Source organism: Melozone crissalis, unplaced genomic scaffold (genome assembly GCF_028551555.1).
Source record: "Melozone crissalis strain CALT ecotype California unplaced genomic scaffold, PUWL_Pcris_2 ptg000027l_1, whole genome shotgun sequence".
Taxonomy (NCBI): Eukaryota; Metazoa; Chordata; class Aves; order Passeriformes; family Passerellidae; genus Melozone; species Melozone crissalis.
In genome coordinates this window covers 18,623,257-18,738,396 of record NW_026535805.1, presented here as the reverse complement: position 1 = coordinate 18,738,396, position 115,140 = coordinate 18,623,257, and the positions used below count along the sequence as shown (strand labels likewise).

At 36.3% G+C, this 115,140-nt stretch overlaps 1 protein-coding gene across 1 annotated transcript; it reads right to left on the bottom strand.

The window, feature by feature from the left end:
• Nucleotides 1-1,970: 1,970 nt before the first annotated feature.
• On the bottom strand, nucleotides 1,971-114,471 carry TTC27 (tetratricopeptide repeat domain 27). The gene is made up of 20 exons (XM_054280067.1): nucleotides 114,256-114,471; nucleotides 111,371-111,548; nucleotides 105,863-105,992; nucleotides 97,727-97,867; nucleotides 94,932-95,034; nucleotides 92,489-92,653; nucleotides 88,398-88,534; nucleotides 85,621-85,733; nucleotides 81,392-81,458; nucleotides 55,855-55,968; nucleotides 33,920-34,015; nucleotides 31,716-31,838; nucleotides 25,749-25,976; nucleotides 21,111-21,209; nucleotides 19,405-19,457; nucleotides 15,311-15,476; nucleotides 9,340-9,537; nucleotides 5,883-5,994; nucleotides 5,198-5,298; nucleotides 1,971-2,183 (listed from the first exon to the last, which is right to left on the bottom strand). The coding sequence occupies exons 1-20, from the start codon at nucleotides 114,341-114,343 to the stop codon at nucleotides 2,061-2,063; spliced, it is 2,535 nt and encodes an 844-aa protein (XP_054136042.1). The 5' UTR covers nucleotides 114,344-114,471; the 3' UTR covers nucleotides 1,971-2,060.
• Between the last annotated feature and the right edge of the window lie 669 nt (nucleotides 114,472-115,140).

Genomic DNA, 115,140 nt, shown 5'->3' with positions numbered 1-115,140 from the left:
TTTATAAGTCTCTGCAGACATCTCCTCTTTACTGCATTAATTGTGACAGGAAAACTGATGTGCTGTCACAACACTAGTCATCCCTCTCTACAGGAACACCCTGTCTGCTGTCACCAGGCTTTCCCTGTATTAGGGGAAAGACAAAGCTGCTTGCATTCCATACATCTACTAAGACAGGGAGGCACAAATGGGGAAAAGATCTGTGCTGAGAAAACATGAGGTAAGAGCAGAAACTACTCAAAGAACAGAATGACTTTTTCATTTGACCACCTTAGGCAAAGAAACAGGAAGAATTTTCAAAAGAACAAAATCAAAAGGAAAAGGACTTGAAGGCTTTTCTACAGACTCTTCTAATATTCCACATGAAGTGTTAACTTCCCATCTATCTTTTTTAAATGGTAGGCAGAAACCACTACACAAAAAAGAATCCAGCTTCATGCTCTGCACCACCAAACTGCAGCTATAAAAGTGGCTCAGGTAGACTCAATAGAATTATTGTCCTTTAAATCAAGACAACAGAATTCAAATCTCCTGTTTTCACGCTAATCATGGGATATAATTCCAGTTTAAAATTTGCCATAAGATTACTACAAAAATTGAAGATTTTTCTGCCACTGAACTATTCCACTAAACCCCTTCTTCCTAAAAAACTTAGTGCTGGGAACAAAATAGTTTTAAAGATACTTTCTTTTCCTTAGTGAATAAGGTTAAGTCACATCAAAACACGACGACATATCAAAAAGATGGTAGTGGGTGCCAGTCTGTCACAAAACTCTCAGCCCTTTTTTTTTTGGAGTCAGGTGGACTTCTCATTATATGTATGAGCAAAATAGAAGCAGCTAAGGCAAATTCCCTCTGTAAAAACTTGTAATATCTCCTCTCCTTCTGGGCAATTTCAACGAAGAGGTGTTTTGGAGGCAGCTGTCCTTCACTAGCAGGTAAGCCTATTACTAAGATGTGGGAACCTCATGTTTAAACACTCCCAAAAAATAAATTATTCTCCATTCTAAGAGCCTTACTAAGATGTGCAGTTTCACAATTGTGTCAAGATGGTTTACCCCTTCATGCACCAAAAGAACATGCATGTACTGCTGCTTCAAATCAAAATAATTATTTGGTTTACTTGTACCTTCTGGCTCTCTCTTCAGGGAGAAAATTCTTACCACAGACTCCACAAAGCCAGAAGATATATAACGACACCATTCTGATATGGAGGAGCAAGCCAAAACCATATATGTGAGGGAATTATTTCACACAGGCTTCTAGAAAACCCTGAAAAAAATCTTATTTTAAGAAGAGCAGTAGCAAAGATGCTGAAAAATGAAACCATGCAAAATAGTCCAGATGAAAATAAGACACTTGGGTCTAGTCAGATGGAAGTATTTTAGATTAGACTGCAGTTTTATTGCTGCCTCAGTGGGGGAAATCCCCCTGCCTATAAAATGCCCAAATGAAGTACCAGCTTATTGCCCACAGGATACAGGATATGTATATTGAACAAACCAATACTGCTGTAAGTAATAACTGTTTGCAAATCCTAATGCAACAAACAGCCTTCTACTTTAACTGTATTACCTGAAGAACAAAAAAAGACTAAATTCTTGCTCTCAGTACCCCACTCCTGCCCTGTAGGCAATTAACACTGAATTAAAATGGGAAATCAGCTGGGCTCAGCTCCCACCTCAGCTGCTTTCTTCTTCATCTCCTCCAGACCAGCACCTCCCCTGCTCCCCTCTCTTGGGTGGGGCATCCTCCAGCATCTCAGCACCAAGGTGGATGAAGCAGGCAGAACTAATCCTCCATAATCACCTTACAAAGATCAGCAGCTCTCTTCCAGGAAATCTGGCACTGAAGAACCAAAATATGCAACTCTGTAAGACAGTGGGACCAGGTAAGAAAGAATCTTAAAAGGCAGCAGGAACTTTGAAAAAAGCTGACCACAAGAACAGCACCATACAGAAATGTATTTATTGAAAGTGTTGTTGCCATTTCATCAGCAAAAGTAGTGGCAAAAGAAACACGTCATTATAATTATCCTGTCCCAGAATTTGGTCCATATGTCAGCACTGGTCTCTCAGCTGGTTGCTCAGCTCCTGAAGTTCAGCAATCATGTTGTCCATAGCTGTCACCTCATCAGCTATCTCACTGTGAACTTCATTACTTGTTACATCTATGAAAAGTTGCTGCACAACAAAAAGAAATACTTGTAAGTACTTTACAAAGAAATACCTTTAAAAGATAGATACAGTTTGTCTCCTTCAGGGGAGAGACAAAATACAGGAAACTCATAATCTCTATACTGCTTTTCATAATTTTGGAAACTATGATGGTATCTCACTCAAATAAAAGGCCATTTTGTGCCTAATAAACAGAAGTTACACACACACACACATATTGACACACACCTTGCATATAGACCTGAAATCTGTGCCACACACCTGATATTGTGCCAAAAGGGTCAAATCCTCCTGTGGACGTGGGGTTTCTGCTCTGACCTGACTGCCTACGCTGACTCCTGATTCCATTGAAAGTAAAGGACTTTTTCATGAAACTCAAATTCGAAGAGCATCTCATATTTTGTCACTGCAGTTTATAACCCCACCTATTGACAAATTGGTTGTGAATTTTAATGACCATTTTCCCCAGTTTCATATTCTGTTGCTTCATTTTCTGCAAAACTTCAAATAAATATTTTTTCACATTTGATGTCAAGACATGCATGGGTGGAGGCATTCACCTGTGTGTAACTAGTTATACCAGAGAAAACAAAACACTACAGAGTAATAAAAATTGTTCTTAAATACCTTAAGACATTAATAGAAACAACAACAACAACAACAAAAAAAAAGCAGCTAACTCATGAGCAATCATAATCTTCATATATTTAATACTGAGGCTATGTGAGGTAGTGCTACACAGAAATATGGGGAAGGGAGACACCCAAACATATTTCTTCCCTTCATTATGTAAAGGGAGAGTGATTCACACTTCATTTGACACAATCACAAAGCCTACATTTAGAGACAAAAACAAACCAAGAAAACAAAAGTTGCTCTGGAGTACATCTGTACATCAGTATATCATCAAAACATAATGGGATAATACAGATATGTATATAAACAAAACTGTACATAAAAGGCTTGAACTAAGGTATTCACTGTGGCTCAAAATAATGTTGTCACTGAAATAATTGTCTTACACAACAACAGGAACATATTCATGCTACAAGTACAGAAACTTTGATTTTCAGCCCAAAAAACTTCACGCTGGGAGTGAAAGAAAAGAAAAATGTGGCTATTTCTGGTAAGACAGGTAAATAAATCAGAATGATATAATTATTTTCTCTTTTTAAATTTTTTTTCTACACAGTTAGAGAAATTTATTCAGCTAGAGACAGCCTGGGGGACATTTCAACCACCATCATTCTTTGGGCTTTGTGCCCCATGTCTCCCCAAAACAGTGCCCACCTTTCATGCATTTACAAATGATGTCAGATCCAAAGGGTGCATTGGGACAAGGACCAGAAGAGTGCCCACTGTGCTATTTGCCACAGCATGTGACTGTCTAGCAGGCCCTGTGCAGAAAAGAGCCCAGAAACAGCACATCTGCAGCCTTTGACAGATTGTGGGTGCTTCATGAGTCCGACACACACAGGAGCTCAAACATCAAGAGATGGAGATCCTGGAAGCAGTGACATTGTTTCACCCGTTCTATTTATTTGTTCCAATTGCATGTCCTGACTACAAAATTTTGGAATTTTATCTTTTATCAGTTATTTTCACTGTTCTTTTATTCCTCCTGAAATATTAACTAGTGAGTATGTTCTTAGCCCATTTTTAAAGTGCTTTATTCAGCTGAATTTAAAAATTAAAGAAAAATCCTCACACTAATATTGACTCCCAGGGCAGTAAAATGAGATGCAGTCAAGCTTGGACAGACAAACAGTGCTAAACTGTTTGTGCATAGGATCTGACAGAAAATGACTGAGTTTTAAAATTACAACATACTTTGAACTCAATAATTCAATATTACTTCAAATTCAAAGTCGGATGGCATCTTGGATGGGATGCAAAACCAGTGAGTTCACATAAAATGCTTCATTTCTAATATGACAGTTTTTTCAGAAGTAACAGAAAATCATTAGCTGCCAATAATAGAGAGGTTCATTTAATTAGTGCCTTTGGAACTTGAAATAGAGTTTACTAGCCTCATATAATTAATCTTTCAGATAATACATGATCTTTCATAATATAAACCACCTGGACTTGCATTCATATAATGCATGTCATTTAGTGCTTTCTCTACAGTAATATTCAGTCTATGCACCTTTTTTAAAGAAAACACAATCATATTTTGTGAGTAAGAGCAAAAATATATTGTCTCTTTTTTCAACACGTTTGAAAGTCTTACCTATACCTGTATCTAAAAGCTGAGTTACAGATCCAGCTTGTGTTCGCTTATGCAACTTTCCTAGGCTTTTATCCTTAAAATTAAAGAACTTAAGAGAAAATAAGCCAAGTTTAGCATGCTGATGACAAATCAACACTTTGTAGCACAAGCACAGATTATAAAACTTCCACTCTGTGATTCACAGTTGCTAACATCACAAGCAGGAGGATTTCCTCTTTAGGACAAGATGTGTATTTTAACAGAAAATGTATGATTCAAATATGATGACTTTTTCAAGTAATTGACATCTGAATTGGTAGGGTATCCACAAAAACCAGATTAAAATCAGTTGTGTCTTTTAATAAATAACTCTTTTTAAAACACCCCAAGTGATGCAAAGGAATCATGATACATCTGGGTCCTTTCTGCAGGTTTAGATCCATTTTTTCTGAGACTGCCCAGTTGATCCCATGACTACTTACATTAAAAACAGGCCTTTGAAATGACTGATTACTTTCAAACATTCAAATCTATTTGCCCAACATTTTAAGTCAAGTTCTACCTTACTCTAAAATGTCAGTGCTGTCTCTTAGACTAGTATTGCAGTCGAAGCCTAGCAGGAAGAAGGGAAATAAAGGTTTACTTAAAACTGGAATCCTCAACAGCATGGAGATGAACATCACCTGATGATGCACTGCAACAGGCAGGTATTATTTGATCTATAATTGATTCAAAACTGAGAAATTCTGGCAACAGAACAAAGACTTCTAGCTTTCAAACAAAATTCCTACCTTTCAAACATTCCTACCTTTGCCTTGGATGACAAGCCACGTAAGTTGAGTCGAGCTGAAGAAAGTATCTGCAAAGCTTCCTGATTATTAGATTTGTTCTTGCTGCATTTTATAGCCACTAGAATCCAAACACAGAAAGACCCCAAAACAAAAAAAGCATTACCACTCTAGCAATAATCTTTAAACAAAAACATTTAATTAAAGATCTTGATGCCCTCCACAGATAATTTTAAATGTCATATTCCCCCCCTCCCAAAAAAAAGTAAAAAAAAAAAAGCCAAGTAATTTTGAGAAGATAACTCTAAACACAACAGGTATCTGTATCCTTCTTAAACCTAAGTACCACAGAACAGGGAATAATCTTAGTAAGTTTCATTCATTTCCTGACTAGCATACTCAATTAAACAATTTATGTGATGACCTGAGGACTGAGATGAACTGCAGATGCATTTTCACTTGCTTTATGAAGTTGCTAGATCATGAAATTAATTAAGTCCATATTTACCAGTCTCATGTTTACTGACTCACCCTACACAATTTCTGCCTCATTCCAAGTATATTTTGTATGCAGTATCAGGATGATACTCTCTGCTACAGGACTCCTAGTAATAGGAATAAATACAATAGGTAGAGTATTATTTTGCTACTAAGCTTACTAAATATTTGTTACACTCTTCATGAAAAATAAAAGGGAGAACATACCATGTGCAATCTCAATGGCTCCTTTCACCACTTCCTTAAAAGAAGAAACATCTTTCTCCCAATCACCTGATTGAATTTCACATTTATGTGCCTTACTGAGATACTGCAGTGACTGCGAGGAGGAAAAAAATTATTAGTATGTCAGAAAATTAACTAGGAAACTAAATTAGTTTTAAGTTTCTACAAAATTAGTGGTGAATGCTGAAAATTAATCTATCTTTACTATACTTGATTTTCTGTGAGTTGTAGTAGTGTCCTCCTCTGCAGCAGTAAGCGCCAGCTGTAACACAGATGTGCTTCACCACTACTGCAGCTCAAGTATGAGAAGCATATAAAGTAACATCTGTCTAATTTTTATCTTTTAAAAATCTGTCTAGACTGATGGATGTGACCCATGTTTGCCAAGTCATCATAATTAAATGCACATGAAAAACAGAAAAATACTTGCATTCACACTTCAAACAGCAAAATCATATCTAAAAAATTTTAAGTGAATACATCAAAGCTTTCTTCCTGTATATGTAATCTTGGGAAATATGCATTTTATAGATGTAGCTGTTAGTTGCCATACTGCTCTGGTTCTCAGTGTGAACAGGACAAAAAATGTAAACAATATGGAAGGAGCATCCCATTAAGGTGAATAAAATAATTTTAGCTGAAGAAATTGATTTTTGCTTTTGAATTGTTTTCTTTCTACAGCATCAAAAAAATGGAACAAATACATGCCAGAAGTTACATGGCTTAGTCCAGTGACAACTCTCCAGTTACCTTTTTAAAGAATTTAATATAAAAGAATAAAAAAGTTTCAGTGTGGGACATATACGTGAGCACAGTAAAGACTTCTGATTGTGAGGGTTGTCACTCCACAAGCTTCCACCTTCTCTCACAATGGCACAGGTGACTGAACTGCTCATGCTGCTGTAAATGGCAATAAAGGGATAGTAAATCAAATCAGAGTGAATTACTTTTTTTTTTTCATAATAACCTAGGTTATAACTGGTAGTAGTTCTGGCAAGCAGAGGCAAGAATTTCCAAGAGAAGGAACAACAGTTTTTACAGCAGTCTTATTTCAGTCTACATGTGTCTGAGCCAGAGCAGCAAATTAGGGGGGGGTTGCTGACAGATGTCAAGGAGGGGAAAGAATTCAAAGTCTTGTGGACTGTTTATTTGCACTTCTGGAACCTGGATTTATCCTGAAAGGAAACAGTTATGAGCTGGGGAAAGTTCAAGGAACAGAAGGGATTCATAGCCTGGGATGGATCAGCAGGAAACTTGAAGGCTGGAAAGATTCCTCAGTGGGAAAGGTGTGGACTGGACTGCATCCCAGTGTAGGGAAGAAAGAAGTACTGAATGAGGTGGCAGTTCAGATACACTGAAGTGTGAGAGTAAATATATGCTAAGCTAAAGAAAAAAAATCCAAAACAGAACCACAAACCTAACTTGCAAACCTTGACCAATTTTGATTCAATTTACAAAGCACTGCTGTGAATTTTGACTGTAGACCCCAGTGACTAATGTGGCATCAGATGTATTAGCAGAACAGAAAAGTAAAAACCCCCAGCAACCAAGACACTCTTTTAAAATAGCCACACATACAAGACTGCTCTTTCAAATTCAATGTTAGGAACAAAATTGGTTAAATATAATCAAACCTGCACTAGATAAGGTGCAGAATGGGAAGGTATAGAGTAAAGGTCAAACTCTACATTTGTAAGGATGTGCACGACACATTTAAAGGTTTGTTCCCATCTCTTTGTCCTTTGATGCCACAGTATAGTAAATAATGCCCTTTTAGAATTCATTGACCTTTTGCCTAATAAATGTGGGTGGCAAACTGACTATATATCTAGAATTTTTCCACAAATATGGTTATATTCACTGAATATCTGACTGACCCGTGATGGTGCTTGTGAAGCCAATAAATACGGGTTTTATAATTTTTACTTCATTACATGATATCAGAGATCAGTGATTATTTGGTGCATTGCAAATTAATTTTTACATGTAAATGAACATATGCTGTGGCTTTAGGCAGTTTTGTTCTTTTGTGATCTGGATCTGTGGTACTGTCATACCAGGATATTTGGATACGTATGTAAGCATACCTTAAGTATTTTATAAACGTCATTCCATCTCGCAGGCAAGACAGACTGTGTGTTCCACAACCAGCCTGATTAGGAAACACAGTTAAAGCACTGTCTATACTCTACAAATTGAAACCACGTTTTCAACTGGGTTAGTTAAAAATACCATGATGTAACCAGATTCTGAAATGATTACATTCATAGTATAGACAGGGCCTCTGCTGCTTTGCATGTCTGAGTAAGAATTTGAGGATATATTACAGGATATTGCAGTGTCTGTATTTCTGCATTCTAAATAGGCCAAATCCCTTTTACTCTTCGGCTGTAAAGAAAAATAGAGAAGACAAAGGGAGGAATCGGAGGTATAACAGGCACCAACAATGACTAAACAAGGCTCTTCACAGGGCAGAGCACAGAGAGACAATGAGCAAGGCACAAATGATTATAAATTTAAGCCCACAGGAATACAATTCATAGGCCTAACCATCTTTCCTGCTTGATATTAAGCAATCCTCCAGAGAGGCATTTTTTGCCCAGGCCAAAGGCACATCCCCATTGGTGAACATACACTGAATGCTGACCTTGTGTATTTTCAACTTCAGTGAAGATCTGATGACCCTTAATTATTTTTGAACTGTGCAAGGCTATTTGAACTTTTTGAAATTTAATATCAAATGCAAAGCACACTCCAGTATACAACAAAGTAAACACTTCTAGCAGTGCAGAGTGGTTATTCTGGAAATGCTATCAACTTAATTCCTTGGGAAGTGATAAGGACAAGAAATGGAAGTTAACATAGCAAAATCAGTGATGGGTAAAGGGAAATCAATGGTTCAACAGACTAAGGATTAAATATTATTATTTAATTCCATTTTAAGCTAAATAAGGACAAAAAATTTCTACTCTGGGTACTCTAACTGTGGTGTAAATTATTTTACGTGCATTTTCCCTTAGTGATTACAAAGAGCACAGATGGCTTATGCTAGTACTGGATCATGCCTTTAAGATCCTTTTTTTTCAGAAGCTGTAATATTCTATCTTCTGAATCAAATATTTCAATTTTAAAAAAGCAAAAGCTCACACCACTACTTGATTATAGATGTTAGAGTGTTGCCAAGAAAAGTTTCAGAATACAAATTCAGGACCATACACATACGCTGTGTAGGATGTGATAGGATGTTTTGAAATGAAACACTGGTAAAAAATAGATTTTTTTTTTCAAGTCCAAGAAAACGGATGTAAAACATCTTGCTTCTGTTGTAACAAAAATGTGTGCTGTAGGAACACAAAGAAAAGACAATTAGCCTATAAAACACTAAAGCAAAACAGGTCTGGAACAAGAGCATGTTCTACTATAGCACTATAGTTCTTACCTTTTCAATATCTTCACTACTGTCATTCTCTCCATTTCCATAAAGTTGGGCATAAAGTCTCCAGATTTCCCCATCATTTGTCACTCGTGAAGTGACTCTGCCGAAGAGCTCTTGCAGTTTCCCCTTCAGTCCACTTGATACCTCTCCAGCACGATCTGCCAGACCATTCACCACTGCTCTGACCAGAATAGCCAGCACCTTAAAAAAGCAGCAGGAGAGAGTTGTTATTTCAACTCAAATCAACATCAGTATATATACTGTTATCTGTAATGTTTGGTCTCTATTAATGATTGTGCCATATGGCAAGTACAGAATTTACTAAGAAATACATGGACTAATTCAACTGATTTAAACCTCATCTGTAAGATTCTACGTTGGTGCAGGTGAAGAGGTCAAAAACACAACACAGAAATTTCGGTAAAGGAAACTGAGGCAGAAAATATCTTATAGGTATTTTCACCTTCTAATACAGTTATAAAAAGATCAGTACATAGGCTGAGCCAAATTAATTCAGGTAATGGAAGACACTTTTTTACAGGACCTCTATTTAACAACCTACAGAAAGTGAAAGATGTACAGTGGATAAGATGGAAACTGGAAGGCAATGGAATACCACCTTGGGAATCTGTTGTTAATGCACTCCTGGTGATTTACTAGACAAATCAGTTCCATCAAACTCTTCCACAAATACTCATTAGTGGCCATACTTTTTGAATCACTGGCTTGAGAATGTGGGATCTGACCTGATCAGAAATGCTGAGAACATGCAGCTGCTGGTGGGAGAATGGTTTTGCATGTAAAAAATGCAACATCATACCAGTCTTTTTGTCCCAAACTGGACACAAAAAACTAGAAAATAGAGTCACTTTGCTTTAGTTTCTCCTCAGCAAAATAGGAAACAGCAAATGTAAATTAAGGCAGTAGATCCTATGATGAATTAGAAGAAAATAAACCCCAGAAAAGCTGTGGATTATCAAGTGAGTAATACCTGTCCTGTGCAGTGCAGGAGACACAGGGACTGGGGAAGAAATAAGGATGAAAACAAAATGGAAGTTTCATCAGGCTTGCATTCAAGATAGGCAAGTAAGAGCTGCACAAACACCTTCATGCTGGTATATATGACACTCAGAATAAAACCACATCCAGTTTAGCACTTGTGATATGTCATTTTCCTAAAACAACTTTTCTTCTGTAGAATGACTCAATTACAATGCATCCCAAAAAATAATGAGTTTTATCAGATACAGAAAATTCTTGGCAGAACAACCCAAATCAATCAAAATGGCTGATAATTACATTAATAAACATCTACCTGGTATCTTTTCAGAACTAATGGCCTCACAGTAACGACTGAACATGAGTTAAACAGCTCCCCTCCTGTCCCCCCAAAACCACAGCAGTCACTCATATTCCTTATAAAATGATATGACAAACTAGCAGTTTCTTCAAGATCTCTTAAAATTCACTTAAGATAACAGAAAATATGATCAACTATTAATAGTCCAATTTATATTCATAATTTGGAATATAGGGCACCAAATCCCACCATTAACCAGGTCTTCTATAATGAGTTGCTAGAAAAGCACCAGCAAGTGCTGATATTTCCATTACTAAAGCACTGTAACAAAAAAACATAGGCGCAAGAAAACACTAAACTATGTTCTCTTTAGACAAGGAACCAGAACTGGTCCTGAGGATTCACACACAGATATATGACTTCTCAATCAATTTCTCAGTTTAACAAAACTGTTAATCAAAGTCCAAATGTTAGTTCATTTGAATATCACATATAATAATCAAACGTTTTAAAGCTTTTTTAAAAAAAGTTTTATTTTGTTTATACATTAAAAAAGAGTTTCCTTAATCAGTAGGATGTAGCAACTGTAAAATTAGCCCTATTCCCATAGAGTCTTGATTTTACTTACACTTCTATCACAATAATCCATTTCCTTTTTTTGTAATCCATCATGTAAGCTTTGGCACTACAGCAGTTAAAAAGAAACTAGTGTCAAGACCCAGATTAAAGGGTCCATTAAACAGTAATGAATCATTAATGCTTGGTTGTCCACACTTGTTAAATAAAGTTATTTCAAACTGCAAGTGAATTGTACTAATCATCCAGAAGTATTAGCAGTGTAGCAGAGTTTTGCAATTTAGGTTGCCAAAAAAGTTAAAATTTATATCATTGAGAGATTTTAAACTGCCATACACACTAAACTATACAGCAATGCTCTCTGTTGGCCCAAGATCCCAAACAAGCAGTAGAGGATTTTTTTGGTTGGCTGATTTCCTTCATGCCTCTTTTAATGAACTGCGCTCCATATGACCAGAGTTCATGTTTAGTATGACATCACACCACCTGCATGCCTCCTTCTCCTTTGCTTTTGTGAATAATGTGTTTACTACAAACTGAACAAAAGATACTGTGAGACAAAACCTTAGAAATAAACCAAGTCATTTACAAATGCAGTGATTTTCATCAGTTACTCTAATTTCACAATTGTTCTCCAAACAACTCCTTTCATATAAAAATTCTCTTGGTCAAACCATTTTCAGATGCTTCACTAATACTAATCAAACTTGACAGTGCACAAGAAAGATGAGAACCCTCAGATAATAGATCCAAAATGACAAATTTGCAGTCTGGAGCTCTCCCTATTTCCCTTCCAAACAAAGGATTTTATAATAAAGACAATTGTCATTAGTGAGCTACTTAAATGAAGTAGAGCTCCAGAAATTATTAATTCCTACCCTCGCTTTTCAAGATCCCCTTGGAACATGCTCTTGTGGCCTTTAGCCAGAAATGGTTTGGCAACATGAACTGCTGAAATGAGGATGGTACTTGATGGAAAGGGTACCAGAAAAACTTTGCTAGAATCTCAATAGTACAGAATAGCAAAGTGGAATCCTTTTTCCATACTTCTCTATTCATAATCTTTGACAGCATGTAATGAAGATATGGTTTCTGAAACACTGTATTGAAACAGTTTTTCCAACCACAAAATAACTTTGTGATTCACAAAACTGCAACATTCCAAGTAAAAAAGGTTGATTGCCTCCATAAGCACACATGTGATGGAAATTAGTATAATCAGGAATTGCAGAAACCTTCCAGATACATTTAGCTCATATCAATAATTCAGAGACCAAACTGATGATTATAATAGGTAAGGCTTTCTCCTTGGGTACTTTTTAATGACTGATTTACTAGTGGAAACTACAGATAATTCAGTTAGCCTTTCTATTTTATTACATAACACATATATTGAAGGTTTTCCAGGTATATTTCTCAGCTTTGTGAACATGAAAAGATACATGGAAATGTGAAGAATTTTAAGAACCGGTAAGGAGGGAAGGTAAGAAAGTGTGCTTTTAACATTTATACACAATGCTAGCAAACTGAGACTTTTGAAACTGTCATTTGCTGTAATCTTACTGCATTGTTGCTCATTTATAAAGAGCCCTTTACCTCTTCCTTGTCCTATCCTATCTGTAGAATCTTTGCATACCTATCTTCAAGCTTCACAATATCATGATCTCAGAACCTTTGCCACAAGGATGGTGTTGTTAAATAACTAGAACAGCACAGAAGAAAAATTTCTCAAATCTGTGGGCTGTACTCAGAAGACTGGCACAAAGGACAACAATGGCCTAACAGAAACCACCAACAGGAATCTGAATGCTTTACTATTATTAGAAGAAATCAGTGATATAAAAATATGACTTCATGCTATTTTGAAATAAAATTAAAAAGTCTGATGTAGCTACAGAAATCAAGGGCATTTCAAATTGCATATTCAATTGCACACTTGTAATCTATACATTCAGTCTCACAAGGGGTATTCTGCAGCACTGATTATGCTAAAAGCAGTTGGTTTTCACAAAGAACTGGAATCCATGACTCAACTTGTTTCTGCCAGTCCTGTGCATATTTATTTTTTTAAAAATTCCTACCTTGTTTCTCACCATTATGTCATGTAGCTTAGTAGTCTATCAATTAAAATCTATGATGACTACAAATAATAAATATAACTTGAGAGAAGATCATACTATGTTGAATGGAAACAATGGTGTATGTTTTCATTTACTCATGTTCATTATTTCAGATTGTCAAAATACAATTGCACAAGATGGTTATAGATCATCCCTATTCCAAACAGTCCAGTTGGAAAAAAGGAGAGGCTCACCAATTAATGGTGAACTTTGTAAACAATTTCAGCAGAAGCTTTTATTTTAATCTGCTTTTTTGTTTTCCTACAGAAATACTCTCCTCTTGTAAGATAATTGTTTCAAGCCTGAAATTCTCTAATCAGGCCCTGAGGTTTTTCTTGGCAACTAGTAAAATCCTCCTAATTTAGGCAACTGTATTAGAAGTTACAATGAAACCCATAAAACACTTCACATATGAGAAGCCAAAGTTAAAATTAAGATGCAAAAATAATTTAGGAAAGATACCATATATACTTCTTTAAAAGTTATACAAGTTGTATGAGAACAAGATTAAAAAGGTTATGCAACAAAAATAGAAATTTAATGCAAGCAATATCCTCAAATCCTTTAATAAAATATATCGCATAAAATTTGACAAATAACAGTAATAGGCATCTGTATAATCTCAAAATATCTCAAATGAGCAAAGAGATGTAGAAACCTCTACTCCTAGTCAGCTGTCAGTCTGTTTTAAATAATACAGTAGACCACCCCTAAAAATGCTATTTTAAGCAGCAAATGAGAAAAAAATTAGTTGAAAAAAGTCAGCCATCTACAAGATGCTCCATAACAGGCCCCACCAGTACTATGGTACTACTCTAGCTACCAAACACACTAATCTTTACCACATACAACACAGTTTTCCATTGACACTCTTTGGTGCTAATGTTTAATGTTTAGCTATAGCAAACCTGCAGGATTTTATTAATACAGAATGTTATCCTGTGCATGGCTTTACTAGTAATAAGCATTGCACCCATGTACAATTTGTTATTAAAAAGTAACGTGAAAAAAGTATTTAACATCCCTGTCCCCCATGACCAAATGAGATGTTTCCACAATTTTAACCAGTTCTATCTGCTCTGTCTCCTCATCACTGGACTCAAATTCCCAGGAAAGCTACTTTTTCTCTTTTTATGGGACAAGAAACAAAACATTCTTCGGATCCATGAGCAGCAGCAGCTGGTTCGTCTTACCCTGGTACTGCACAATCTCACTAAGAGCTCATAAGCTCTTCAACAGATCTGCTAATTTTGCAAAGGCTCTTGAAGGTGTTTTATTATTCTCCTCGAGAGATTCTTTGGCTTGCCTTTCAGCTTCACCTTGCTATTTTCACTGAGTGTGCAAAACCCTGCTAGGTTCAGGACTTGGTTTCAGGCAAGGCAGCATCCCAGCTGAAGCTGTTAAGGTAGCTTAACAGCTTAATCCAGCTGTTTTCTGGATTTTGTTCAGAGCATACATTTACAAACACAAAATTTAACTGAACTACAGTGAAAGATGAGCAAAACACCTCTTTTATTTTTCTTTGTCCTGGTTATTAAGAATCAATATTATGACTGTAATGCATTCAGTTCATTTTCAAAGGCTGATTTGTGGAATTTTCCAATACATGGGAAAAGCTTCCCTTTCTTGCAACTAAATAATTGATATTATTTCTGACACCAGGATATGCAGGAACAATATGGAAAGATGGGATTATGCACCTATAAAAATAGGTCTTGAAACTGCAAGGCTCACACATGTGCTTTCACAAAGTTGATGCAATCTGGATGCAAAGGTTTTCAGTTTTGTCCAGTTTAATTTTAAATATTTATTCGTAGAGTCCAATTCTCCAAAACTTAAATCACTTGCCTACATAACTTCATTGGCATGTGCACTATCATTACTGACAGCACAGCTATCAGCAGCTATCATCAATCTCTCTGTCTCTGAACAAAAATTAGTGAACATATAGGATGACTAAATATGAAAATTTCCGCACCTGTGTATCCTTGTACTTTTCTTTTAAGTCCATGAGCCGGTGATAAGCTTTAATTGCTTCTGAAAACTCTCCAATGTCTGTACTGGTGAGAAGATAGTTCTCCCATATTTGCCAGTGCTCATAGTTGCACTTGAGAGCTTCTTGGAGGGTTCGAAATGCTTTGATCCTGATCAATAATAAAAGAATAATATACATTATTACAGAAGATTTTTACACTAAAATCAGTTGGCACAGCTGTGTCTAACTAAAAAACTGCTCTTTTAAAAAATCCCATTTAGAACACAGTGCCATGCAAAAGCTATTGCTTGTAATTTACAATACTGATAATTCCTTAATCTCTCTTGCAAACTATTTTATATTAGTTCATACACAACAGTACACTCTGTAATTCGAACTAGGTAACGTCTCTCAGCTCTTGTAATTTTAAAATTTTTTTACAAAAATGTATCATAATTTTGCCATCTATGTCAATATTTTCCTTTCCAAATTTTTAACTGGAACCATGAGAAAACAATCTTACTCATGCTGCAGTTGTAACACACATTAAAAAATTAAAAATCACTGAGTTCATGATAGATGCAGAATGGTATTGACTTATTTAATCACATACTTTTTAATCACATTTATTTTAAACATTTGCACATGGTAAACATGCATATCCATTGCACAGAAGCCCATCATTTTCAAACATTTTTATCCTTAGGTCAGCTGGAAGGTTTACTTACACATTCTGATCCCTGATGCTGTCCTGCTCAGTACAAATGTATCAGAATGGCCCCAAACACTACTAAGGTCCTTCTCCAATCTAACCCATCTCATACTGACAGGAGAAAGTGTTATGGAATTAAGCTGGACAGCACAATACCTATAAAATCATCATCAAGTTACAAAGCATCTTTAGTTTTTCATACGCATCCACTGCAGTCAGCTCTTGACCATTTCCTCAGGAGAGCAGTAATGCCATCCTCAGATAACAACATGCCACCTGACGCCTGTGTTGGTGAGGTTTGTGAGTTTACTGTTTAAAGCCTTAAACATACTACAAAAAGTTGCAATAAATTTGAAACTTTAAAATAACCCTGCTAGAGAACTGGAATGATACATTTCTTTCTAAGAGACTGAAGTTGGACAGTCGCACTCTCAGTGTGACAGTCATGACACGTAAAAAACCACAAAAGAATGCATTCCTTTAAATTAAGACTTGAAATGGAGCTTTCCTAAGCTTCTTTGGTAAGGTATGACAATATATCTCTTTTTAATAAATACCATATAAAGACGGCCTGTTATCAAAATATGCAGTTCACTTGCTCTATATTGCTTAACTAAGTTGTTAAAAGTGTTTTCTCTAAAGAAAGACAGCCCAAAGAAACTGTTGGTGGAGTTTCAAAAAGAGGGTCCACGAGAGTGTAAACACAAGCCAAGACAACGTAATATCTGAGTAGTTGATCAGGCCATTAGAAGTTTGAAATAGCTTGGTCAGGGAAAAATGTAAATAACTGCCAATCTAATGCTATGATATTAAGAGTTATCAAATACACACAAAGAGAGTGGACTGATAGAGCAAAATTATTCAGGGAGAACAGGTCATTTGGCATAGTTAGAGCAGAACAGCCCACATGCAGGATCTTCCCATGTTTTCTGTTTCTTCTGATATATTGATAGATGTGATGCTGATGAATAAATGTGCAAAGAGTTGAGTTTTCTCCTGTTAACAATCTCACTAAGGAATTTCAGACCCTGATTTTACTAGATTAAATTAGAAAAAAAACCACAGTCCTGTTCTTTCTGTAGATTTTGCTACAATGGAAGTTGGGATCTGCCACAGCTCTCTAACAGTATTGTTTCTGCAACTGCTCTCCACCATCTGTAGGGTTAGTCTGTATCATCTCCCCTACCTTCCTGAAAATTAATAAGCTATCAGGAGGGCAGATGCCAGTAAGATGGAAAGGTGAACTGTAGTCAAGATACCGAAGGGATGGGATGGAAATAGTATTCCACAAATCATCATGCTTGCTATGTAATAAAATCCTCTAGATTGTCAAAACAAACCCCCTGTGTATTTAACCAATCACATAATGATGGCGTATCCTTAACCAGTTAAGTAAATTCATACCCAGACAGGAAACAGTAGGCAGTACAAATGCATTATCTGGTCTTGGAAAACAGCAATCTTTCATACAAAGGACAGAGGGCCAGTCCCAGTTTATTCTGAGAAATGTGAGACCTAGATTTCAAAGACCTCCTGGCACACAGAGTAGTTTTTCTGGTAAACCAAAGCATGGAGTCTGTTTTCATCACAATTAATTTTTCTGGAGGAAATTCAGAATACACAAAACTTGTGGAGTCTTAAAAAGCAAACAACCTCAAAAATCAACAAGACCCCTGTCCTTTGGGTGTTAGCAAGTTGCTTGCATACACTTTTCAAAAAAATGTACTTATGTTATATTTGCCTGTGAGTGAGACTCTGCCAAGCCTTGGCCAAATTCACAATTAATTCAGGCCCTATGAGTGGGCCTGAATTAAAAGCCTGTCTGGAGTAAAGCTGGATTTGTTTTTAGAGAGTGAAAGAAAGCTATTAACTTAAATACCTTACTTTTGCTTTCCTTCTTTTTAAATCCTCACTCCAGTTTTTGGGGTTTTTTTCTTCTGGCAGGCTTGAAACATAAGAATTTATGTATCCCCACACAAATTATTTAAGTGTATTACTACAGATATTCTCTGTTTTGAGAGTTAAACTAGCTCACACACAGTCTTGACCTGTAAGTGACTACACAAATAATCAAAGAAGTTTCTATTCCACAGCAAGTACAGGCCACACTTAGCTATCAACACATAATGCTCACTTAAAATTTACTGTACATTGAGTCCTATTTCACATGATTCTGTGGGAAGAAAAGCTCAGTAACATGCCCCCCTTTATTAATTTTGCTACTATATCAAATAGGTTACAAGTTTTGTATGTGCTTAGCATATTAGATCACAAGAATAGATTAAGAATAATAAAACCACTAAGCTGAAATTCATCACTCAGTAGTTTCTCAGCCTTGTAGCAGAATAACAGACAGAAAATTATTTTGATTAAAAATATTTTTATGAAACAAGCATAAGCCAGTACACTGAGCATCTGACATTTTGAATTGTGTGAAAAAGAAGGAGCAACTAAAACATGAATTACACATACTCAAGGCACTGCTGAAGACAAAAGCAACTACTGAAAAGTTAAAACAAGCTCTTGCTTTCTATTACTTTTTAGCCTTGTGTAGTTTTTCTAACACTTCATTTTCTCCTCCCTCCTGTTCCCATTGACATATCTATCTCCTAAGTCCAAATTACTTCTCACTTTTCCTATGTACATTTATAAATTTACACTTTAATGCAAGCTTACTATTCTTTCTCTCTCTTGCTACTTTGCCTCCTGATTACATAACCATATAAACTGATGTCAGATTTCAAGTAAGGTTTTTAAAAATAATTTATCATATTCTTTTGTGCCATTCTTTGGTAACAAGTTATAATGTGAAAATTCTTAAATATCAAATTCTTCCATGTAAACTTTTATTACATTGCATTGAAATAAAAAATACAAAATAAGAGTGGCAGTCCACTTAGGTCAAAGCTTCTTGTAGGAATCATTAGTTTTGAGGGAGAAGAAGAGGCAAGCCAGCATGTGTGCAGAATACTATCTCCTTTTGTACATAAAAACCAAACTGTCTGGGTTTCCCTTAAATCTACTGATGAAAACATCCTATGAAATTACATAGGTCTGAATATATTGTTTGCTTGAAATGGGTCTATCTCCTTAACTTCATGCTCCAAGTAGTTTTTATTATTCATCTTTATTATGAATATTTTGCACTGGTTGTACTTCCTATATCATACCTCCAACAAGAAAAAAGTGTAGAGAGAGGCTGTTACTTGTATAAAAGTTACAAAATTATTTCCTCTAAAATAAAATAGAGAGAGAACTGAAGGGCTAAGAATTGCAAAATATGAGTTAAGCACCTTATAATAATAAAAAAACTCCATGTCAAAAAAAGGAAACTACAGTTACTTGTTTTGGAAACAATGTCTTCTAATTCTTTTGAAGTACTTACTTCTGTTTTAATCTGATATAAGCAGTTGATAAATTGTTCCAGGCCTCAGCATTCTGGAATGATAAAAGGAGAAGGACCAAAAAATTTATTCACTTATATTGTGCTTACTTCATAAAAATACATAAGTGAAACTACTGCTAAACCTCATTGATTTTGCTAATCACACATTGACATAAACCTTCTACATGGCAGTTAAAATACGGCATTGAAGTATAAATTATTATATTAAAACTGAAATACATAAATATTTGACTACATCAGCAACAATCAGGTATATAAATATGAATTAACTGCCTTGGGGTTGCAATACACTAAGTCAGCTCTTGCCTTCAGTCTCAGCTGTAAACAGGCATGCTCTTCTGGAATCCAGCTGGGATGGCTGGAAAGGTCAGTGCTGCCAGCAGCTCCTCACTTCTCACTAGCTGGAAGCTACTTCAACGGCACCACTCTCTGCTACTGGACAGAAGTGATCTGATGTCCCCTAACACACCTCAGGTAAAACCAGCAGAGATGAGCAGAGATGATTCCTGCCCTTTGCCTGACAGGGCAGGAAATGTGAAGCCCCATCATTGAATTTACCAAAGTGACAACTAGAAATTATTTGAAGAATAGAGTCTGAGCACTGCAATGAAAGGTACTTTGTACTGAAGTCTATCCTGAGGCTTAAAGAGCATTTTACTCATGCTAGGAAACCTTTCTTAGACTTAACTCATGAAAATGGTCACTACATTGCTCCAGCTGCAGATGTATAAAGACAGGTTTTGCCTCCAACTGAGAGCCAGTCCAGCACCTTTTACTTATAAAAACCCCACCATTTAACCCATTGAGAAGTCAGCTGGCTTAGTCATATGAATGCAATTAAATACAGGCCCATGAGAGAGAAGTGAACCCAGTTTTAATATCTACTTGGAAGTAAATTTACTGCACTGAACAACAACAACAAAACAATATATGAAGTAAGAATTCCATTGATGTCTGTCTGTACATTTTTCCCCTAAGGAAGTTATTGCATTTTATAATAAAGAAAAAAGAATACTCTGTCACCTCTCATTGCTTTCTCATTCTTTTCTCCAAGAGAAAAGAATGAATAACAACAGTTTCTATTGAGTAGATGGCACTAACTCTAAGCAAGCAACAAGCTGACAGTCAGGCCTTCTGGCAAAAGTACTGTCAGTGTATTTCTCAGGTAATTCAGCTGGCACCTTCACCGTCTCAGTGCACATTCAAACGACAGCACTGTACACATGCATGCCCTGCATCCTGAAAAAATGGCAGAGCTCCATTCTCCCTGTGCTCCTGAAATACACAGTTACTAATTCACTTGCCACACGTAAACTTGACTTTTTTTCAGGAGAATTTGATTACTTAGAGGACTAAATATTTTAATATAATTTTTGTTTTATCTCTTTTTATCTCTCCTCACAATTTAGTCATTCCCATTTGTCTGTTTTAGCAATGTGTGCAAGCATAAAGGATTTTTTTCAAATATATTTTAAAATTCACACACCCACTTGGACAATGTTAAGTACTGGGTAAATATTTTTATGATGCCTTACAACAAAAATATATCCTTCATGAAGAAGCTTCATTTATTCAAAGGGATAAGGTTTAAACAAGTTTTTCATTATTGCTTTCCTTGTTTATAATGAAAACATCCTTGCTGCTTTTAGATAAGCCATCTGAATAGTTTGTTGAAAAATACATACATCTGGTTCCAATGTGACACAGCGCTGAAATGCTTTGGCAGCACCTTCGTAGCCTTCCAAAGCAATGTATGCACAGCCCAAGGAAAACCATACACCTAGCTGGAGAGAAAAAAAATTAATGGTTACCTACATACACGGATATTTCAGTACAAGAGAGATCATTTGCCCAGGGAGAGCACACAACTCTTGTTGATTTTTACCCATCTTCAGCTATGATAGTATTGTACTGGAAAAAATAGTATCCTATATGCTGATTAGAGAAAAACTTTAGGTTCAAAGTTTTAATAAATATGGATAAGCAAAGGTGTTGACTGCATGAAGATCTCTTGACCATTTGTGAAGTGCTCTTTAACAGTCCATTTTCATTTACAGAACAAAGTGATAGTTACTTAGAGGTCTGCATATTTTGCTTTTATTTGTGAAAAATCCACATTCACTTTATACTATTACAATTAGGTCAAATGATACACTAGGAAATGTTTTTCAACATAATCACATTTTACAAGAAACATCTCAAATGACCAAACAGGAACAGTTAAAAATTACAGTTCCTTCTCTTGTCAGGACATCGACCTTCTCAAGTTTCTATCACAATGTTTAGAGATAGAAATGTACTTAAATAACGCTTTGCACAGAGAACAGAACTGGACCAGTTCAGTAATCTTGCATTTAAAGTCTTTACTTGTTACAACCAAATGCCTCTCATCAATAATGATACTCATGGAGGAGAACTCAGCATCTCCCTTCTCCATTTCCCTTCTCAGGGACCTGTAGAGAGCAATGTGTTCATGTCTCAACTTCCTTTTCTCCAAATTAGACAAGCGTGCTCCTCTCAGGATGTTCCTTCCAATCAGCCCTTCTTCCAGCTTTGTAGACTTCCTCTGGATGCTTTCAAGGACCTTCACATTTTTCTGAAACTGTGGGGCTCATAACTCCACACAGTGCTCAATTGAGAACTGCAGACAGCAAGATAATCTCTCCTTTTGACCTGCTGGTTGTGCTGTGTTTGATGCATCCCAGGATTTGCTGCCCTCTTGGGCTGCCGGGGCTCACTGCTCACATAAAACTGCTGTCCAGTGGTAAGATGCATGGGAATGGTACAAAGCTGCACCAGGGGAGGTTTAGTCTGGACATTAGCAAGCATTTCTTTACCTAGAGGGCAGTTAGACACTGGAACAAATCTTCCTAGAGGTGGCTGATGCCCCAAGGCTGTCAAGTGTTTAACAGGCATGTGGTCAATGCCTTTAAAAATGTGCTTTAACTTAGTCAGCCCTGAACTGGTCAGCAGTTGGACCAGGTGATCATTGTAGGTCTCTTCCAATTGAAATAGTCTGTTCTACTCTACATAGTATCAGAAAATGGTATAAATTACAGCTCTTTAACAAGTTCCTGATTTGCCACATGGTTAATTCTCAAAGAGCTGCAAGCTAACCAGTATTATCTTTTATAAAAGCTTCGTTATTCAGAAAATGATTAAACCCTAAATATATTAACAGAACATTTTCTGAGAGCATTATGCTTTTTAAATGAATGCAGTCAAAACAAAACAGGACATTTTATAAGGTGTTGCAAAATCAGTCCAGGTTCTACTACTCTACTGCAATAAATTCAGCCATTTCTCCATTCTATATGCCAAGGTCAAAAAAACCCCCAGTTTTTCTTGGGAAGTTTTTTTGAAAGGGAAAGAGGTGGGGAAGAGGAAGATGGAAAAACAGGTTACATTAACTCTGTATTGCACAACACCATATTACTTCTTGAGGTGTCTGTTTGATATTTATATTCTCTTGTGTTTTGGGTACAAGTTCTAAAGCAACTAACTGATAATTCAGGTTCTCTTGAGGAAATCATAACAAATATTTAAACACAGAAACATTACCTTAAAATTTTTTTCAAATCAGGGATTTTATACAGTTGAAGATAACACTGTTGGCTCATACACAAGCAGCTTTTACCTCTACAGACTAATTGCAAGCTGTAGCAAACATTCTTACAGTTCTCTCCACTTTAAACTCATTTTCCTGTTTCTAAAACTCAACTTATATCTGCTTCTAACTTAACTGCTATAAAATTTATAGTTAATCTGCTTCAAACCTTGGATCCCAGAACACAAACACATGACATTGATCTTTGTCAGACCTGGCAGCCTGGTGGGCAAGCTTCACAATACTGAGAAAAGAAATGAACAAACTTTTGCTTATGAGGGTCTAAGTGGATGGCCCATCCCTGGAGCATGTGCATAAATAGGTGAAGATGGAATGAGCAACTACATTTGGCCTGGGCAAACATGAAAACCTGCTTTTCAGCATTGTACACCTGACACTTCCATGATTCATAAACTCATCAGTCAAGGAAGAAACTCCACATAAAGCAAAAATTATGTTACTCAAATTTCAGAGGGCAATCCTAATAGTAAATAACCATACAGTCAATCCAATTTTTTAAGGCTCTTTTGTCCACCAGCACTCCCACATGGCTGCTATCTCATTAACTCCCCTTTATATTCTTTTTAGGTTAGTAACTTCTGGACAGGAAAAGTGGGGGCAGAGACTGCAGCAATCAAGTATGAAATTGAAGGTTAGTTCCAACTTTACAGGTCAGGATACAAGTTAAACAGTGCTTCTGTAAAGGCTGAGAAGAAAAACAGTCACTGCATGTCTTATGAATCTAATGAGCAACAGTGGCACAGTCTCACTTCTGAACTGCACAGGCTTTCACCACTGAGAACTGACTATGTGAGCTCTTTGACCTCTGGAATTGTTTGTCAAGCCTTGCAAGATGCTCACAGTAAAAGTAGAAGAGAAATGTGTCTGTCATTAACAGAAATGCGTCTGTGTAATAGAACAAGCAATTCTGTGAGCAGCAGCGCTAATGAACACAAGTTTCAGGTATTTGTGAACTGCAAGGTTTTTATTTCTTTGTGGATTGCCCAAAGACTGATAGAGAGATTGGCTTATATAGCTTATATAGCTCAAAGATCTCAAGCACACTTGACTGGCTGGCTAAAACGTACACAAGATTAAAGGAGGGTTGAGAGAGAATGATTTTATCCATTACATATTTTGGGGAATCACTTGGTGCAGTCTAAAAATCTCATCCTTCAGAAAGTTTCTAATAACCACAAAAAATTTACAATTTTTTGTAACAGGGAGTCTTTGTTTACCTGATAAATTATACACAATTCTGGGACCAAGTTAATAAGTTAATTAATTATTATTTTCCTTGTGGTAAAGTTCTTGAATTTAGAATCAATTTCCACTCCGCTTTTGATCCACAAGATGCTCTAGAATAGGAAACAATTCATTTCTGTAGTCACAGAATACAGACAGAATTCAGGAGACAGTTATGTCAATCTGCGCTATCTAGCTGCTCAATCTGTTTGTTTGAAACAATTCAACTGAATCTTAAAAAGAGCTTCCCTAAGCAACAAGAGGAGGAAATGTTCACTTTCCTATATGGACTGGCCTATTTTTCTTGGATTTCCTTTCATTCTAAACTTCCTTTGGAAAGGATACAAAATAAAAAAGCATTTCAGCAGAATATTTCTCAGTTTTGAGCCCTCTAGGCCATCTCCTGAAGCCCTTTATTATCTGGAAGTCCTCTTGATCTAAATAAAATTCCTATCTGAGTAATATATATTTTGCTGATATTTTTATTCATTTTACTTTCTATTCTAAAGATGTTTATAAGTGATCTGGAGTTCATCTGAATAAGACTGATTTATTGGAATAAAATACGTCAGTGAAATACAAAAAAGGCTTCATGAAAATTACTTGAAAGGCTGGAGGCATTTAAAATTTTTTCTAAAGCAAATGTCCAGTTGGTCACATGGAACTTAAAACAGCAGCTTCAGCAGTGCTCTTTGAGGGGCAAAGAACAGAAGGAGAAATACCCTGCTTTTCCATGGACCTAGAAATGGCTACGAGAAGCACAATTTATACACATAAACAACCACAAAGCCTTTTTAACTTCTGAAGACCTTCCACAGGGTGAACCTTACTGGGATGGGATCTAGTGGCTGAGAAACTGAAACAAGATTACAAAAGTTGTCTGCAGAATAGCTTGCAAAGATCAGCAAGAGAAACCAGCCTCATCAAGAGAACTCTTTCCACTGTGGTTTCAATTTTGTTGCATTGTTGTACTAAAAGCTACTGTCATCACAAGCATAACACAGTGCTTCTCAGTGACTCCAGAACAAGACGGACTGGAACACTCAAAAAACACTTCTGTGAAATACAGAGATGAGAATTTGTCTCAAAGCCAGGGCAATCTCAGAGAGGGTGAAGGGAAACTTTCATTAAAATCTGCATTCCTCTTATAACTGTTTTGCTTTATAACTTGTTCATAATTTATTTCATGGTAATTATTAATTTGCAGTGGCTTCATCTCTTTGAAATTTCTTTGAAAGAGCTCTACAGGCAAAGATTTATCAGCATGCAAAGACCTGGATGCAAAAGGATGTCTTCATTTCATACTACCATTTTTAGCCAGTCTTCCAAGTACATGGTGAAAATTTTGCTAAGAATAGTAATAAACTCTTATTTCGGTAACTGTGCCCAGAACTGTCTTTTAAAGAACTGTCATCATTCAAAACTGAACATACAAATGAAATCCAAAGCCATATGTGCATAATTTCCCAACCTGCATAGGGTTGATCTGCACTGAACGTTCAAAGCACTGCACACACTCCCTGAATTCCCGGTTGCGGAGATGCAGGAGGCCTTTGGAGCGCTGGGCGCGGGCGCTGCGGTGCCTGGAAAGCTCCCAGGCCTTGTCGTAATACTGGTGGTCCTTAAGAACATCACCAAGCAAACAATACAATCCTGGGGTTTCCTTCTTCTCCAACTCCCGCCTGAGTATTTCTTCTGCCTGTTAAAGAGCAAAGAGAAATCAACACATAATGAGGCAATTTGTTTTCAGTTAATTACCTGCCTGAACAAACACTGCTTTAGCACCTTGCAATCATCAGCTGGAAATGAAGAAGTAGGGCGAGCAAGGAAATGGTATCTTTATCCAACACAGCACCAAAGATAAAGTCTAGAAAGAATCTGGTTCCAAACTTAATGTTTAAAAAAATACTTCAACATAATATGGTGGCTTTTGGTTTAACACACCAAGGAAAATTAAACCATAAAAACAAGAAAGAGCTTACACCTTTCTTTACATCTTAGGTATGCATTCTGTCCCAAGAACAAATACCAGTCCTCGACATCAAACCTACACCTGATTCACAGCAACGAAGTATCTGCTATTCTAGAAGTTTATCATTTTTTCACATGTCCTAGTAAGTACTCCTGCAACGACTCTCCTTCCCTTTTCTCTAATTCCTCTCTTCTGAAAATAATGATTTCCATTCTATTGTGTCTCACATTGACTTTCATACTGTTGGCCGTAGAAATGCCATGCTTTTAGGTAAGATGCATAAATTCTAAATTTATCTAAATCTTTGAAATAAAATATATTTGAAATATATACAGCTTTATGAAAAAGAAGACACAGGCTGTGTCTTCCAGACATGTATTATGGGCTGTAAGAAACTTTCAACAGCTCTTTTTCTCAGGGCCACTATCTTTGCTCTAACAACAAAATTATTGTTTCACTTTTAAACAAGAGATAGTCTGCTTTCTGTGGCTCTTTGAAAAGATAAATACACTGGACAGATGATCTATTGTTCAGACAGAACTGTTACCTCAGTCCCCCACTGCAAAAATGCAACATACACAATTCCGATCAGTGTAATTTTTCTCTCAGAAAAGATCTACTTGAACCATCTAAACCAAGAAAGATCCAACACTGCCTGCCACAGAATTAAAGTTCAACATTGTAACTCCAGTCATTCTTCTACCATAGCTCCTTTACCTAAAAGGAAACCTGCTATCATCTCTGCATCTAAATTATGATTGCTCTTGTTGTGTAAGAATTGCTATCTTTGACCTTCAGATGATCTTTAGAGAAGCGAAGTTTTTTACTCCAATCAGTAGAATTCATCAAACCTATATGAAAATCACCTTTAGAAAAATGCTTGGTTTGAAATATTTAATGCATAGCAATTTTAGCATCTCATTCTTTCTATTATTTTTGTAAAGTAACAGTAAAGTCTACAAATATTTGAAGAGGACAAGCGTGAAGAAAAGTTTAGATTCCTAGAATATTAAAATTAACAAAAATAGAATTTCATTAGAAAGCAAATTGGTGGCAAATTGTTAGGAAAATAACTTGATGGCAAGTGTTTAAGTGCCTGTGAAGCAGCTCTCTAAAAAAAGCCAAAGAAACTCTTATTTAACATTTAGAATTAGCCCAGCAAAAGTAGTAGAAAAATCTTGCCTAACCAGAAGACTGTACTTACAGAATCCTAGAGTGGTTTAGTTTGGAAGGGAATTTGAGTATCATCTAATTGCAGCCCCCTTGGCATGAGCAGGGACACTTGCCATGAGACCAGGTTAATCAAAGCCCCATTCAGCCTGGCTTCCAGGGGTTTGATAAAGTGCAGTTTACTTTCTCTTAACTGCCTCCATTAGTTGCTATAGCATATTAATAACAGACATTACAGAGGATTTTTCTCTTCCGCAGTAGAGAGCGCTGATTTTTTGCAGTACCCACATTAGACACCAAAAGATAAGGTGGGTTTTTTTCCCATTCACATTGAGAAACAAGATGGAAATGTTGCTGTATAAGGAGATACGAGGTGAAAAGTGCACTGCAAGATGCATCTTCACCACTTCCTCTGCAGGGCACTCCCAAGCTCAGATTGCTATCATGTGGCAGTGCCTAGACTGGAAAGACAACCACTCAACCACTCACTAATGGTGCTTCACATTTAAGAGCATAAAAACATCATGTTCTGGTCTAAGCTTACAAGAATTCATTGCCAACATAAATACTTCAGCACATAGATAAAACAGAGAATTAAATAAGCAGAAGTCTGACTTTTTCTTCATCTGATTAGCTATCTGATCACCTCTCTGGCATGTTGCAAATATTTTTATTACTTAAATATTTAAAGGCTAGTACAAAGATCAAACTAAAAGAAAACCCCTGTGTTATCAAAATATTTGCCTTCTACAAAACCAGATAAAACTCTAAAACTGGATTTCTCATTTTGCCTAGGATTTTGTGGGAGTGGAAAAAAGAAAGAGAAAAATCCTTTCTCCTAACCTTGTGGTAAAATGTTTTCAAAAAATCACATTTAATCAAAAAATCACAGGATAGTCTGCACCAGAGTGGATGGAATTCAATACTAATCTCCAAAGTCAGTTGATTTAAACACAAGAAAGATTTAGGTTCTTATCTTGCCCTCTAACTACTATTCAGTGGTATGGGAATTAAACAGGCTACACTTCACAAAAATGTCCAATCAGTAAAGAGGGGCCTAGTTTTAACAAGAGAGGGTGCCTTTTCATTACTCACTATGCAGACTCCTGCACACCAAGTACTATTTTACAATTAATTCCTTTGCTAGTTCAAAGTATTTCCTAAAAAGTCATTTTTCTGCTTGCACAAAATGTGCTTGGCTAACAGAGAAGTAGCATGAAGAAGCAGAACAGAGGAGCATGGAAGAAGGCAGTGAGAGAAAAGGAAAGCTCTCTGGTTTTCATTTCATCTTCCCTGTAATTTCATGCAAGACCCTGGGCGACACATTGACTCCTCTTTCCTAGCTCTGTAACCACATATAGGAATGCTTACCTGCCTTCTGTGACTGTAACTACATATAGTGAAATTAATCAAGTTCTTGAATGAGCTCATGCACTAATCAGTGTAGTACTGCTTCACATCTGGGAAGCCATACCTGACTTTAAATGTGGGCGTTTGAGATCTTGCCATAATTGTGTTTCCTCACTCAAATGTTTTGAGGTATCTGTGTCATGCAAGACAAGCAAAATTACCCTGTAACACATGGTTTATGGGATAGGTTGGTCTAAAACCAGACTCTGTATCATGCTGTATACTCTTATGAGGTGCTGGATTGGAGATGGGGTTGAAAACAGGACGTTGTAAGATGGAATATCCATCTGATGCCAAATGGCAGGTCTCACTAATCTATCAAAGGTCAAGCAGCTACCATGTTACACAGCTCTTGCAAGGGAGAAAGGCCTTACTTCAAGTGGAAGAACTGAAAAGTCACATCTCCGGTTCACCCTTTCATTTTCTTTTAGCAGGGAAATAGTACCGTTGTTAGGTGGAAGAGATCTCTTACACCTCAGACAGTTGTCCAATGTTAATAATACTCTTGAAACCTCTGGGCACCTCTCACAGTTAAAAGAAGGGAGAGGGGCACTTTTCAACACCCGTTCTCACTACACACGGAGATGTCGCCTTTTGCAACAAGTCTGTTAAAGGGATACAATGAGTGAAATACTTCAATGAGAAAGGCACAGCAACTATCAATATACAGTGCATTCAGGTTTTATATTAGTTTTTTCTCCTTGTTAATGTGCCATTTTGATCATTGCTTGGCACTCTCACTTTTCTGTTGACTCATGTAATAATATTAGTTCCTACTACTTTTGTTCAAGTTATAAAACAAATGAATATAGAGCCATATCTAGTCACAGTAACAAATCCTCAACAAAGTTTGCTAAATGTTAGTGACATGTTACTCTGCAAAATTTGTGCTGCTACATGGCTCTGCTATAACCAAATGAATTGCGTATTTTCTAACAGCACAATGTGGAGCTTCACATGGCCTTATCTACATGCTCTGTTTCCTTATCAGCAGGTAATTCCAAAACAGGAGGAAACTTACTGTCATGTGTAAGCATTCATCACACTGCTATTGATGATATTTAGCAGTTTTAATAAATTTTTCAGGATTTAAATTCAGGTTTTCTATATAAAAGCATTTCGGAATGAAAAACATTCAGAAGTTTATGAAACAGATTTTGGTTTTTTGCACAGATATGTGCTAAGCCCATTAATGATTTGAACATCTAGTGGCCAACATACTACTCCAGTAGATTTTTGTGCATTTCTACAAAAATAATGACCAGGTTTAAAAACATCAAAACACTTTTGGTAAATATGAGCAGTTCACACTGAACACTTTGCACAGATATTCATTCCCCTCAGTGCACAGCTACATGTTTCTAATTTTCTGTCTTTTTTGGTCCAAAACTAGCTTTCTTCCAGCAATTCTGTTATTTCATACTTACACAGCATTTTCTTTTTCAAAGCACAGCACAATCCCTCATTCTGAAAGCATTTCTAAGCAGTTTCCTGTGTCAGATATCCTGTCCTATTCTCTGAGTGCCATTTTCATAACTCCCTAAGGGCAGTTTGTGAATGTAACTAGGACAGAATGCATTTCCAGGAAATGGAAAATACTGACCTCTATTTCTCCACTGTACTGAGAAGATTGTGATATTAGCATGCTATCCCCAAGGCATGCATAATGTGGCACAGAATTTGCCAGCAAGACATATCTGTCAGTTTATAATGAACAAAATCTAGGCTTTGGTGCATGACTATTAGGAAAAAAATCATGTAAGTATAAGGCATTCTGGTTTTTTTCTATCAATTGAAATTATGTATCTCCATTAAGCTTAAATTATATCAGAGCACAGCCTTTGTGCTTGTGGTATCGTAAGGCACATGTATTTAATGCTACCATACACCAAACAGAGGGAAAGGAAGGGAAAGAAAGAAAAAACCTTATTTTTGTCTGAAATTGGATATTTCTGAATATCTACATACATTTCTGAATACCTATATAAATTCTATATAAATTCTGAAAACACTGCTTGATAGCCTAAGTTCCTGATAGAGCCTGTGTGAGAGTTTGCACCCAAAAGAGAACACAGTTAAAGTTAAATACAAATAGGCATTGCTTCCAGGTATGATTTTCTAAAATCTTCCTACCATTGCTCTAATAGTAAAAGCAAAATAATCAACAATAGGAAGGCTAATATAGCCTGTTACCAGCAATTTTAAAGAGTTATGTCACTGATATGCAGAGTTAGGTGATGGCTTTTGATTGTCTTTGGAGCTAATCACACACAGTAGTAACAGTGCTAAAGAAGTGATGGAGAAGTTCAGGAAAACATCAACAGAGATATAACAAGTCTTTTAATCTTATACCACTTCTTGTCTCAAGTGTTTGATTCTGTAATTTGAATATGCTAACATTAAGCAATTACATACATCAAACACTGATGTTACTCTATTTAAAGTGTTTTTTAAAACTACAGCTAATAGTTTGCAATCAAGTGGGAAAGAAAATTAATATCTCCTCCAGACAAATTTTCAAGACTCCATCATGAATGACTGCTACAGCTTTCCTGAAAGGCCCACACTGCTGTTTATCCAAAGTAGTTAATTCAATTATCTTTGAATATTTTCAAGTATTGCTATCACAATTTTCTTTGCATCTCAAGTTGCTTCTTATTTACCAACTTCTATTTCATGTGGCTATTACTCCAAGTCAATTCTTTTAGCATTCACAAGTTATGACAGACTCTTATGTGTCTTTTTTTCCTAGCAGATTTTCCTTCGATGACCCCCCCCCGTAGAAATGAGTGTCATTAGTGTTTTGCCAGCTAAAGCCAGACAGTCCTTCACCTTTCAGATGCTATTTCAAGATGGGATCTCAGCTACATGAAACATTTTTCTTACCTTTCCATGTTGTCCTGCTCTTTCATAGCAGATTACTGCATCTTCCCACATTTCCAGTTCCTCGAATATTTGTAAGGCAGAGCTGGTGCATCCCAGCTCAAAGAGTAAGTTTGCAAGCTGGCGCTGCAAAGATAAGAAATTCCAGGTACTGAAAATAGCAAATAATGCTGACACAATTTAAAAAGATGTTAGAGGCATTTCTGACATCAACAAGAAGCAGACAGATAATACAGAATTATTCTCCTGAAACTTCAGGTTGGAGCCTCAAACAGTGTATATACCTCAAAACCCCCCCAGCAATTGAATAAAAATTGTTGTGCTTTGAACAATTTAACAATATAATGCAAAAATAGAAATAGACATGGCAAGAATGAATTGACAGAGATGAATTTCCAGCCCTTAAATGAGGCCCATGTGGCTGGAGAGCAGTTGCAGCAGGAAGCTGGGAATGCCGAGTGGGAAACAGAGGCCAAAGAAGGGAATTAAAGCCCCTTCAGCAATGCTTTGTCACTGTAATCTGCACCTGTGGAGAAACAAAGATGGAGAGAAAGGCTCTGATACAATTCTGTCCAGTAGCTGTGAGAAATCACTGTCCCAAACAGCCACTGCCAAAGGGTGTTGGTTTTTACACAAACCAATATAGAATTTGAGTTTAAGTTCAACTCCCTAGCTAAGTCTTCCTCACAATTCAGTCAGCCTCTTTGTTATTTCAAATTCAGCTATTATTTCAGTGTACTAATGAAAATAAATGAGTAATGTCTTCAATTCAAAAACAAACATGGTATGTTTCCATGACTTTGAAAAGTCATCTTTATTTTTTAAGAGAAGATTAAAACTGCAAATGGGTTTTAACCTTTGAAAAAAGGGTAACATGCACTATGTGTGACAGATAAATAGGTTTGAAAAATAAATAGGAGCATTCTGTGTATGGTCAGCTACTTATGCACCACACAGTTAACCTCTGCAGTGGACTTGGTGATCCTGAATGGACTCCCTGAAATTCTCTACATATGTTATGAACCTATCTTTATTGGTTTGGGTTCAGTATCTGTTGCAAATCCAAGGAGTTACTAGAGGGGAACAGACCAGTAGTAAAAAAAAAATTACATCTGGCTACAATTCTTTGATATAAATATGTAACAAACTCTGAAAACCTCTTTGTTAGCTTGATATTAATCACTTAGGAAAAAAGTTTTGCCATTGTCTAACACTAAATCTCATTAATGTTTAATTAAATTTGCTCAGTTATATTTAGTAAAATTTATATATGCAATGCGTCTTCATTAGTATGACTAGAAGATTGAGTCATCTTTCATTATAAATCCTTATTTTAGCATTTCTATCTTTGGCTTAGAAAACTGGCTTGGATTGAAAATGCCACTCTGACAACTGGAAATGAAAACCATATTTGATGGTTATATTGCAAGTGCCTGTTAAAAGGTTATGTAGAAAATCTTGAGAATGCTCGGAGATGATATGATTGCTTAAAACAACATGCAGTGAGATTAGAAATCAAAAAGGAATAAAACACCAATTAAAAGTAAACCAACACGAATACCTTTGGAGGTATGCAATGTTAACAATTTTCTTGAGTTTATTAAATACAGCATCATCAGATAAGAATTTAGTGTGTAGATTTCTGCTCTAGAAAATGAAGACGAACAGTGTAGTTATGGGTATAAAAAAATCCTGTCAGTACCAGTAAAAGAGGGGACTATCTCAAAAGAAAAGCTTTCTCAGCTCAAGTTCTTCAGTGTACTATTGATTCCCTGTCTGATTTCACCATGATAACTTCCCAAAGTGACCTTTAAAAGACAAGAAAGATGCAGTAACAGCAGCATGAATAAATCAGTAATAAAAGGTAAGACAGTGGCAAGTTTATTTTAATAAGAAATATGTTTGAAGTTTGCAAGTTTTAGTCTACTTTGTACTGGAGGAGAAAGGAAAGTAAAGAAGAATTGCACTAAAAAGCAATGACCCCTGTGCATGTCAGAAGAAGACATCTGAAAGCAGAGCACTGTAGAGCTTGACTTCTCTCCAGAAACACCTGGTGTATGTTTGGTTGTGTATGTTTGGTTGTGTCTTTATTTCTACAGAGTTTCAACTCAAAGTCGCATCACACTCACTTGACTTTGGAGTGATGCAGCAACAAAGATAACCACCACTGACTCTTAAGTAAAGACTGAAATGGGATTGTTCCACACCTGTATGGCCCAATGTGGAGGCACCTGACAACAGTAGAAAATCTTCATGCGTTCAGACACCGATGTATTTGTATTTTCAAACTGGTCTGCAAGTGCCTGTAAATGCAAAGTATATCCTGATTTAGTATTTACTCAGATTTAATCAACCTAAACCCCCCATAAATTCAAAGTATTCAGAATTCTAGGCATTTTTGACATACTGGAGAAATTATAATCAACTATAATCAATACCAGGAATAAGAATCAAATTTAAAATCCCAAGTAAACACTTGCAGAGTCAAACTGCATCAACTATTGTAGTGACTCTGCCTAATGCATTTCAGTTCTTAAGCTAGTTTTCCCCTAAGACAGAAGTGATGTGCTTTAGGCATGACATTTCTTGTTTAAAAAAGAAAGACAAACATATTAAAGTGGACCATGGTTTTGGAAACAGTTCTAATACAGAATAAATTATTGTGACTTGGCATACAATTAAATTCAGGCTATTTTCTTTCTTTTGGTGGAGCTTTGGATTGTTGAAATATTTTCTTCTGAAGCCCTTTGAAAGAGAATGGCAACTTTCACAGAGAAAAACTGCACCACTATTTTTTTCCTCTGAAAATCCACTACGAAGTTATTTAAGTCAAAATTCAATAGCAAAAAACCCCACAATAACAAAGGAGGCTATAGCCAGAAAGGTGATTAGAAATGTTAAGGTAGGGGAGAAACTCTCTTCAAATGCCAGTCACTATCAAGCAGCAAATTCAAGGACAGTATATAAATAAGGGAATATTAAGTTACTTGTGTTCACATGATTCACCTATCAAACTCTCTTTAGTAACTCAAAGACTTGCACATGGTGCTACACGGGTCAGAATTTTCACAGCTTTCTGAAAATGAATGTAAAGATTCCCAAGCTAAAGGAAAAAATTTATAGGATCACTTCTTTCCCTCTCTTTCTAAACCCAACTGTTGATATCAATAATGCAACTGACAGCTGCATAAAATCAATTCTGTGATCCAAACTGCTAATCACCTTGTAACTATTATTGATGGGATTTACTAAGTGGCTTCATTCTTTTAATAAGAAAACAAATCACAACATGGAGCAATAATTTAGGCTCTAAATTGATGCTTAACCTCCTAATTTTAAATACTAATATTTCACATATTTCATCTAATTCACATTCTTTTTCATAAAATTATCTCCAGAGGCCTGTTCCTACAGATTATGCAGAAACCTATGCCAAGCAAATGGCTCAGCTGTATTTGCAATAAGGAAAATGACATACTAATAAAATTGCATTCCTTTACACAGTTTCAGGCAAACAGAAAGAGTTAGATTAAAATAAAACTTTTAAAGTAATACCATTTAATTTTAGAAGTTATTTGAATACAAGCTATATAATACATTACATTTTTCTGTTTTAGTTCTTCTGAAATGCTCTATTGCAATGCAGAAGCACATTTTCCTATATTCTGCTGCAACAAAAATTAAACCAAAAAATTGTCCAATTCCTTGGGTACCCATTTTATGAGACCAAACAATGTAGTAAAATACAGTTGAAAAATTTAAAATGAACAATTGCTCTAGGCCTTAGAAAAGCAGGAAACTCCTAAATATGTCCTGCAAAATAATTTTTTTGAGGAGTACAGGAAATGAAAGGCAAGAATTATTCTAAGTGAATCAAAATAGTTTTGGGGTTTTTTTTTAACTTTTTGTCTTCCCCTTTCCTAATTTCTACCATTCCAACAGAAATACAAATACAAAAGAAATATAAGAAAAACATTTTTTCAGAAGAAAGTATTTTATTTTAAAATGTGTGGCCATATCTTTCTACACTTCTCAAGCAGAAAAACCAAATGTAAATTATGTGTTAGAAGAGAGTATGATTGTTAACAAGCAGAATTCTCTCCCTTCCCAAAACCAGTACTGTAGTCTGTTTGGAGTTCTAACAAAACTGAAAATGAAAGTAGAACTTCTGAATATTATACATTCCTTAGGAAGAGTAAAGAGCAATGAATTTACAAGTCCTAAAAATCTGTGGTTAATGCACTCTTTAATAAATTGAAAATATAAGCTTTGACAATTCTGCCTACTATTGAAGTATAGAAAATAAGTTACTCAAATTTTGAATTCTGTGTTTCTGAATAATGCTTGAAGAAATAAAATCTGGGCTGTATAATGGCAAGAAAATGAGAATTCTACCATTATTGCACAGCTAACAAATATGAGATCATAGAACAATAAATCAATAAATTCCACAAGTGAGCAGACTTCTTCATTAATAACCTTCAACATAAATACACTGTAATAAAAAAGTATGTAAATACAGAACACTTGCAACACAGTCAGATATAAGATTTTGTGACTTAGTTTAACCTGAGACTCAGATTCCTGCCTTGCAAGTTTTTACATAGAAATAGAGCAGAAACCAATTAAAATTCACAATTCTAAATTACATGAGTTCTTCCACAGGCAACATTTAAAAACATCAACAGGTTACTCTCCCACCATGTAACACACCCTCTTCCCAAGGCTTAAACTGTCACAGCAATGAGTTCTAAAGTCAAAAGCCACAATACAGAGACACGTTAATCCAGTCTGGACACAACAAAACCAGACAGTTTTGATGGAATTTTATATCATGAGCAAAGACTACACTATTGCCACATGAACACAGGAAAAGAAAGCTCTAGAAACTCCAATGCGTTTTCCCCACCTCATGCTCCAGTATTCTCTGAGATGAAGCAGTTCAATAGGCTGCCTGTTTGGGATAAGCATACCATGCTAATTTGAAATTATCACAGTAGGGCTTCAATTACTTATCAATCTCACTCTTATCACTTTTCCAATCAATCTCAGCTGGTAATTATCCACAACTGAAGTATATGGAGCTTGTAAAGGACTTCCCCACCTTGGACACAATTTTTGTATGTTCATGCCCATTGTATATTCTTGCTTTGCTTCTATGTTCAACATATGTGTAACACTACTAAGGTCTTCAAGATATAGTATCAGCTTTGATATTTGAGCCTGACCAAATTTCAATCTCTTCATCCACTCCACATGTTTTACCATCCTTATCTTCAGCAGCTGACTGAGTTAGAACTTTTTTTTTTCTTTTTAGCCAGACCTTATCTCTGTGCTTAATCTCTGGAAATACTATTACACCCTTACAATTTCTGAGTTGTCATTTTCCCACAACATAATGCTGTTTGATTTCTCAGCCTATTACAGTACAGTTTTTTAATTTGTTATTCATCCAACTGGTCTGAAATTCCTCCCCCAGAGATTTGCTCCTTTAGTTAAAATATAATCCTTAGATTGCTCTTTGCATCTAAGGTAAATAAATGGCAATTTCCCACGTTTCTTTCTATTCTTAATCTCTTTATTGTAGATTAAATAGTTTACCTGCTTTTAAAAATGCCCCTCACATGTAATACTAACTATATGTAAACATTTTTTCCCATCTGTTTCACCTGAAGGATGTCCTGATGCAAGCTTACTTAGGGAAAAAATCCCCCCACAGCCAAACAAAAAGCCCCAAATTCCTATATTTTGAAAAGAGCAGAATATTTAATACTTGTCAAAAACTTACTGGAAACAGCATAACACCTTGCTTGTGCAGCAACTACCTAATTCCATCTGGTTATCCCATCTCAAAAACACTGAAGATACAACTACTCCTATCCAAATTTAACATTGCTGGCCCTAATAAAACCTCCATTTTATCACTGCAATTTGATCTCACTTCTTCCCAAGTTTTCATATCAGTAACAGACAGTGTGACTGCACCACTTTTTCCTTTACCTATCTTTTCCAACAAGCATTTTCCAGTTTTAGTGTTCCAGTCACAATTGTTCCACCCGATTTCCTTCCCCCATGCAACAGCTTGCTTCACAGACAGTGTTAATCATCATAGCTTGTTTATCCTGTTTTCCTGCCTTGTCCTACTGCTAACCAGGCATCCAGCTGTTTTCCACCAACCACACCCTATTTTAAAATGCTAGTCTTTACCACGTTATTACCTGACCATGTGCTGTGCATTTACCAGTACTGCTATCTCCACCCTTCTTTTATTTCCTCATACCCTTTGATTTATCCTGGTACCCTTGATATTTCTCTTTATTTACGATTTTATAAACAGAAAGATTAGATAAGTTTTTTTCTAGACTTTTTTCTGCTTCTCAGTCTAGAAATCTTGTCAGGCTGCCAGAATCAATCCCTAGTTAACGCCTCTGGGACTCCAGTGGTGATGGTCCACCCATGAAGTCCTCTCTACATGAATACTCACACCAGCCATAAACCACTGTGTTAATCCATCACCTAATCCCAGCTGACATGGTGTCTGTGGCATTATCTTGTCCTGCTTTTACCCTTCTCTAGCACATCAAAGCTGTCTGCTTCTCACATGTTTTTACCATATTTGACACAGATTTAGCTCGATTCAATGAATGGAAAATGCCTTTCAGTCTTTTCTAACACAGAAACTCCAGACACACTTTTCATTAAATTCTTGTAATTCTAGGGTTCTTTTTCTTCAATTTCTCCCAAGCCTGAAGACTCCTAAAAATCCCACAAATCACCCTGACCTTTCCACACTCTGCCTATAAAATCACTTCCATTTTCCTTGTGCTTCTTCCATTTCTGTCCATTACCTCTGGATGATGTATAAGCAGCAAGCTGGTGTCACAACTCTCCTGTTCTTGTATTCTAGCTGTTCCCATAGCTATTTACACAATTTATACACCTATTCAAGTATCACAGTATGGACACCAGCTGTGGGACTGCTTGGTGGGTCATGGCCTTGTGTCAGGCACAGAGGTGCCTCAGGGCACCAACACATAGCTGGAATACAAACTATGTATTCCAGCTGCTTGCAAGAAAGGTGTTTGGAGACACAGGGGGGGAAAGAGGTAAAAATACATCTGTAGGGAAAACAAACCTGCTATCTCACCCATACTATGGTTCCTGAGAACTTAGCAGGTGTACAGCTCAAACTGAACTGAGCTCACCTACGTTATTTACTCAAAAACAAAGTAGAGGAAAGCTTTGTAAAAATAACAGCAACTATATGTGTAACTCTGGTTGTGGAATTACATAGTTTTATTTTATTCATAAGCTTACTTCAAAAATTATGAATGAACAGGAACATTTATCATCAAAAGCTCCTTTGATTTCCTTCGACACAAATTTGTCTCACAGACAGCTTCTATTAAGTGGGAATTTTTTTAAGCTTATGGAACATTAAGTTCTTGTGGATCCTGTAATACGTACAGACTTCTATAAAACTTTAAAAGATTCACTAATAAATTAATTCAAACTTTCATACTTTTTAAAATTTAATTCTAAATGCTAGAAATTTTTTTTGAGGCAGTGATATTAAAATACTTGTTTAATAGAAAAATCTACATAATTCTTAATGTTTCAAAAAATTAATTGGCTTTATTATTTTTCAAGTTGTCTTCTGCCAAGTTACATTTTCTAACAATGAAGTCTGAAAAACGCTGCAGAAGAAGGAACTAAAGTCCAAGTTAATTTGGGATGAATTACAACAGTAACTGTTGCAACCTTGTTCCACAACAGTGTACAAAATAATTCATAAACACAGAAAAGTACTAACAAAACCTTTGTTCTTCCTCAAGAACATATACATAATCAGTGTCTAAAAGTCACAAACTGTATGCCTATTAGAAAACAGGTGATAAATAGAGATAATTAAATATGCAGAATTTTTTACATTTCTTTCCTCTGAAATATGTATTGGGTATTCCAATCTTTGCTAGTACTATAACTATTTTAGTACCTTGTGGATATGTAATTAGACCTTGAGTTACACTCCTTTGATAATCTTACTTTAAAAAAAAACATCCAACCCCACATTTACATTTCAAACAACACACTTAATTCAACAGCTCTTTGTCAACCCAAGAGCACCTGAAACCAAGACCACCAGGACAAACTGAGACATATGCAGACTTCTAAAATCCAATGGTCACATGTAAACTACTAGTGAAGCAATGCCAGAAATGATAAAACTATTAAATGTTTTCATATAAAAATGCAATAAAGTTTTGCTAAATGGGAGATAGTAATTTCTGGCCTGGTCCAAACTTCATTACAGAGATTATGACAAAATACTGATTACTTGATTGATTGCCAATTTTATCACTAAAGAATAGATTCAAAACCAGTTCATTGGGTTTTACATTCAACCATTATTCAAAACAGCATTTTGACAGTTCAGACAGAACTTTGTTGCTTGGAAACTAAAATGACTTTAAGGAAATAACAAGCTATCCTTATAAAAGCTCACAGAGCTCACAATTATATATTTCTGTTAAACAATGAAACCATCTCTGAATAGTTAAGAACTAAGGCATCAAAATACACAGAAAAAACCATTAAGCAAGGATGCATTTCAACATCAAGAAGAATCCTTCCACTCATTTATCTAATTTTCAAAGTGGAATTATGACACTAGATACTTGAGGAAAATTTATGACAATGATCACAATTGTAAATTGTAATTTGTAATTCATTGACCATTTCTTACTCTGTGCAAAGATGCCAAGCTGAAGACCACTACTTACTGGAGATTTCACATTATTCACATTCTCAGGAGGATAAAAACGTTCTGTGAGAAATCTGCAGAAGTTAAATGCTTAAAAGCAGAAAAATATTGCCTCTTTTTTACACCTCATTAAAATACAAGTCTAAGTTTCATTAAAATCTTGTAGCCTTGAAGACTCATGTATTTGCTTATTTTGCAAATTCATCCTCTCAGTCATTTTTCCAATCAAATTACTGCTTGTTAGGATTGACCTCAATTGGTGTGTTTATTTAAACCAACTAGGACTGTGTATCACATTGCTCCCCAGGAACCAAAAACTGCTCTAAAATTTATGAAAACTAACTTTACCATTTTGTATAGCACTGACTGCCTACTTTGTATGGCAAATAAAAGTGTACAGGGTGTCTGGAACACAGAAACTGACAAGATTTCAGGATGCTTCACAGAGAAAAACTACTAACAAGATAATGCAACTTGAAACAAAAATAAGTGAATTCAAGTACAAGACTTTAGGATGCACATTTTCAAACCTAAGTCTGTTTGCATTGAAAGCAGTGTTTTACCTACTTTGTTCAATGCTTGGGTAAAAACTTCTTGATCGTATGTAGTCATTACTCTGACAGAAAACACAATGTTCACTGACCCAGGTTACTCCTGGGTCCACGAATGGAAAATGGACCAAGTTTCTAGCAGCTTTACACACAGAAAGAAAAAATGCTGATTTCCTTAAACTGAAATGAAAACAAAAATTTTCTATGCATATTCTCTCAAATTAGAGTAATCCTTTGTTAAACAGCAGACTAATTGCCAACTAATACTTTGCTTATTTTTCCCTCCCCCCACGGAGTCCATGGAGAAATCTCTCTGATCTCTTAAAACAGGTCTGCTGGTGCTGGATTCAGCACTGTCCACCCCAAAGCAATGCTCTAGTAGCTAACTTTGATGAATTCTTCAGTTAAGATGCTTTAGTTCTCAAGGCTAGAAGTAGCAATAGTACCAAGTACACACAAGGAACGTGGATTCTTCTCTATCTCCCTTTTTCTTCTCCCCACTAAACAGTCAAAGAAACTTCTTGGCACCAACAATTCCTCACCAAATACTGAAAAACCTAAAGTTTTTAGGCTGAGAGGACTGCTAACAGAAGCTTTTTCAGGACAGCTTTCTCTGTGGCATTTGCACACAGGTTTGATTTCACTGTCAGCACTCAACTTGAACCTGAGAATAATGCAGTATTCTCTCCAAGACAGATTACAGCTACATAATTTCCTAACATGGTTCAAGTTTGGTGCATTTAAGTAGTTATTCCCTTTAAAAGCATAAGCAAATAAATTATTTTTTTAAAACAAAGGTTGTGTCAATTTTGTGCCAAGGATCTTGCTTATAGCCTTTAATAAAGATCTGACTGTTCTTGCACCAGACACCTCTGTTTTGGTGCAATCTCTCCTCCCCAGCCCCATCAGGCATTACAATAAATTGTTATAGAGAGTAAGTTACATCAAACATTTGTGTTTTGTAATATATAACAGACATATTCTTTGAGAGATCCAGTTCTTCCTCAGAAAAGCCAAGAAGGGAAGGGGATAGTCAATCTAAACCCTTGAATAATTTTTCGATGCATTATATAATTATTAGTTTGGGTATAGTCATCAACTTTCATAACTATGACCCATTTGATCTATCCTGTATTCCAACTGGAACACCCTGCTCACAAAGACTAATCTATCAGAAATATCCTGTACCTTTTCTGTTGCTGGTAGACTTGGGTTTACCTACCATAGAGCACTCATTTGCATTTTGCTGATAGGAACTTATACCATAATGTATATATACACAAGCAATTTAAAAAAAGTTAAAGTATCTGTAAATAGCAAGAAAAGCCTCACCCAAGCTTTAATATAAAGCATAAGTAAACATAATGGGAATAAATATTCAAAAGAAACCTTTATGCACAGCAAAAAAAAAAAAAATTCAGAATTAGACAGTAATTTCTGAAACAACAATTACTTTAAATATAAAAAGAATTCCAGAGAAAAAGTACTTAAGACTTGTCACTAATTGCAAGCATGCAAACATTTACAGCTTCCTACCTAGGGCAGAGACTGGATGGTATTCTGTTATGCAAAAGAAATATCAAACAAAAAAAACACAGCACAAAACAAAATGCCATGTATTCAAGTAACTGTTTTGGTGCAAGCACATTTGGTTTTGGTGCAGTCACATCAAGCATAATTCTCTTATGTTACTAAGATGCCTGGGAAAAGGAAAGAAAATAATATCTAGTCTTAGCTAGATACCCATAACTTGAAATCACAAATATTCTGCTCCTTTAATTGCCAGAAGCTCTTTTTTCAGTAATAGAGTCAATTTTTCATGGGGGTTTTTCAACCGCAAAGTGCTCTTTTGCTGTTACCTGTTTTTCAACTATTTTCATGCATTTGAAAACTTCAAGAACATCTTTACTCATTTGGTGAAGGGCACAGGAGTATAAAGGGAAAAGACAAACAAGTTCAGTCTCTTTTTTCCTGAATCCAGCCACAATATCTCAGATAACATCTTGGGACACCCATTGTTTTCACTCCTTACAAGAAGAAATTTTTCCTAAGAATAACTGCCCTATACAATGAAACCTTGACTGATACCCAGTAGTTTCTGTTGAAAAATTACTTGGCAGGAAATGAACATTCTTCCAGTAGCTGAGCCTGACCCAGAAACCATACAGTGTATGATGGTAAGTACATTAGAAATATGACACACGGGCAAAGCATTTAAACTTTAGCTATACCAAAAGAAAGCAGTCACATGTAAAGAAATCTGTTTTCAATATATGTATTTTCTTGAAAGACATCAAATCCAGTGCTTCACATGTTCCTGGAAAGCTCTCCATACATCAGGGAAAAACAAACAAACTCCCTATCAATCTCTGTTAGTCATTGATCTACTCACCAAAGAAAAAAATAAACATCTTCAGTAACAACAGGTTTGAAATCAGTTCAATTTCCAGTGAAAATAAAAACATTCTAAATGCATTAAATGTTCCATGCCTGATTGTATAACATATTCAAATAAAAGTGTATCAACCTCCCCTGAAGACTCAGCTCTTTATTAAAGAAGGAAGAATCCACAAAATCACAGTTCTTTCCACAATCATATAGCCAGTTTGGCATACAACCAATCAAAAAAACCAGCCCAAATGAAAAATTTTCAGTCAGCTGGACAAAGTTTTATGGTCTGTGCTGGTCACTCACACCAAACTGGTTGATGGACAGAGACAAGACAACAGAGAATCTTCTGCTACTTCCCTGGAGTCACCATCCCAAAAACCTTGCCCAACAAAACCATGTACTATAGACACAAGGGACAGCCAGGATAACATTTACATCCTTTAACTCTGTTAACAGCCTTCAATTGCTTGAGGACCATCAGCTGCCAATCCTAATGATACCACTCTTGCACTGGAGGCAATTTTCTCGCAGATCTGCAGGAAGGTGTATCATGCTGCTGCCAAAGGAACACTTTAGCACTTTGCTTTCAGCTAATCCTGTTTTACTTGAGATACTCTAAGTATACTAAGATACTGTCCCTGAGCCAGAGGGAGAGTACTTGTACTCACTGAAGGACAAATGAACTCCTTCACCAGCAGCTGCCACCACCACCACCTACTTCCTGATACCATTTTCTTCTAGGGGAGAGAAGAACAGGAGCCCAGGAGCCTGCTGGGCTTCTGGTCATTCATTCAACCCTCAGCCTTAATTGAGAGCCAGAGGAAACAAGGCAGATTTCACACCAGAGAAAAGGCAAAGTGGAGCTTGGGAGCTCCTGAAATAGTTAAAGATGGCACTATAATTTGGCATTTTTGACCTTTTAAGTATCTGAACCAGCAACATTATTAATGACCTTGGCTCGTGTGCATTTCACACAGGGGAAAACAGAAAGAAAGCAGAAGTGTTCTGTGGTAGAATCATTTACTACACGTTTCTATTTCTAGGCAACTTCAATGTTTTCCCAGATCTGAATCTGGGAAAATGGGCAGGTATAGCACAGCAACGTGCATAACAGCTACAAACAAAAATATTTATGTCATTTAAAAATCTAGTTCTGGCATGGAAGGTCATATTGCTTACAAAAACATCTCCACATTTGTCAAAATGCCTCAGTCTTACCACAAAACCACAGTGCCATCATTTACAATATTCAGTCAGAAACCTATACTATAAAAAAACCTGGCTAACTGCAAAAGTAAATGGAAATATTGAAAAGAATCATTATCATATCATACTCTGGACACCAGACTGGGCCCTCCAGGGAAGTGGTCTCGGCACCAAGCCTGGCGGAGTTCAAGAAGCATTTGCACAATGCTGTTGGGCACATGATGCGGCTCTTGGGGATTGTCCTGAGCACGGCCAGGATTGGGACCTGATGATCCTTGCGGGTCCCTTCCAACTCAGCATATTTCATGATTCTGTGATTATAAAACTCTCCATACACCAGTGCCAGTGATTATTTGAATCGATCGTCATGAAATCAGTTTGGAAAGTTCAGAATCCAAATATATTCCTCAATCCATAACTAAAGCTGTAAGAGGAACTAAATGAGTTGAATTAGGCCAGAAAAATCAGTTCTCTGGTTAGAAGCTACATCAAACACACACTATTGCAAAGTTTATCTCTCCAATCAATTGATTCTTTACATACTAGATTCTCCAAACTATCTCCAAACATTTAGAAACCACAGCAGTCACCACATTAAGTAGGATGTTTTAATAACCCAACCCTCCTTGAAACTTACTGGAAAGTGAAGCCCTCAGCATGATGGAAATTCTTTCAATGGAAACATCTTTTAGAAAAAGCAGTGCTCAATCTCCACTACTCCATCACAGTTACAAACTCATTTAAATGCATCAGCATTTTAATGTCACATAAAACTAGTTCTTATTTCTGTAAATGGTACAATAATTTAATCTAAAAATCTAAGAAAAATAACATTTCCCCTTGTTGATTACACAATAGTTCATTCTTTTCTATTTTGTCTTTTCCTCAAGCATTAATTTCCATCCCTATTTCTGTACTTATCTCAAAGGGATTTGTCACAAATGTAATGGCCTTTTTTACAAATCCCTTCTTCCCCCTTTCTGTGAATTCATATTCTCTAGGTCAAAGATTACAAATCTCTACAGCTTGTACTTCAAAGTTTTGCTGTAGAAAACTGATCTGCTGAAATCTTACTCTTAATAGTGTACAAGAAACAAATTTTCCAAAGAATTCTCCTTGATTATCCTTGGTGTTGACCTCCATAATAAAAGCAAAATATTTCCAATGTACTGTGCTGAAACTCTATCCCTATTTGGCTCTACAAACACTTTCTTGCCCCTAAACACCTGAGAGTAATTCTTTTCAGTTTTTATCAGATTTCCCACTGAAAATCTCCTTTGGCAATAAATGCATTGGTTTCCCTTAAAATCACCGTTTGTATGCTGACCTGAGGAAGTAAAATATTTATTTTGTATCAGGAGAAAAGAAAAGCCCTACTGACAGACCACTCAGGCTTTTTTTCTGAGTGAATATATATGCCAAGACCAAGGACCACTAGTTATTGGGACTTACTAAGTTGTCTTTGACTGATTACCTATTCCAACTTTTGCAAATATTAGAGAACCAGTATTTCCATATTCATTCACTATTGATACTTCTACAACTAAAAGCAGTCTTCAGTCTCATTTCTTGCAAAGGGTAAAGCAGCACTAAAATACCTCCTAATGAAAGAATTTTTCAGAACAATGCTGGATCACTTTCAAAATATTAAAAGACACAGACACAAGCACTTCTATCAATAACATTTACCTCAATGTTATCATGTTATTTCCCAGCAATTGTTTTTGTACATCTTCATTTCATTAAAGAGGAAGGCACTATCTACTATATGCATGACTGAATTAAAGACTGAATTCATTCTCTGTCTTTCAGTACTCTTCACCATGGTCCTGGAACTTCTGGAACTACAATAACCAGTGCATTCAGCACCTTTCATTGCATTGAAAAACTCATGCATTTGGCAGCCTTTGCACAGCAAGATTCCGCACAGAAAACAGAGAGGACAAAGAGAACTGCTTTAATTTATCTACCTGATTTAACTTCTTCCCTGTAATAAGCTGATTACCATTACTGAATTGGAACTCCAAAACTATCATAATGAGGGCATTTTATATGTTGACTGCTTATATTTTTATTGTTCTGGAAAATGGTTAAAAACTGAAAAGAATGCAAAATTAATTCTGTATTAATTTGATTTTTAAAAGCCATTTCATGCAATAGATTCCATATTTTAATAGACTATTACCCTAATCAAACAGAATAAGCCTACAGATTTGTGTCATTGAAGGTGAAGAATGACTGAGCCCGAGAGAGCTATCACAAATTTAAGCATTTTGAATTAATAAGTGTCACTACTATTGTGGTCAGCAAATAATTATGCTGGAGTTTTGTTTGTTTCATTTGTCTGGGTTTTGCAAATTTTTTTTTTTTTTTTTTTTTTTAATTTGCATCTTTTCTTCTGTTCATTTAAAAGGTGAATTTTCATCAGCAGTGAGAATCAGACTGTCCTTCAATGATGTGAACATGTTTAACACAACTCTGTCTTTAGTAGAAAATTCCGGCTTGGTTTTTTGAAATTTAAATGTTGGAGTATGATTAATATCATTTTTCATGTCCTAAAATAAGAAGTTAACTTGCCCCTGTTTTAAGACTTCTTTAACTCTTAAATGGAAATGGAAGTGTGATTAGCAAATAAAGCAAGTGTACATTATGATGCAAACGAAACAAAATTACATGCCTTGTAATGAAAAGACAACTATCAAAATGAGTTTTGCATTTCAAATTTTCTCTTTTCTTATAAATATCTTAGAAATGCATGGGTTCTGATTGTGCATTAAAATTAATATATAGTAGGGTTTCAGTCCTAATTGTATAGGACAAACATGAAAAACATACCTTTTTGTCCTATCAGTTTCCAAGGAGTTTCTCAATTCTGAATAAATTAGGTGTTAAGCTATGAAAGAAAACACCCCTTTGCACCTGCCTGGCAGCTTCTGGTTTGCCCTTTCAACACACTCTCAATTCCAGATACTTGGTTAGTGATTTATACCAGATCCTTTAACGTCAGCATCACAACATGTCCTGCTGGATATTAATAGAGATTAGTGATTATAAGTGTAATTTAAATCATTTAGCAATGAAATACATAAGCATTAATTGAAAGACCAGTGTTTCTTAACCTAGTTATAACCATATTATCACTTGGACTTTAAACTTTGTTGTTCTACAAGTGCTGCCAGTATAATCAATAGAGATATTGAATGCATAAAGATATTAACATATTTAAGCATTCAACACTTAACAATTCCACTAAATTACCAATTTTAAACAATTATTCTACACTTCCTAGTCTATAAGAAAATAATAATTCATCACTTCTTGTTAATCTTCTCTCCAAAAGTGAGCATTTAGGAAAATAACACTTGTTTAACTGTCTATCTCTAGTGGACCTTTTGTCTAAGACGTCTTTCAGTCTAATTCTTTGATATACCAGTTAAAACTGCTTAATTTTTCTATTTTATATGGTGGAAGACTGGAAAGCTACTGCCTATACAACATCTCCCAACTGTTTTTTATGATATTCTGATAACTCATTATTTCCCACCCATGATTACTTTGTTTCCAGGTAAACAAATTCATTCTTCACTTTAACTTGTTCCTTAAGTATCCCCTACATGTTTAAGCAACCTCAACATCTGAAGTTATTCATATCACAGTTACTTAGAATTTAAAAATTGTTGAGGAAGAGACTACCTCTTGAACATAATCTATCCAATTCACCTATACAATCACTTCAATGGCAGGAAAAAGAAGGCCAAAAATTTGTAAGGCATCTACACAGAAGAACTTCTGGCACTGGAAAACTAATAGTATTTAGTTTTTGCCTAACTCAAGGTGAACTTCTAAGATGGAAACTGATGTTGATAGTTTTTAGGAAGCATGCTGGGGCAGGAGTTAATTAGCATGCTGGAACTGTGTATATCAGTATTTTTTCTAAAGCAAGTCAGATACCAGATTCTTAATGTGCATGCTTTGGTTCATCATATCAGGTCCTGCAAATGTGCATTTCACTTTGAAAACAATACTAGCCAACTAAGAAACAATATTCACTTCAGTTGTTCACAGACATTTTACTAAAAAAAGCTTCAATTTCTTTATAATAGGGCTCTTGCAGTGGGTGGGGAAGAACAGCACATAAGAGGAAATGAGTCGAACAATCTCAAATGAAACACAAAGCATTTTGATATCAAAATTAGCACAAAAGAGGTCAAGGTCATGAGTAGGAGATAACTGGATTCATGACCATCTGACGTAAGATTTCCTTTCTGTTTGAAACCCAGAGCCAAGCAGCGTACCAGGCAATTTAGAGCATCCCAATGCAACTGCCCTTTGCAACGTTTTGCTGTAGTCAAACACTACCACCTAAAGAAGCCTGGCAAAACATGAGGTCTCCAACAGCACAACAGCATTACTGACTTTCAAAATGGTGAGCTTACTGTTATTTCTGTACAAATACTGAACACAAAGTTACTGAGTGCCAGTGTTTAGGATATGGGTTTCCATGTTAAAACCTATTTATGGCTTAAGCCTCCACTTCCAGCACAAAATCTTCAGAAAAGTACAAGGTGTATTTTATCTTCTTTATGCCATTTACACTTATTTTTTATTCATGTTACTTACATGAATTATCATTTTATAGTTATTGCATTACCCTTATCAAGCAAGTGTACCTTCTTGAATGTTTTTGTTTCCAAAGTAAAAGCTGTTCCACCTGTCGAATACGTACTTTTATGATTTATCAAAAGATGTAAGCAGAATTTCCTCTGAAGTCTGTAGAAGAAGCTAGATTTAAAAGTTTACTTGATGAAGGGTGGATTTAAAACCAGACCACTTGTTGTACTGGCACTGGTGAACAGCAGGTATAAAACACTTCGCAAAGGGTGCAAAACCCACAGAGGAACTGCATATGATTCAAAATAGCGCGCCTGTGGTAAGTTCCAAGCTGTTGTGGTTACACTACTATAAAAGCTCCCAAATCATTTGATCTGGGTGAAGACACAACAGCAGTCAGTGCTGAAAAAGAGATCCAAAGACCTCTTGCATCAGCTCTGTCTTCTGCTTTTCACTGAAGGGGGAAGGACGAGAATGAAGAAAGAAAAGAACAACTATCTCCGTCAAATTCAAGTTAAATAACAATGTAGGAGAAGCAGACAACTACCTCGAGATAAGGCAGAGTCTGGTTTGTAGTACCTGGCATGTGTGCTGGACAGTGTGACTGTCTAGCAGCACAGGGCTATTTCAAAACATGATTTGTTAGCTCACCTTGAGGTACCTATCTCCAGATCTGTAATGAGACTTATGACATAAAACTGTAAAGATTCATCTATTCAAATGTAGCAACAGCTGTATGTCTTCATCTATTCAATTTAGCAATAGACAGGAATAATGACTCCTCCATGTCATCTGGTCTGTGGAACTAATTATTTTAATTGCTTAATTTGCTGAAGTGGAGCTTATAACGTTTATGCCTTCCAGAGCAAAGCTTAGGCGGAACAAGGCAAATGTTGTGTGCTGGTGCTCATATTTCTCTTTGCAACTTCCTGTCATCACTTTATAAAAGAAATGCAGTGTTACTGCTCATATGGCTTAAGGAATCTCCTATCACTACCTTTCAAAATGTCACAACACTGAGTGAAGACAATCTAAGGGGAGAAAAGTCTTCAGAACTAAAGCTCAATGAGAAACATTTGGGAAAAAACTGGAGGCTTCATATTTTTGGCTTATTTTAGAAAGTACATTGACACTGGAAGTCAGGTGTTGAACATAATTGTCAAGAATAGTTGAGAAAATATGAAGAAACTTTAACACAGAAAGAATGGTTTCATTCTTTCCCCCATACCAGTAATAGCGCTGACCCAAACTGGCAAAACCAAGAGTGCAGTAGAAAACTTCTAGGCAGAAATCATTAGCTAGAAAATGAAATTATTCAATATTGTCTTTTTGATAGTGGTACAAAACCACTTCAGTTATTACTGAGTAATTCTTGGCAGACTGGATCTCTGATTCCCCCTCCTCCCTGTCCCTTCCAACCCCCATAATAACATAGGGGAAGAAAAACAGGAGTCAAGCACCACCACATTAATTATTTTGAAGTGTGCTAATGAGTTTGGTGTATCTCCAGACGCACTTGTGTCATGTAACATCTTCTGTCAAATATGTCATCTGTTTAAGCAAAATTAAATATGTTCTGAAAATGTGTGCCTTGAGACTGAAATCATAACCATCACCAAGAGGTCACTCTCTTGTGAGATTGCTTTCTGAGGTAATAAGGTTTATTTCTAGTGTTCTGGAGACCTTGTGATCTTGTATAGAATTCAGTAAGGATTGGTTTTATAAGACACCTGGCTTTTCTCATCTTCTAAAACACTTTTTGGAACATGTGTTCTAATAATAAATACAATTCATAATAGTTAAGAACTATTGGGATATCAGTGCAGGATCTCCACAGGATAGAAGAGGGCTGTGATCCACTTATTACCCTCCGGCAGGAAGTGATTTATATCTCCCTCAGCTCTCCAGTACATCCCAGATCCCAACAACTTTCCACTAAAACTTTCAACTTGATGTGAAACAAATTTATTAAAATGAATTTTCCTCCTCCTTAATCCCCTCCTCCATTCCACCCACAACTGAAAGCAACTATCAAAATCTTATTTAATGTACCTCTAGAATTCAAGAAGGGGTTAAAGAAAGAAACAGGAACTCCTAGTACAGAGATCTAATAGTTTTGCTGAACATACAGGTGCTGTCATTCTCCTGGTTACACTACATGTCTCTCTCTATTACTCCAACTGTGGTCTGAGAGGTCTGATCAGGAAGATATATGACTTGAGAAGCAAAAGAATAGGGAAAAATGTTTGCCTCAAACCTGTCTAGATAAGCCTTTTGGGAGGAAGACTGCTCCCCTCTCCTTTTTGAACTCTTCCCTTAAATGTTGAATTTGTCCAATGTAGAACCACCATCAAATAAAAAAAGGCAGAGCAAGCAATTTGGCAAGGAAGTGGCCGTTTACTTTTGAAAATAAAAAGGATATATTTGATAAATGACATATATATGGTAAAGGATATATATGATAAATGACATAACTTTCTTGCATAACCATTTAAAGCCTATCAATGTGAAATTAACAAAACAGCAAAGTTGTGTTCAATCTCATAAAGCTCAAGACACCAGTTCTGTTAATCTCTACGAGCCTTCTGTTCAATCTCTATCAGCTTTTCCATTTTACAGAGGCACATAATTTTTTTTCAGATTTGAAAGAACAGAACACTAACTAGCATGCTTCTTCAGTAAGAACAATTTAAACAAAAAAAATTCCCTTTTTTTATACACGCAGAAAACATTAGCTGCTGGCGAAAATGACACTCTGAAGTATTATTTAAGTGCAAATTAAAGGGCAGTTGACAGAATTCCCAACCACATACATCTGTGTATGACTAAGGACATAAAACAAGATCTCATGTGACCTTTCAATCTTAGGCATAATGATTAGCCTATAATATTGCTAGTCTGCTCCCAGCTCTCCTGAAGTCTTATTAAAACACCCTTTTCAAGACACATTTCTCTGCCCCAACAGGCATATTCCTTTACTGCCAAGAAAAGCAAGCAGGAGGGAAGTGTATGAAATCCTGCGTATGCTGTACGACGTGCTAGGAAAGCCAAGCCATCAGCTTGCAGGCATGCTGTCACCAGGTGTAACCAGCAGCAGAAAACCCAGGCAGAAAAGGGGCCCATAACAAGCTGACAAAAGCTGCAAAGGTAGAGGCAGCCAGTGTAGGCAGTCAGGTTAGGGTAGGATACACCTGGGATATCCCAGGTAGGATAAACCTGAGCAGGCTGCTGGAGTACCAGGCACATGGCAGCTTCACCTCTTTCACTGCTGGCATAATACAGCACTAAATAAATTATGGCCTTGTTTCTAGCCCACCATTTTAATTCATTTTGCTTCATACTTTCAAATTCACTGAAATGGAAGAGTAAACCTATTTCATATATCAAGAAACTACAGTGGGATGATACTCTATGTGTTTTGTACTGGTTTGGTTGTGGGTGGTTTTTTTTAGATCATCCCTCACTTTTCCCATTTTTGCCTAGCTTCTAGACCACTCAAAATCCATTTTTTTTTCTTTCCCATCCTGTTACTTGAGCTCTGACTGCACTTTCAGCAGTAATTTGTGGCTTAACAGCTTAGTTCAACCCATCTTCCACTATTAATAGTTTCTGATTTACTTTCTTACAATAAAAGGTAGGTAAAAATCCCCAAACTGATAAAGCAATAGCAGGTTTCTGGTTTTATCAAAAACCTACCCCCATTTGTTGCTGTTTTCTCCCTCCCATTTTTCTTTCCAACCTAGTACTTCTCACCCTCCTGAACCTTCACCCAAATGGAAGAAAAACAATCACACAACCTTAAAAAATATCATACTGCATCCAGAGACACATTTTAGTTGGCAGTACCTTCACCTGCATTTCTCAGTATGTTATACAGTCATGACTAAATATTCCAGTGGAATGTAAAATAACTGGTTTTGCTTTCAAATGCTGCTTCCTTTTCTGAGAAAAATGGTTGAAAGAATTACTGGCTTTAGAAATCTTTAACCTTAGTTTTGCAGATCCAAACCCCATTTAAGCAAAAACTGGACAGAGAAAATCCACAGTATCCAGAAAAAGTATCTCCTCCTCACTAGCTACTAGCTGAAGCACATTCCAGAGTACCCAGAATGATCATTTCAAAAATCATTCCAAGGACTGCATTATTAGTTGTTCAGATTTCTAAAATAATCAGAAAAAGGTTTTGAAAATGATCATTCCAATTCCTCTTGAAGTTTTCCTATTAGGAAAAAAACCCCTTAAATTTATGAAAACTGTTTGTTATAAAGAAGGGATATATTTAATATTTGGAGGTTGGCAGTAAATTTTAACCAATATGCCCTCATTTCAAAAAGAGCTGCAAATATTTTCAAGTAATTAAAATAATGTAAACAGACATAGCCAGTCCTACAATGGTAGGGCCTAAAAGGCAGTTGAAAAATGCTTTCTCTGACAAACCAACAATGTAGCCAAGTTTGTTTAAGGGCTGAAAAGCAGCATATGCCTACTAAGCAATATTCATTTAAAAATATGTTTATCAGCTGCAGACCCAGCAGAGGAGCAGGTAAAGGTGGAAATGGGGAAAGGAAGAAAAATCAGAGTAGAATAAGACAGGAGAGTCCCAGCATCACTAAGCTACAGCCTATAAAGGCTCATGCACTTTTCAGACAACCCTAAAGGAATGTAGAAGGTTTACCACGTCTTATTCAAGCTGTTCTATAAGAATTTTTATAATCCCTTTAAAAGACTGATATTGCAAAGAATCGCATTTACACCTCCTCCCTTAATCTAGCATAATTAATCTTTCTACAGCACTCTGAACTAGTAAATAATGAACTTGCAAAACAAGAACCCATGAAATCCATTTGTATGAAAATTCTGTGGGTTCAAAATCCATTTACTACTGATAAACAGCTGTAGAAGTCACTCGTTCTTGGGCATCTTAATGAAAATTATACACCAGCATAGTGTCTTCATGAAGATGATAGATCAAATATTACTTTTGCTATGTATGAAAATAACACCATTCATGGTATCTTCTCTGATTCCTTCTTAGCACTGTTAGAAATACTGATATTAAAAAATTCTGATCCTGATGGAACAAAGGAATGAAAACCTTAGCTGGAAAGTTATTCAAGTTATTTGATTAATTTAGCACATATAAATCATTAAACAACTTTTAACTATTTTTGGAAACTGAGCTTGTTACCATCAAGCACAAATGCATACAAATACGAAATTATATCCAAATGACAAGAATGCTTAATGGAAGAAAACATTAATGCATTAAGATTAAAGGAAATATTTAAAATCACAGATTCTCTGTTTACTGTGAGGTCATCTCCCAAAATGTCACAGCCCATGCTAATCAAATCCTTTGCATTACTGCAGTTGCAGCACAAGAAGTCAGATAAATGGACTTGCTAAGAGAACCCCTTCATGAAGGCTTCTGTCATGAGACTGTCAAACTGTCTAACATAACAATTTCCAGTACTCAGGTTTAACCGAGCTAGACAAAAGCGTTGGAGGCACTCCAACTGTTTTATGGCTTAGGGCATCAAGGATCCTGAGATCACTTCCCAAGTGCTGTCAGATTCTACATCTCCCAGATTTGGAATCCCGGCTTCTCTGACAGTCTCCTAATGAATGACCACAGGAAATTCCTCTACAGCAACTCCATGTCTTCATCAGCAAAAGAAAAATGCAGCAGCACATCCAAAATGCCCTCCTTCAAAGACTCATACATCATAATGATGTTAAATGAAACATCAGCTTTTCAGGATTTAAATACATAGCACCATAATGATAATTTTTTACATTCCTGGCTGTTTTAGCAAGCAGGAGTGTGATGGACATAGACAAGTGCCTCCTGTTCACGTGTGACAACAAGACTTAGCTATATAAAGATGACAAAGGGCTAACAAAACTGCAATATGAAGGAAAAAAAGAATCTAAAAGAATCTTGATAAAGCCTATAGACCCTTCTTTTGAAAAAAAACTTATATAACTCTACTAGATGACACATTTCAGAATTTTAACATTTCTTTTTTGTATTGGAAAAACAATCTTCTTTTTGTTTGGACTGAGATTATTTAAATAATCACTGCCTCAAACTTGCAATAAAAATACTAATCACCAACTATCACATCAAAATGGTAAATTGAAATTGCCTCTTTATTCATGAATGCGTTTTCTTGTTCTCACAATACCAATGACTATTTAAAAGTTTCAGTGCTTTACAGAGCTGATCTACTTGAGAAAAAAATATTGAAAAATTTGATAGCAGTAGCAGCTTGATGTTCAAGAACATCTACATGTACTCCTCAGATCCTAAGTCAGAAACTACAGGTACAAAAATAGATATTAATTTCAGTCTTCCAAAACTTGTCATGTTGTTGAAAGTGATGATTCATTACCTGTACATATAAGTTTATCGCAAGACTAGCAGACACAGAAGGATTTGTGGTTTATGCATCTAATTTAGAGACATAATTAGAAAATTATCTCGTACAGTTTGCAGGGACGAACTGCAAAATCTCCTAACTCCTGCCTATTTGAATTTGATTATATTTATATATATATATATGTACACTCTATATTTATACACATACATTAGAATAAGGCAGCTCAGAAGTCTTACCTGAGTCTGCTTCATTGCCCGTTCCATCCTGCGAGTGCTTCCTTTCTCCAGTTTGGTCCGAAGGAGTAAGGCTGATGTCTGAATGGCCCAGAACTTTGGCTGAGAGAGCAAGCACTGCAGACAATAAGAACATTTTGTCATTACTTAAAGACATTGAAGACAGTAAAATTTTTTAAGGTGGTCTCAAGCATGAATGCTGTTTCCTATTCTGAAAGTCAAATATGTGGCTGGAGGACTTATTTCATGAACTGAGGGCTGTACAAATTACCTTAATCTATTTTCAATGTAAAAAGTGGCCTTCAAAACCACTTCCTCATTCTCAGCTATGCTGTGCTTTGTTTTACATGTGAATCCTCCAAAAGAAGGAATAATGGACTGCATGCTTATTTCATATTTGCTATTTGGACCACTGTGGAAGAGATGTGTTTTTCACAAGATATTATATTTAAACAGTGAAAAGACCATGCTGAGATTTCAGCACTCCTTTCTATATGGTGCGCAGGCCAAACCGCACAAATTAAAATGGCTACTTAGAATCAAAGGAAAAATGAAGAATTGATCCTGGGCTGACTGGACCAGCCTCTTCCACACCTGCATACTGGGTAGCTGTTGGCAGCTGCAGGGATCCTATTTCTCAAGGCTGAACAAATCCAACTCTCTCTTGGCCTCTTCTCATACGCAAGGCGCCCTGATGCCCAGGTTAACAGCATTTCCACATGAAAAATGTTAAATTTGCTAAGAACCTGAAGAACGTTAATTAATCTAGAACTTACCATGACTTGAGAATTACAGGAAGAATTTTTGCCTTTAGTAGATGTATAGGGACTATGGAATAGCCTATGCAAGCAGTTTTCCTAAAATAATTTTAAGTTATCGCTTAGAACACGCTGCACTGATGCCAGGAACTTAGTGCCAGTCTCCAAACACTGATTTTCAGGAAAGGCCAAAAGAAGACATGCAGCCAATACAATTCTGGTATCTCTTAATAATTTACAGACTGTCTGGATTCTTTCCAGTATGGTTTTAGACAGAATATACCATTTCTGAAAAGTGAGACAGCAGGAAAGCTCCCTTGCTGATTTTATTGACACTGCAAATATGATCCATCTTCTCTGAGAAAATATATTTGTCTATAGATATTTGAAGACTGGAGAAAAAGCCCCAGTGGTTTTATTCTTTCCTCTCAGAGATCTCCCAAAGCATTAAAAAGCATAATTTGCTCATGGTTTGTGTTTAATGCCTGACAAATTTCTGTCATGTTGTAATCTGGTTTTGTTTTCCCTAATGATTTCAAAAGAAAGGAGGCAGAAAGAAACAATCTAAAAAAATATCCTCCAAACAAAACTACAATAGGAAGAGAGGCAACAACAAAAGCAAAAATGAAGGCAGTGTGAAGGCTTGCTTGTTGTGCAACAACCAAACACTCAACTAATCCTACCCTTTGTGAGCAAGAATCTCTGCACTGACTCTTTCAGGACTTCTCCTCAGTCTCAGATTAAGAGGCACCCAAAGGCTTCTATACTGTCCTCTACGTTCTGAGGATCTGGAATTAATTAAGGGAACACAATCACAACATTCTCTATTCTGTAGATTGTCAAGTGCCCTTTTACAAACTATAATCACCAAATCTGGTAACTGATGGATGTTCTAGTTCTGAGAGCTATCTCTCCTCTGTTTCATCCAACTTCAAACACCTATTTTAGTTTCATCTTAAGACAAACACAAGCAAGGCATTCCTAGCACAGGACATTGGTGTCTGAGTTTATTTTTTAGTAGCCATACCAGGTAGCTTGCTAAATCAAACACCTTAAGGAATTGCTTGGGCAAACACTTGAACAATGTTTCTTTTACCTTAAAAGCTTATTTTGTGGGGAAGGTCACCCTTTTCCCTATTTTCTCCACTATTAGTATTGTGTCATACTATTTAATTTTTTACTTACAAGAGATTTTTTTCTGCACTACCTAGTGGTAGACATCAGTATTAACTTTGCAAAAGAACAATGACAAGTAAAAGTCTTGGCTAATATATCTCATCTCTGATTATTGCCCTTGTCCAGCAGCAGAGTCCTTGTTCTCTCACTGCTTCAAGCAAGTGGCCCACGAAGGGCAGAGCACAAAGTTTCTGGTCCACAGCATGTGGCTCTGCAGGAGAACCGGCAGCCCAGGAGAGCCTCTCTCCCCTCTCTCTGCGTGCACCTCCCACACCACCACCTAAGCAGTGATTTCAGCAAGCATGCTGCATGAGCTGTGCATAAAGTCAAACAGGGAGGGAGGAAATCTGAAGAGAAAAAGGGTGGAATACAAGCAGAGATAATTACATTTCGCTCCTTTGCAGGAGCAATGACGAGTCATGTTTTGAATAACAATCCTGCTTTTTAAAGGTATTCATGAAATAAAATGAAAGGTTTATCTGCTGTAAAATTACAGAAGAAAAATTGAATTTTTCCAACAGTTTTATTGATACAAAAAAACACTGCAACTGCACAAGACAATGAGAAGCAGACCTTGTTTGCATTAAGAAGCACTTGTACTTTTATACTGATACAGAGCTCACAGTCTGTGCCAGAATTCAAATGGTCACCTTTTCATTGCCTAATTAGGTTTAAAGCACCACAAAAAAATGAAAATAATACATGCATAAAGGGCACAAATGTTTATACTCAAAGACTGTAAAGAATAGTTTCAGAACATCTAACCATAACCATTGGCAAGCTTTAATCTTATACCTTAAATGTCCAAATATTCCAGATAATAAATACTTTCTCATAAGATCCAAAGCTTTATGCTTTCACCTGAAATTAAATCTAGGCTCTGCTAATAGGATTATAGTTTAAAATAAAACATCGGGGAGGGGGGGGGGAACAACCTGAGAACATGCAGGTTTTGTCAACGTACTTGGAAGTTCATTATACTGCACCAAGGGCAGCTAAGAAAATTAACAAAATAATTCTGAAGCAAAACCACTATTGAGAATATTCACAAGTTATCATTGTTCTTACTTTAGGGAGAGAACAATAAAATAAAGAGAGAGAAACACAGGAAGATTAGACAGGCTGAGAAGAAATGAAAGGAAGTAAGGTTATGCAACATTTTTCTGCCCAGAATACATATTTTCACATGGGAAAAGTAGTTTTCCAATTCTTTCACACATTTTTTTCCTACAAACAATATCATCCTCTCCCATCATATCAGAATGTAAAAAAGGAGATGACCAAAGAATTACACAAACCAGAATATTTAATTCAATATAACTTCCTTATATGACATTCAAATGAAACAAGATGCTGCAAGTCTTAATAGCAAAGTAGTCCATTACTGTACAACAATTATAAGTATGTAAGAACAAAAGGCAACATAAACTTCTCCTGGCAACCTGTTCCAGATTGCTCAAGGAAGTTGTTGATGCCCTATCCCTGGATGTGTCCAAGGCCAGGTTGGAGAGGCTTTGAGCAAACTGGTCTAGTGGAAGGTGTCCCTGCCCATGGCAGGGGAGTTGGAACAGGATGGCCTTGAAGGTCCCTATCAACCCAAACCACATCGTGATTCCAAGTAATACCTGAATTATGAGATAGGTGACATTAGTAATGACACCCAGATCAAACCCAGCCACAGATTTCTGTCAAACCCAAAATTCAGATACCATGAACAAACCATTTCAGTCTCAGTATTCAGAATTTAACCTAGGTGTGAAGCACTCCCTGATCACTCTTAAAACTTTGTCAGAGAAACAGACAAAGAACTGCATCAGTCAGTCACAACTTAGAGAAGGTAAAGATTGGTCAAAGCAACTCTTTAGCCTTCCTGCATCTACTATTTTAAAAAGCTGGAGTTCCTATAGGAATTCTTCCTGTCATCAAAGTCAGGAAGAGCTTACTTGGGTATATAAGACAGGCTAAAAAACCTGGAACAGGTAAAGATGATTGTTATTAACTGCAGCACTAATTCATTTTAATGGTTGCTAATTTTTCCTTATGATAAATCTATGCAGTAAGGTTATTGTTTTACTCCTGAAGCTTGCTCACTGATAAACTATCAGTAGCCTAGCAAAGTACTGTGATTGCTATGACAGAGCTATCATCTGAAAATGGACTTGTAAATGAAGCAATTTTAATTGTAACCACTTGTGAATTTGCACATCAGTCCATCATTGAACCAAAAATATTCTGCTTGTTGGCCAAATTGCCAGGATGTGGTGAAATTATTTCACTGAAGTCACAGGCATGAGGCACCCTGAGGATAGCTCTGGTCCTCTGTCATGCCTCTAGTGAACCTTAATTCAGATTCAGCCCAGGTTATTTACTAAATTATTTTAAGTTACAGACAAGCACAAAACACTGGGGACAATTTAGAGGAAAAAAAAGAAAAATATTCCTTTTTAGTTCGTTATATTATCCATTTCAGTTAACATACTTCAGGAGCTTTGGTGTTTACTTTTCAAAAAAACCACACATCAATATTTTCAGATTACTCATGTGGATTACTTCATCCACAGTCCAATAGTCTTGTCAATAGTCAAGAGTCAATAGCCTTGTTTCATATAACTATTACATCCTTATTTAATGATTTTCAATAATTCATTCAGATAATTAACAGGAAACCCTTATTTCTTCAACACATCCCAAGGCAAAATGACAAGCTTTTAACTCATTCTGTGCTTTGCTGTAAAATGAGACACTACTATGGCTTCTTTCCCACATTCTATATCCTGCACAATTATCAGGTGAGTACATTAAAAACCCACTAATATGACTGAGGCATGAATAGGGAAAACGTGCATTTGCTTGTATATATATCTGTTAATCTCTGCTGAATGACTTTATTACTGAAAGCTAACTTAAAAGTGCTTCATTTGTTTTTATGTACACAGCAAAGAATTAGCAAAAAGTTCTACGGAATTCATGACTAAGATCAAGAGGAAGAAAACAGTATGATATTAGGGAGGAATGTGATTTGCTTTCCACATGTTATTCTCACCCAAAAAATCTGACACTTAAGTTTCTGTACAACTAATGTAAGTTTTTCTTCTGAAAAGTCATGTTCAAATGACACTTAGTTAATAACAAATTTTTTGGAAATTTCTCCTAGCACTAAACTGGTGACCGAAAAAGCAAATGAAATACAATTAAAAATAATCAATCAACTTAGAGAAAAACCTGAAAGATGCCACATTATTGTGGAAAGACTTCCTTTCATTAAATCCACGTTTTTTCAACAGAATAGTGTTTAATAAAAGGTACTCCTTGTATTTCTGGAAAAAAACTGCCCTGGAAAGTAGCTAAATGAACTTTATGGAACTATTTTTAATTGCCTAAGAAAGATTAAGGCAATCCAAGGTCCAGAGGGATGCAAAACTAATTTGAGAAAATTTCAATTTCTCGAATATTTCTTCAAAATATTAACTCCTTTACTAACCAAGTTCAACACAAATGATCTGCAGTAGTACTGGCAGCATCTGGTTGAAATGAGATTTGTAACTTTAAACAATAATTCTGTTAGAACCCTGTAAGTTAAAACAAAGCACATTTGTGACTAAGTGGTTTCCAGTACCAGCGCACTTTTTATGTTTTAGTGAAAAGCACAAGTATCAAGAGGGCAAGAAAAATACTAAACTTCTAGTTACAATTAAGCAGCAGAACCATGGTTTGGCAACAGAACAAGCCAGTCAGTATGAGCACTTATAGCTTTTCTGCTTAGTGTAGGAACATGTAAAAATTGCCTGTTGGCTCAAACAGATCAAGTATGTTCAAATCAAGTATACATACCTTTTCTGCTCATCCCAAAGATTTCAAAATAAAGAGGAATCAACAGGAGATTTGACTATATGGCATCACTAACAAAAGTACCATGCTGAGGTTTCACAGAGCTCCAATTCCTCCTAGCATTTTTACTCTTATCACAACACTCAGCAGTTTACCAATCCTTCAGTGACTGCAAATTAAGAGGAAACTGTAATAGTTGCACATATACACAAACCCTCAAATCAATAAACAACTAAAATTCATTACTGTTTTCTAAACAGGCATATTTGAATGGTCAAGGAATAGTATTTGATATTTAAGCTGATACAATGTGTGTGACTAAAGGTTGCTTTTAAGCACAGAATGCTGTTGTGCTGGTGTATATAAATAGTTTAATGCAAAAAATTGCTTAGCAACCAGTTTAAGGAGTATTTCTCCTTTTAGCTATATTTAAAGTTTCTATTTTGCAAATATTATAGAACATATGCTCTTTATACACAGAAATTAAATTTCTAATAAAAAAACCGCATTCAGAATTGCAGAATACTGAATAACAATTACAATAAAAAGGTTTTTGTGTTTGATACACCATTATCCTTAGTGCAATGCTACCCCAAGACTTTTCCTTTTTATTTTCCATTGTTGTTATACACAAATCCTCCCTGTTGTTATGCGTAATGATACATAATTACTGCATGTCAATCTCTAAATGTATTTTTATGTAAAAATTGAAATGGAGCCATAAACTAAAATGTGTATCTGTAAATGCCCATCTGATTCATCTCAGACAAAGACTTAAGGCTACAATTTCAGAGAGGTTATTTTTTTTGTACTAACAGGGAAGCTCCTCCAGTGTCTTCATAAATCATCATTTTATTGAAATTGAATAATCTGAAGTTCAGACAGAAACAACTCCATTCTTCTGTACTTAAATATATATATGAAATACTTTTCATTTCTTTGAGGGTATCACCTTAACACATGACAACTTCACTTTAGGTTCAAAATTCAAACAAAACCTGACAGCCAATAAAGATTTCCTCTTGGACAGTAAATTGGAAGAGGTAGCAACAAAACACAACACATCAAATTCAAGCCTATTGCCTTTACTGCTTCTACAGGAGAACAACCACTCATGGAATCCATAGTACAATCCCCAATTTATATAAAAGATCTTAAGTATGTGACATTTTTAAACAATCAACAGTGATTAACTTGGGAACAAACAAATAGGATGATGAAGCAAATTATTTCAAACCATCCGCTCTTTCCAGCTTCTGTCATCCATAATCATTGACATTGCTTTAGACATGAACAATCAAGCTGTACATTCTCCAGTCACATTTTATTATCTACAAACACCTTCATATTTTCTAAGGTCCAACAACAAAAAATTACATTAGGATTTCACTCCAGATGATGCTTGTTTCAAATGGACAAATTCTAACCTATTTGGCATAATTATGTCCTTGGAGAGCAACACAAACCAGATAAGGGACACAAACAAGGACAGTAATATTTTTATACCTTGAGAATGCAAGGCTTCCATAAATACTACGATAGTGGATATGTTTAGTGGCTAGCAGGAAGGAAGAGAAGAAAAGACAGTCAGATTTATGCAGAAAATTGTTCCTAGCATGAACTAGCCAAGAGATTTTGCAGACTGGTTTTTGGTTGCTTTTTTCCTATTAAAAAAATATCTAAACAGAAGGAATACTCACACCAGTGTGTATTGTAGTCTACAACATCCTTCCTCCTCAAAGTCAAAAGCACTGCTAAGGTATCAAACAAAGATCAAAGGCCCTGTTGGTATGTTTAACAGTTATCAAACCCTGTGCTGTACATGCCTTGATATATCTCTTTAATTTCACACTTTCACTTAACACGGAAATCTGTCCTACACTTCCAGTAATTCTAACAGTTTTGGACCAGAAAAAAAATCAAAATATTATCAACTAATCCTGCAAATTAGAAGTCACACCAACACGTGAACAACTGTCCTGAAAATTTCTGTATTTTTCTGTGAAAGGGACTGCAATTTTAGGTAGCAACCAAAAGCACCATTTTCCATATGGCTTTAACAACTAGAACTTAAAAACCAACAATATGCAAAGTCTTTGGAGTTACAGATTACTAATTGATTTAACAGTCTTAGGGCAAAACTAGCAAGACAAGGATAATTTACATTTTTTTCTTTGCAAACATGACAACTTGCATTATACACTTCTAATTAGTAATATTTCAGGCATTATTCCAAGTCCTGTGTTAGTGTTTCTTTTTCAATGCTGCATGAGAAAAATGTGTTATTACTTGGTTAGGTCTTAAATACTTTCTTGCCTAACAGCATCTAATATAAATTCTACGTGGCACCTTTAGAGCATTATGCCAAGACCTTTGCACTGTAATAACAAAACAAAAAATAAAGCAATACTTGAGTCTGTATGAAGTGCATTAGCAGAAGTTCTGTATTTTTGTTTATTAGGTCTCTTGGTGTTTCAGTGAGTTGTTACATCATGCTACAGAACCAATCATGATCATCTGTGGTTTTTTTAAGGCCTCTTGAATTACCATGATTAAAAAAATTCTCTGACTGTATGTTAGGCAAATGAGAGGCAGAAATCCTGAAAGTATTAAAGTCACAGAGAAGACAACTTACTCTCCCGCACTGGCTGAGACATCAGCATTTGCATAGTGCCATTTTCCAGTACTGCTTTAATATTCCATCTATTTCAGTAGATTTAGACCACACATTCAGCATATTTTCCCCCAAAATCTAAAGCTATTCACTCAATTGTATGACAAGGGTTTATTTTGGTCCATAAAACTAATCCTGGGACTGTTGAACTAAAATAGCTTTTCACCACAACAGGTGTTAGCTGATCATTAGCAGAGCTGGGCTTAAAGCTCTTAACCACAGCCATTAGAAATACCTCTTGGTGTTAAAAAGTCAAGAGTGAGGCCAAAACACCATCAGTGATCTGCATCAAGGGACTAGTTTAATTAGAATGGCATTTTTAAAATTCACTTTGTCTAGTCTTGTCTGGTAGCCTCAGCACTCAAATTATAACATTACATCATTGTAAACACAGAGTACCTTTTGTTGATTCCTACCACTAAAACAAGAATACACTATCTGATTTCTTTTTTTGCATTGCTATATACTTCAGTGTACACAGCAATGCAAAATGAATGAGATTTTTTCATATACATAATTTCAGAAGCTTGGATAATTTAATGGATTTGGAGTAAAATATTAATTATGAGTGTTTTAAAATGAAACATATGTGTACACATACATACTGATTACATTTTTCAGTTTTCTTTTTGTCCATACACACTTTATAAGGCAAAACGTTAGAAACCTATTAGGTAAACAGTTACTTACTTACACTATACTAGACTGATCTAGAAATGAATGCTAGACTCAATAGAGCAGCAATTATATCACACTTACCTAAAGGCAATTTAATGTTCTCAAATGCCTCATTCAATTTTAGTCCACATGTGACTGACTCTCTCTCTGAAATTTATTGTATCTGGAATTTAACACATCTGAAGGTACATTAAATACAATATAAGAGTTATTTTGTAGATCACTCAATCAATTACAAAGTTCTAAGACAATTTTGGAATAAATTTTCTTCTCAGAAGATATAAAAAATATCCCAATACATGAAGGCGAATGTAATTTCACTTCAATTGCATTTTCCACAGCTTTTTTTACCCTACTTAAATAGTGTTCTGTAGCAAATGGGTAGGTCTTGAAAACATCCACCCACCGGTGGCCTCAGATTCTAGCCTGCTTATCATTCTAAATATATTTCCCCTCCATGACACTTGTTTTAAGCAGTAACTCTTACTCCTTCTGGCATCTACCTTGCAAAGGGACAATTCTTGCTTCTAGGCAACAACGTATGCTAGATCAGCTTGGAAACTGTGCTGGCTTGTGTACCACTTCCGTAGTACCTAGAATTTCCAGGAATAAAAAAAAAATAAAAATCAGGCAGGAAATCTTGGAAGTTAGTTCTACTATCTGCTCAAATATATTGTTACCAACGTTGTTAGAACTAGCAAGACATGTCATTGCCATCTCTTCTACCTCGCCTTAAAAGAATTGTGGTTGAAAAAACTCAACACAGCTTCTTCTCAGCAACAGATCAACATTATTCACCAGCAACCTTTTGCTTTGTTAGTCAATACTCAGACTCAGCATAGTAAGCTGACAGTCTTGATTGGGATAAAGGATGACTTTCCAAAAGAAGATAGCCTCAGACTTTACAGCTTCTTTGTTCCATTTGTTTTCATTAGCAAAAGAAACACAGGCAATATTCAAGTAAAGTGAGGCTGCCTTATCCTGGTCTTGGTTCTTCTAAATAATATTAGTCAGGAGAACATCCAACTTCTCTTTCCATTCTCCATCACTATCTCATCTGAAACCTGAATAATCTCAAGTCCTTTTTGCCTCTTCAGTGAATTTTTTTGAAGAACACGGAGCAAAAAGAATCATAGAAAAGGTCTAGATGTGCTGCTTTTACTAACAGATCTAAATATGTTGTTCTGTTATTTTTATCTCCTTCTGATTCCATGTACACTTCCTCACATGCAGAACAGCAGTCAAAACAACTCACTCTCCTTCTCCACAGCCACGCTGTTCAGAAGTCTAAAGGGAAACGGTTAAGCACTCTTAGAACAAGGTTCATAACCAAACACATGAAATGCCATAGCTGCTCCTTCCCCCATTATACTCTTCACATCTTCTGACTACACATCAAGAATTTCCTCAGCTTTTAAGTTGGATATTCCTATGTTTTCTCTTGGAAAATCTGTCTCATGCCATAACCCTGCAACTCAGAAACACCTAAATATTGTGTGTATTTAAAAAATTAAATAAAACATGTTCTTTGACATGAACACAGGGGTACTGGAAACAGATCTCTGGTCAGAAATAGAAGAAACACAAGCACATGATGATTGTCTTTCCAGCAAGCCCTGAATGTCATTTCACTCTGCAGATAAGAGTGAAATGACAGCACAGTGTCCTCTACATGATACAATGCACAGGGAAAAAGGTCAGAGAAAATGAGCACTAGAGAAATCTTCCCTTTCAGTGGAAGTCTCCTATGTTCCACAAAAAGAGATGTGTGAAAGGAATACAAAGATCTATGCTCAATGGAGAATTTTCATTGGAAACAAAAGACTCAAAGAAAGCTTTGTATGGATTCAAATGTAACAGAACCACAAAAAAGCAAGCTCATATTAGCCTGCATGGAACAAAAATATAATAAAAAGTATGGAGACTTATAGTGAGTTATAAACATGATTCTTTGCTTCCATATAATGCAATCTGTGACTTCACTTGCATGCATGCAGGTACATAACTTGCTGTGGAAGAAACAAATGCCACAATTCAAAGTAATTTCAGACACAATGAAATAATCAAGGATTGGCTAAGAAAATGCTTCAATGCTTTTCCCCTTTAGGATTTCCTACTTTCTAATAACAGTACAAAGACATTATCAATCAGATTAGTTGTTCAGTTCTACTTATACAACCAAACTGCAGATGTCTCCTGGATGTCCAGAATTATGTACGTTTTCTTCCAGATTAACAGGCATTGGTGGGCTGATATTTAGCAGGTTTTTAAGAGCTTGACAATCTCTTATGATACTAAGTGGTATACACTTTGTGTCCTCATTTAAGACGTAAAAGAAGTTTTTTTATGCTATTGCCTATTCTGGAATTTATGTTGTATTTCAGTTTGCATTTTTATTTTCATTTTAAGAGACAACTTAAGTTCAGAAGTAAGCTTTCCTTGGATATTCTAAACTTTTTTTTTTTTAGGAGAAGAAAGAAACTAGAGAAAAGGAAATGTCATGAAAAAAAGAAGGCACTGTTTTATTTAAATGCATCAGCTTTCAATGACTAGTGAAGGGTAAACCACATAAGATATGGCTCCTATTTTCACTTAGAATGGAGTACAGCCATATGACTGACACTTGTTCCGCTGTGCCAAATACATCACTTATTCTGTGTTATGCTGCAAACAACTTCAGCCAGATTTGACTGTAGTAGCATTGTTTTTTTTCAGGTCTGTGGTTTGGACTTACTCCTGAAACAGCATAAGTACAGACTTCCATACCACATCACAGTACTGCATTTATTTCCTAGGGCCCAATCTCAACAGAAATAAATCCCAATTTTGGATACAAAAGACTAGAATTTAACTCTTTGGTACCAACAATAAGGATTTCCCTAGTTATTTAACAAGAGCAAATTTCTCGTTTTAACTGCTCAGCCTCTGTAATTTCACCATCTGTGCCAAGATTCTCAATACATCATGTGATCACAAGGTTATAACCTGAAAACCAGAAGAGCATTTTTTTTCCTGTGCACAGGTAGTAAAATAGTGAATCTGGTTTGACAATGGCTAGATATCATACTTTAAAAATAGATAATTTCAGGACTGCATGCAATGGTACATGCTATCTGCAGACTTGCAATCTGTTTAGTCTCAAGACAAACAAAGCAAATGACTGACAAAAGGGCTGAAATTTAGAAAAACTGTGTCACTGGAGGATATTTTCTAACTTGTTAGAATTGGTCATGTGGGAGAAAAGTAAATCCCTACTCCTCTTGCAAACTACCATAGCAGGCTCCTAAATCCTCTGCCTTTCATGCTCTACTCCCCCTCAGCCTTGCCTCTCCTCTGACAAAAGCATTTTTCAAACACACAGTGCTACAGGTTAACTCATCCTCTGCTGATAGAAATTTTTTCTTCAGCGAGACAGTTATGACTGTTAATCTTTCGATTTGTTACTACTGCCTGCAGCTACAGACAAAACCCATCACTTCTCAATACTTTCTTTGGGTTGGTAATTTTTTTTTTTTTTTAAAGTAGTACTTCTTACTCAGCAAAATCTGGGTAAACCTACACATTCAGGTTCCCATTCCCTTTTTTCTGCTTTACTTGCCTAAACTTTTCAGGGCAAACTCACTGCTTTCAAAACTCCAGATCACTGGAAAAATTCTTTAGGTCTGACAGATCCTGCATCCTTATGCAACTGACCCAGGGTGGTGGGATTAGTCTGTTCTGCCTGCCTACTCACATTTATGAGCTCACCACTACATTTTTTTCCACAGACTGCCAGTGATACTTCCTGTTTATTTGGCCTATCAACAGCCTCTGGAAGAATGCTGCTTTATATACTGTTGTTATCTGATGCTGCATAGATTTGTACTCTAACAACAACTTTTATCTTTAATTCTACAATGATAACTTCAGCACAAATATCCATTTACAATAACTATCCTTAAAATACCTTAACTGAGAATCTTCTGCAAGAAGAGAATATAGGGCAGCAAAAATACTTGTTCTCAGACCAATTTGGAGCACAACCAGAAAAATTACACAGAACAATGAAGCATTAAAAATTCCCTTCACAGACTCACTAGAAGGCATTAAATTATCTTCTTGAAAACAACTAATTTCAATGTTTTCATAATTTCTTAAATTTAACATCAGTCAATGGCACAAGAAGAATAACAGTTGCGTACAACTTTTACATTATAAAATACACATCCCATTCGTGAACCAATCCAATAATGATGTTAACTAGTAAAAATCAGCTACTGCATTTTTTTCTGTAACAGGCACAGCCAAAAAAATCCAGAAATAATTACATGCCTAGACCGGTGATTTATAGTCAGGCTGCCACTGACTTTATTATTCATCTATGTCAGAACAAATTACACAAGTTCCATAAAACACTCTCCCAACCTTCAGTCTGTAAGAACAGCTGTCTGTAGAACAGTGAGACACAGCAAAAGAAAAACCACACAATGCCAGACAGGGCTCTGCAGGGAGTGTGTTTACCTGGCTTTTCCCCGTTTTGAATGCCAGCATCCACCGCAGGAATTCTGCCTACAATGGTCTCTATGGTTCAGCAGTCTACACACTGCAATACCTGGTGTGCACAAGTAATGTGACATGTTAATGCAAGAAGCATGCCTCACTTACTGCTCTGTGGGCTAAGGGGATAGGAGATGGTAGAGAGGACAGTTTCAGTGAGATTTCTAGGTTGGCCTCCACAGCTTCCCCAGAAGAGTGCATTAGCAAGTCTCAACGTCCATTAGAAGCTACTTGATTTCAATTTCACTCAGTTCCTTCCTGGCTTCACCAGCAGAAATATTTTGTCTCTTTATAGAGCTACTGCTCTCACATGCAAGAGCATCAAGCTGCTGGAGGCCACCAGCACCCTGGCTTTTAACCTTATGTGCAAAAGTTTAGTTCTCAGGAGCAAAAAACCACCTTCCTTTCAGAGCCTGAAGACACAGTAGTCCTGAAAGAAGAGTAAATCCTTTAGCAGCAACCAAAAGTGAGGAAGGAATGGAGTAAAAGTAGTCAGCAATACATTAGCAAGAAAGAAATTAGGGAAGAAGACAGCAAGAGTGAAAGATAAACAAAAGGCAAGCACTGACAAAGAAGGGCTGAGAGGAACATGGCATGGATGAGTAAACAAAAAGGGAAGCTGACACAAGCACAAGTGACTAATACTAGTGGGGGAAAGAGTGAGAGATTGCTGGAGAGCGTGAAAGAAAATCCTCTCTTGGTGGGCAAAGTGAATAGCATTCCTAAATCTGAGAGAGTTGTGAAGAGAGAAGCTATAATCTGAATATATTTATCAGGGACAAACGACAGTGTCTGGGTTGTGCTTTAACTGGAAAGAAGCTACAAGCATGAGCTGTAATGGATTAACATTCAAACACAGCAGTCTAGTGTCTGACCAGTGTATTAAGCACACAAACCACAGCAGTTACTAAAATCACGATGAAAATTGGACAAGGAATCACAGAATGAGTTGGGTTGGGTTGGCAGTGACCCTTAAAGCCATCTAGTCCAATCTCCCTGCAATGATCAGGGGCATCTTGAACTAGAACAGGTTGGTCAGAGCCTCGTGCAATTTGCCCTTGAATGTTTCCAGGGATGGGGCATATACCACATCTCTGGGCCACTTGTTCCAGTGCCTCACCACCATCTTCATAAAAAATGTCCACCTTACGTCTAGTCTGAAGAAGCTACATAGACATTTTACTTGGACAAATGAAAGAGGCAATCTTCTTAGTTATCTACCCCTATGGTTTGCAACTTCCCAGCTTTATTACAGCTACAACACACAGAAATGAACACTTGCCTATTATAGATCAGGAAAAGACACACAATATACAGACACACAGAGACACACACTGCAGTTCTTGCAGAATAAGCTGTAAGATGAGAACTGTGTCCTTACTCCAGCCTCTAAATGTCCTGCTTGCTTTCTGACTCTTACTACTAAGCTACTAACTGCTTCAGACCATGCAAGCTGTTCAAAATAAAAACATAAACAGATTTCTAAATATATTTCATTCCTTTATTCCCACATAGTAATGCTTCGACAGATAGGTATTAAACTAAAAACCAAAGAAAACGTCATTTCTAGCAAACAAAAAACCAAACTAGGTACAATACCCAAGACATAGGCTTTCCCTCTCCTAATGCTGCAACTATGAAATCAAACAACTAATCTTACAGCACAGAAAAATCTTTCACAGTCTATTTATAGAAATGTGTAAAAATATTTTCTCTTTCATCTTTCGCCTAGACTAGACAGAATTCATTGGAGAATATGTTGCCCAATGAATTCTGACAAATGTACTTAGGAAAAATCTAGCTGGCACAAGACATTAAGTCTTCAAGAAGAAGAAAAAAGCCCAAGCTCCAATTTAATTAATGCAAGACATGCATGAGGATAATATAGACAAGACAGTAAAATCCCAAATATGTCAAAATATATCAACTAATACCTAGTGTCATGATTTTTATTTCTGTTCAGAAAAGGCCCCAAATCTCAGCTTCCCAGATAGAAAAGCATTAGTGCAAATATTTTAAAACATTTTTGCAAATTCAAACATGCAGAACATGATGCTTGAAAGCATTTTATTGGCCTTTATTTGAATAGTCTTCATAACTAACAGCTCTACTTGCTATGATTAATGCAGCCAATCCAAACATGTCAAAAGTATTTATGTTATACCATATTATCATATATACTATAGTCTAGGCATGTAAGTTATACCAGAAAAAAGTCTGAAATTTCTCACAGTAATCATCATTTATACAATTTATGATAGACATTGCTTGAACAGTCCACTAAATGAGCTGGCATTGGTTCTATTTCCTGATGCAATGGACTAACCTTCATCAATAGAGTATCAACCTTTCTTATTCATGTATTTGCATAACTGGAGAGTACTTTTCATAAGGCTCACAAATACTGCATGTGAATTACATTATGAAGCTTTCCTGCATATTTGATGTTACAAATAAGTCCAAAAAAATAATACTTTGCTTTATTGGTGTGTAAATTATACCAGTAAAAATCTATTTCTGTAAGAAAAAAAATCCAGCTGAGCAATGGGATTCTACTGGAAAGAATAAAAGCTTCCTCTTTAGTCATATAATATGTGATCATTACTTGAATTCAAGCATTTTATAAATATGTGTAAAATAAATGTGCATTTACCCTCTATATAAATGTATTTAAATGTTTCACAAATTAATTTACCCATAACACCTTACTTTCTGGCCAACAGCACTTCAAAATTCCATTCTTCTATTTAAATGTGTTGCTTCTGATAAAACAAAGAAAATACTGTAGAAATACCAGAATCAGAGCTCCTTTGAGAAAATCTTTGTTCTTCTGTAACCCAGAGGGCACCATGGTTTTCCACAACATACAGAAGCCAACAAACTCCTCATACAAGGGCAGGGCAATGCTCAAAACCATAACCAAGATCACTGCTGAACAGAACAGGATTTACTCAAACAAGGACAGCTAAGCAAGTAAAGCAGTATCTCCATGAATAAAAGGTGTGTTTCTTTGAGTTTTTCAAAATAGTTTTTCAAAACAGTTTTTCAAAAATAGTTACACCAAATCTTTCTCCATTACATCTCCTTTCAAAAGCCCATTGGTTTATAGACTTAGAACTTGATTGAACTTTTTTTTTTCCTCAAAAATATTGAGCTGTCTGTCAATAAATGTACAAAAGAAAATACCAATTAGAAATCCTTCCCAGTAGTTTGGCTACCTGACTTCAATATGAAAAACAACCAAAGGAAAAAAAGAATTAAGGAAAGGAAGAATTTTGAGCCATTTCAGTTTTTCATCCCCAATTCTGGGGGAACAGAAAAAGAAAGTCATGCAGAAATAGGGTAAGGTAATTTTATTACTTATCAAGTTCCCAAAGTAGCTAGAATAGAATAGCTCTGACTGAATCCAATAGAACCAAGAACAACAGGACAGTGACATTTTACTGATGACAAATGAATCAATGAGTATCAGATTTGCACATCTCAGACACCTTGGGTGGGACTGCAATATTTCATTACTGCAGTATTTCATGACTGCAATCAAAGACTATGACATTGTAATCAAACTTATACTAAAGTGTATTAAGTCACAAAAAATATGTCACTTGTTCTATATTTCATCTTTAACATAGACCATAAAGATTGTTTGGTGAACTGATATGAAAAATATTCTACTTCCAATTGAAACATAGACATGATATCATCAGAGAAAATTAAACTCAACTTGTTTAGACACTAGCAACAAGAATTCAATCACCTTTATTTTTTCAGATGCTATGGAACAAGCAAGATTAGAGTAATATTTGAAGTATTGGGTTAGGAAGAAAAAAAAATGAAAGGATGATATTTAGGTAGGTAGAGAAGATGAGAGCAAGACATTATGATAGCTATATAAATTTTAAGAATAATTCTTCCTCATACAGTAGTAAAACAATAAAAAATTTACTTTGAAAAAAGGGAGGATTGGATTTATACCTTTTTTAGTTCATCTGTGCCCTCTCCAGCAAAACAGTCACTAAATATAATGAATTATACACAGAATATAAGTCACTAACAAAAGTGACTGCTAGCACTGATAACACGCGAAGTGATGATCATAATATCACCAAAAAGGGGTTACTAAGCATCAGACAGAACAGTGAGAATGTCTTATTTCCTTCAGATGATATCTCAGACAGCGTTCTGTTGAATAGGGGGTTTTATTTCACCTTCTTGTTGCAATGAAAATTTTCTTGCTGAAGTAAATTATAATAGTTATAGCTGGTGAAGGACATGAGAGGGGGAAGGGAAGCCTGGGACATGTCAACTGGCTGTCAGAGAGGCTGATAGAAAAAAATAAGTGAGCTGCTGATAGATAAAGGAGGAGGGGGAGAAGAAAGGGCTGCTGTGGGAAAAAATGTTATTAATTGTCATCAAATTTGTCTGCTTAACTTCTCAAACCCTTAGACAGGCAAAAAATCTATTAATATATAAACATTATTTCCGTGTTCTTTTACCAGTGCAGTTACAGTGAGCCCACTAAAATCTATTGCTTGAGTAATTCTGTATGGGTTATACAAAAGAGCACACCATGCTAGAAAGGAAAGGCTATCCCAAATTTCTTGCTCAGAAAGGCACACAATAAATCAGGAACCATCTCTTGCAAGATATAATTCATGCAGAGCTGTGGATCCCATGGACTGAGGGAACAATACAGACCACAGAGGAGAACAAAGTTGAAAGGGATAAAAGTGTCAATTATGCTGAAATCTGATGCTTTGTAAAATAAACCAACTTCAGACAGACTGTTACTTAATCCCAGTTTTGGAATGGAATGCAAGCTTCACCCCTGCCCTGCAACACATGTACTACAGCACCCAGTTACTTTACCCTGAAACATCTAAATGCAGCAAACATAACTGACAACAGCAGGCCAGTCTCCTACCCACAAAACACTGCACACCCAAGTACCAGATGCTTTGTGAACAAGCTTCCAAGAGATCCAGTGGAGTCTTTGCACATGCAGCAGAAAGAGGCAGCTTCTCTTTTGCTACACTCAATCTGATTTCCCAGTACTGTGTGATGGGCCAGAAGGCATACATGCACTAAATTAGCAAGTGTTTAGATCCTGACATTCCTGTAAAATGATTCAGACTTTTGAATAAAACCTTTAGAAGAAAAAAAAAAAAAAAGAAAAAAAAAAGAATGGACTAGCTTTGAATTCATTTACCTAAAGTCTCACTTGTTAACTAGCAGGGCTTTGTTGAGAGAAAGCCTTTGCAGTGTTATAATCTTGTAACCAACAGAGGCTATTCAAAATGGGCAACACAGCTTAGAAAAGAAGTGAAAGAAACTTTTTATAAAGCCACAAAAGTTACAGCAGTAGAGACACATGGCACTCTTAATGAGCTTTTCAATACTCTTGCTGCGTATAAAACATAAAAAAACTGCAGCCATTTTCTCAGCCGAGAAAAATGCACTGCTTTTATTTAAGCTATATAAATAACTTCTCTTTAGAAACCAAATTGGCATGTTAGTTTTATAGAGTTTTGATAGGAAGGCTTAACATTAAAAATATCGTATGCTGTGATTTGATTGCTCCCTAGTTCCACATTAATATCGCAAATGCCATAGAAAAGATGAGAAAAACAAAGCATTTCCATTTCCACCTTCCACTCCCTCCTCCCAATGCCCCCTTCTACAGTGAAAAGCAGAAAAAGTATTCATATATGCATATTCATACACACACACTCAATAAAAAGTGCACTGTAACCCTCCACTGTGATTTTCAAAGGTACCATACAACATGAGCTTCTATTACACTCAATAAATGCCCGCCTCTGGAAAAAAAAAATCCAACCATTCTAAAATTCCTCAGTAAAAACAGTCTCTTATGGAATCAGTAGCTCAACACTGAGGAAAAACATTCCCATCTGGTCTATCTTTGGAATACATAGTATTCCTTGGATTTTGCAGACTCGTTCCACATTCTCCAAATCCTCCACTGGACCTTGGTATCCCTCTCAGTATTACAGGAACAATTTCAGCATGACACATTGTTTTTGTTAGAAGGTGGTAAATAACTTCAATTCTGTAGTCCAAGCAAGATATAAGTTATTACCCTCTTTTTTTTTCCCTCTTTAGAAAGTTATCCTCACCTGTTCAAAATGTCCACAGAGAGAAGAATTGCCAGAGCTTCCTTTTCCCTCTTTCACCACTTGATTAAAAAAAGACTGCTCAGCTCTCCATAAATCCAGAGAAGGCTCAGGATTTTAAGAAACCAAAGCAACTAAATTTTCATGGTTCCCTTTCTCTTCCTTCTCATCTTTCATGGGTTCCAAAGGATACAAACACAGGTCTAAGATGCGGGATGCACAAAGCAAGACTTCTCCCTCACAGTTGCTGGGTACTTTCTCTTCTCAGTCCCCTACAGGTTCATCCTGCTGCCACTCCATGTCCCCTGATCATAATACACTAATAAGGGGCAAAAGTAATATTCTCCCACGCTGGGCTAAGTGCTCATCACATTTACCACAAAAACCATTTCTCCTGGACTGTTCAAGGGCTTCAACAGATGGAATCGGTAATTTTAAGGACCAGCTGCAGCTCCTTAATCTTGGATATTTGTTGGACCATCATAATAGACTACGAAACATTGTTTTCCCAATATGTAAACTATAAGCTATAGTGTAAGCTTTCTATGAAGCTCCAAGAACTTGTATTGCAGAGTCTAATCTTATTAGCCTTTTTTTTTAAAGAAAACATTTTTCTCTTTTGCAGAAGAAAAATACAACACCATCCAGTATTTAATATTTTCTCTATTTCTCTGCAAGAATTGCATAATATTAAAATTATAACAAAGGAATATTTATCTGATCTTAAATATATGTTTCATATGTTCCTGAAATAGTTCAGAAATAGTTTTTACATTTCAGAAATAGTTTGCAGTCCCCAGTTGTAAAACTTATGTTCACATCAAAAACATTTCTATAAAGCCTTAAATACAATCTTGATTTTTTTTTTTTAATATCATGCACACTTACATAGCACTGTTGTTCATTTCATCTCCTCTTTGGTATACTGTCTGACCTGCATTACCTATTTGAAATAATGCAAACAACAAATATTTAACAGAAATTATTTTAAGGCTTACTTTTGCTCATTTCCTAAAAGGATTTTTTTCCTTAAAAATGTATTTTGGCCACTGATATACCGCTCAGTGATGTACTTGTGTAATTCTAGGGAAAAACTGCTGACCAATATAAAATGCAGCAGAACTTCACTATTGGATTTTCCCATTAAAAATAATCCACTAAAATTAAAGGCAATTAAGCACATTTAAGCATTGAAAAACTCATTTGGGGACCTGGAAGTAAACTAATCTACAAAATCCTAATGTAAAAGCATGTAAGCAGTATTGATTTAGTTATTTGGTTTCTTGCATAGTCTACTTCCTACATCCTACACAGAAAGCTCCAGCAAAAATTTTATTAAAAGGAAGAAACCAGTAATTCTACCAGAGAAGCACTGAGTGTCACTATTGCTTGACTGTCCCACCATCCCCCTCTTAAAATGGTAAATAGCTTGGTAAGTACCTTAAATACAAATGATAACAGCTATGGTGCCATTTAATTTATTTTACTTACATTTAATTTAATTTACAGTGTCAGCTAGCAGACACCGTAGGAACCAAGAAACACCAAGTGTCACTACTGCTTTACTGTCCCACCATCCCTCTCTTAAAATGGTTTTTGAATGCAATAGTCAGTTAGGCAATCAGAAAGTTCACCAGCTACTTAACTGTGTCTCTGAAGTGCCTTGTGTGATATCTGATTTCTAAAATATATATTAGCTTTCTTAGAAGGCCAAGTGCTTAACATAATAGACTTAATTTTAAAAATTTATAGTTGTTACCCTAAGCTATTAAGTCTGAAAAAAATAATATTCAATCCCCCTCAAAAAAATGTTTAATTTTGTGTTCAGTCTTCTGCTAACATGTAGAATGCAAGCTTCATTACTTCTTATGTAAAGATACTCTATCAACAATTGAACTATAAGTAAAAAAAAAAATCTAGTGCATCTAATTTCACTTCTGGATTAACATCTTGAAAGTTGAAGTATTATACTGATGGGTTGAGATTTGACTAGAACATCTCAAAATTCAAGTCCAAATTCTTGTTATGAGAGCTGCTATCCCAGTCAATGAGACTACATACACCCTCACAAGTTGCTTCAAAAATGAGCAACACTGAAAGCAATTCTTTTTTTACAAAAGACAGTGCTTTTAGGACAACAGCAACTATTTCCAAGTGACTCCAGTAAATTAAATGCAGCAATCCTTTTGTAGTTGACTGCAGCTGCCAAGCAGTGAATTAAAAGCGGCATTTTTAGCATTAAAAGTTATGTTGTTTAATAGATATAGATACAGATATAGATAGCTCTTCCAGATCCAGTAATTTTCAACTTTTACACATATAAAATGGAGTCTAGAATGACAATTTTCCAAACTGCACCTAGAACAAGGCAGGATAATATCATCTACTTGAGATCTATATGATCATCCTTTCCCTCTTGTACTACCTAGATCGTAATTCTCTCTGCTTGAGAGAATTTTCAGGTCACATGCACTTGTTTTGCAGTGCCTAAAGCAAGAGGATCTTTTGATGATATACTGATCAATTAAAAATGCCTCGTAATTTTTCAAGTTTCCTAAGATAACTTGAAATGCCTTGCTTTCCTGAGGAAACATGAATTTCAGTAGATATCAGATGAATGCATGACAACCATCTAACCAGCCTGCAGATTTAGGAATCCACATGTAGGCTGAGAAGATGCCTGCTCACACACACACACAGAGCAGTTTGATGCTAAAGAAACTACTAGAGCAGCATTCATACAGCGCTCATTTGCCTGTTTTGCCATTACCAAAGCTTGGAAATACCTTCAATACAAGTGCTAAGAGCTATGGTGCCATTTAATTTCCTCAGCCAGCAGACACTGTAGGAACCAAGGCTGTGTTAACATGGACACAGAACATCCCTATTGCCAGGGAACACAGGGATGGATTTGCCTCAATGACAGATCTGAGACACAGAAGAGCTCAGAGATTTCATCATGAAATTCTGTAGTGACTATTCACAACTACAGGCTCAGATGCAAGAGACACAAAAGGTACATTTACTGAAAAGGACTATTATAAGCTAATATCTGATTCCTGCTTTTGGCTTCCAGGTAGGATCTGGGATGGTGTTACTACAATTCATACTTGTTCTTTTTGTGTCTTGGACCATAGATCAAGATGAAAAGAGAAAATAATTCTAAGATTCAATTGTGTCCCTACATCCAATTAATGGAAACATTAAGTAAAAGTTTTAACAAAGTTTAAAAGAACACTATTCTGATACCGAGAATTATTACTCCTCAGTAAATCACTATTTACTCTAATATTTAGACTACCAGCTACTTCTTTATGTCACTGCTGTTGACTGAATTTTGCCTTACTGGTATGATCTACATTCCTCTTCATCTACTGCCATACTATTTCATCTACTTCTTTTTTGCTACTCTGAGTACAAGGTGATAGGGAAGCCTACACAGATGTCTCAGCTGTTTCTCTGGAGATCTAACATGATAGTGGCTGCTGATCTTACAAGTGTGAGGCAAGCCATAGCTGACTTAGCAGCTCTGTAAAAACTATAAGTAAATAAATGAAAACATAAGCTCCCCATAATCATTGCAATAAAATAATTAAAGAGTAAGTTAATCAGCTGTCCTGTGATTTTTGAGGGATCAGCCACTAGATGGCAGAAAAATGCAGTTTGATTTTCCCATCATGATGAAGAATTTTCCCATCATGATGAAGATTTCTTACACCTGCTCTAACAGGTTATCTGTCAAGCAATGTCAGATAAAGGATGACAGGAACACTGATTATCTCTTCCCTAGTGCACAGCCTACCTTGAGTCTTTCCACTCTGCTGTAAAACTTTAAAAATATTTAAAGCATATAATACTTGCTGTATTCTGGAAGTAGACCACTACAGGAGTAGGGTCAATTTAGTTTAAGATATTCTATTATCACAATATCACTCCATTTGATATAAAAATAACAGAATAAATGGAGAAGTTATCTCAAGATTCAGGTATATAATGGCTAGTTTTCCACCCAATAATGATGTGAACAATAGTGGTAGTGAGGAGACAGATGCTAAGGGTATACAAAAAATAGTGCACAGAGTTAGGAAATAAAATATGAGAAGCAAGGTTCTGAGTTTTCAGAGAAAACCCTACTTCTATTGTTTTATATACTGTTTTTACATTATTTTAACAACAAAAATGGCAGGGTTTGTCTTAATGAAATTACATGCATGTCTTACAAGTTCATACATTTGTATTAACATTACTTTTGGGGGGAAAACTGTATTGTAATAGTTTCACCATTTTTGAAAAAAAGCTTACAGTACGCAGTCCACCAGTTTGGTGCCACTCCTACAGGCTTCTTTTGTGTGTACATTTTCTTACTTTATATGTGTTTGTTATTTCTGTAATCTTTTGTTCCCCTTTAATGGTCATCATCCTCAAATATTCTTACTGGATACTTCAATTACTACAAGAAGACAGCAGACAGTCTCATTTTTTCTACATTTCAACTTTTTCCTGTTCTCTGTCCCTACCTTTTGGGAAAAAAAAAAAACCCAACAAAAATAAACAAAGCGCACTAAACCCAGAACAAAACTGTAATTGAAAACAAAATACTTCAGAAATTATATAATGAGGAATGATAGCACTACAATCTTTGTACCAACAAAGAGAAAACCTACAAAACCCAAACTGTTTTACAGCAATTCACTGAATTCCCTCATGCATCCCCTCTTACACATACTGCACTAGCAGAGGGACCTAAACACACAGTGCTTCTAAACCAACCTATTTTACATGTATCAAGTAAGATTAGGATTATCTTTTCTCACAGACACAACCTCCTTTTACAAAAAACCCTCAGCCAAACATTACCATAGTTAACCTTAGATTACTGTCCTTGATCTTTTCACATAACTACAACTGTCAGTGGTAAGATTCTAGCTCAAGTGAAAGCCAAGGGGTTTTTGCTGAGATCCCATAATTTACTTTTTCAGATGACACTACTACAGCAATACAGTCTCTTACTACAAGGTTTAAGTAGGAGAGCAAGTCCTCTTTCCTGCACCCAAACTTAAGTCTAACATTGTGGAAAATAGGCAAAAAAGACAACATAATGACAAGTCTTTCCCTCTACATCCTCCCATCTAAACTAATGTTGAAAACCTCACAAAAGCAGAAAAGATCAAGGCAGAAGCAAATTGTGCCTTAAGTAAAAAAATAATAAAGAATGATTATATAAAAAATACTGAGAATTTTCAAAGCTTCACTGGAAGTTACAGATTTGTTCTGCAGCAAATCAGCCACTGAATTGAGAAGAAACATGTCAAAGCAGAACATTGGATACAGACTGAATAAATCTGACAGAATAAAGCCAAAATTGCTTTAGGACTTTTCTTGAACAGTGTTTAAAGAAAAGCACCTTCAACACTAACGTTACAAGAAGAGTTTGCTGTAAAATTATTTAGTCACATATTATGCTATAATTCATATACTGAATAAAACTTAAACACATGAAAATGTTTTGTATGTGTTTTGAGGTGAAATTAAATTTTTAGATGTCAAGTTTTTCCAGCATGATGATGGCTGAGAATAATGTTAAAATTCAGCATAGTTTAATTTCTCGAAATAAGAAAAAATTAATGAAACATCTGACTACTAACACCAATTTGGTTTCCAAACAGTTTCCTGATTGGGGTGACTGATAGATTATTGCTTGGTACTTAAAGATTAAGTAAAAATAGTTTATTAAAAGTACCAGGTAAGTTACTTACTGAAGTAAAAGCCAGAAGTTCCTCTTCAGTCAATTTGTGTATTGGATTGTTCTTTTGGAAGTCTATACTGTAAAGAAAAAAGAAAATAAAACAACGTGGATTTCATCTTTAGAATAACATTATTCAGAACACATTTTTCAAACTTACAGAAATCTGAAGGACATTCTGGAAATGAAAAATGGGAGTATGGTATGCGCAGAAAATGACCTAGACCTAGAACACAGAAATAAAGAACCTTTGGGGGACTAAGATATTTTATAAGCACCTTCCCAACACCATCTTCAAGTGAAATGTCTTCCTTGGTTTAAGGTTATGGGAATAACAATTTCACTAATCCTAAAAAAAGTTTAAAATCTATTGTTTGCTTTTACAGAGATCCGTTTCAAGTTAAAATCCTATAACTAACTGAGTGCAGATTCTACAAATCAAGAAAGTACTAATGCTAAAGTAGTGCTGAAGGGTTATGTCAGCCAAACACCCTCCTAGTCACTCAAAATACATGAGCACAGCAGTCCATCTCTCACTAACCAGCATTACCATTACCTTGAACTATTCACAGGGGGGAAATCAGAAGAAAACAGAGGTGAGAATTAAAATTATTTTATTCAGAGTTGGATATGCTTACAGAGATGATAAAGAAATCTGGCTTACAACTCTGTGTGGGTGAATGTTTTCCGTATACAACAGCTCCCCAACATTTACAAACATATTACAAGAGATATTACCAAACTGCACAAAAACCAACAAAAGCGAAAATTCAAGCTCCCTGTTAAAACCAAAGATACCAAGTGAAAACGTATCCCAAACTGTACCACAGATGATGGATCATCACCAAACCCATATAATGGCTATATACATAAGCCCAAATTTATCACACTAAATTCTGCAGCAGGCTTCACATTCTAGGCTAAAATTGCAAAGATACTTATTGTGATAATGGGTTACAGACTGAAATGACGTCTGTAACCTATTACTTAACTTAACCTACATTACTTAACTTACTTTGGGATTACTTTGCCTGGTTATTCAGGCATAATTTCTTCTCCTTAAATGCACACAGACTACTTAGAACAATTTCTGGAAGAGCTTGAGAGCTCTTCCAGCTCTTCTTCCTGCAACCTCTCCAGACAGGTTGTTACCTAGTCTGTTCCCTTGGCTTCCCATGATGGAGCTTCCACACACACTTCATATCATTTATGCTGATGTTTCACAACACCATCAGCTTCAGCAAGCTATTTGACTGTGGCCACAAGGACATAAAGGAAAGTTTATTAACTATTGCTTCACTATATTTTCCCTCCTCTCCCTACATTTAAAAAAAAGAAGCATACGCTGTTGGTGCACTGTTTCGAAATTTTTAGGTAACATCTAGGAAAGAAATTCTGATAAATACCTATAACTATATATAGATATCTATCTCACTAGTTTTTCCCTGCCTTGTGCAGAATTTCATGCAAACAGGAAAGTCATAAAGAATTTCACTGCTCCAGTTAAATCTTTTTATCATATCCAATGTCAGCTGCTAGCAGACAGACTTCTAGTTGGCTGGATGTAGTCAACTCAAGTCAACTGACTTCAGGTAAACAATAGCAAGTTTCTCTATGCATGGGGGAGGGAGACAACCACAAAAAAAAAGAGGAAAAAAAGGCAGCAAGAAAAGTTCAAGGATTATAGCAACTCAACAGCAGTTAGGCAACCAGAATGTTAAATGACATGACCATAGCCTTTGAAAAGCACAGGTAAACCAAGGGACAGTTAAATTGCGACAAAAGTAGAACTTATTTTTCATCATCCTAAAAATAAATTGTTTCAAGCAGGAAGGATTAATCCTCTTCTTATTCTAGATCAATTTTTGTCACTGCTTTTTGAAGCTAATAGATGCAGCTCTTCCAGATAAAAACAGTGCTAAAACAGATCTCTGATTTCCATTTCTGCCACATCCATTTACAAAGCCTGAAGTGCAAAAATGTAAGTCTTGAAAGACAGAAGAACAACTAAATTGTTTTAACTATTTTTCCATACTGAACCAAATCAAATTTAAAGCTATAATTTGAATCTGAATCTGGAGTAGAATTGTACCTTAGTTTTAAGCATTTCTAATTACTCTGTTAGTTCTTGTCAGACTGCTTTATGAACATTTAATTTCCATGACCTGTATTTGTTCTGGTTCAAGGACAGATAAACCAGTTCATCCCAGAGAATTTCAGGAGTTGAAATCTGAGTAGAACTTAGGATCTACTATGTAAGATGAGGGATCTTTTCATAGCAATATGAAGAGAAGTCACTAATCATCACATCATTCAGTTTTGTAAGCTATTTTCTCACCACTCTTGAGTCTTGTCTTAAGGAGTTTATTGAAATAAAAGAGGGAAAGACAACAATGAGAAACAGACATTCTTTAGACAGATTAAACAGAACCTTGGAATAAGAGGTAGTGTGCAGCAGAAAAAGGTATTTTCTAGTAAAACAGCAAAAGCTAATTGGCAGCAGCTTACAACCAATTCTTAAATCTGATTAATCAGGTCTACCTTGACAACCTAATGGATAAAGTATTCAGCTTAACTAATGAGTTACAAACTTTGGGACTTAATGACCCATATTTGAAACAGTGGAATTAATAGTCATCAAAGCATCACTTTCTGGATTATGACTACATGTTTGAAAAACTGATTTTGAAAGATGAAAAACATTGAGTAACATTGCTAAAGCTATTAAAAATGAAACAGCTTACAGAAATTCTAAAGCTAACTTATTATTTATTAAATGAAGCATTTACCCTCCAGAATTGCAGTCCTCATGCATTAAAGCCCAGAACCTGCTACAGAAGAAGGCTTGAGAAGAATGTTTTGCTTAAAAGCCAATGCTGTTAAATGCTTTAACATGTCTATGCTTCCTCACAAAGTGACATACAATAGCTGGTATGGACACCAAGGGTACAGCCAGCAATCCAAGCCTAAACTCTACTCTGTTACAAGAATTCTCAAAGCTGACATCCTATTACAACACCCTTTCTGCAACAAGGTTGGATCTCAAATCTCGTCTCCATCTCTGACTGAGACAGCTTCAGTCACTTAACATCACCCCACCAACTAAATGGCGTTTACCAATCCTTCAGGGAAGCAACACTGATTTGGTTTGCTGTCTTTAGTTTTGTCTTGCCAAACACAACTGGCAGGCAATATGGTTCCTAGCCACTGCTCAGAACATGACAGTGATGGTTTCAAACTCAAACACTGTGATCAAAAAACCTACTGCGCACCCAGGCAATGTAAAACTGAAAGTGTACCCTTAAAAAAACGAAAATAAAACAAAAAAGAGCAGTATGTAAATTAAAATTTCCTTCAGAAGGGAGGGAACAGGAAGGATTATATAACCCGAACATAAAACAATACTGTGTTAAAAAATACAGTGCCCGTGAAAATGGTTCTCAGCAAGGGAAAAGCTTTGCCTTGAGTCAGAGTGTGGAAGACTAAAAGTGAGTGGGCTAAGAATTTATGTCAACCCACTGTTCACCACATGGTCCTCAAACTGGATCTAAAAGATTCCGTCATTTTGGACCTCAGAGATCAGAAAAGCACTCTGAGAGTCAGCGATGGTGAACACTTCACCAGAGTCACTGACTGACTATATTATGCTTCTACATGCCCTGACTTCTGATCCTCAGACCTCAGGCCTGCCTTTTGCTCTCCTATGCTATTTACAAAACCCATGTAGCATATAATTTCTAAAAGGTGAAAAAAACAAAGGTGCAGAATCACAAGGACTTTATACTATGGTTTTTCACTAGTAAAAGACACTGAATTTTTACAAGTATTCCCATTTCAGTGAGTAGTAGGGCATTTGCTTGATGGTTGATCCTCACAGGAAGCTGCCAACTGCACAATCTGAAATATGTTTTCAAAATTCACTGAAGTGCTATCACTGTATGGTAGCTAATGCCAGCTGAAATCTGAAATGTAACTAACCTGAAGCACAAAGAATATAGAGCTTTTTAAAGGTAAAACAACAATATAGCTATTAATGAAATATTGCTAAAATTCTCAATTGGACACTACAGCTCACTGTGAGAAAACTGAAAATGTTATCCATCTACAATGCAAATCTTTTGGCCAGACTATATAATAAGGAAAAAATGTCCCCTCAACTCGTCATTTCATTATTTCATTGTAATAATGATTCATGCAGTTGTTTCTTTGGGTTTGTTTTAAAGTAACCATAAACCAACTTACCATATTCCAAGGATTACAGCAAGCTCTTCTGCACACAAATCAGGTACCTGGTACTGATCAGCATCTGCTAATTTGATCTCATTAAGCAGCGTGTCATCATTTAAATCATAATTCTGCCGGAAGAAAAAAAGAATATTTTAAAATAGACAGAATTATGCCTTCAAAATATGGAAAAATATAGACTTGTTTGAAAAAGGATAATACTACCTTTAAAGAATGACACAATGGAAAGTAATTTACCATTATGATAGAATAACTAAGTAATGAATCCAGTACAAGGAATTATCACCCAAAACATCTCTCCTACAAATATACTGTTTCTTATGCATGAGGAACAGCATTCAGAGCAACTCTAAGGTTAGCTAATATCAATTGTCTATTTAAATAAGCCTTAAGGCAGCTTCCCTTTTCAAGCTGTTACTCATAGAATTATCAACAATTTCATCCTCTACTATATATGTACACACAACTGAAACAAATTGATGTTATGGTCATTAATGTGGGTTTTCAGGCTAGCCACCTTGGACATCTGGGAATTTAAGGATTCCTGTTTAAGTATCAGTAAAAGTCAACTACACAAGCCATGACTTCTGGCAGTAAAGGTAAATTAAAAAAACCCAAAAAACAGGAGAGACTGAAAAGACCTCACTGAGCAAGCACATTCTGAAAACTTTTACTCCTGGACAACTACCTGTGATTTTTCATAAAATTTCCTCTGGAACACACTTTCTATTTAAAGAGGCTTTAGTTTTACCAAAAAAAAAAAAAAAACTACCTGTAGTTCACTGTCTATCATTTATTTAACTTGAAGAAGAAAATAATATAATCTAATCTATGTCTGAAAAGTGCAAATTAACATGTTCATAGAATCGGTGTTTGTTTGAAAACAATGAAAGATTTCCTTGGCTGTAAGCAGAGGAAGTAGCTGCAATACTACTTCTTCCTTCTCCCCTTGAAAAACAAACTCAAACCAAAACTGGTCCTGAAACCAATTATCATACTACTGGATTTTAGTTACCAGTAGTAGTTTTTACAAATTATTAAAAACAGATAATGGATTTATATTAACAGTTTTTCAAATTTCCTATTAATTTCCCTTCAGTGTCCCAGTAGTAGCTGTTTCTCATTCATATCTTCCGTTGGCAAGATCAAAATGAAGGTCCACAGAAGAACAAAGAGCAAACAGGAATGCTTTGAAGTGAGTTATATGCATTCATCAACAGTATTTTATCACTACATAAATGAAAGGAAATTGTGATTTGACAGAGAATGTGAAGAAAATAAGTTTTCATTTTAAGAGGATAAGTAAGATATTCACAGTTTTAAAGTCAAATTTATTACCATCATTTTCTTCTCTTACTGTATTAAACTATAGAAAGATTATCTACCACTTCCAGTGGAAAATAAATTTTGAAGAAGTACAATGATACTTCATCAGGTGTAACATAAATTACAATTTCCTCTTTCAGGCCTAAATAATTTTAAAAATCTAACTTGTATAAATGGTACTAATTACTTTAGCTTCACTACAAATATTGATCAACTGAACTCAACTGTAACTCTATGCCAGAGCTTTAAAACCTGATTTCCATTCCTAGATATAAAAACAACTTCCTTAAAACATAAAAACAGTTCTGAATTGTTTAAAACTGATGAAACTATTTTAACATACCACTTCATATCAAGAGTCCTTATTCATCACCTCAAGACTGAGGCTTTCCTTTCACAGCAACTGACCTGGGAGCAAATACTTCAGAAATTTGTGAGTAACTGGGAAAAAACACTCAAACAATATCCCAGTTAAGAACTCTAAGAACAATGCATCCTATCATTTTGTTCTAGGTAAGTTGTAATTAAAGTCTATAACTAAGTGCAACATTCACCAGGCAGCCTCTCCTGAGCTCTCACTATGCCATAAGGGGTTGCCATATGTAGCTCTACCATAAGCCCAAGTTGTCACATGTGTAGTCAACCTTGTTTCATCAAATCAAATGCAACACCAAGGATGTGATAATGGGCAAACACGAAAAATCTAGATTAGTCTCTTAAGATATTTATGCATTCAATTTTGAAATAGAGAAATACTGACTTTTTTTTTTTTGCTTAAGATCCCTGCTTGACCTGGAAGTCTACCAAGGCACAGTATTTTTTAATAAAGGCTTTCCTACTTGAAGTATAAACTTGGGACCATAATGGCTCAATTCATCTCTGGCTTCTTTAGGAAGTTCAAATAAATTTAAATCTCCTTATGGGGAAAAATGTCATCCTAAATCAATACTGTGGTTCTCAAGCAATTTATAATTGAAGTCATCATGTACACCCTTAAGATCAGTAGGACCAACTCACATAATTCATGCCACAGGAATAAATAGAGCAATTTCCTATCTTTGCACTGTAACTGAATACGTCTGTCAGTCCACAGGAATCTCTGAAATCCTGTGATGTCTTGCAGACTACTTTGAAAATCTGCCTCTCACCTGTTTTCCTAGCTCCATCATTCTTAGTCACTAAAAATTAATACATGAACTGTAGAAGATCATATTTGCAAACATGCTCTTAGCTGAGTAGCCACATCTGTCTTGCAGACATTCATATGTTGCTTTACCCCATGTCCTTTAATATTGCGCAAACTACTGAGCCACAGTTCTTTCATGAATTTTCAAAAATCCCAGCTAAGTTTCTCTAGGCACAACACACTTTTCCCTAGTAGACACCCAACAAAAGCCTCAGAACATTTTCATTTTAAGAAATTAAAACAATTCTTCTCAGATACATACTATTGTCAAGCTTTCTAGAGGTGTTGCAGCTGGACTTAGTTCACTGTGAGGAAGGAAGAATCCATCTGTTCTTTGGACATCCAAAATAAGCTGTGCAACGTATTTTTCCTGAAATCGTGTTCTCTTCCCCAAAGCACCTACAGAAGATATGTTTATATTAATGAACACAACAAACCAGATATTTAATAGTATACTAGAGAGTTACTACCAAAATAACCCCAGACAAAATAGAGAAATACATGGAGAATTAACCTATAAAATTTAGTGGTGGTTAGCCTCAGCTTGATCTCTTTGCAGTGTTCTCACTGCCAGCAAACACACAAAGTAGTACACGTTACAAACACAGCTATATAGGTCTAGCAAAGCTGCTTTTAATGAAATTCTCCATAACCCAGCATTTTGAAAACTCCTAGTCATCAAGTTTCACCACTTCTCTGCTTATTTCCAAGCAATAAACCAGAAACAATTGTTCAATTTGACTGCTAGAAGTTAGTGACTACATGGAGATATTTATGCAAATGAAAATCCCATAATATCTTAATAATATCTTACAAGCCATCATTTTAAATATTTCAAGTCTTCATCTGAAGAGTTAGATCCTTTGAAAAAGGATCACAGACATGTTACCAGAATACAGCACCTAAGATACCATAAAAGTAATATCAGGAGTGAGTGAAACAGCAAACCAGCGAAGGCTCTATAATGAATTAACCAAGATTCAGAATGCACAACGTGAGACCTCACCCAGTGTTGTTTCTTCAGTTCCTTATTGGACCCACTGACAATTTTTATTAGTTTTTAAAGTGGTAATTGACATTGATACCAAATTGTAAGGAAAAACATCTGTTCCTCTTCTGTTAGCAACTTGCTTGTAAAATGCAGAGAAATAAAAGAGTAATTTCAGGACAATAACTTAAAATAACAGAATTTTAGCTCATAACCAGAGCCAAAAATGGACCTAAAAATTACTCTATAAAATTTGAAGGTTTGCTTGTTCATTATTACTGTAATACAATGTAAAATGGAGGAATGAGAGCTAATTCACTGCTAGCAATCCATCTGCTGCTTTTGCAGAACCAATTAAGATGAAATCAAGTTCTTATTTTTGTGATAATTTTGAAAAATTTTCAGTATATAAAATCTTTGAGGTAAAGATGACTGACTGCTCATGTGACAAAGGCCTGATGATGAGGCCACAATCCATAAACCTCATCCAGCAGAGGGACTGAAACAGCAGTCACACACTTGTCTTCCTGAAAGTGGAAAGAGATGAGTAGGGAAGCCAGAAATTAAACTGATTTCTCCATTTCTGCCAATTACCCCATTTAGTGGAAAAGCCCTGTATTAAGAGTTTATGAAGAAATGAAAAAGGTTCTAAAAATATCACTTTGAAAATCACACAGCACACTGCAGAGAGACACACAGAGCAAAATACTGTCTAATGATTGCTACTAATTTTACACAGTGGCATTCAATCCTCTATTTTAATATTGCTTGAAAATCACTATGCTGTAATTCACTTCCTGTTATGTCTTACTGCCTAAACAGCTGAAGGAAACACTTGCAAAGTTATTCTGGATACCAATAAAATTGCTTACTACCACTCAGAAACTGGGATTTATTTATGCTCTCACACCTCCCACCCCATTTTTTAAACCTAAGAATTTCTTGCTATTACAGGGACAAAATACTGGTTTTTACTTGAAAAATATCTATCACGTGTGTTAAAGCTGAGAAAAACTTTTGGTTGGTTTATACCACTACCACCATAGCAGTGTTCAAGGCCAGCTGGATAGCACCTTGAGAAACCTGCTGTACTGAGAAGTGCCCCTGTCCTTGATCTTTAAGGTCCCTTTCAACCCTTGACATTCTATGGTATATGCTCCCAAAGTAAAAGGAACCTACACAAAAACTTTACTTTCTGTTTCATATTTAAAGTGATGTGTTCGTATTCCCAGAGATGGGTTACTGGGTATGAAAAGAATAAACAGATCTCAGAGTTCAGCATTATTAATCCTCTAGATCTGATGATTTTAAATTTATTTTGGATTACTACTCTTCATTTCACTAAATTTATATGCAAGAAGGATACTGGAAATTGTTTTGTAGAGTTATTGATGGTTATGCCTCATTGTGAGGAGCATAATGATGCTTTTCAATAAAAGATGAACACTACACAGACTTGGATTAATGGGACTTAAAAAACTTACACAAACCAAGTATGATTTATTCACGTATTACTGAAATAACTTTGGAAAATATCGGCCCTAAAAACTCTGTTGTAAGAACAATATATATTTCCATGCTGTAATACAATACTCAGCTAGTAAGGATTACAAACATTAATGCATATAAACCTCTCCAAATCCTTTCCTAAAAAGGAAATCCCTCCCAAAAGCCTTAAAAATGTCTTTGCTAGAGCTTGGATTTTTACATTTAACCAAAGTCTTTTTCGATGATGCAACATTCCTCCCATTTAGCCCAAACATGCATGTCAAATGAATTTGTCTAGAATGCCAACAATTCCCACATGTTCAGTTCAGTTCATTTGCCTTCAGGTTAGACATAACTATGTTAATAGATTTATGGAGATAAACCACAGAACATTTAGGAGTTTCACAACATTTTTCCAAGATACTGTATCACCAAAATCTTTCTCTGGGACTATCATAACCTCTTGGTAAAGTAATAAAAAATATAAATAATTCCACTGCCTCCAATCTTTTTTCTCCTTCTCCAAACAAGAAGGTTTTTTTCTAAGTTGGTTTTAAGGAAATTATTAATCCAAAATCTGAAGATCTCCTTTAAAGGAAAAAAAAAATCCAACACCAAGACTGTCTCGTTGATTTTACTTATTCTCAGTTAATTGCATTTTTATAGCTAGAGTATCATCATAGGTATTGACATTTTTAATAAAAAAAAAAAAACAAGAAAAATTTTTACTCGTTTAAAGAAAAGTACTTTATAATACCAAGCTGGCAATAAATACTTGGAACACACCACATGCATACAGGGAAAAGAGGATAGGATCCATAGAAATATATAGATTTCCTTCAGATACAAACTATTATGTTTTATTTTCATTACACATCTTTCAAAGTAAGCTTTTAAAACTTTTGAATAATTGAGCATGGAGTTCCACATAATTTCTGAGAGCTTGTGTTTCTTTGGGTTATTATTTGTTGTTTTGTGTGCTTTAGCTTTTTTTTTTTTTTGCTGCTGATGGCTTTGGGTATTTTAAATTAAATTATTAAAATGATTCATGATATAAATAGGATTAGCTGCATCTCCAACCTAGATATAAAGGAGCATGAGCCTTGTGACATACAGTGATATAACAAGTAAGGAAGTTGCATGTTTCAGCTCCTTAGCACTTCCCACAAGAAAAAACCAGATAAAGATTTTTTGCATTTCTACTCAGGTATAATCACAAGTTCTCACAAAGAAAAGGTGTCATGTGTCATTTTGATTGCCTAGCAGGACCAGCTAGACCATAGATCAATATCTATACATGGAAGGTTTTAAGTGCAGCACTCTGATCTTCCTGACACCAAAGAATAGGTTCTGAAAGGGTAATTATAAAGTCTCCATAGTGACTGAATCCTTGTGATTTCTGTTCATCAGAAATTTAACTTCCCTACTTATTTTCCATGATGATACCAGCCCTGGGAGTGACTTCTAAAAGCTATTTACACAGAGCAGATCTAGGCTAGTGGCACAAAAGGTGAAAGACTGCATCAAATATCATGCAGACACCTTTCTAAGTGTCTCCAAATAAACAAAACAAAAAATATTCATATGACAGCAGCAGATGCAACGAGACATAGAATTTGACATGAAACACTAGGAAGAATGCTTATAATACCCCAACTCCTCAAATAACCATTCTGGAATGATTTTTCAACTAGATGTCCTATTTCTCTTGCAAGCAATATTAATTCTTGGAAGACAAGTAAGACCTACCTGTTAAACATCAAGCTTTTTCAAAGTACAGTTATTTATTCCTTGGAAATGTCACAAAAAGCCCCAACAAGCCATAGGTTATTTTGGTCCAACCAATCATCCTCTTAGACTTTACAAGCAAAACTTACCTGTAAGATTAATCTGCAGTTTTGTTATGTCTTTAGCCATATTGAAACAGTGCTTAGCTTTTTTATATTCATAGTAAAACAAAAATGTATAGGCAGACTCAAGATGGAACTGAACTGCTAAGTGCCAGCTTTCACCACCTGTGAACAATGCTTCTGCTTCTGTCACTGCAAATTAAGAAAAAGAAAAGAGATGAGACTGCAGTTCCGGAGAATAGTATTTTAAAAATACCATTTTAGCAATGTACCATGAGAGAAAGTCTGTTGCTCTTTACACCTTCACACCTTTAAAAATTCACTAACAGTGTATAGAAGATATATGTGATTTAAAGCATTTTTGAAGTTTTATATCTAAGGATTATTACCAGAAAAAAGAAAAGTCCAATCTTTGCTTACATTTAACAGCAAATTAGAAGTGGGAAATATCACCTCTGCAGAAAATAAACAACTCCAATTGTATTGGACCTTCTAAAGAACATAAGAACAAAATATTGAGCTAATACCCATCCCTTAAGTACAAAGCTTCTCATTAAAGTTCCAACAGCAGATCGAGCATTGAATGGTGGCTTAGGATTTGTAAGACATTTTCTGTTTGGCTGGTTTTTTTGTGTTGAATTTTTGTTTGTTTTTTATATAATCATCAACTTCCTGAGTGATAAAGATCATGTTCTCCATCTGTACTGGAAAAAATACCTCTGTGAACAGATCTGAAGTCTTTGAGAAAGAAGACTTGAATTTTTTCATTCAGCATAAAAGCATTTGTATTTCTTATATATTTAAGTTCTATCAAGGTACAGTAAGTTACAAGAAAATATTCCTGCAAATACAGACGTTAAGTTGAAAATTATTCATCTGATTAGGCTTAAATGGAAGTGAGTTTTGTGCTTCATGCTTTATTTCTGCATTTTACAAAAATATTTAGATAATAAGAATTCCAAAAAATCTTACAGCATCACAGTACTTAAAAAGGACTGGTTACCCAGTTACAGCACCGAGGTGGCTTCTTATGCTTAATTTTTCAAATAAGCTTTATTAATGGTGTTAAAAAGTCTTACTATAAAAAACAGTATTATCAAGGATCTTTTAAACATTTTCTCTAATTTTTTTTATTTTTTTTAATTTAGAGATTGGCAGTCAAATCTAGCATGAAGAGATTTTATTGTTCAAACCTCCTAGGCTTTTTTTTTGTTAGTACTTGTTAATCCTTAAAACCTTTCACTTAATATAGAAAGCTGCTAAGTCTGAATACAGCTTTTACACAGCTTTTTTAATTCACTAAATCAAAATTTGGATAGATAAATCCTGCTTAGTAACAACTTTTTCAAAGATGAGGTTTAAAATTTTTTTTAAAAACCCACCAAGTAGTAATTTAAAAATATTACTCCAAGCCTACAAAATACTGGACATGCAAATACAAGTGGAAACCACACAAAACCTCAACTTTGGAATGGAGCGACACAATATAATTTCAAAGGAAAAAAGATCAGGTTATAGTGTTTAATCGTGCATTACAGCTAGATTTTCCACAGCTAGCAAGGTTCAATGATGTGAATACAAGATTACTTGTGCTAAAGCCCTAGGATGAGCTCAAGTGGCACATTGAGAAGCAGTCTTACCACTGCCTAAATAGCATTTACTCACAGTGCTTGACAGGCTTAGGTACTTTGAGACTTCAAGGACCTTTGAGGAAAGCTTCACATCATTACTAGTCCTGATGCAGTGGCCCAGAAGCACTGATGTCCCAAATTTATGACATCCTTCTGGCACCCACACCACGTTTGGCACATGGCCAAAGGAATGGGAAACTGCACCAAATCCCATTGGTTTTGCATAATGGCCGCTTCAGAACAGCAGGGAATCCTTGCAGCTGTCTTCTATTCAGGTGATGCTACTGACCTAACACTTGAGAAAAATGTAATTTCTCCTGAATTTGAAGGTCTTTTTCTCTAGTACACAAAGTTTTCTTGAGAACTTGATATAGACAAGCAAGTGGGTGATTCAAGACACTCACTACTCAAAGACAATAAAAGGTTTAAAAGTATGTATTGTATGGACTATGAAGGTACTTGATTGAAATAATACATGGCTCCAGTGAGAAAATAAACGGGTAAGAGGCACTAGCCAGCAACAACTACCAAAAAGAAACTCACTAAATATTCAGGTGTATTCTACATCATGTGTCTCTGAGAACCATATCCAAGAGTCTCAAAACAAGTCATTGCCAAAAAACTTTTGTCTACAATCACGTTTTCATCTGAGAGGCTGAAAAATAGCATGTGCCTTAGAAGTTGATATCAACTTAAGTGAAATTGTGCTCCCTTTCTAGTCATTGCAGTTACCTAAATGTCTGATGAGCATTTCAACAGTTATGACTACAAATTCCCCTCCCCCGTGATATCCTAAAAGAGATGCTGCAAGCCAATAAAATAAGTAATTAGAAATATACCTTGTTTTATACAGGCCTGGGCAAGAGTAAATAGCTCAGGTGATCTCTCCTCCAACAACTGCTGGTGAATATTTACACATCTTAGAGTCCACCAAGGTAAAGTCTGAAAGAAAATATGGATACATCAAGTTCATAACAAGTATAGACCTTTAAGAAAATAAAAGAAAAAAACTAAAGTGGTTTTAAAATACAGACTTTGTGATCTATTCAATTCTAGTTTTCAAAAATCAAACCTGTCTAAAACAGCTGTTTTATTGTAAAAAAAAAACAAACATAGCCTAGCATAAAGATGAACAGATCCAGGCAGTTCTATGGTGCTCCAAGGGTTTTATGGATTTTCCCTCTATTAATTTCTCTAACTGCTCTTTGAACCCTGTAAATCTTTAGTACCACCATCTGGTAAGAAATGCTGTGAACAGCAGAAAAAAGGAATACTTGCATACACTTATCTTGGAGAAGTCACTTGGTACTTTGATTTCATAGCTCCTAACTCTTGTAACAGAAAAGGACCAAAATAAAACCAAAACCCCAAATCCAGCTGTTTCTTACTTATCTTCTTTTGTGTCACATAGATTATTTTAATAGAAAGCCATGATCTCATTCTTCAGCAATCTTCCAGCCTGAAGAGTCCTAACTATTTAGTTACTGTTTGTACAGAAGCCATTCAGTATTTCTCATAATCCACTGTCACCCTTCTATGCATTTTGACCTGTTCTGTTTGACCTTTTTTTATTTCTTCAAATGGCAAGAGAGAGGCACAATGGGAGCAGAATTGCTCTTGAGAACACATTACAATCCCAATTGATAATTCTAACGTCTGTATGTGAACTTCAGAAGGGCAAAGATGTTACTGAACTAAGCAATCACCCCACAGCAGGGAGAGCTGAACCACAGCCCAGGAAATATCTGATTTTAGAAAGCTGTGTACACAAACCATAAATTCCCCACAGTCTCTTAACCTCTTCTCTAGTTGCCACAGGAGAAAATGCATGGAAGAGTTAATTTCAATATTCTAGTCTCAAAATTATACTTAAGATTATAATCTGTGAATGTAGAGTACACCTCTACAAAGGCTCTTATGATTGTTATTTATTCTGGTGCAGCTAGCACACCAAACATTTTCTATGAAAGATGTTTGATTGTTTTAGAGGCACCCATCTTCTGGACCTTTTATGCAGGTATGCTCCAGACTGACCTAAGGGCTGTGCAGTATTCAAGCACAAACATCTAAACTAATTACATGGAGCTGATGCTAATGTCCCTAGATAGGAACTATCAAAAAGAATAATAGCATCTCTTTCCAAGAGCAATGAAAGATGACTTTTGATATCAAGCTGGACAGAGTAAAGCACACAAACAGGCTTCATGAAAGAGGTCAGATCCCAACATTTCATCATTTATTTAGAAATCTAATCAATTTAAGTAACAAGTTTCAAATTACTTGAGTTTAGCTTTATACAATGAACTATTAACTTTCCCACACAATGGAGTATTCAGTTTAATGATACAATGTCCTGAGGCCTTATGCTCACCACTTAGAAATTACAGAATCAGTGAGAATATATTTTTAAAGTTTCAGATAAACCAGCTGAGCTGTGTACAGTATTCTATCAGCAACATTTTCTGGGAACCAAGTTGAAAACTTACAGATTATTTTTAAGCATTTAATCTTACATGTGAAGTATCATACAGGGCTTTATTAATGCTCTAGATAATACATTTTGAAGCATTTTACTTTGTTTTAAATTTATGTGCACTACTATTAAAACAGCAAAAGTATTAAGAGGCCACCTTTGAATCAAGCTGAAAAGAACAAGAAGGGCAAGCTTTAATTGCTACATCAACCTGTTGATGAAAGTACTTCCTATCAGCTGTTGCCTTTGAACTACTATTCAAACTTAATGCAGACAAAAATAACTGAACCTCAACCCTGTAGAATAAAGCTCCTCATTATGTTATTCTTAGGGGAGGCATCAGGGGAATTCTCTATACCAGGTACCTTTGCTGTTTATCTGACTGACCCAGTTGCTGAAATTCAACAGCACTCATCTGTGAATAAGAGGGAAAATGATGGAAGAACTTGGCTTCCAGAAACGCAGTACAGCCAACATCTCCCACACAGTTTAATTCATCACTCATACAAAGACCCATCTGGGAATGGATGTTGTCAGCCAAGCATAAAGAGAGGCCATGTGGCATTTTGATCTCCAGCCAAATTCAGTTCAACTGGAATTCAATCAAGAGAAGTTGCTGCTGTTAAAAGTCCCTCGCTTCCAGAGAGCCCTGCTACCAACCAGGCTGCTGCCAAACTACAGGGCAGGTACAGAGCCTCTAAGAGTGCTTCATCATGTCTGCTTGTTTTTAACACACAAACACAGAGATTTGGAGTTGGAATTCACACAGTAATGGTTAACAGTATCCAAAAGCTTGTTAAAAAGGGTATAGGGACATGTAAGCTGCATTACTGGGCATTCCCAGCAACCCCCTAACAAATAATATCACAAAGTATAAAGCCTGGATAAAGTTGGCTGTATTAAATTTTCTCATTTTACAGCTAAGGAAGACCTCTTTCCTCTTTTTTAGGGAAGGCAGTGAGTAACTAGCTTATCTTTAAGAAGAAGGTACTTGTGATTAATTGAAATCACTTTGTCCTAACAGTTTCTTAGAGGGAAGAACCTCAGAGTTATAAGGAAAGAAATAGAAGTCAGAATGATTCAATGAGGTACGAAGAAAAGAATGAGAGAACCAATTAAGCAGTAGCTGGTAGTCATAGTCATTAGTCACATACTTCTTACCTGGAGAGATGTGAGTTTGTGTCTTGAATTCACAAGGATTATCCTGGCTATAAGCAGCAAAATAGGATGAGAAGTCAAACTATAAACTGATTCACCATCTAGAACCAGCATCTTCAGAACAGCTGCATGCAGCATTTTTGGCTAAAAGAAGGGGGGGGAAAAAAGACAAGTTTCGGGAAACTTAAGTTTATTAAAAAATAACGTAACATAGAACAGAAAAAAAGCTATTAAAGTATTTAGGGAAAATGTCTGTTCAAAACATAAAAAAAACCCAAAAAACAAAACCAAAACAAAACCTAAAACTCTGTCTCTAGGAATCTCAACCTTTTACCAAATCATGGTAAATTCTACACTGTTTCTTGCTGTCCTGATACATAACATCAATGCAATCTGCAAGACACCGATTTCCTCCCACCTGAAATGCCATGTCATCCAGTCAACTAACCCCAAACACATTCCAGTAATACATTCATTCCCATGATCTAAAGAGAAAAGCTTGGTAAATCCATGCCATTCAATTTGCAATCACAGAAACAAAACAATTTTATAATTAAATTAACCTACAGCACTGAAACACACTAGATATTCCTGCAGTGTTGTCAGTATATGTTATGTTTTCTTTCCCCAGAGGGAGCTTCCTGTTGGAATGGCATCAGAGCAGCAATATCAGAGCCCTTATTCCCTTTGTCTGATAAATAAAAACTCTCTCTGCTTTGGATGTATTCCTGTATGATGTTCTCTACAGCAACACTTTCACTTAATGGCCCTGAGGTGGCTCTCCAGGGACTCTCAGTGGTGACTGTCACCTCATCTGACAGTCACCTATTCTCCCCTGCCTTTTAACACAATGGAAGCATTTGAGCAGTTTATCTTCAGGCTCAGGGAGATGTCCATTTATCAGTCTATTCCTGGCTCTCATATGACAGATTTCCTTAATGAACAAAAAAATAAGGGTTTAGTTTTCAGTTGGTATAAAAGGGGCAGCAAAAGGGAATGGAAAGGACAAAGAAGATCAGAAGGTTCAATGACAGCTTGCATTGAAGTCACTTGCCTGGGAAAGATTCTGAATCAGCCTACACAACCAAGGTATAAGTTACTTGAATCGCATTTCAGCTTTTCAAACTAAACAAATAATTCCTGAGTTATCTGAAACTCTTCTCAATACCTGTATCAACAGGTTCTATCAAAGACAAAAATTGTTATGCTATATGAATCTCCAACATCACCTTTTAATAACAGAGTAATCTTTAAGTTTATTCTGTTAAGTTTACACTGATTTACTATGGGGTTTTTAGTTAGCATTAACATTGAAAACACTTTTACTTTGCAGACAATGATTTGGGACAAAGGGCAATTTCTGTATGACATCACTGCAGTCATTTCAATCCCACTGTGGAAAATGATGACCACAACAGTCAGACAAACCACTTGAGAATAAAGGAAAAAAACTGTCAACTGGAAATATACTGGATCTGTTGCACCTCTGGCCATTCAGAAAGGAATAACCTTATCAACATCTGTAATTTTGAGAGGGGAAAGTCATCACAATCAGTACTTCTAAATATTAATTTTTCAAATACACACACATAGTGGGACACTCAATACAGTTTTCAGTTTAATATAAACTTTTTCCTGTCTGCATATTTTTGACTCTTTCTATAATCAGAGTAGACCACACTTAAAATATCCAACAGGAAAGCAAAGGAGATTTGTTATAAAACCTTTTTCAGAAACAGCCTTGCAATGCTAGAGTTATCTGTACTTGTTTAAGCACTGTATTAACAAATTAACCTCAAATTCACATTTCAGGTCCTTTCACCACAAACCTCAGTCCTGCCAATGTAACATTAACAAAGAATGAGGGAGGGAGAAGGGAAAGCTGAGATGACATATTACAGCCTTGACAATAAGCAAACAAGTCCCAGAGCCAAAGAAATGCTATCTTCTATTTTAACAAATCCATGTCCTTTTTCAGGAAATAAATCCCATCCAGAAATGCAGGCATCCTTTACCTGAGAAAGTTTAAACCAACATTCATTTTTCCAGTCTGTGCTCTAAGACTGTATTATCCATGCAGAATTCACTGCCCTGATGTAGTCTTTAAGGTGAGAGAACAGCTACAAGTAAGAAGATACTTAAGGTGTTACGGCTTCAAGGACTGCAAAGTTAAGAATAGAAGTCCACCAAAATCTCGAAAACATTGGCTAAGAGCAAAAGGGAATTCTGAGGTGGTGTTCTTGTGTTTAAACACCTAAACATAAAATGCATTGAACCTATCTTGTAGCTCCAAAATTTCATGTATCTCAAAATAGACACAGCCCAAGATTTGCTAATATAATGTTCCTTAGCCAGTAAACCTGGGTTAGATTTTTGAGTCTTTCTATTCTTCATCAAACTTATCACAAGGTATAATTATTTTCTTCAGGAGTAATTCTTAAAGCACAGAAACATATACTAGATAATTACTTCATAACATATGCAGAGAAATCACTGGAGTAGTCCTCTAGCTTCTGCTGGACCTGCAAGTGGTTCTGTTTGACCATCACAAATAAACACACAAAATACACACAAATTAAGCTCAATTCAAGATCAGTATTTTTTAATTTCTGAAGCACAGAGATTATTTGTTTCTATATTCAACTTATAAACAGTAACTCAATGGCTGCTTTTTAGTTAGTACTACTAAAGCCCTGAATCAACTGCAAGCTGGACAGTACTCTTGTGTATTTCAATTTTCACAGTATTTCAAAAAGTATTTCCCTCCACAACTGGAGCCACCTGAGTAATGATAAAAATCAGAAGAAAGCTCCTGCCATTCACATTCAATAGCTCTAAAAATAGAGTGTATGAGAATTTTAGTTTAGGGAATTAATGCTAATGATAGACTAGAAGCAAAGTGAGCATTCAGCATGCTTTTACTTCTACATTGAGAACCACTCTGGCCTTTGTAACATTTCATCAGCTCTTCCTGTCTTGGGGATCCTTCCCCTGTATATAAAAATGTAAGTGCAGACATAAAGAAGGAGACAAAGCCAGGCTAAAGGCTTGGGAAGACTTGATTAAATGGAAGCAAAGGTGGGGTGTAGACAAACAAATTATCAGATCAGGAAGCTTCTGCCTGTGGCTACTAAGCCATATATACTGGGCTTCTCATATTTTTAAAAATACAAAGACTACTCCACAACAATTTGTCATTTGGCAAAGCTAAAGTGATCTACATTTCAGATTAACAGAGGATGTACTGAGGTTACCTGCCAAAGGTTTGGTCCTTGAAAACAGAATTCACTCTTTACACTCTAATGCAATGGAAATACTGCTTTTGCATATAACTTTTCTCTGTAATTTTTTTCCTTCTCTCTTCAGCTTTCTGAAAAGAAGGCAAGATTACACAGGAGGCTGTCCCCAGTTTTACAAGCCAAATCACCAACAGGTAACCTATGGAAAGCTGAGTCCAGATTAAAGATAATCATGGTGAGCTCTTGCAAGCAAATCTTGCTTGAGAGCACTACATGTCAAAGAAGTACTTTGGTTATGAAAGCTCTTGTTCATAAACCCCTCTTGTTCATGAGGTGACTTTGCTCTGCTACTAAGGGGGAATTTTTCAAGTGACTGCATTAAGAATTAATTTCTGCAGTAAGATTCCCCCTTGTGTTCTATATTCATACCAAGAGAATGCAGGGCAAAACTGTAGGCAATTTTAGCAGACTATCTTTGCTTACAAGACTCTGCCTCCGGATTTAGCCTTTATCATGCATCCTTACATTCCCCACAAGAGGGAGAAATCTGCGTAACTTTCAAAGCCTATATCTTGCTGGTCAAGCACAGATTTTTTTCTTCCTAGCTAGGGCATGCTAATAGAAGCCAAGCATCTGGGCCTGAAAGAGGAATTCACAACAGACTGAATTAACAAGACCAAGGAATCACACTGGATTTGAGACAGCAGTGCCACAAAGTACATTAGTGTTTTTCATATTAATTATGACCATGACTAGAGATTCCAACAAAAGCATGGCAATATTTCAGTCTCTTCCAGCAAAAGGATCAAATAATGCATAAAAGGAGGAGTAATAAAAACATTTTAAAAAATAAATTATTAAACTATTCCAAAACTTATCCTTTGGATCAGCCTGCAAGCTACAAAAAGAAGAGCAAGAACCGTTGATAAATGTACTTGGAGAACTCCTACCAGTTGTTTACAGGTATTATCAATTAACAGATTGAGATCTTCCAGATGGAGCTTCTCACTGTTACCAGATATATTCTATTTGTGAATATGAAATCAGACAACAAATAAAGCATCAAGCAGCTTGTCCTCTCAACATTCTTAATCATCAGTGGTCTTCATTAGTACTACTACACATAATTTTCCAGTTCATCAACTAAAAATACTGAGCTCAGCTGTATGAGGTAATACAGAAAAGCTCTGAAACCTCAGGCAGAATAAAGATGCTCCAACTTCATCAGTTTCATATCTTTTATTCCCTTACACACAGAGGCAGTAACAACTTTTTTAAGACACAAGGAGCCCATTGCTATAAGCCACTTATTTTAAGCACTGAGCTCATTAATAATGTTGTAGTCTAACCCAAACAAGATCAAAACAAGAACTACTAATCCACCTTAACTACAATTCAGTATTTTTTAATCTTTTTTTACCACATTCACTCATTAAAAAATGCAGCATGTTATCAGTCAGACTATTCAGTGGTGTGATAAAGTCTCACAGTTATTTTAGAAAACTGAAATACATCTAATAAATAAAATGCTACTTTTGTGTGGACTCTGAAAATCACAAGTGAGTTCTGCAGGACATGAACCCAAATCTTAATAGAGTACATGAATGCAACCATAGTTTAGAGAGAAGGGTAGACTGAAGGAGGAAAGGGAAATAATAGACACATACTCATGAATATTGTTCATTGAAGGCATCCAAGAGGCCCCACGAGCAACTCATCTTAAATTATCAGATCATCTTAAAGAGGCTATTTTATTTATTCTTCACTAAAATAACTGCAGTCTCATGCAGCCTTACTGCACTTGTAAGAAAAGAAGTTAGCTGGGAGCAAAAATGAAGCTATGTCACTGATCCAGAGGTGAAACTTTCCAAGGACAGAAATGGCAGCAGTTATACACCCTGGAAACAAAGACTAATCCAATAAAGTGTTCTGAAAATAAGAGTTTTTAAAATATTCATTAAATAAATGAGACATTGTAAAGGTGAAATTTAGTGACATTACTTAGAACATGCTAAAAGAAACACAAAGATGTAATTCTTTAACCTTGATGTGGGAAAAATCTTTTTAGTTTGAAAACCTAGAAAATTGATGATCTGTTTAAAAAGGGATTGTATCAGCCTTGATGACAGAATATGGAAGGCTACAACAGACAGAGAAACTTAAGAGTTCCATTTTTAACCCACATTTTCTGAATATTTGTGTATGTATGAAAGGAAAGTTGGATTAAAGGAAACAAAAAATGTCACTATTGAGATGTTCATTTTTACAGAGTGCTCATATACTAAGAATCCTTGGAATGAAAAGTACATTAAGAGAATTCAAAACATAATTCAAAACCTTTTGAATTAAGACTTTTAATAAAGAGAAGAACTGGATATTATATTTTAGCATGTAAGTGCGTAGTGCTCTTGGGAAAAAAAAAAAAATCAACACAAACAAGTCAGAAGACAATACAGATAACAGTAATAGAAATAAAGGTAAACTTCTGCCTGAATGCATAAATAGCTAAACCTTGAAGCAATATGGAAGTCTGATGGAGCCCTCATTAGAAATAAAGTCCATTTTCCCATATAATCTCTTGCCAGTTTAGTTTCTGCAATACCACCCCTGCATAAGCAAACACATTTCAAAGCATCACACTCCCAGCCACTGCAGAAACACAACAGAAGCCAAACAGGAGATCATGTATTTCCTTACTCAACAGGGAATTAGTATATCACTCTTCCAGACATTAAATGAAATTGCCTGGAAAAAAGGAAGGATTTGGGGTGACCTAATTGTGGCCCTCCAGTACCTGAAGGGGACCTACAAGAGGGAGCGAGACTATTTACAAGGGCATGTAGTGACAGGACAAGGGGGAGTGGCTCAAAACTGACAGGGAGTAGGTTAAGGCAAGGAAATTCTTTGCTGTGAGGGTGCTGTGGCACTGGAACAGGGTGCCCAGTGAAGCTGGGGATGCCCCTTCCCCGGAATTGTGCAAGGCCAGATTGGCTGGAACTCTGGTCTGGTGGAAGGTAATCCTACCCATGGCCAAGGGCTTGGAACTGGGTGATCTTTAAAGTCCCATCCAAGTCAAAACATTTAATGATTCTATAAAATGGTTAATAGAAATTATGAATACTGTATTTTCCAGGTCTCTGAACTCTGTCAGTGACAGTAATCCTGTAAGTATCATCTTGGGCTGCAGACTGCATTAGACTGCAACCTGTGCACACACACTAACATAGAATACAGAGTTCTCCAGTAAACAGAAACCAAAATTTGTAAGAATATCATAATATTTAATATCATGAACAAATTATTAGGTTTTATTATTTTTACTATATACAAAGGCAAAATTAACTACTTTTTCCTTCAGAGGTAGCACACTTCAAAACTTTTGCTCATTTCACATCCCAAAAGGTTTAGTACACTTGGTTTCCACTGTTACTTATTTAGTCATCAGAAGACAAGATTTGAATTTCAAGTACCAAAAATCATGCAAAAAAAAAAGCCTATCTATACATACTGTTGTTGTCATTATATTGCAAAGGTTCCATATTGTTGTCCCCTTATTGCAAGAGTTTCGTATCTCCTTGATGTTTCTTGAGGGCAGCTCCTCTAAGCACTGACTCTTCCTTTTCTTGCAGTAGCAAACTGACTCCAGTTCCCCCTCAACCAGCCAACCCACTCTTTTATAACACTCTTCTTATTGGCTACAGGTGCAGCCTGTTAAAATCAGGCCTGCTCCTAATCTTTAATAATTAGCCCAGCTGAAACGCCTTAGGTCTAAGATTACTTTCTATACTATCTTTATTTTCTTATGTTCTATCCCCCTACTTACTGTGCCAGCCCTAAAAGATAAACTAAATTTATAAACATCTATTTAAAAAACCAGGAGCAATACTGTATCTGAATTAGTTATTTAGAAATAATACCTTGCAAATGAACGTAAGGCAGGACTTTATGAATTATGGAAAACATGCCACAGTAAGGCAGCAGAGCCAACAGTTTTATGTGAAACTTTTCATATACTCCAACTTCCCCTCATTTCAGTTTACAGCACTTACATTGCTCATGGTCCATACCCTATTCTTAGGGAAATTCTAAATTCAAACTCATGTATAGATTCAGCATTAACAGAAACTACTGATATGTTCTTCACTGACACAATGCAGCAATCAGTATTTTACCACAGCTTTAACCCCAAGAGAAAAATCAAGAAGCAGTGCTAAAACCCCATGTGAGGAGAGTCTGGACTGTGGTACTGCCATGAGGAACAACACACACATCTCACTAAAAGAAGTTAGGGTGTTGATAAGTAATCTACATAAAATAATGACAAAATAAATAAAACTGAGAGTCCTCCTTGGGAGTTTCATCTCCCACATTCCCTTCTCTTTCCAAAAGCTCTACATAAATTAGCATTTTTGTACTAATATTATCTCCACTCACTTGGCATTCAGGAGCATAACAGGATAGTGAGCGTACAAACCTACTGTTACCATCTGCCAAACACTCTGCTATTTGCAAGATACGCAACTTCTACCTTTCCTTGAGGAGGGGAAATTTCTAAGCCATTTATAAACATCTTTCTTCGATTCAGCTAAGAATGTATCCCAAAATAAACACATAAAAAAGTTTATTGATTGAAAATGCCCTTTGAGTAAGTGCCTATATTAAAGATATCTTCTCCATCCAAACCCAACATTTCCAGCAGGAAATAAGTAGAGAAACGGGAACTACTTTTCGGACACTGCTGATATAACTGAAGATGCTGCAATAGCAGCCAGTAGGATTGATGATTATGGCAATTCATCTAGCACTCCACCTTGCAGATGCGTCTTCTCTGACACAGTGCTATGGTTACTTGTGAAAAGCAGTGACAATAAAAGGACAGCTTATTAAAATCCAAACCTACCTCACAGAATTTCTGTAACAATGCAGGTGGCAAAAAATCCTGAAGCTTTAACTGAACGGGAGGCCCAGTCCAATTGCTTTGAACGAAGAGCTGCAAACTCCCCACACCAAGCAGAAACATCAGCCTCTGCCTGCAATACACATTGGAACAGCAATTAGCAACATATTACATTTTCACTTAAAGCTACAAGAGCTGATTAAATCTTGCACTAGCTCAAGACCCTCAGCTTTACCAAAAAACAAAACAAAAAACCAACCAAACAAACAAAACCCCCCCTAAAAAAATCACTCTCCTATGAGGAGGGTGCAATGAATGGAATATTCAAGAATGCACACAGGAAACTAAAAGTCCTTGAAACATGTTTGTTTATAAAGGTTGTAACTAATGCTCAACATCTTGGAGGTGGAGTTTATATATTTCACAATTTATGGCTGTACATAACTACCAGATATCAGAAGACTAGCAAAGGATGCATATAATCCAGTATTTGCATATTGCATGGTTGTTATAGTTTCTTACTATACATCTAACTCTCAGCATTTTCACAGAGAAAATACTGCATTAGCATATGTTCCAAAAGAGCAAGTTAATTTTTGTTTTGACATAACTGCTTATTTTCACTCACTCTAATAAAAAAATTAAATCAAAAATTCAGAACACTCCCTCCAAGTTGGTTCAGACACTTTGGCAGTAAATAATCTCTAATTCATCATGGCCTTTATTTTAATTAATAGTAATTTATTGAAAGATGAAATTAAGAGACTTTCATTTCTGAAACTAGGTTTTGCAAAACTGTCTACAAGACTAAGCTCATTTTACATTACTATGATTTCTTCAGCAAATAATCTATGTGGTCTACAGAAGGCAGGGCACAATCTCTCTGAATTTAATGGTTAATTTAACAGGTGTAGACTTTTGAGATTTATACACAAACTTCTTGTTTGTTTTATGATACCTTAATAGCTCAGAGTCTTATTGACTTCTATTAACTAACACAGAGAAAATGGGTCTCCTAACTACAAAAAAGTTACATTTTCATTGTGCAGGTTTGATATAAACACTGGTACGTTAAGGAGCATAATTGAAACAGAAAAACCTAGTCCTTTCTTTTTGTAAAAACAGAAACTTAGAGATGTAAGAGCACTCCAATCAAAACAAAAAAATAAAGTGTTATACAACCCCTTAAAAACTGAAGTAAAACAGAAAAGCCACACACAAACAAGCAGCTTGTGGGCAAGAATGCAACAAAAGATGCAGAACAATAGGAAAGCAGGGGTGGGGAATGCTTAACTGAAAATTAAAAAAAAAAAAAACAAAAAAACCCAAAAAAAACCCAAAACCATCTTTCAGAGAACAAGGACTGGCATAAAGAGTTCCTGTCAAACAAGACAAGGTAACATCTGGCTGTCATTATTCAGCCAGTAACTATCTGCTAGGAAATATGAATATAGGAATACATAACCAAGATCACCATTAAACTTTCAAATAACTCAAGAGCACAAAGCACTCACAATTATTGTATGCTAAATTATTACCGTTACACATGAAATATCAAAATTGGTATAAATTTCTTCATTTTTCTCCCATGATAAATTATACTTCAAAGCTTCTGAAAGGTAACACAGAACAATCAACCATCCTTGCACTGTGATTTGATACTCCAGTCTTTTGAAGATCATTTTCATTATTTTATAATTTACACTGTTTCTACTAGTAACAATTTATTTATTTATTTTAACATTACTGATATCTATCTGGAAAGCAAACTTGCTTGAAGAGACAGTTTTATCCACACAGAATGCCTCTGGAACAACTGATAACCAAATCCATTACTTTGGCTGGGATACCATTTTTCCACTGTTTAATTTGTCATCACCAAATTATTTTTTCCCCATTTTCAGATTCATGACAAACTCCCAGTCTCCTTATCACTTACTCTGTATCAGAAAACCAATTTCAAGTTGTAATCCCTGCAAATGCTGAACTCCCTTGCCTATCCCCTGTTTTTTTTCCAAGAAAATGCATTCTGTCTCCCCGACTGCCCTTCACACTCACAATGCAGACCTGCAGATGCTCACCTCCAAAGGCTGCCTGAAAAGCAACACAGAGACTGCTGCCAATGTCCCCCTTGCTAGGGTGAGCTACACAATTTATTTTGCATTTATCCTTAGGCATATGTATCCATTCATCTCATTTTTCCTTTCTCTGTGTGAATGGGGGGTTTGCTGCCTTTTTACACTGAGTCAAATCATTCTTCATGATACAGAATCACATGCTTAATATTCATATTGCTGGATCAAATGCTGTTCAACAATAAAGAACAATAGCGCATTTGAATTTCCAAAAAAATGGACGTGCATATAATGCTGGAATTTACAAACAAAATAAAAGAAAAAAATGTTCAATAGCCAGGTTCTGCTTAAGAAGTCACAGGTTCCTGTTCTTTTTAGCGATGCCATAAATTGCAGAACAGTAGCCAAGACTACTCAGTGTCTAACTTTGCTAATTTTTTAACTCATGAACATCAAAGCAATTTGCAAAAACAGCAAGAATGTCTTCATTTTCAGTTTTCATTCCATACAGCACACCAGTTAACCAATCATCAGATGTTCCATGGGAAATACCATTCAGTTTTCAATTTGGGAAACCATAACAAGCTTTACTGTATGGACTTCTTTCTCCAAGTATTCATTTATATGTTGAATATGTAGAAGTAGTAAATACAGGCTCAACAAAAAACAGTGTTAGAGCTCATTTCCTTGTTCCTTTAGATTTTGGAACCTGCACACTACTTCCTTCCAGTCTTTTGAATCAAACTGTACATCAGGCAAAGAATGCACCTTCCTCCTATGGAGTTTAGGAAAAAACAAAAAAGGCATTCCCCCTCTGCATGGTTAACACATATCCTATTGCTTCATCCTCCAAATTTTGCTGATTAAAACACAGCCATGAAGCTACATTTTCTGCAGAAAATAGCTTTTAAGCATTGAAGTAGTAGCAACAGCAGGAAAAAAGTAAAACAAAAAACACCCTATTCAACACATTTATTACAAGGAATGCTTATTTTTTAGGACATAAAGGATTAAAGTGCCAATGTGTCTGGGGCAGGGAAAAGAAGGCAATGAGTTAAAAGGGTAGAAAAGTTGCACCAATTTTTAAAATGCTGCTAAGTAATTTTCGTTATAGAACCATGGCTTTGAAAGTGGAAAAAGTTACAGAGAACTTGTCCAAAGAAGTTACCATCTAGATACAAATTTTGAGCTGTTTTGCCCTCAAGCTGCTCAGTTTTAACTTCAGAAAAAGAACTCTTTAAGAGTTCTTTTAACACTATTACAAAACTGTACTTTGCAATGTTTATATTGTGCAAAAAAGGGTAAGATTCACATTATCCAACTTTCTCTTTCTGATTGAATTCAACTCCTACCGTGTTTTTAAATCTCCAGAATTATAACTTTCAATTCAAGAAAACAAAATTATTTTTACTTATCCCATCTACAGAAAGTCACAAGAAAATCAGTGTCTTACTGAATTTTCTGGGCTAGAACTTAAGAGGTTTGCTGCACTTCCTTTGAATCACTCAGTGGAAAAAATAAAATTACATTTTAGGCATTAAAAATATAAAAATCCCCCCCTAGTTTCAACATAAGCAATGCAAAGTCTGGATGCAAAGGTTACATAGGTTCCTTCCATAAGGCTTTCAAAGGACACAGGGTCTGCAGGTAGGAAAAATAACTATGTAACACACTCCAGAAAGTCATTCCAGGCCAAAATAATACAGGTCAAAGTGCTGTGCAGCACCTACCAAAAATAGGAAATTATCTTTCAGACAAGCAACTTCAGTAGAAGTTTTTGTATAAGAGAAAGCCATAATTTAGTTCCTTCAACCCCCAAAACTTCTTAAATTATTACTAGTGGAGTTTGAAAAATTCACTTGGATGGTACAAACCAAAGTGTTTCTGGCAGATGGATGCTGATAGGTTTTGAAGACCCTTTGCTTTCATTTTTAATAAAACTTCAGGATACAATTTTGGGCAGAAAATCCTCTGTCTGCTTCTGAAATGCTAAATATTGAAGATCTGCCTCCATATATTCTGGCAAGGGGGCTTCTAATATAGCCCAGAGCTGTAGAGCAGAAAAGAAAAACCACAAAGACCATAGAGCTAGAGTGCAAGCAGCCAAGGAACAAGTTCCTTTGCTGTCTGCAGTAGGAGTGCACTATAAAGTTCCACTGATATAGATTGTGATTACTTTCAAGAAGCTGAATGGCTTGAAAAGGCAGCAACACATATCTGAAGCAATAATTAAGATCAGGACTCTGTTTCAAGTCCTGACTGATTTTTCTCTCCTTATCACATTATTCAAATTAGCACAAGGTAACAGAATCTAGAATTATCAAAAAATTTATCCAGTTAATATTTAATACTAACAGCACAACAAAGTAAGGTAAAAAAAAAGAAACAAGAAACACCCAACAAAAACCATGCACAGGAAAAACCTCTGAACACTCACTCAGAAAGCAGGAGTGCATTTTATTGTGCACCACACCAGAAAGTGTGTCAAAAACTCATAGAACTCATCATGATCATGAACAAATCTCAGCTCAGTTTTTCAAACATGCCAGCTCTTTTTTTTTCTCTGATATTTTAGCAAAAATTCTTAGGCTTATGTGTGTCATACCAAAACATACATATTTGGATTCTGCCAACACTAACTGGTTAAAATTACCTTCCTCTTACTTTTATTCTTTAATCTTCATCTTCTCTTCATCTTTTGGTGAAATTTTTTACCTTTTAAAATACTATATATATATATATATATATGTACATATATATATATACACACACAACACATGTATAATTCTCTGCTTCTACTATCCCCAGCATGTCAGATTTCAGTGTGTTCATTATTTACACAGCAAAATGTGAACAGTAAATGCAAACTCTCTAACAGCAACAATTAGCACACAGAGTACAATTAAGAGAGACTGTATCAGAGAAAGTCTTGGGAAGAAAACAATTCATTGATGAACAGGATCTATGAGTAACACCTTACTTGTTTTTACATTAAGAAGAGTAGGACAACCTCAATATAAGTCAGACTTAGAAACACAGGCATTGCTTGCACAGTAACATTACACAGTACTTCAGGGAACCACATAAATGTAATACAACATTTCAGAGCGAAAATTGTTAATTGTTTGATGATATATGGCAAAATGAATTTACATGTGTGACTTCTTTACATCAGAACTTTCTGAGGTAATCACTGTAAATAAAGCTAATGTCTTCAACAAACCCCTGTATCACAACATCATTGTTTCTTTCACTGGACAGTAATGAATAGATGCACAAGGGAGCAGGGGGAATAACACAAGAAATTCGTTTTCTGCTTTCCTGTCAGTACAAGGATTTTGAAGGCCCTATACAAATTCTACATTTTTAAAATGCCTTTTGTAAAAATCAAACATAGCCTCTATTAGACTTCCATATAAGAAATAATAATTTCCACCTTTCCACGTTATCAACCTCTGCAGAACAATCCAGGTATGCCAGAATCTGTTTCTCCAAGTAAGTGTCAATGTTCTCCTCTGTCACAGAAGATGCACTGAAAACATTCTGAACGGCTGAATTTGAAAATATTGCCTCATATTTCCCATCAAACATCAATTGCAATAATGATCCACTTTCTGGAAAAGAATAAAAAACAACACAGAAATCAGTGTAAACTTTCAAACATTTTTGTCTTTCAAGACCTACTGAACATATTGAAATGAAAATATCTACCACTCCCCTTCTAAACAATGTATCTTCATTTCCATTGCAGGGAAAGTGCAGTTGCACTGAAACTCAAGAGCAGCACTAGCAGGTGTCACTTCATTCAAAATAATTTGTATTAAAGTTACAGTGAAACACAAACAACCAGATGAATGTAAAACACAAACTTGCACTGAAATTTCAGGAAAAACAAATGGATGGCCTTTTAAAATACTTCAATTATAACAGCAGGATGTTCTTCCTTCAAAACATTTTAAATGAACAGTAAACTGCTATACATAAGACAGTAATTTCACAGACCAGAGACTCTACTTAGGGGAAATGCAACAAATAAAAATGATTCAATATTTGCAGAGTTCAGTGAATAAAGCCTTATGCAAAACTGCAGAAAATGCTCAGCCCTTCATTTACAAGCTTAGAATACCGACAAGCAAGGGGCAATGAAATTTTATCTTTACAAAGAATTACCTCCTATGGTAAAATGAAAAGCCTGCACATGGAGCAGATCTTTGGGGTAACTACTAAGGTGGATTTAGACCCAGGACTGTCTCTTAGGCCTGATTTCAAGACAAAGGGAAGTCAAGAAATGCTATATATTTCTAAGAAGCTTCAGATTCATCAAGTTCTTGACCCAGGCTGCAACTTTATTTACAGAAGCTATCTTCAGATACGCTACAGTGCAATCAATACAGCAATTGTTGCAACAACCTGGCCATGTTAAAACCTACAATTCTTGAGCAAAACCATTATCTGCCTGCCCTGCATCTGTGGCCACAGCTCATGCAGATGCACTGACTGGTTTCTGACCAGATGATGTGGGTGTTGGTGATGGTTCAGCTGAGCAAATGCAGAGGTGTGCACAGGATAAGTGCCTCACTATCAACCTGTGATTCCAGCTGGGATTGCAGCTCCCTGAGCTGCACTAACATCAGCAGCCAGGTAACCAATTTAACACTGGCACAGCTGTGGAGGCACACAAGCAGCAGCTGTGCAAAGAACTGAATTGAACACCAACCCCAAGCTCATCCAGCTAAACAAGGACTTTAAATTTTACAAAAACAGGCACACCTTCAATAACAGCAATGGGTGACTCTGTAGGAATGGGTGACAGAGACTCAGTCATTCCGAAGTCCCTGCACCACACTGCCGACTGAAGTTTACTTCAGTTCTCCACAATGAGCTACTGAATGATGTAAGTGATAATGTGTGCCGTGTATTATTTAAAAAACACTTTAAGCTGTGCCTGGAAGGACATATACAGTGGTACCACAATGCTGCTGACATCATGCCCTCACAGAGAATGGAAATAATAAGAGGCTTTTCAATCTGTGCTTTGGAGAGACTCTATCACCAAATGACACCTTTTCTATATTGGATTATAGTTGCCCAGAGAGGCAATGGTGTAGTTTGTAGAATAACTATGGGCTGTGAGGACACATGTTGATGAATGAGGAATATTGAGGTTCTTTTCTTTCCAGTAACATAACTGTAGCATGTAAAACCTGCTTTTCATTCTGTGTGCAGCTTTTTATAGGACACTATACAAATTCAAGGTAACAACTTTTAAATTCATTTTCAGGATCATCAATAGGAAAGATCCATGTAAATGATGACTAAGAATCATCACCAACCCCACCATTTTCTATCTCCACTGCAAGATGCCTTTCTTCAACAAGTTTTCCCCACATCTTATAGCAGCACACTACTTAAAGCTCCTCAAAACAAACCAAAGCTAACAAAGAATCCGACCAAAAAAAAAGTAATCAGAAAAACTCCATAACACAAACAGCATTGTTGAAAAGACAGATGTGAGAAATGTCAGTCACATCAGCTACCATTCCTGGACAGTACAATAATTAAGGTCAAAAAGTCACATAAGGAAATTAGTCCTGTATGGCTCTTTTTCAAAAATCAGTAAGTGCTTAGGTAAGGATAAAAGAGATTTTCAATATGCTACAACATGGCACATGACTTGAGTACTTCAGTCTGCCTGAAACATGGAAGCACCTTTATATGACAAGGGTTACATTTTAAGAGCTGCGGCGCTCCCCTGCAGGAAAGCTGCGTCTAACCAAGTCCCCTCAACAGATTATTTTCCATTGATCCCTCAAGCAATTGTGACCGAATAGCTAATAAATATAGAAAAGGCAGCTCGTGCCAGACTATCCTTCCCACGTTCTGCTCCAAGAGCGTGTTCCACCTCACTGCCAAGCTCCAACAGGCAGGCAGGCAGGCAGGCAGCCTTTCCCTCGGGAGGCGGCCGGAGGGAGCCCCTCCGTGCTTCCAAGCCTCCCGAGTGCCGGCATCAGGGGGCTGCCGGGGCGCCTGCCGGACCGGCCCCGCTGCGGCCCCGGAACCGTGCGGCGGCCCGGCCGCTGCTGCCGCCCCAGCCCTGCCCGCAGTGCCGGAGCTCCTGCAGCCTGACAAACCCACGGCCTCCCCCCGCCACAGCGCGGCCAGAGCCCCGGGGAGCTCGGCGAGGCTCTGACAGGCGCGGCAGGTGAAAACGCCCGCGGGAGGGACCCGCCAGCCGCAGCCCCGGCTCAGCCCGGTGGCTCCGGACACGCACAAGGAACGGGCACCTTCCCCGCGCCGGGCCGGGCCGGGACCTCCCCTCACCTGCGGCCGCGACTTCGCCCTGCTTCCACTCCAGGGACTCCGCGGCGCTGAGGAAGCCCCTCAGCAGGGCGCACTCCAGGGCCAGCATGGTCCCGCCGCCCGGGCCCGCCCCGCTTCCCGGCACCGCCGCGCTCGGGGCCGCGATCCCCGGCACCCACAGAGGCGCACACACTGCCCGTGAGAGCCTTCAGCCCATGTGCGGGCAGCGGCCACAGGGAGCCGCCATGACAGCGGCGCGGGGCACGCCGGGAGGGCGCGCTGGCCCCGCCCCGCCGCGAGCCGGCGGCGTGAGGGGAGCGCGGGCGCCGCCGTGGCCGGGGAGGGCTCTGAGCGCCCGGCAACAGCTTGTGAGGGAGCGGGGTGGGTGCAGGCACGCGTACGTATCCATATGGAATCTGCCTAGGCTATTCCCTGCGGAGAATCACCTAAGGGGTCACGTTGGAAGGACACGCGGGGCGTCAGGTGGTCCAGCCTCCGTCGTCCAAGCTCCCTGCTCCAGCAGGGTCATCCCAGAGCACACGGCACGGGATTGCATCCAGGCGGTTCTGGGGTATCTCCAGTGGGGGAGAATCCACAGCTTCTCTGCGCAGTCTGTTCCAGTGCTCAGTCACACAATAAAGAAGTTCTTCCTCACATTCAGCTGGAACTTCTGTGTTTCTGCCCTCGGCCTCCTGTCCCATTGCTGGACCCCACCGAGCAGAGCCTGGCTTCTTCTTCTCTTGACACCCTTCCTTCAGATACCTGTAACAATCAGGTATCTCCTCTGGGGAGAATCCTCTGGGATCCCGGGTGAAATAAACATGGCCAGGAGACTTCTTCTCCTTTTTAATGCCTTTATTAAAAGTGATCAGCTCAGGATTGGGCAGCTCGACGGGTCTGCAGCAT

Excerpts from the sequence above, each read along its gene's own strand:
- TTC27 (XM_054280067.1), bottom strand. The coding sequence starts at position 114,343 with ATGCTGGCCCTGGAGTGCGCCCTGCTGAGGGGCTTCCTCAGCGCCGCG. Across the intron at positions 85,734-88,397 it reads CTCTAGAAAGCTTGACAATA|AATTATGATTTAAATGATGA; the intron begins GTATGTATCTGA and ends TTCTTCCGGCAG. Across the intron at positions 2,184-5,197 it reads GCTTGTCATCCAAGGCAAAG|CAACTTTTCATAGATGTAAC; the intron begins GTAGGAATGTTT and ends TTTGTTGTGCAG.